Consider the following 140054-nt stretch of genomic DNA (forward strand, 5'->3'; position numbering starts at 1 on the left):
CACGAGGGCTATCTGCGCTAGCCGTTCTTAATTTAGCAGTGTAACACTAGAGGGAAGCAGTACTTTTAGTATACTATCTCATGTCACTATTTCAAAAGTTAATGGAAAAACAACAAGCGCTTCACGCTTCTATATATAACATTTTCAAAAATAATCTTGTGAGATTTTTATACCTTATACTCATGTTCTATTTTTTACCGAAAAATAACTATATTATTAAATTTAGTGCTAACAGCCTAGTTGCTGAAACATGCAGGCACCTAATAAGAAACGCATTAGCATTTTTCATATCTCTTGAATTTATTGAATGAATACCAGTATATTAGTACATTGATATAGCTTTACACAAACTAAGAAATACAAATAATGACACCCATAAATGAAAATGTAAGTCACAAAATATACAACCAGAAATAGACCCCTTATATACATGGATATGCAATAAAGATTAAAGGTCATAATTATGAACTAAATACAGTGAGGGATCACACAATTTTCATAGGGTAAATTCCTTCCAGAGGATTAGGTTTAATGGTTAAGCCTATTACTGGTAGTCTGGCCATACGTGTTCAGCCTGTTCCAAGAAAGATCGACAATGGTAGACGTATGAGTAGATAAGTAATTCATCATTTGTTCTTACACATCTTGTTCCATTGGGACATTGGCATCTGTTGGAAAATACCAGGAAAAAATACATTACCCATAATATATTTTAAAGAAGTTAAGAAAACAGTTAATAATCTATTTTTATTCAGTAATCTTTGATAGGTTTATACTTTTTTCAGATAAAAGTTTATTTAATCACTAAAACACTTTGTAAAACGGGACCGAATATCAGCCTTATTTATTTACCTTTAACACGAAGTGAACTTCAAAACATATGTGTGTCTTTTTTAGTAATTAAAATTTTATAATACCTGAAAATATTGTACATTTATTTGTTTGTTACTAGGCACAAAGCTACAAAATGGGCTATTCGTTCCACCTTTATATCATTATGAGCTTCAGATTTCATGCTGAACCATTAGGGGAAAATAAAGTAGTAGAATATATTTCTTTGCTGAGTATTTTACATTCATTATTGTCTTATCGGAATAGAGAAGATTTGGGTTTGTTTGATTTCTGAGCCAGGGAAGCACTCTCATGAGCCAATTATATATTTGACTGTTAACCAATGGTGACAAAACTAATGACAAAAATCCTGTCTAAATATTATGGCCCAATGTAGAACTTGCATTGAGATGGTGAAATGTCCAAATGTTGTGCATGCATTTAAATACAGACTCATTAATAATATATAATTACTGCCTTGTTCCTATTAAAAATATAAGAGTTTGGGTCTTTGAAGCAAGACGTTTTTTTTTGTAAGACTAAACTATTTGCAACATCTTTTATTTATAACAAACAAGTATAAAATATTTCCAGTACAAGGTCACAAAAATCTGCTCTAAAAAGCTAGATGTCAGAATGTTTATATCGGTTTTAAGAACTGGTTTTCGGATTATTTTTCTTTTTTTCTCATGTGTGAGTTTAAACAATTTATTTTTTCATTTATTTCGAAATTAATTTTTGGGTAACACTAGAAAACAAATTAGCTTTTCTGTTGTGCTAGTTTTTAACTACCACATAACATCGAGAGATCCTGCGTTGTTGTTGTTCCGTGGTATGTTTTAAAATAAGCATATCTAGTGTGTTGCCATTTTCATATCATTACCATAATAACTCTTTGGAGGAAGAATCAACGTCTTTTGATATTATTATTCTTTTCTTAAAGTATTACGTATATAAGTGATACAACTGTAGTGTCAAAGGAACATGAACGAAAATAAATGTTCTATTCATTTTGTAATATTTATTTAAAACTATTAGTGAAATATTGATTTTTATTAAACCACGAATTTATTATAATAATGTAGCTTATTAATATTATTATATATGTATTTTATAGTTTTAAATTTGGTAGTTAATTCGAAGACTTTACTGATTTGCTCGGTTTATTATGGATAATATATCTTCTATATCTTTAGTCATTAGCGCCATCTATATGGATGCCTGAGCATCAGCAAAATTCTTTATTGTGAATGTTAATTAGTATGCTAAAGATGTGCGTATAAAATACATTACCCTCCCCGTAAAATGAAATATATATTTCGAAATGTTAGCGCTAATGTCCTTTGCGACACAACTTTAGTTGACTGTCAGAATGATGTGGCAGAAGTGGTGTTGTTTAGGATAACTGTGATTTAAATTTTGTTTACTGTTGTTATAATGAGATGAGCAACATACACTGTAAGTATTTTCAAAAAGTTCCTATTAATATGCTTCGAAAAATTTATTTTAATGATATTTTTCTGTTAATAGATGGCGCAACCCGATGCACTTTTTTATTTTTATAAATTACGGAATGTCATGCTTTCATAAACTGTTAAGTTCGACCATTGACACTTACTGAGGTCTTGGTTGTAAACAATTAAAAAGATGACTCTGATAATACTTACGGCGTTCTCATGTAATACTGCACAGCCCGACTGTAGTAAGTGTACACTCCCCAGCCACAAGGGGTGGTTCGACTGCAGATCGACATGTGGTCAGGACTTCGCTAAAGTAGGACAATGGAAATTATTGGTTCAAAAACAAACATGGCATAATGTATACAGTTAAAGGAATTAAAGGCCAATACAAAGATAAAAACTTGGACAACAAATATGATAACATTGGAGATGGATCACAACACTACTAATAAAAACAGCAAACAAACAACATGTGATAGCTTCCAGAAATTTCCAAAACGTTAATATTTAATGTTTTTTAGATAAAATAAGATGAAAATGAGTTTACTACTTACATTAAGAGTTTTGAGTTTAATACTTACATTAAGAGTTTTGAGTCTAATACTTACATTAAGAGTTTTGAGTCTAATACTTACATTAAGAGTTTTGAGTCTAATACTTACATTAAGAGTTTTGCTTCTTTGTTGTTGTTGTTTTTTACTTTCACGCAAAGCTACACGAGAGCTATCTGCGCTATCCGTCCATAATTTAGCAGTGTAAGACTAGAGGGAAGGCAGCTAGTCATCAACACCCCTCCGAAAGTCATATAGATCACTGCTCTTACCCGTTGTCTGGCATGATGTGATTACATTGTTGCATTTATTCTGCTCAGGCGGTTAGCTATACTTACATGTGCAAATTAATATATGTGAATGTATGTGAGATTCTTCATGAAAGTGTTTGGCCTGACAAAGCTAGGTGGTTAGGGTACTTGACTCGTAGTCTGAGGTTCGAATCCATCTTCGTCATACCAAACATGCTCACCCCTGCAGCCGTGGGGGCGTTATAAATTAACGGTCAATCTCACTATTCATTGGTAAAAATAGTAGCCCAACAGTTGGCGGTAGGTAGTGATGACTAGCAGCCTTCCCTGTAGTGTTACACTGCTAAATTAGGGATAGCTAGCGCAGATAGCCCTCGTGTAGCTTTTAGCGAAATTCAAAAAGAAAGAAATGTAGAAGTGTTACGAAAACAAATATTAATTTTTATCCGAGTTTTATATTATTTCTATAGTTTATAATTTGTTTTTAAAAGCAGTGTTTTATATAATTTATTTATTTTTATCCTCTATCTTAATGTTTATTTACACATTACTTTTCTTAACATTCTTGTGTCTGTGCTTTCTTATAGCAAAGCCACATCAAGCTATCTGCTGAGTCCACCGAGGGAATCGAACCGCTGATTTTTTGTTTGTTTGTTTTGAATTTGACGAAAAGCTATTCTAGGGCTATCTGCACTAGCCGTCCCTAATGTAGCAGTGTAAGACTAGTGGAAAGGCAGCTAGTCATCACCACCCACCGCTAACTCTTGCGCTACACTTTTAGCAACGAATAATGGGACTGACCGTTACGTTATAATGCACCCCACGGCTAAAAGGGCGAGCATTTTTGGTGTAACGGGGATTCGAACCCGCGACCCTTGTATTACGAGTCGAGTGCCTTAACCAACTGGCCATGCCGGTCCTTCTGCTGAGTTCACCGAGGGGAATCGATCCCCTCATTATAGCGTTGTAAATACGCAGACTTACCGTTGTATCAGCGGGAGACTTCTTAACATTACCTATTTCATGATAATAACACTAATACAATGTATCAAAAGTCTGTTTTCAAGACTTAACACTGAACCACTATAATGTTAATGGAAATTAATCATTTTGTTCCATGTTTGCAATTGGCGAATGTATTTTTCATAACCACAGACCCTTTCCCGATAAGTTGTGTACCTGTAATTTACTCAAAAATCTGGCAAACGAAGCTGTTGTCTAGAAAATAATAGTAAAAATATTCTATATCTTTTACATTAATATATTTAATGTTTGGATTTAAAGGTATCCTAAAGTCAACACTGTGACTCAGCTAAGGTTTGGGTTCAAAGCTAAGTTAAAGCTAAGACAGTGATATGAGACTTCATAACGTCGACATTTCAATTCAATGTTACCGTAAATCTACGGCTGTAAAACGAAATTCATCGTCTTCAGTAAGTGGACAAAAAAGTCCAATAGCACCCTACCTACCACCAACTAATTTTGAATTGATAAATAACAGGGAATGGAAATAATCAATACCTCCCTATATACCACAAACTAATTTTTGAACTGTTTGTTTATTTTTGAATTTCGCCAAACCTACACGAGGGCTATCTGCGCTGTCCGTCCTTAATTTAGCAGTGAAAGACTATAGAGAAGGCAGCTAGTCACCATCACCCACCGCCAACTCTTGGGCTACTTTTTTACCAACGAATAGTGGGATTGATTGTAAATTATAACGCTTCCTCGGCTAAAAGGACGAGCATGTTTGGTGTTACGGCGATTCGAACACGGAACTCCCAGACTACAAATCGAGCACCATAGCCACCTGGCCTCGCCTGGTCCTAAGCATAATACACAACTCTGATACTACTATGTCTTACCTCAGGTGAAACTACGTAATTATATAATATATACCAATGTAACCGTTTGATTTAATGAGCCGAATGCATATCCCAGAGGGACAGAGTTAAGATTATGGATTTAGAATGTTAAAATCGTGGTTTCAATTCCAGGCTATAGACACAGCAGATAGTCCAGTGTGGCTTTTTTCTTGAACAAACATTTTACATCGCTATTATTAAAGAATTATGGCATATGCATAAACTAACATATAATTATTCGCATTTAATGATGCACATACAATGCTCACAACACAAATATCCAGCATTTAAGTGTATTTGGAGGGGTGAGAAATTAGAACTTCCCCAACATTCACTAGTCTATTTTTCTTTTTTTTCTCATCATCAGTGTTTAGGCCTTATACGTGAGAGAGTCAGGAACAATGAGAATGGTGTATTTGTATTTTAAATTTCGAGCCAATTTATTCGAGAGTAACAGTAGTAGACAAGAGAGGAAAGTAACTAAATAGGTTTTTATGTTTTGTAAAATGCTCTCTTGATATGGTAATCTTAAAAAAATGTTAAAATTACCAATAAACTGTTTTTGAAGTGTTTTCCCATCAACCAAATGAAGCGAAGTGGTGATGGACACTGCGTTCGTAGACATAGGTCCTGATAAGGGAAGTACAAACAATGTCAAAGTGATGGATCTTCTATGGATGTTTACTCGAAGTTTTAAATACCATTTTCATTATATTTCTAACGCACAGTAAAGGAGGATAAAGAGGTCTAGACTAAACCAGACACACTCAAATCTACAAAGATCTAAAGTCCGATACCGATCAGCCAGACCAGAACCAACTAGTTAGCACCAGATACCACCAGCTCTTGGGCTATTCCTCTACCAACAAATAGTGAAATGTACAGTTAACAACAGTAACAGCTCTTAAGCAGAAAGTGCGTTAGCAGGATTCGTATTCGCGACTCCGTAACCACGAGGCAACACCACCCCCTAAGGGGTGGTGGTAGAAATAAATCTCCCAGAAGTGAAATACATTTGATCCCTTTCGGTTCAAGTTATCATGGTTAAACAGCGATATATAGCTGTAGAAGTAAAGCAGTGACTGGCTACTGAATGTATCGTAAAACTTCTGTGGAAGCACGTTATTCTGCTGAAAATACATGGTTTAAACAAAATATAGCATGACCACTACAAACCTTGGGGAAATATCATGAGATGAATTATATGAGTATCCAAAAGAACTACATTTCTATGAGGGTATATGGAAAGAAAGCTAATATATCCGGAATATTCAACTGGGCAGCTCATACATACCATCAGATATTGTGCTGTCATTGTATCCAAGAGGCTAAGGAATTTGTCAACGTTTTAATGCTAGTATAAAGCACGAGATTATTCCAGCAAATTACATCCTAAAGACATTATATATATATTTACGCGTATAACATTTTCTTGTTGTTTTTCTAGTTAAATAATTTATACATTTTGAGTTAGATTTGTACGGGATCATTTTTCCTTCTTTTTTTGTTTTTAAGCGTAAAAAGTCTAAAGAACACGCTGTGTGTATCGTGAGTATCGAACCCCTATTTATAGCGTTATAAGTTTTTAAGCTTGTTGCTAAGCCAAAAGAGGGGATTAAATACGGTATGAAATGTTTGAGCAGGTTATGCGTGACAGTACATAAAAATATGATATATCCAAAACAAATCAATCGCTACAATGGGCAGAGTATAAACACCTCTTTAAGCAGCTTCGTGTTCACAGCGCCACGCTGAGACAGCAGTAAGTCTATGGATTTACAAGGCTAAAAATCAGAGTTTCGATTCCCATCGATGGGCACAACAGATACTGTGATGTGACTTTGCTATAACAATTGTTTATTTTTGAATTTCGCGCAAAGCTACACGAGGGCTATTTGCGCTAGCCATACCTAATTTAGCAGCGTAAGATTAGGGGGAAGGCAGCTAGTCATCACCATCCACCGCCAACTCTTGGGCTACTCTTTTATGAACGAATAGTGGATTGACCGTCACACTATAACGCCCTCAGGGCTGAAAGGGCGAGCATGTTTGGAGTGATTGGGATTCGAATCTGCCACACTCAGATTACGAGTTGACTGCCTTAACTACCTGGCGATGACGGGCCTGCTTTAAGAAACGCTCGTGCTTAATAATAAATAAATGAACAAAACAAAATATCAAAGCTAGTGGATCAGATCGAGGTAATTATGTGTACTTTAAACGCTAAAATCGAGGATATGATTCCTACAATGGACAAAGTGCAAATAATATATTGTATAGGTTTATGCATTGTGAGCTTAAAACAAAAACAAAGTCTCCCCTATATTTGGATGGTAAACATTATAGTGTTTAGTTCGGACGAGGGCGAAGAGTTTGCAGAATAAATCAACAATGGTGTAGTCCTGCAGGGTCACGAGAGAGCGCTAACCTCTCACGTCGTGTGCAGGCTATTTTTCTCATTGAAACTTAGATGAAAAAAAACATGGTGAGCAAAACATGGTGGAATTATGGTGGGTAAGGGAGTTTGTGGCAATCCTGACCTCTGTCATTTAATATTACATCACTTTAAACCACCGACTAAAAGCCCTCCCTCCCGGTGGGTCAGCGGTACGCTTAGAGCTTTAGGGACTTAAACACTAAAATCGGGAAAATTTCATCGTTAAACAAATTGAAGATAAAAGACAGTTCAGTGCGTAGCTCGATACTTAGGGAACAACAACCAACTGAAAACGAATGAATATAATGTTATGTAAAGAGCTTTAATGGCAAAAATAAGTAAATAAAAACAAACATTTGGGTTTGGTTTAAGTCAAATTAGTCTTAAAGAGACAAGAAAATAACTCACAGTGATGTTTAGAGGTCTGAAAAAAAAACGAGTTTCCTTTTTGATAATACACATAGCCGAGCGAAAGAAACCAATATGCAGTAGTTTCCTTAAATCATTTTTAAAGTAATTTAATCAAATTAATACATATGAAAAGGAAAAAACTGTGTTTTTTTTCTGTGTAACAATTACAAATGATTTTTTTACTGCTTTAACGGCCTAGTAATTAGAGCGTTCGACTCAAGCATGTTAGACCTTTCAGCCATGGAGGCGTTAAAATATGACGTTCAATGCCACTATTCAATGATAAAAACTAGCCCAAGAGTTGACAGTGTGTGGTGTTGACTAGTTAGTTGTCTTTCCTCTAGTCTATCACTTCTAAATTATGAAATTCAAACCAAGTCAAACTAAACTTCCTTTAACGTTTTAAAAAACAAACACTTGTACGCTATAGAAAATTGTTGTAGGCCTACGTTACAAATGGCATTCAAACCTTTCTAACACTATTAGAAACTAAAATAAGAGTAGCGATGGATAACACAGGCGAAAAGTGCTTCATACACACTGAATGGAATAACTCTTTATATTTTCTTGTAACGAAACTCACTACAATCTCTCATCAGTAAAAACTAAAACCTAAGAAAAACAGATTAATTACAGATGTTGTATTTTTTACAGATTCTTTTAAGTTGTTTATTGCGGTTGAAAATCAAAGATGTGTGAAAATATCATTTTTAATAGATTTATATTTCGTCTCTCTCAGGGTTTTGTCTAAAACGCTTTTTATACAATACAAGAGCTCATCAATTGGCCTGGAAGCTGAAAGACAAAAGTCCCTATGAAACATTGGATATCCGACTATTGTAAACTCTGAAGTTTATTACTGGGCTACATAAAAACAGATAAAAAAATGTAATGTGTTAAAATTATATTATTCCAGTAAGCGTTTTTAAGTCTATGTTATAATTAATTAAGTTTTCGCGTTTTTGTTTTTTAATTTTCACGAAAAGCTACAGAAAGACTGTACACGGATGGCTGTTCCTAATTTTGAGCTAATAGACTTGAAGCAAGAGAGCTAGTAGACTGTAATCGTTCCCACACTGTAGTTACTCTTGTCTAAATGAACAATGGGATTTGACTTTTACTCTGATAACGCATCCATAGCCCCAAAGTGCATAGCGATTATTTTAGGCAAAAGAGCGTAAACTATCGAGTTAATATTTGTAGAATGCTAAACACAACGCCATTCACATCCCAACATGTTTAATTATACCTTTTACAGGGTAGCAGATCCAATGTGGGTCTGCGATATGTTTACAAACTTACAATGTTAAAAATCCGGTATTGATTCCCCGTGGTAAACAGATCAAAGCTTTGCACTAAGAAACAATAACAGCGTAGCAAATAAATAGAAATACGTTCAATGACCATAATCAGCCATTAAAGACAAATGTAAACGATTTTCGACCTTTATTTCCACAGGACTTTCGTTTTGTTCATTTTTTTTAGTAAAACGCATGTTGTATACTGTCTAAAATAACAACATTCACAACGATGTGATTTGCTAAGAATAGCAAAAACACGGAAATATAATTTGGAAAATTTAGTATAAAAGTTTTGTTTATTTTTTGAATTTCGCGCAAAGCTACTCGAGAACTATCTGCGCTATCCGTCCCTAATTTAGCAGTGTAAGACTAGAGGGAAGGCAGCTAGTCATCACCACCCACCGCCAACTCTTGGGCTACTCTTTCACCAACGAATAGTGGGATTGACCGTCACATTATAACGCCCCCACGGCTGAAAGGGCAAGCATGTTTGGTACGACGGGGATTCGAACACGTGATCTTCAGAGTACGAGTCGAACGCCTTAACCCACCTGGCCATGCTGGGCCTTGTATAAAAAAAGAGATTTGTAAAATGACAAAAATGTACTGCGTTTTTAATGTGCGTGGTTGTCGACCAACATAGATCTTTACTAGTAATTAAACATATTGATATTTGCTGTTTATTATATTTTCGATTGTATCTTTTGTGTTTCCTAAAGTCCGCAGATACTTCACGACTTCAACGGATCAAATTAACATGTTTAGGGTTCAACAACAAGTTGTTTCTGTGTAAAAAAAACAAAAAAGAAAGCGATCTAAATTGTATAAGTTAACTTACGTACATAGTATTCCTTAATACCAACCAGCTGATTTTTTTTTTTTTTTACAGTAGAGGGCTTATACAATAATATGGATAAGATCATTGTTTTCAGAGTGTACAATTAATTAAGTACTTTGTCTACGACTCTACGTGAAAGCGGTATTCGACACGCAGCAAGTTAGTGTTAGATTTTTGTCTAAGTTTAATGTAAACTCTTGTGAAAAAAATTTGTTTTGAAGTAGAAATTAGTTTGTTTATAATGAGTCTAAGATGTCTCAGTAACACATCTTTAAAGTTCAACTTCTCCCTGCTTGTTTATCGTTAACGTGAGTTGTTTTTTTTATCTCTTGTTAAGGGTCGAAGCGCTGTCGTCGTCTTTTGAATTGCCCATTACTTTACGTTTCAAAAGTGACGCGTAAGTCTCGACTTGATGTGACATCGTGTTCGATAAATAGAACAGCAGCACTTGGTTTCAATCAACCTGGCAAAATATATTTGATATAGCATTAACCGTATCGGTAGGTCAAAAGGAATTTAATTCATTGTTCTTTCCTTTATTATTTCTATAAAACCTTAATGGACGTTGTGTTTATTTGTGTATTTAAGAAATCTGATTCGACCTTATTCTTTATTGTTAAATGTATTGTCTTAATTCGTTGTTGATTGTATTGTTAGACGTATAAAATCTAATTCATTGTTGACCCTATTATTGATTTTACGAAATTCAATTCAACATTAATCGTGTTGTTTGGCATTATGAACTCTGGTATGATATATTTATTATTGTTAAGTTATGAAATCTAATAACTCATCATGTCTGTTGCTAGCTTTACCGAATTCAATTGAGCTCTATTCCTGTTGTTAACTAAACAAGATCTGATTCAGTTATCTTTATTGTTTATGCAATGTGCTCTGTCCATACAGAGCTTTTATTGTTATTTTATTTTTAATCTTTTATTGTTATTTTATTTTTAATCTTTTATTGTTATAAGATTAAAAAATCTGAACCACTAGTACAAAAATCTAATTTTATATAGAATTATTGTTAACTCCATGAATGCTGATGATCTTCATTATTAAATCTATAACACTATACAGACATCAATACTATCTCATTCAGGACCACTATTCACATTGTTACTTAACCCTATAAAATATAATACACTGCTATAGCTAACTGTATGAAATATGGTTCATTGTTAACTTCTTATAAGTAACCATAAACCTAACAGATGTCAAGTGTAATCAATTCCAAAAGTCACCAGTTTTAAAGTGATCAGACCATTACTTTATACTGACCCTTTAGGATAAACGTTTAAAGAAAAGCAAAGAAAAATAGAATGTCAGAAAGACATATACCTCTCATATTTTTAAACAATGCTACTCGTTTTATTGTTTTGAAAATAAACAATGCTCACCTTGATGTACCGACAAGTTGATGAGGGTAGAACGAAGATGAATGCCAAGATACAGAGCCTCACAGCCAGTTTTACCATGTTTCTAGTTGAATGTAAAGGTCCTATACTTTAAGGTACCAGTGTTAAAACTGACAGAGACACTGCGTACCGAAAAATTTATATTGGACTTGCCACCTACTGGACAAAGTGTAATAGTTTTGAGTACGTACAACATATTTCGTCTTTAATGTAATGAAATGTACAGAAGGCGTGAACTTCTGCAGCTATGGAAACCTTTTCTTATTTGTTATCGTTGCCGCAGAAGCTTCCCAGTGAAAATATTTCGGATTGGTCGATCGGGTGAGATGCGTGAAAGTTTACGATCATGCACCAATCAGTAAAGCTTTTCACCGTGCCGTATATTTGTTGTAGACGGATTTTCATGAGAACTTGAAATATAATAATAGGCATTTTCGTTGGACTAGTGGCGACCTATAAGATTTACATGTGGTACTTTTTTCACTTTAATTTCACATGTTTTTATTTTTTAAAACAAATTACTTATAATAATTTCAAAATTACTTTTATTACCTAAATTACAATATAGAAAAAAATCTGATAGATCAGTATGACCCAGCGGGAAGCGTGATCAGATAGTGAAGCTGAGGGTTCATGGTTCGCAGTCAGTTGCCACAAAAATTCACTTTACCCATTGATGCCATTGATACGTTTTAAGAGTGACTAACAAACTTTACTATTCGATTTGACAAGAGTAGTCATACTAGATACATATCACTACATTGTTAGTAATACATTAAGGAAGACTATTTACAGATAACCCTTTGTGTAAGTTTGCGCACAAATTCTGAAATAAACGGATAATATAACCTGCGGAAAAGTCCGAGTATTATTAAGCAAAAAGCTTCTAGGTATTGACATATAACAAACTTTTGTTTGGCCCTTTGTTATTAAGCATAGAACTTTTCTATGTTGTGCCCATCGCATGGAGGACAACAAATAAAATGTGATTCAGTTACTATTACACATCCGATTTATTTAATGCCGCTATGCAGCCAGGGTTGTACAAATGAATAAATATTCTGATTTAGTTCGTTCAGTTATTTCACACGAACACAACAATCTAAAAATACCGAGCTAACTCATTTAATTTAAGAAGCTTTAAAGCATATGAAAAAATACCCCTAATCAAATGGTGGATTCACATTCATAAGTTAGAGAAGTGGTCCTCAAAGTGTGATTCTCAAGAGCAGTGATTTTCAAACTGTGAGCTGCGAAGGTCCTTCAAGTGATGTGCAGCGCAGTTCCTTCCATCAATTCGTTTGATTTTTTTGGGTGCGGTAGGTGGTCCACGGGGGTCTTTTCCCCTGCAGAACTGGTCCGAAAACGAAAAAAAGTTTTAGAATGACAATGTTAGATATCAACATTGATCGGAGGACTAAGGTTTACCTTAAAATGACTGTACTTATTTATACTTACGGCGCTTGACTCGAAATCTGAGGGTGGCGAATTCGAATCCCCGACCCACCAAACATTACCGTTCTTTCAGCCATGGGAGCGTTATAATGTGACGGTCAAGCTCGCTATTCGTTGGTTAAAGAGTAGCCCAAGAGTTGGCGATGGGTGGTGATGACTAGCTGCCTTCCTTCTAGTCTTACATTACTAAATTAGGGACAGCTAGCGCAGATAGCCCTTGTGTAGCTTTGCGCGAAATTGTAAACAAACCTAATCAGTGGCTGAAGGATAAGTCTGAGGGCTTATAACGCTAAAATCATGGTTCAATACCAGCAGCGGAGAGAGTACCTTGTGTAATTTTGTGCTTAACAACAAACAAACATATGTAATCCTTAACCAGAAATCATTTCAAGGTGTATTGTCGAGCGAATATAATGTCATACGGTTTGCAAGAGCTATAACGATACGAGACAGCAGAATTAGTTTGGAAAATACAACAACACGAAATCTTTTTATTTGTTTTCTTAACAGACGGAGAATTTGTATCGAAATCAATGTTTTAGGCCTAAGTGGTTAAGCAATATTTCAAGCAAAATCAGTTACGTTCGAATTATGTTAATTGAAACTTTGTTTGTGTGTTTTTAAATCAATTTTTGGTTACTTTTCTCATCAATTCCCATCCAGTGACGGCATATTTTAACCAACCGTTTCAAGATTGACCAATTTGACCATGACAGATGTTTAAGTTGCTCTATCGTATCGCTGTTATTCTACAATCCATAAGAAGTGACATAATTTTACAATTTGCATTTCGCTTTTTAGTAGTTGTGAAATTTAAACATGTTCCTCAACTAAAAGAAAAAAGTCACGCTTCAGCTTTATATAGTCGTTGACGAGAGCATATGAATAGGAAGACGACGGCGATAGTACGTCTCGTCTGAACAACATGCTATGTTAAGTTTTACAAATCTTACAATATTTGTGCGAATGTTGTTGTTGTTGCTCGTTAGTTTAGCACAAAATTGCACAATGTGCTCTTGCCAGCTACGGACATTGAAACCCTGTTTCTTGCATTGTATTCGTAAAAGTACGCAATCGTAAACGTTTTATAAAATAGTTATTTTGCAATTTTTCTGAGAATCGATTCTTTCTTTTTAGCCGTCTTTATTATTAGCTCATGTCATCATCTCAATATTGCCACGTCGTTAGGACGCTCGACTCGAATTCCGGTCCCAACAAACATGCTCGTCCTTTCAGCCGTCAGGACATTGCCATGTGACAGTCAGTTCCACTACTCATTGGTAAAAGAGTAGCCCAAGAGCTGGTGGTGGATAGTGATAAGGAGCAACCTTTGTTCTGGTCTTCTATTTATAAATTAGGAACGACGAGCGCAGATAGCTCTTGAATAGTTTTGTGCGAAATTCAAAACAAATCAAATCATCTCAAAATATTGATTTGGGGGGCGAACTCTATTTTTCTAGTAAGTTATTTTTGAAGAAAAAATCTATTTTACTGTTACACTGTGTTTTTGTGTGTTTGTTTTGAAACGTTACACTTACTTAACATAAGTGTACATTTCATATAAAAACTGGTTAATGTTTACGAAATTGAAAGTTGTAACTACTTAAATAAAGTAAATATAATAAAAATTGTGGTTACAAGGTATAAGTATAGTTTACTCACTGACAGCGAATCTTCACAGAATATTACAAAATGAAAACTGATACTAAGATTCGAGGTTGTGACACTAATTACACAACACGTATGAAACTAACATAAACTATAGCATAGTGAGTAAAGGCAAACATCTTGTATCCCAAAAATCCTCGGACATTGCAACATCAGCTCAGGGCCAAAAGGGGTGTGGACATAGTTTCATTGACGTCAGAGCATGTGCTAAATGATATATCCAGAATAAAGCAGTATTTGTCTTTTAGTTCACAAGAAAAATTAAGAACAGTTGTTCGTCCTTGAACTTACTTAAAGTATCACTAACGGAACGTTTATAAATTATATCGTATGTTTTTATTTTGAATTGGAAATGTTCTTTAATACGGGAAATGAAAGAAAATTTAATTCGCAGTACTTGCAATGTCTTAAACTTGTTTTGGTCGAAAATAATTTGTTTGTGTTGTTGAATTTGTGCAACGCTATTCGAGAGGTATCTGGCGTTAGCAGTTCTTAATGTTAAATGAACTGATAAACTGCAGGAAAAGCATCGAGTCAAGACATACATACCGCCTACTTTTGGGCTATTGTTTTCTCATTAAATAATGGAATTTCTGCCACACTTATAACTCAACCACAGCTTCAAAGTACGGAGTACGATTTTTTATTTTGTAATATTATTGATAGACCAGCATATTCACACTAATTCACTCTTGATCAGTCCAAAGTAAATCCGATACACAATTTGTGTTATTGTTCTATATCATCTTTTTTTATATGGATGTTTGTATTATTTTTTGTTGAGTCACTTTCAATGCCACATGAACAGCGCTTGGCTAAGTAACTAAAATGTTCTTGAAAGTTCAGGGAGTCATTTGAACGACGTAAAAAGTGTGTTAGGGGGGATTAGGTTAAATTAAGTGATTTTCTAAACCAGCTATTTAGTACAGCAATGACAGTTTTCCTTTATGTTTACAAGAAGGAATAGAGAAGTTGTCCTATGGTGGGTCAGCAGTAAACTTACCAACTTATAACGTTAAAATCTGGAATTCGGTTTCCCATGGTAGGTAAAGCGCTAATAGCCCATTTTGTAGCTTCATACTAAACAAACATTATGAGAAGTAATATACATATGAGGAAATTAACAAGTATAAGGTACTATCTATTTGTGAAATTCGGCCTGTCTTAGTTACGTGTAACTTGTAGAAATTGTAGAGCTCGTAATCATAAAATAAAACGTTACTGGACTATGAATTCTTCTTTTGTTTATATAATAATTAAAAAAATCTGCTCAACAATAGAAATCGTCGCAATATTTGTGTCAGAAGTGGGATTATTTTGGTAAAAATAAACTTTAGATCTGACTTTAAGATAGCGACACGTACTTCAAACTAATTCAAAAATATATTGGAAAATGTGAAATAGTAGAGAGATTATAAAGAAGGAATAGATAGAAAAGTGAAAAAGGAAAAGATATAACAAAGCGACAGAAAATTAAAATAAAATGAAGAAAAAAACGATAAAAAATTGAAAGAAGAGCGGGAGAGATCAAGAAGAAATTTTAAAGAAGAATTATAAAAACAAGACAAGATTTACAGAAGTGTATGTGACCATAGTAAATGTATAAAATTATTATAAAAATAAAACTGAAGAGGTGCAGAAGGACATTAGTGAAATACAGAAAAATAATGAAAAGTAAATCGAAGAAGCTATCGAAAATGATAAAGAAGAATATAACCACCAGTACAAAACATCTATGAACTAAAATGGTAAATAAAAGGATCAAACCCATCACTCTGCTCTATACATGACTGAATAATTCCAGTTCATGACTGCAAAATCTTGGTAGAATACTCCACATACATTATTATGTCATGCAGTTAACTAACAACATTGTCAAATTAAGAAACCAAATGATCATGACAGAAGAATATTGTGAGAGACATATCAGATGCAGTTCGAAATAATCTCCAAAGTGAATGAATGGGATAATGAACAATAAGTTACATGTATTCATCTGGCTGATTATTTGAGTAAAATTAATTTCAGTCTCATTATTATTTGTTTTCGACTGGTGGCTATAAATTAAATTATTTTTAATAAAAAGCAGGGTAAGTAAAATGGAATAAAAACAGGAAAAACTTAATCAGAAGTCCATAAATACTGTCTTTTATCTCTTTAATAAGTAGATATATATTAGTTATATATATATATGACAAACCTCGAGGGCTAAAGATTTAATCACAAGTTATTCCCAAATGGTTTCATCTTTGATATTAACGAATACGACTCTCGCGTAATCCTAATTGGAGAAGTTGGAATTAGTGATGAGTAGAAGGATTAATATAGACTATATTAATTGGAACTCCCATTTTTACTGTTCCCTTGAATAAGCTCTCCTGTCCATCACATATAAGTACTTTTTTACCTAAGGAAACTAATGGTTAATTAATCATTTGGATTAGTTTTCGTGTCATTGTTGTTCATATCGTGTTCTTTCTCTACAACATGATTGCAAGATTACTTGCGTGTGGTTAAGTATTTTATATACGTTAATAGCTCTTGAAGATATTGGGTTTGGTTTAACTCGTTGTTTTTAATATTCTTACGTAAAATTCTGTGAGATGCTTGTAGTTAAATATAAGGTAAAACCGAGAAATTTTCTATCTGTAAACTTCTTATCTTGCTGTCTCCTGGTGGAACAGCTGCAAAAAATTATGGATTTACAACACTAACATCCTGAGTTCGATTCCACACGGTGAACACAACAGATATCCCATTGTGGTTTTGTTCTAAAAACAACCAACCGAACTACCTTATCTTACTATGTAAAGTTTAATGTATTCAATACAAATCAATAGATTAATGAAAATTAAGTCCCAATTTATGATTCTCTTACAATAAGAAAAATATTACGAATTAAAAAGATAAAAAATATTTTGTTGAGAAAACGCTAAAAACAATTGTATTTACTACTGGAATTCTAGTTTTGATATCCATAAATGTTAATAATAGGTGTAATATATTCTGAAATATTAAAGATACTTTTTTAATATTACATCTAGGCTGTAGTGATTAATGAAAAAGGAAAACAGAAAAATTTGTCCAACCATTCTTGTATTCATCCACCTAATTCTTTCGCTACCAGAAGCTTATTCACTGACATTTTAAGCCGTATTAAAACCAGCAATTAAGATCTATCAAAGAACGTATCAGTAGAGAAAAGTTTTAATTCAACACTTTCTAATTGTTCCTTTATCAGTGGGTAAAATTCATTAATGATTCAGCTGGATTTAAAAAAATATAATTTAAATAAAGTTTATTTTTCTTGCATGCAGTGACTTGCTTTTTGACAAGTTAGTTAGTTTTAGTTATCACCATTAGATTCCATTTAGGAACATAGGGCCGCAATCGCTTGCGGATTCTTCAACAAGTATTTAAGTGAGTAGGTTGTTAGCCCACTGCACCGAGCCGTCCCTAATTTAGCAGTGTAAAAGTAGAAGGAAGGCAGCTCATCACCACCACCACCCACCGCCAACTCTTGTACCAACGAATAGTAGGATTGATAGTAACATTACGCCTCCACGGCTGGGAGGGCGAGCATATTTGGCGCGACGCGGGTGCGAACACGCGACCCTCGGATAACCAGTCGCACGCCTTACGCGCTTGGCCAGGCCTCTTTGAGAAGTAAAATCCATTAAGGACTCATTTGGTTTTAGAATATTTAATTTAAACTATTAGTCTCTCTTTGAGCTTACTTATTGTATATTTTATTACAATTACATCTTCTTCGATAAGTAAGATTTGTTTTTAGAACAGGTAAAACATTTCAATCACTGGTGCGATTATTCCAAAGTACACAAGTTTTAACAGTGATCGAAACGCTTTACTAGTTCTAAAAAAGAATCTCACTGTTAAAACAGTATCTTGTAATAAAACTGCAACTAAGTTTAAGTTTATCTAGCATGCAGTAACTTGATCTTTGATGAGGAAACTCCATTAAAGATTCAACTGATTCGAAAAGCTATAATTCAAATTAATGTTAATCTTCTCTAGCATGCAGTTTACTACTCTTTGATGCGTAAGATCCATTATAGATCAAGGTGGTTCTAAAAGATGCAATTTAAACTAAGTTTATTTTTTCTTGCATGTAGTGACTTGATCTTTGATGAGGAAACTCTATTGAGGATTAATCTGATTCTAAAAGCTACAATTCAATCTATTTTTAATTTTCTCTAGCATGCAGTGGATTACTCATCAATGAGAAATCGATTAAAAATTCAGTTTCCAAGGGTTATAGGAGAGTTAATCTTCTTCCGTAGTTTAGAATACGATCTGAAAAGTAAACACCAAAAAGTAATCTTACGTATATATACTTTTCCCGTCCACATCTATCGTGTCATTAAACTCAAAGAAAAGCCTACATTAAATAAATTAAAACGGTTAAAAGTAAATCAAAATATTTAGTTTTGCTGATGCATGAAATGGTTAAAATAAACTAGAAAATAAATTAAAAAATTATTTTTAATCTTCAATGACCTGAAGTTATTGTAGTCATTACTCGAGACCTTCAATACGTAGAACTTTGAAAAATAGTTGGGATATCGGGATTATTTTGTTGTGGTTTATCTACACTGGGGGCAAACAAATTATTAAATAGAATTTTTATTTAAACTACCTTTTTTTAGCTGCTGCGGATTCTACAGAACCTCTTATCAGATGAAAAGCATCATAATCCTATTTATGTAAAACGTATGTGCAAGGATGGACGTGTTGGCTTGGTATTGAGAAAGAACTGTTAAAGACAGAGGCTTAGCGGTAGTAAAATTATCGGGAAATGTGAGAGCGAATGAATAGAAACGAGAGATGTGAGAAAGAAAGAAAAATATTGCCAATAAGAAACAAAATATAATTTTTCTGTGTGTTATTGATATATTTATACACAAAAAATTGTTATTCCTAAACAAAGCCAACCTATAAAAATAGTGGTGTCACAAGCAATGTACAACATTCATGATAATTCTCTACATTTTTATGAAGTAAATAATCTCAGTTGACAGTAAAATGATCGACACTCATACCAAGTGAAAGAGCATATTTTTATAGTCACTATTAAATTTTCTTTAGAATTCATTTAAACAAATCGAAGCGAAGTGAAAACAGTTATACATGTTCTTTGGCAAATTTTAAATGCTAGAACTTGTAACATAAATTATCATGTATTGGTCATAAGAGTGAGGGTTATGTAAGCGCTATAAACACGAACAGTCTGGCATGGCCAGATGGTTAAAGCACTCGACTCGTAATCCGAGGATCGCAGGTTCCAATCCCTGTCACACCAAACGTGCTCGCCCTTTCAGTCGTGGGGGCGTTATAATGTTATGGCCAATTCCACTGTTCGTTGGTAAAAGAGTAGCTCAAGAGTTGGCGGTGGGTGGTGATGATGAGCTGCCTTCCTTCTACTTTTACACTGCTAAATTACGAACGGCTATTGCAAATAACCCTCGTGTAGCCTTGCGCGAAATTCAAAAACAAACAAGCAATACACACGAACTACGTGTTATGGATGTGAATGCAGTGTAAGATGAATCACTGATACAACTGATTACGTTTTATATAAACAAAATTTGAAGTCACTCTGAAAGAGTAGCTCTTTGACCCCAAAATTTACAAACTATGGCATGATATTTACTACAGAACTATTTATGTAAATTAAGAGTCTCTTCCTAATCGTAAACTGTAAAATATAATTACTTTCACGAGCCATATTTTGATTACCTTGATCCCTAATCTTCGTAACTAATTCCAGCTCATTTATGCCCGTGCTACATAAATTACGAGCTTTGCATTGATAGATATTAACACTACGGATAAGCAACCAAACATTTTACGGGCCCTCAAAAAGATGCGCTAATAAGCCCCATGTTAAAAAAAAATCATTAAATTTGAGGGCAAAAGAAAGACTAGTTAAATCGTAATGTAAGCTACGTAATTTGCTTTACAAAATCCATTAATTTTAAACAATTCTGAGAAATCTTGTCGCTTTCCAGAAGACGCTGATTGTTCAGTAAGAAAAGAAAAATGGTCGACATTTTTGTTATTGGCCAAGAAAAAGCTAAGCCTAACTCAAGTTATTTGTTGTATTACCCTAGACATTTTCTTCGTTATAACATTGCTATAATTTTCATATATGAGAACTAATAAAACATGTTTTGGAGATGGTTCACTTGTGATGCTGAAACGAAACATTTAATGGTAAAAATGAACACTTTACACACTGAAGTGCAGCGAACGATTAAACATATTTATCTGTCGTGAGCAAAGATTGTACTTTACACAAAGAATGAAAAGTTGACTTGTGTAAGTTAATTGATTTTCTGATACTTACCTGATTTTCCAACGAAATATAAACAAACAATGAGTGAAACCTGAACCAATGTGTAAATCAACTTTGTGTTTCCAAGTTAACAATGACTAAAACCTGACGAGCCAACGTATAACTAAACTTTGTATTTCTCTGTTAACAATGGCAGAAATGTGAACGTATAAGTCAGCTTTGTGTTTAACAATAAATGAAACACCAATCAATTTAGGCAAAAGCGATTCGTTAAATCTGTTGGGTAAAAGTAAATAGGAAAAATAAACAAAAACTTTTGTCTGAAACACTGTGGACGTTTTCTCTCAAATTGAATAACGCGAAACGAAAATAACACAAGTTTGTGACACTCACCAAAGACATCTGTTTAATATGACGTAAAGCCACGTCACCAATATAAATAAACTTTAAAATATTAAGTGTTTTGTTTGGCTGAAAGGAAAGAGAAGAGACAGAAGGCTATATGTTTGGCTGGGTTCCAACTTGTTTTTTTTTTTTCCATTATATATTTAACATATTTATTGTTAAATATTTGAATGAAAAGTGTTAAAGATCAAGAAATATTTTTAAATGTTTAATTTGTTCCTTTTTAGACATAGTTATGAAACTTGTGTTTGAATTACTTTCACGTTTTTCTGCTTCCATTGGTTCCGGGGTAGATGTGATGATTTATAGTGTTAAAAATTCAGTTCTGTATAGCTTTACGCGCGTGCGCGCGTGTTTTCTTATAGCAAAGCCACATCAGACTATCTGCTAAGTCCACCGAGGGGAATCGAACCTCTGATTTTAGCGTTGTAAGTCCTTAGACTTACTGCTGTAGCTTAACGACAAGCAAACAAAAAAAAAACAGTATTTGTGTTGCTATAGCAGTGATGGTTGAAAAATATACTTATATTCAGTTAGCTTATGTTACGATAAAGGTTTTAAAGGACGACTTTAAGATTATATCAGTTGATAATAGAAACAAAGAAATTTTGTGGTTGAATAGGTATTTCAACATAAAATTTTGAGTATTTCTAAAATTTAATAAAAATAAGTTTTCTTAGTATTTCAAAACCTAAGCAAACAACACTTGAGAATAACGTGGTTTCAATTATTACCAAGACTTGGCATGAATAGGTGGTTAAGGCGCTCGATTCGTAATCCGAGGGTCGTAAGTTGGAATCCCCGTCACACAAAACATGTTCACCTTTCAGCCGTGGGGAGTTTTAATATGGTGGTCAATCCCATTGTTCGTTGTTAAAAGAGTAAGCTAAGAGTTGTCGCTGGGTGGTGATGACTAGTTACCTTCTCTCTACTCGTAACAGTGCTAAATTATGAACGGCTAGCGCAGATAGCCTTCGTGTAGCTTTGCGCGAAATTCAAAAACAAACAATTTTTGAAATTTTGCCTCGTGAATAGGGTAGCGTGGTTGCGTGATTTTGAGCTGAAATATGCTTAGCGTGGTTTTCTGGTGAACGGTACACCAAATGCTCACTGTGACTAATGGACTACCACCTTTTTTGCAATTTCGACCATTTTTTTAAATAATCAATGGACTTGTCGTCATCGGATCTCTCGAGGGGTCAGCAGTATGTTTATGACGCTAAAATCTAGGCTTCGATTCTTCGCCATGTACACGATAGATAGCTTAATGTGTCTTTTTTCTAACACTACCACCAACAACAACTTAACATCAAATTAAAGATGTAAGAAGGTTTTAGCCCAGCTTTTCTGTGATTTTCTAAAAAGCTAATTTCGAACGTTATTAAAAATAAGAAAAGAAAGAAACAACAATAACGGAGTGTAAAACACCTAGCCACATTATTTAATATTCACTCAGTAAAGAGCTTATAATATCAAAGCATTACCGATTTCATAACCTGATATAGTAAATAGCTGTCCCCTAATGGCAAAGCGGTATGTCTGCGAATTCACACCGCTAGAGACTGGGTTTCGATAACCGTATTGGGCAGAGCATATATAGCCTTTTGTGAAGCTTTGTGCTTAATTCCAAACAAAGAAACAAAATAAACAGCATGTATAAACTTCAAACAATATAAAGGTCATGAGGTTCTTGTCAACATATCGGTGTATTTATACAATAGTTATATGTGGATTTTATTGAACGTTAGGTAACGCTTTGTTCAGTAAACTATCATATCAGACCATAATTTGTAATGTAACAGCAAGTTAACAGAGGAACCACTCGTCACGTGTTTTCATAAAAAAGGATATTTAATTGCAACCGAGAAGGTCCATATTAATCTTACAGTGTTATCAGAAAAGGTGTTTATTCAGTAAAAACGAACCGCAGCAGATAGGAAACGCTGTACATTTACTTGGAAAATGATCACAGGGTCTTTACTTCACATCAAATATAATCATTATTTATATCTACAATCAATATTTTCTGTTACGTAATTTAACTTGCATTCATGAGATCATTTTTATTAAGCTGACATTGTCTGGTGGTTAGGGAGCTTCACTCGTAACTTCCTTCTCGGGGGCTCAAGTCCTCGTCACCAAATATGCTTGCCGTTGCAGCTGTGGGGGCGTTATAATGTAACTGCCAATCTCACTATTCGTTGATAAAACAGTATTCTAAACGTTGGCGATGGGTGGTGTTGGCTAGCTGCCCATCATTTCTAAATTAGGGACGGCGACCTCAGGTAGCCCTCGAGTATTTATGCGCGAAACTGAACCCAATCATTTTAATTGGCTGCTGTTCATAAATGTAATAATAAAAAATAATAACTATTGAGAAGATACTATTAATTTTACTTAAAGTTGCACACCTTTTTAGTAACTATAAAGGCAAAGGCAAACTTAATATAGAACATTAGCACTCTGAAAGTTATCAAGACGTCTTCCTACAGATATTGGCCATAGTTTCGAGAACTCTTTGCCATATCAAGAAGCCATTACACACAACAGGCTCTACAAGTATCATGGTGGTATTTTATTCAGTTGTGCTGAGATTCTTTGCTAAAAGGCGAGAATTTGTGCCGCTGGAAATTGATGTCTGACAGTACAAAATGTAGAACAAAGTGACTTGTAAGGAGCTCCAAACGTTACATGGTGGAACAACTGACTGCCGGGTTTGTTTAAAGTTAAGAATATCTCCACAATGCAGTACATTTCGTGGTCAGGGGCTGAAAAGACGAGTAGATCATCAACGAGAAACGAACATCATGTAGTAGGATAAGTCCAGATTCTTTCTATTCTGTAGATATGATGTAGTACAGCATGGATAAACCTCCTGATGCATTAGATCCAATTCTTGCTGCAGGTGGTAGTATAATGGTGTGAGGCCAGTTTCTTGTCACATTCTGAGTCCATTAGTCACCTCAATTGAAGACACCTACCTGAGCAGGTTAGTCAACCAGATTTCCTCCGCTATATTTGATGGATAACCTAACGGTAATAGTCTCCTTCAGGGTCCGCCATTGCTAGGTGGTTAAGGTGCTCGACTCGTAATCTAAGAGTCACAGGTATGAATCACCGTCACACCAAACATGGTCGCCCTTTCAGCCGTGAAGACTTTATAATGTGATGGTCCATCCCAGTATTCGTGAATAAAACAATAGCTCCAGATGTGGCTGTGGGTGGTGTTGACCAGATGCCTTTCTTCTGGTCTTGCAATGCCAAATTAGTGGCAGCTAGCGCAGACAGTCTCTTGTAGATTTGTGTTCAAAAACAAACAAACAAACAAAATGCAAGCCTTATTCAGAAGGATTATCACTCTATTCATTGTGCTGAAATATTCCAGAATCGTTTCTTAGAGCTAGATGCTGGCTTGATTCGGGGTTAACTTTTTTAGCATTAAAATTAATCATGCTGAGAATGGTATGTTAAATACTTGGGCAAATGTTTTTAAAAATGCCTATCTCGTAGAATCAGTGTAGTTGAGAATCTGTGACCTTATCAAAACAAAGGAGGACACATTATTTATTAAGGGGAGGAGAAGCTATCAATACAAAAAGGTCATTAGGTGTATTTAAATGTAGTGTCTTTACAAAAAATTCCGGAATCATAACATTTCCTTATAATTTCAATTATTGAAAGTCAACAGTGTAATAATAACATATTAACACTAAGTGAAAAATGAGTAGCCTGTATTAACTAATTATGTTTGTAAAATTATCTAAATACAAGATCAGAAAAAATATATATATGTGAAGCTTTAAAAATAGAATATTGTACATGGAATTGAAATAAATTTCTTCTTCTCTGAATATCTATTGTCCAAGGTTATTTTTTTGTTGTAACGTATGTTTTACAGAGAAAATATTGTTGTATAATGGAACACATTATGTTAAAAAGAATTGCGATCTTTTCCATTGGCAGTTAAAGTGATATGACCTTATTTGTTACTCGAATGACTAACAAATAAGGTCATATCACTTTAACTGCAAATGGAAAAGATCGCAATTCTTTTTTTGTTACTGGAATGACTAACAGAGTGACGTGGATAATGCATGTGTTCTGCGAAAAGTATATACTATTGTATTACGTATAAACATATGTTTTATTGCTCAGTCTTGTTGAGAATTTCTTGTGAATTCCACAGGCCTGCTTTCTTATGTACTCTATTGTTGTTAACAATGATGTGTGTTGTCATCTAATAATGATTACTGCTTTCTTTGTTGTAACTTCGTGTTGTGTTTTCAGCTCAGCCAGACCCGGAAAATTCAGATTTGATTCTGCATAACATATCCTGGCGATCTTCTAGGTGTTGCGGTTGTTACACTTACTTCTTAAGATCACTAGTTCATCTGAAAATATTACAACACAAACGAATAGTTAATAACTACAGTGGTATAGCTAAATTTCTATTGAAATGAATAAGTTGCATGGTGAAATGTAAGTAGATAGTGATAATTTCATTGGCATTTAAATTAACTGTTAAAAACACACGCAGTGAATCGGAACAGTGTCTAATCACTAATTCACCAAGTAGGCGGCGTATTTAATCAAACAACTGTTTATTACTTCTAATTTCATTTTCTTCTAAAACGAAATATTTTTACGGTGGTCGTTTTTACGTGATTTCATTCACAATATGCAAATATATCAGAACATTACCAATAAATGCATTCTGCTGAATTCAGAATTTTCTTTGTATTCCACAACTACTGAACATATTCAGAAAGAATAAGAACGTCCATTATAAAAAGACTGTCCTTATTAATATTAAGCATCATTACAATGAGAGTTGTAACAACTAGAGGCATTAATGGCTATCTTATTAAACAGACTTGAAATGTAAAATAAAAAGGAAAATTTCCAAGCTTAGTTTAGGAACAAAGGAAGGAGGGGAGGTACCAGCGAAGAATTTACTGAAGATATGGGAAAGGTTCCAAGTTCATTGTTAAACGATTAACTCATGAATTGCTCTAGTAGACGAAGGTACGTAAAATAGGCTAAAGCATATTTGGTGTACATCTGTAAAGGAAGCTGTTTGCTTGTTGGTGGAATTATAATAAAAATCACCATCCAGCAATTAAATTATGGGAGACAACAACTCCCTCTGATATAATTCTAGAACTTGAAGTATTAATTAATCAACTGGTTACTCCAACAAAAAGATAAACCACAGAATAAATATTTCAATTGTAAATTGAAGGAGTATACTACCAAGGAATACATACAAAAACGTTTAATTAGAGAACTGGTTAATAAGAAAGGAGAAGAAAAATTACAGGACAGAAGAAGTTTCTATGGTAACAATAGTAAGGCTATAAAAATAAAAATGACGTTATATATATACATCATCTCAGAAACTAATAACATCCAAGTTATTACCTACACAGGAAAACTTCCAAAATTACATGATTCCACAAATCTGTAGTATGAGATAAAATTATAAGATAAGATTACATCGTATATCAGCACAGAAGTTGACGTCACACAATAATTCGATACCAGTGCTTTGGCACAGCTAAGATAGCCAATTGTATAACTTTATGCTTAATTGCAAACAAATAATGTTATAGAAGAAAAACAAATATGACGTCATATTTACGTACAGAAGGTAATAGCAACGAAACTGACACATTACAGCAACATCACTTCGAAAAAAAGTCTAGATAATTTCATATATTACTAAAATAAAATAAATACAAATATGACGCTCATAGTGACGGATAGCTAGTCACCATATTCACAGTTCCTTTTAATCCACAATTCTATAGTGTTAAGAAAACAAAGTTTAACTTTGAGGCAACTGAACACGAGGCATAGACACTCGGGTCCGTGGTCGGACATATTAATCGTTAGGTCACGCCATATCAGTTTGTCTAGGCCCTTTTATTTTCTATTATATACATTTATATTTATCATTCAGTAGCGAAAAGAGTACTTTAACAGGAAATTTTATTTTGCATTAAAATATAAATTCGAAAAAAAAAGTGTTTGTTTGTTTTAGAACCCCAGATTTTAGTATTATGAGTCAGGAAACTTAATGCTGTATCACTGTAACACATACGAAAAATAATTTGCTTTGAAACAGTGTGAAATAGTATTTCTTTACTACCCATGAATATAAATATTCACATTTTTTGGCAAACAATCTCCACTAGAGGAAGCATTAACTATCCTTCAAGGTAAGGGTAATATTCTTTTTTATCTCTTATTTCGATAAATTAACGACAGTCGAGCGATTGTGATGACACATGGGTAAAGGGTGAGTTGGATTGTACTTTATTTATTACAAAAACTAAGATGTTTAAAGACTTAGACAACTAAAAGTCAAAGTGCAATTCACGGAAAATTACTCAACCTTTACAAAGAAGGCTAGGCCTACTGTTTAGGCCTACACTGATTCGCGTCTTGACGTTTAGTAATTTGTAAAAGTGACAAGTAAACTAATGCAACGTCTCAACGCTGCATGCTATTTAAATTATTTAACTATGTACATATAACAGATTTTTTATTCACATAAATGTTTCTTACGTCTACTATTTTTGGACAGTATTAAATGCGTAATTCAGGATTTTTTTAACAAATATAACTTATTGCATGAAGTATTATACATTTATGCTTCTTGTAAGTTGATATTTTATATATATCAGTAATTGAAACTAATCCAACAAATTTAAAATGATGAAATACCACAATAAATATTGCAATCTAGTTCAAAAGAAAGTCGTGTTGCAATGATTATTTTCAGTTTTTGGAATATTATTAAGATTGATATATATTACTTTGATGCGAAATTTCTCTGAATATCACAGCAAAAGACATAATACTGCTTTATACTTGTTAGTGTTTGAAATACCGATTGTGATTTTGTTTAGAGCTTCCTTACATTTTTGTATTCTTTCTGTGCAAACAGGTACAGTCCTAGCGGTGGGAGTGCCCTAAACGCTATGATATTTTAAACATTGTATATCATTTGTCACTTAGTATTTGGTTTTGAATTTTGCGCAAAGTTATACGAGGGAAATCTGTGCTAGCCATCCCTAATTTAGCAGTGTAAGACTACAGGGAAGGCAGGTTGTCATTATCGCGCACCGCCAAGTCTTCGGCTACTGTTTTACTAATGAATAGTGGGATTGACTTCACATTATAACTCTCCCACGACTGAAAAGACGAGCATGTTTGGTGTGACGGGGATTCGAACTCGCAACTCTCAGATGCGCCTTAACCATGTGGCCATGCGAGCCTATGTCATTTAGTGAAATAACGCGACAGACATAGGTAAGAATTTTCAGCCGAATTTAACATGCCATAACTTTTTTTTTTTTGGTGATTTTAACCAGGATTCTGCGACCTCTTGATGACCTTAAGGGTTGTGTAAAAGTATCCTTTCTTCCCCTGCTGACCTCGTCTCTCTGTATATAGATTCAAAGATTCTGTCGATATGCATAAGAACAGTTCGTGTTTTTCTGGGTATCTGTAAATATTGTTGGCAGTAATAGTGTTATTTGGATACCGCGATTGAAATAATTTAAAATTGGATGAGTGAAATTATTCTGTTCTATAAAAAAGTGAAATTAACATATTAAGTATTTGAAATACTTTATTGGAATGGATAAACTGTATTTTATATCAGTGGTCATACGAGACGTATCGATGGCCAGGTGTGGTCTAATGGTTAGGGGGCACTCGACTCACAATCTGAGGGTTGCAGATTCTAATTCCCGTCCCACCAAACATGTTAGCCTTTTCTGCTGTGGAAGCGTTTAATATGACGGTCATTCCCACTATTCGTTAGTGAAAGAGTAGCTCAAGAGTTGGCGGTGGGTGATATTGACCGGCTGTCTTCTCTCTAGTACAGGGTTATTAGGCACCTCTTCAGAGATGATTATTCTTTTTTCTGTTTTTGTCTCAGACCAAGACGTTTCGAGAACCTCATTATTTCCTAACAGTCTAAAAATAAAACAATAAAAACGTCGCTCCCTGGTGGGACAGCGGTAAATCTTCGTATTTACAACGCTAAAATCTGGGGTTTGATTCCTTTCAGTGGATTTTCTGATGTTTATTTTTTAGCTAAACATTCCAAGTAATTCTTAAAATGCTTTGTTTGAATTTCGCGCAAAGACAGTCATCTCTATAGTGTCGAATTGTTTAGACTTGGAACTGGATATGGCGTATCTGGTATGGTTGACAAAATAAAACGTATTCTTTAATCGTCGATAGTATAGCGGTGGGTATCCATGCGGGAGAGTTGGGTTAGATTCAGGAGCGTAGATTTTTTACACCCGATGGGGGAGATGATTTTTGCAACCACTTACGTGGACAGTTCAATTTGCAAATTGGTAATCTCTGATTACGTGAACCTGAAACCTGTAAACATGCAGTCACAGAGTAATCTTGTTGCCACGATGCTTGCATATATACTTAGGCCTACTGACTGATACTTACGAACTATCGCTTAGATCGAAAAGCTTAGAAACACGCCTATATTAAAGATGTACATTTCGGCTACTGAAAAAGCCTACATCTAGGCCTAATCATGTAATTCGATTGGTAAGAACACGAGAAGCACAAGAAAAAACACAATTTGTAGGCCTGTGTTGCAATAAAACAATTCAGCAGACCAAACTGTAGGGGGGATGATTGTATGCACCTAAAATGAAGGGGGGATGCATACCCTTCATTCCCCCCAGGATCTACGCCCCTGGTTAGAATCCCCACCGAGTAGGAAATTATTTAAATTTGGGGGTGGAGGTGGGAAAGCAAGTTACTTTAGCTGTCTGACGGACAACAACCAAAGAGTTTCCCCAGAAACCGTATTAAATCTTTACACACCATACATAATACCAGTCGTAGATTGTACCCGTATAAGATGGATAAGTATATAAAAAACACATTACAACAAATATAGAACTATATTTTAACGAAAGCATATAGAGTCCCACGAACAACGAACAAATTCTATAAGAAAAATATCAATAAATGTGAACTGATGAACAAACTACAGAGTTGAAACTTGGTAGAATGACGGCAACTGCCTATTGTGGAGACGTAAGTGTAGAGGACAACATTTTGAAAGTCTTCCACCTTTCGTCTTCAAGTTTCATCATCAACGTTCTGCCTAAACAATGTATCAAAGAAAAACTACAGAGTTACATAATACATGGTGAACCAAGTCATAAGTATCTCTCCTCTCTAAACATCATAAATAAGAATCATACAGGTCAAACAGTGCTGAGCTAACTGAATCCTAGACACAAACGTAACTTTATTTTAAAAGGGCTTTGTATGTAAAAATAAAATTACGTGTTTGTGTGTATGATTGCTATGTGGAACTGTATTGTGAACACGGACCAATAATGCAAGAAAAGGGTATGTTAATTAAAACTGCTGACATTGTACAGACTTATACTGCGAGTAATACAACAATAACGTAATAAGGGTAATTACCTATGGTTCAGTTACTGTGCAAACAAAATAACAATTACAGAGAAGGAGGAAGAGGTATAACTGTACCCGATCCTCCTCGGTCCAAAACATGATCCGAATCCCGTTGAAGAAGAGATTTGTTTGCGTGCATTTTTAACAGATGTAATGAAGATAATCTTACTGAATCGATCATCCTCTAATTATTAGATTACCTATAGTTTATCCATTGGAACATAGATTTTTATTATTGAGATGTAGGTTTTACTCATTATTGTATCTCCGTGATAATATTAGACCTTTACAGCAGGATTTCTAGCTAGACCTTGTATCATTTTTGTAGGGAAGTTGGTTTGTATAATATTGCAAATTTGATCACATGATAAAGTCTGTTCAGTTTAACTTCTTGTTTGCGTGTTATTGTATAGAAGTAATTATTACACTCCTGCCTTTCAGTAATTTAGATTACTAGAAAACGTGGTACGTGTGGTACAAATACTTAGAATAGGGAAGTGAGAAAACTTAATGTAGCGGCTAAGTTTGTTTGTTTGTTTTAATTTCGCGAAAAGCTACTCGAGGGCTATCTGCGCTAGCAGTTCCTAATTTAGCAGTGTAAGAGAAGGCAGCTAGTCATCATCACCCACCGTCAACTCTTGGGCTACTATTTTATCAACGAATAGTGGGATTGACTGTCACATTATAACACCCCCACGGCTGAAAGGCTGAGCATGTTTGGTGGGATAGGGATTCGAATCTACGACCCTCGGATTACGAGTCGAGTGCCTTAACCACCTGGCCATGCCGGGTCATAATTATTAATATTCGAGAAACCTTCTTTAGTTCTTGCACAGAATGTTGACAACACTGCGGGCGTTTTTATTCAATACATCTTCTGTGAACCTCAGTAGTAATTCTACTTCTGTATATTTTTCTTTTCGGATTGCAAGTCGAACACCTTAACACACTTGGCCATGCCGGGCCTGTTTGTTTGGAATTAAGTACAAAGCTTCACAATTAGCGGTAGGTGCTCTTCTCACCACGGGTATCGAAACTCGATTTCTGGCGGAATGAGTCCGCAGACATACCGCTGTGACACTGGAGGGTTATGTTACTGTCACAAAAATGTAAATACATTACATTTAAGTACATGTAATGACCACTATTATTGAAGAGCATGTAGACAGGCAGTGAATATTGTAGCTTTCAGTTGGTTTATTGTTGACAGAAAAACACTAAATCAGACCATTATCAAGTTTTAGGGGCATATCCCATCAAATTTTAGCATGGTCAGTTGTGAGATAACCATCTTGGAAGAAAATATTGCCGTTAAGATATACAATAAACACATTGAGGTTACTCTAAATAAACTATGTGTTAAAGGCAGGCTCGCTAATTTAATCGGCTTTTCTTTGTATGGAGAGAAAGGTTAAGTTATCAAAACCATGCCGAGGAAACTGTCCTACACCAATCATATCTTCACTTGCACTGTGAGTATCATATGACTTGAGGCTCATGTCTCACGAGATTTACTTCATACTGTACCATCTCAAACCTACAGAATATGATGAATATGGATTCAGTCAATCAAATCATTTTCTGTCAGTCTTTGATGGTCCGTTATAGTCTTACCAGACATCGATGTGATCACACTTTCCTTCTGTAATCCAATATCACTAGTTTACCTAGTGGTCAGAGATCGTAGTAAGACATCTGGTGCAACTCTATACACCTGAAATGAGTGAAGATATTCCTGCTGTTGACCAGATCTGGCACCACTGTCATCTAAAATTATTCATTATATTTTTCATTCACCATTTTGTCCTTTCTGTTACCAGAAACCAGAGGTTCTCAGCACAAGTCAATGAAACGCATCTGAAACCATGGTTCTGTAGACTTCTGCAATCATATGAATTAACACGTACTCTAGCTAATTTTGCGGAACTCTTTTTGATGTGGGATAGAGTCCTTAATGCAGTGGTCAAAATCTATGGAAGAACTTCTTGGTAGCTTTCATGTACTAATGTTCAACTTTAAATGTGCTTTAATGGCAGTTATTTTGTGGCCTCACTGTGGCTCTGTAGACTTCTGTAGTTAGTAAAACGTGTGCAAACTTAAAAAGAACATTGTTTTTCAGCAATGATTTTTTTCCCAGTTTTATTGCTAATATCTTCATTGTACTAGGATTTTCTTATTTTGGATACACCAAGTTTATTTGTCCTAGTCATCTCTGGTTTTTGGAGTGATAGAGTAGAGAAAAAGTAACTAGACATTTACACTCATCACCATTTTTTTGAATATTGTAGTCAGATGGTGAGGTTTGTCTCTCACTTTTATAACACACCCACGACCTCAAAATAGGGAACACAATATTGTGGTATAGGGTCGCAAACCATGGACCCTTAAACTCATAGTCTGGTATTTTTAATACTAGACTACGCACATATTAAGATATAATAAGAGAAATTCGAACTTGCGACCCTCAAATTGCGAGTAGAGCGCCCTAACTACCTTAAGATTTTTCTATATCGGGGATTTAGAACTTTCCAGATGAAAATGTTCCTTGTAATTAATTACATTTGGGACACTTGTAACTTCCAGAAAGAGATCTAAAACGTGTTGTAACCTTGCTGTGTTAGGAAAATAACTGCTTATTTAAACAAGTTAATTTGTTTTGTTTCTTTTTTTGTTTTGAATTTCGCGCAAAGCTACATGAGGTCTATCTGAGTTGACTGTCTCTAATTTAGCAGTGATAAACTAGAGGGAAGGCAGCTAGTCATCACAACCCATCGCTAACTTTTGGACTGCTTTTTTATTAATGGATTGTAGGATTGACTTGGATCTGCAGATAATGAGTCAATCGTCTAACGATCTGACTATGCAAGGGTCCCTTCTCTATGACTTAAGTAAAACTGTTTGTTTAGTACTAGGCATTTTCTGTTTTATTTAGTGCAAGTGTGTTTAATTTTAAAAATAGAATGTTGTTCAAATAAGTAGCTTAGCTCCTTTTATCTTAGTTCTGGATCATCCATCTATGGCATCACGCAATCCTTCTCGTGTGGAATATTTTTGTAAAGTTGAATACACAATGTTCAAGGTCAACAGTGATCTTTTTCACTGGTTGGCAAGGTAATACCTTGAGAACAGAACTTCAAATACATCTGGATTGGAATGACCAATAGTGACATAGGTTAGGTTACGTGTTCTGGGAAGAACAGTATTGTAGAAATATGTATATGATGTTATGTTTTAATTGTCTGGAACAGATCTTCTAGTTCTGTAGAGGTATTTAAAATTTCAGGAAAGGTTCACTACTACATTATCGTCATTTTAATCATGTTTTGTGTATTGGATAAACATAGTTTCCCTCTGTTTTTAGTCTCTTTCTTGATTAGATTTAATGGAAATCAACTGAATTCAGATTTACTAATATAAATAATTTTCGTGTTGAATATTTTGGAATTCTGTGGATCGTATCCATTCGTTCAAAAGGAAATCATTGAACCTGTAAATACCACAGTCGTAATTTTAATTCATGTGAGATAGATATCTTGGGTTAGAATTACAAACAGTATTTTCTTTTCAAGTTACAGTTGAAATGCGATAACCGACGGAGCATTACTGTGGATATTTTTTGGAAATTCCTCTTTAATTTGTTCACTACAATGTCAGAACCAGAAGCGTGAAAACATAGTATTTCAGAACTCTTGTTTCTTACAAGTCATTGCCCAAGAGTTTTTCATTCAGTACCGCAACTCGTCACTTGGGATGGACAAAGAGAGGAAAGCATTCTTTGAAATTATCCATACGTTTAGTATGATACTTTAAAACTCGTGTTTAGAATACCCCAAATTGGCAAATCATTAGAAGCTATTAGGCCTAAAATTTGTAATAAACTCACTTACACTGCACATTATGCTTTCTAAATGTCTTTTAACTTGGTCATTATAGACGCAGAATCAGAGGCTTATTATTTTGTTTGTGTTTTAATTTAATTCAAGAGATAAATGGAACCATGTGTCAGGTAAAAGGTTTCTGTATAAACATTTTTTTTCGGCAAATACCTTTAGTAATTGTCGAACATTTTCACTTACACGAAGCGGGTTTGTATTACAAAAAAAAAAAAAGAAGCAAACTGATTGGCTATTGCTGCATGTTTCGTCAATATATCATCTATTGGTAACTTGGAAAATACAGTTGGTTATTAGTTTTACTCGGATTATGGTTCTGCTAACAGATTTTTAATTTTTGAAAACCGTTGTTGTCATGTTACGTTTTCATGGTATATTAGGCTTTGATGTGACCATCAAATGTTTTGGTACCACTACGGGATTGAACTAAATGTTTAGTATTTTTTTCTCACTTTTGAAAGTATTAACAATTTTCTAGTTAATGAAATATGTAGAGTAATCATGTAGCTACTTAAACATGCGCATTTTTTACCTTTTTGTATAAACATAATATTATTCTAGTTTATCAGTTATTCTGAGTATGTTGATTGTTACGTAATTTGTGGTCAAGAATTTTTTTAAGTTGATTTTGTCCTAACCATCTTTCTTCATCTTTTGTCATCCTGTTTTAGTCGCAACTGTTCTTTCCATGAACAAAATGTATGCAACTCTGTATGCTGTGCAAGAATGTAGACAGCAGTGCAATTCTATAGTAGGTTTGGTGATATCTTGTAGTTACGGTCTGCAGTCATATAGGTAGCACTATTTACTATAAACGAATCTGATATTACCTGAGAAATAAGAAACGTTGAGTTTAAGCAGTCTGGTTGCTACTTTGAAGGAGTCAGTGAAAGTGAGAAGAGTTCCAGTCCAGTAAAAATGACGCTCTATCATATAAGCAAGTGACATTTTTCTGTGCTGTCCTGAATCACAGACCAACTACTGGCATGAAAATTAAAGTCCTTGAGCATTTCTACCATGCTGCAGACATAATGTTGAGGATATTTTGGTCAGGTGATGACAAAGAGGGCATAAAACAAAGGTTTTGAGTGCAACTATACGTCCCCATGATTGAATAAGCAAGATAAAACAGATCACCTCTTGACAATCAAGGAAGATTTGGACTATTTTCTGAATCATTGAAAGCAGGTAACTTCGTGAAATAAGTGTTCTCCATATCAGGATGTACAGTGGCTGATCGAAAGTTCAGTGGCTATATCTGAAACTCGTGCTCAAGCTCCTGTGCTATGCTAAGCTTGAGCCCAGCCAAGGGTTAAACAGTCAACCACTAGTTCTAGTTTCCACTGAATGGACAATAGTACCTAGATCTCTGATATTTTACATGCCATAATATAAACCAATGGTATTTCCATCCAGGTGTAGTCCTTAAGGAGAGGAGCAAAGCAGTTGCTGTACTTGTTGATTGTTGGGTCACTTTTGAGTAAACTGCCTGTACATTACTGAGCAAAAAAACAGACAAGGCTAGTGGTTTTCCACTGATGGCTCAGTAGGTGTAGAATAGCCAACAGCTGGTGATAAACAATGTTGTTATAGCTCCATGAAACTAATAGAACCTACATTGGGCCTAGTCGCAAACTTAGGAGAAGTGCAATGGATAGCTTACATAAAAAGGTTTAGTGGTAAGACAAGCTATCTTATGGAGGGGTAGGTCTCGATACGTGCATGTTGGAGTATAAGGGTGAGAGGTAAAGTTTCTGGCTGATACAGGAGTATCCAAAACATTGATAAATTTGATGATATATAAAGCACTTTGAGCAAAACCATTACTTGAACTAGTCTACATAAACTTCATTCTGATGAAGGAAATTAAACTAGACACGATTGAAAAGGTGGATCTCTAGCTGTGTTTTGGAGGCGTCACTTACACAATGAGAGTAGCCATTTCAAGAATCAGGATCCCTGGGATGGATGTACTACAGAGGTAATCAGTCAGTATTGTCTCTGAAACAGATGAACTAATATTTCATGGGCGAGTTATTTAGTGTTGACCGTGTCCAAAAAATATATGTAGGAAAGGAAGTCAAAGCATCCCATGTTACAAGTAGTATTTGTTTAATACAGACAAAACATTTGTATTGGTGCATTTTAGTGTAGTTATAAAGCCTATACATAGAATAAGCTATTTACTGTCCAGGGAGAAAACAGCATCATCTGTTCAAGGAGAGATGAAGTCCCAGTTTTCGTTTTCAGTTATGATCAGTTGGTTATTTAGCTTTGTAAAGTAATGGTTAATGGCGCAGTGAGTAAAGTGGAAGTAATCTACGCTAGCTGTAACTCTAGAGTTATCCAAAAGCGGTTATATTGTTACCAACACATCTAATATTACCATTGAAAGATTGTGCAATACAGGCTCAGTGCACTGGCAGCAGTTCATTGATTTATTGACTGAATATGACAATGTATTTATGGGATCAAATGACCGGTTGGGTCAAAGGAGTCACATAGTCTCATATAAATACAAATGATGCATGCACAATTAGACATCTATAGCATAAGCTTCCTTGAAGCAATAGGGATTAAACCATTGCTGAGATACAGTGCATATTAAAGGATCATACAACATTCAAAGTGTGATTGGTCATATCCTGTAGTGATTGTCAGGAAGAGGGAAGGTTTGCTCGGATGAATGGTAACTCACATTGACAGCTTTCTATTACCATGAACATATGTATATTTGGATGCATCTGAAAAAGCACAGTGTTTAATAACATTACACATGGCATCCAAGTGCTCGCTTGTGGACATGGATGACAGTAGCAGACCTAAGACTGCTTTCAACCCAAGAAATGGCTTTTATGGGTCTTGTATCACACCGTTAGAATTATGTAACACACCCACTACATTTGAGAGGCTAAAGAAGCTTACATTGATTAGTCTGTAGTGGGAGAAGCACATAACCGATGTTAATAGTGTCTTACGTTTTTCGTTACATGTTCAGTTTATGTGGCTTAGAACCTTAAAATTACTTTCTGTGGATACAAAAGCAGACTTGAAACTAAAACTAGGTAAATATATATTCATAAGCATGGAAATGGGACTTATCAGTCGTAATGAATATAGAGGTTGTATTTCCGTATATTCTGCTAAAATATCTGGTGCAAAATTACATGAACCTATGACGAAGTAGTTTTCTAAGTTTTATGTCGTACTGTTGAGGGCTTATGGTTAATTTCTCCAAGATTACCACGCCATTATTAATGAGACAATTTCGACAAAATGAGATATTTAAGAAAGCATTACAGTCCTTGAACTGTACTTTTGTAGGAGTCCTAGTGTCGATATATGTTGAACGTACAAGACTGTTTAGTATAAGCGCTATTATTTTTTATGTATATTGTGAATTACTGTTAAATGATTGTTTAATTTTTCATAACAAGAGAGTTAAAGTGTTAATAATTAATGATTTTAAAGACCATAATTTTGACTAGTTTGGTTATGTAATTTGGCATGAGTCGTACGTTGTGTTTGTAATTCATTGTTTTCGAGGTTTACTGATATTTTTGTCTTCACATTCCCCAATTCTTCGGTATTTTTCTCGTTTTCTTAACTTAGTATTGTTAAATCAGCATCGTTTGCGCATTTTATAGAAACTTACAGAGGCCTCAGTGGTAAATATATAAGTAGCAGCAAACAAGCCAGTACAAGTTAAGTAAAGAAAATAAATAGAAAAATTAGAATACCTGAAGTTAGCCAGCATGTGAGTAATTAGGGTTAATAATTGATATTTTTAAAGTGAGTTTCGCAGTTTAATAGAGATGAGAAGAAGAATTTGTTTTGTCAAAGCGTGTTTTAAAGTAATTGAACTCGCATGTGTGGGTTTTGACGAAAGGAGATAATTATATAAAGTTCAAGATACAACTGTTGTAACCAACGGGGTAGCGTAAGTGAATTATTACCTGATACTGATGTTATAAAATTAGAGAAAGATAGTTGGTTTGTAAGTTGGAGTGTACTTTTGACAAGAAAAAGTAATTATTTAGAGTTTGAGATACAACTGTAATATCCATAGTGTAAAGAATTTTTGTGCATATTTTGAATAGTTTTGAATATATTACCTTAACCTATTGAGTGCCAAGTATTTCAGCTGCTACAATATAACTCTATTGCTTCTTCATTTTGTAGCTGTTTTCGTGACGCCATTTTGGATTAAAAGTGAAACAATTTGTAAGTAGGTCAAATGCATGTATGGTGCTGGCATCTAGCGTTGAAGTTAAGTATTATTGAGAACGAATTAACTCGTCCGTGGCACTGTGTTACCGTTATCTCGTCTACGGCACTGAACAGGTTAAAACAAGTAGATTGTGAGTTATCTGTTTATTATTGAATTTATCGTCAACAAGACACAGACACCTTCCATAGTAGAATGCTCTTCCTACATGCACATACAGTTCATCTAAGACCTGACCTTGACTTATTGTTGAATACTGGTGACAATGATTTTGGAACTGAAGCAGTATTACTGTAGTTGTAGGATGGAATAGAATGTATAATCACATACGCTAGTCATATAGTAACAGCTCTTGAATAGCGAAACTGTGAGATGAATAATACATTTCTTGTTGTTATATTCTTCATTACGAATTACTGACAATATTTATGTGGTAGAAAGTTAATCGTTTGAGTAGACCATGCAACATTAAAATAGTTGATAAATTTTATGTATTTGGATGTGATTATAGCAAGCTGTATAACAACTTTGTAAAATTAAGATATGAAAACAAGAGTATTGATATACCTGCTATAGAGATGAATTGTTTCATTGTATTGGGGGACGCTATTTATTCATGGAATGGCCAGACCATGAACTCTGTGTGGAAGCTGAAATCATTTCTGAAATATCGAGGACAAACTGCACAGTAAGATTCTACTAGGAAAGTCTCTAACTTATTTGGAATTTGTGATAAAAGAAAGTGTCTACAATGACTACTGTCATGTTAAGGATTGTCTGTTTGACGAAGAACTGTAGTTCCCCACTGATTCCCCATTTCTGCTAGTAACTTTAAAAACCAGTAAACATTACATAATAACCCATCTTGGCATTTGTACTCATGGCCGGCTTGGCCAGGTGGTTAGGACGCTCGATTCGTAATATAAGGGTCGCGGTTTTAAATTCTCATCGCACCAAATTGGCTCGCCCTTTCAGCCGTGGAGTTGCTATAATGTGACGGTTAAACCCCACTATTCGTTGGTAAAAGAGTAGTTCAAGAGTTGGCGGTGTTTGGTGATGACTGTCTTCCCTTTGATTCTGCATTATTAAATTGGGGATGGCTAGCGAAATTCAAAACAAACAACTAATCGTTTGCACTCGGGTGTGGGAAAATTGTTCTTTTTGGCTGTAATTTTATTTTTTCAAATATTTATTTTTATTTACTTATTTTATCCATCGTTGTGATGTAAATTGCTAAAAATTGTTTGTGGATTATTTATATATATGTATTTGATGCATTTGACTTGAAAATGTATCAAAAACTATTTCGATGATTAAATTTATACTTTGTTTTAAACTCATTTCGTCACGGGGATCACATCTCAAATTTCAGCCTGTAAGCCCGTAAAACCAGTGCTAACCCATCAGAGAGCTAATTTACAATTGCACCATAATTTAAATAATAGTGACTTGTTTTATTACTTAATGCATTAAAGCTTGAATATTGATAAATAGTTCTTGAAATGAGAGGTTAAATTTGAAAATAAAATCGAAGCGCCATATTTACCAATATAATCTGAGTTGCAGTCCATATTCACTCACTACTAACAATTTTTTTTTAATTTCGCGCAAAGCTACTCGAGGGCTATCTGCGCTAGCCGTCCTAATTTAGCAGTGTAAGACTAGAGGGAAGGCAGCTAGTTATCATCACCCACCACCAACTCTTGGGCTACTTTTTAACAACGAATAATGGGATTGACCGTCACATTATAACGCCCCCACGGCTAAAAGGGCGAGCACGTTTGGTGCAACGGGGATTCGAACTTGCAACCCTCAGATTACGAGTCGAATGTCTTAACCCTCCCGGCCATGCCGGACCGTTTTTTTTACTTCTAATTTATATCTCTTAATACTGATATTATTATAAAAAATTAAAAAATGATGGCTTGAAGAGCAAGAAATATGAAAAAATTCAAGTAGACCATCAAACTAGTATAATTATATTTAACTTTTTTGGAAATCAACCTTCCATATATTCGGAAGCTTTAACACTTAAAAATCTAACACCGTTGTTGAAACTCAAGAAAATACGAACGCGTTTCAAATGCCTCATAATACTTATATATGTATGATTAAAAAGGGTAATAAATCGCAATGAACACGTTAACCTTAACGCTTTCACAAAATAGACCTCCGTTTTTCGGTTTAAATATAATTTGTGGATCTGTCTTTCGAAAACTTTTGGGTTATCGGGTTTCTAAGGTTGTAGTTTAAACTTGAACTGTTCATTGCAGAACATATCAAGCCTACTTACTCTCTTTCGTAATACACAAGTTACATCTTTATACAAGAAAAACGTTTAAAGGGTTAAAATGCTAAAATGTGGTGTTTGATACCTTCGAAGGGCGCATTGCAGATAGCCGGTTAAGCATCATAAATAACCTGATGCTTTTCACCCTTGCTTTTGGCAAGAGGGAAGATAGACGAGGAAGTATTAAAAAAACAACAACTTATTTATAGTTTCAGTATTTTCAAGCCTGGCATGGCCAGGTGGGTTAAGGCGTTCGACTCGTAATCCGAGGATCGCGGGTTCGAATCTCGTCACACCAAACCTGCTCGCTCTTGCAGCCGTGGGGACGTTATAATATGATAGTCAATCCCACTATTCGTTGGTAAAAGAATAGCCCTAGAGTTGGCGGTGGGTGGTGATGAATAGCTGCCGTCGCTCTATTTTTACACTACTAAATTTGGGACGGTTAGTGGAGATAGCTCTTGTGTAGCTTTGCGCGAAATTCAAAATAAAAAAAATATTTTCGGTCCGTTGTTCTGTTATTGGAATACAATTTCTAATATCAAGTAATCTAACAACTGCGTAACGTGTGTAAAATGAGAACCTCAATCACAGAATAACAGGATGAATGTTCTTTCTCAATGGTAAAGATATTTATTTATTTATGTCAAGGAGTTTAAATACAATATTAAGTGAACAGTTAACCCTAACATGGAGAATTACTCTGTTATGGTGTTGTAGTTGTTTCATAATTATAAAGTTCCCTGTAATGTTCCTTATTGTCATTCCTGAAAATGTTTCTTGTTTTTTATTTGTTTTGTCTTCATTCACAAAATATTGAATTGTATAACTGCTGTCCGGCTATAAAGTTTTTAGCATACCTTATAAAAAAAGAAGTAACATTTATTTTATATATTTTCGAGGTTTGAATATATATATATGTGTGTGTATAAATGTTATTTTACAAGCGATATAAAACTTTTAGTAAAAGATAAGATTATCAAACCGACGTTAAAACTAAATCTAAATATAACCGTTATCAACTGCTTCAGTTCACTTAACTTTGTTTTCCGCAAAAACTATCTGGCACGACCTTTACACCTTTTCTGAAAAAACAAATCACCAGGTTAAAAAAATAAATATTTATGAAATTATGTTATCCTCAACTAAACTGCGATTAATTTTTTTAACCTGTTACAAAACAATAATAAATTTTAGTTACAAGTAAAATTTGATAGTTTTAAATATTATTTCACCTTATTTGTCGAGATTAAAAAACATACAATATCGTATTATCCAGCAAATCTTATTATTTAAAATTTAATATTATCAGATTTTTATTAACTCTCATTCTTTCGATTGACACAATATCAAATATGAACATTAAACATATTTTGTTATTTGAAATAACTTATTTACTATTATACAGGGTGTTCGGAAAGTCACTGTGCAGTTTTGAAAGCAGCGATAACAGCATTCATTCAGTCTATTTCAAGCCAGCAACTGATAGCGGTGTTTAGAAACAAAATAAGAACGAGCCAAGCCTGTATTGATGCCAACGGGGGTCACTTTCAACATTGTTTATAACTGTCATTCATATTTACCTCCTGTATTCTATATTGAAACATGTCTGTTAATAAATATATAAGTGCACAGTGACTTTCCGAACACCCTGTACATATTAACTACTTATTATATCGTATTGTTAGTTATGTACATCACTTGTTTTACACGCTGAAATAATAGAAATATTTGATTTACATACTAAACGATTACGAAATCCTGATTCATAATTAAATCTTTAATCTGGATATACTAAAGTTAACTTTCAACTAAACTCGTTTTTTCCCTCAGAACAAATAACCATTATAATTTTATTTAAAATAAATCTGTTAGTTTTTTACTGGATAAGTGATTTTGTTATATTTTAATTACCTACTTTAAAATATATAACTTTAATGAATTTTAATAGTACCCTGGTTGCTTTTGTTGTACAGGTCGTTTTCTCAACGCTGTACTGAAGTCATAATATTACAGTATACGAGAGTTAGCTCTAAACAGACGTTAGAGTAGATAAACAGCTGTAGAATATACAATATGTCACAGTGGACTACGTACCCACAGTTCTTTTGAAGAAGGCGACACTCGTTCAGATACAGTTTACCGTCCGAACCACATACAACATCAGGAAACGGAACACAAATCCGGGGACAATCTCGAACTCGTACGCACTGTTTCATGTCCACTACTTGAATTCCTCTCCTTGTAAGATTTCATAAAAACGTTAGGCTAAGCTCATCGAATTAATTAATAGGAAAATAAAAATGACCATCTAATCCGAAAGATCGAAAGTTACTTTTTACCTAGACACATTTAAGAGCTTATGATTTTAACTTCTGACCTTTCATAAATATCAATCATATTTTGATTTTTCAAATCAGAAAAAGGTGCTATTTTGTGTAGTTGATGCCCAAAAATTGAACTCTATTTTAACTGGAAGAAAACTTAAAATCGAAACAAACAAACAAAAAATTGTGTCTTTTCGAAAAGGCACCCTCCTTTTTGGATCCACCGTGGATAGGTGGTTAGGGCGCTCGACTCATAATCTGAGAGTCGCAGGATTGAATCCTCGTCACATCAAACATAATCGCCCTTTCAGCGGTGGAGATGTTATAATGTGACGATCAATTGCACTATTCATTGGTAAAAGAGTAGCACCAGAGTTGGCGGTGGGTGGTGGTGACTAGCTGCCTTCTCACTAATCTTACACTGCTAAATTAGGGATGGTTAATGCAGATAGCTCTCGTGTAGCTTTCTCGAATATTCAAAACAAACAAACCCTTCCTTTTCCATACGTGAGGCTTAGCATGGCTAAATGGTTAGGGAGCTCGACTCTTTGGTTCAAATCTCCGTCCCACCAAACATGCTCGCTCTTTCAGCCGTGGGGGCGTTACAACGTTCCGGTTAATTCTACTATTCGTTGGTAAAAGAGTAGCCCCAAAATTGGTAACGGATGGTGAGGAGAAGCTATCTTCCTTCTAGTGTTTCACAACTAAATTAGAAAAGGCTAGAGCAGATAACCCTCGTATAGCTTTGTGAGAAATTCAAAACAAAACAAAAATTTGTGGAATCGAACGAGTTATGTGGAATAAATTGTTAGAAGAAAATATGAAATATTTGAGAGAGTTATGAAAAGATTAAAATTACAATAAAGATATGGAATAATAAAAAACAGATTTAATAAAAGTTAGAATCAATGTGAAGAAGCCACACATTTCTGCCTCTACTCTGAAATATAACTAAACTGAGTAAAATCATTGCTTAGAAGCTTTTCAGGAAAACAAGAAGTTTATATTGGCTAAGCCTTAAAGCTTCACTCATCAGGTCAGAATAATATTCATAGTTACATATATATTGTGTTTGTTCAAAGGTAAGCACAAAGTTATAGTACTGCGCTAAAGTGTTAAGACAAGAGATTATTTTATCATGTTTCCCATTTAATAGGCTAATTCTTCCATGTCATCAAGGAATGTAAATTTCAACACTGGTAATGCTTCAGTGATTCCTATTGAAACTTAATGAACCAGGGTGAGAATACATATCATTCTTTATAATTCCCATATACTTGTACTAAGGGTATGTCATAAGGGTTCTGCTTAAATAAACACACTGATCAAATCTGGAGTCTGAAATAACTGTCATGCAGTGTCTTAACAATATAGAAAGAAACTAGCAAGGAGCTAGCATATGGTACTGGTATATTATAGAAGAAATAAATTTGATAGCACTCCGCAAATAAACCTTGATAAAAACAGTGTTTAACATTATATATTAAGTTTTGTTGTCATGCGATGGACAAAAGAAAATGGATAATTGTCAGTAGAGCAGAGAGTTTGCATAAAAGCTTTAAATGATGCTGATTGGACTCTACGACAAGTTGTTTCAAACTTGAAATGCTCCACATACACTGTCAATTACACCCTAAAACATGAGACTAAGACAGGTAAATTTGAAAATAGTAAAGGAAGAGACAGAACACCTAAACTCATTGATACTGATGTTAAGTATCTTTGTTTATACAACCTTCAGGACAGAAGGAAGACTGTCACTGATCTCAATCCTGAGATGAACAACCATGTACCAAATGACAGAAAAATGTCCAAATTTAAAGTATCAAGAAGACTTAATAAGATTGGAATGTTTGGTCGTGTGTCAGTTTAAAACCTTTACTTCAGTCTCTAAATATTGTCAAGAGACTGGAATGCGCTAAATAGTACAAAAACTGGACTGATGATGATTGGAAATATTTGGTTGAAAACGAAGTTATACGTTCGGTGGAAGAAAGTTCAAAGATACCTAAATGCATAGCACCTACAACGAAGCATGAGGGAGACTGTGTGATGTTTATTGTCTTTTTTTTATCTGCTGAGGCTACAGGTGATATTTGCAAAATAGATGGAATAATGTACCAGCACAAGTACCATTATATACTAATCTATCATGATGTACCCAGTAGTTGGCATATTATTGGTAAGGGTTCTACTAACGAAAAGTTAATGTCCTCAAATACTCATCCAACATATGCAAAAATTACTTAGCTAATAAAGAAGCTGATGGAGTCATTCGTAATGACGAGAAACCCACTTGAAGTCAAAATATATTCTCAAGACGGCTGGTATGGGTATTAAATCTTTAATTAATTTAAAGTACAGAACAACGTTTCGGTACTTTATTTTGATTAAGGATATAATACCCATAAGAGCCGTCTTGAGAATATATTTTTGCTGGAATATTCGAATGTTGCCCCCACAAAGCCCCAATCTCAACCCAGTTGAGAAAATCTGGGATTTGGTAGATTAACAACTTCACAAATCAAAAGTTACTCCCAGAGAAACTTTATGGGAGTGTATTAGAGACATTTGGAATAAAATATCAAAAGATATTTTAATTAAATATGATGCAACAATGTCTGAAAGACTGTTTGCAGTTATTAAAGCAAAAGTGGGACATAGAAAATATCAGCTGTTTGCTGAACTCAAGCAATTCCACTGAGTTTATTTTATATTAAATATGAAAATTAGTGTTTTACCTCTGATTTACCTTCCATTGCTCTTTGAAAGTAGCTTGAATTGCAGTTTTAACTTTGTTTTAACACTTTTGCACAATACTATACAGAATGGGCTATCTGTGTTCTGCCCACCACTAGTATCGAAGCCCAGTTTCTAGCATTGTATGTCCGCAGTTATGCCGCTGTGTCACTGGTGTGATGGCATTTACGTCTTCTTCAATGTGGTTTATTTTGATGAAGCTAATGGGAAAAACTGAAAGTAACTTTAGAATATTTACTAGATTCAATAATAATAATAAAATCTTACCCACAAGTATTCTTCCGCAGGAAACATTCGTTGAAATACACACGACCGTCTGACCCACAAGTTGGATCGTAAACCTCGAGGCACTGTTGAGGACAAGGGTTGTAATTGCGGAATTCTGCGAAATATAACGTTACACAAAGTGTTATTACATTGAATAATTATGATGAGAATACCTGATAAATCAAAATTGGATAAAATGATAGATAAGTTAAAAACATGGGATGTGTAAACAGTTTTTAATTATAAGGACACTTTAGTTTCCATTTCTTATGCTTCATGATATTGTAAATTAAAATAATTATTTTAAAAGTGTGGGTAAACGCATCCGTGTTTGTATGCTGTTATCGCGCTTCGTAGTTTGATGTCGCGAGTGTGTTATATGGCTGATGACCAAATTTCATTATTTGGTCAATCGAGAGTTGGCAGTCGACGCTATTGACCAGCTGCCTTCCCCGAGTTTATCATTTAAAAAACAGGTGCGACTAAAGCATATAGCTCTTGTGTAGCTTTACACGAAAATCTGTAAACAAGCGTACAAATTACCAATGCTACTTTTCTGAATATTCTTTACAGTTAATATTTCACGAGTATTGAATAAGAGCCAGCAGATGTAAGGTCTTTATTTTAACACTACAAAATTAGTGTTATAAGATTATCGATTGATCCATGATAATGGGCTGATGACTGGCTGCCTTTGGTCAGTAGATTAAAAATAGGAATAGTGGTAGTTAACCATAGTAACTTTGTCATCAATGCAAAATATGAACTGATCGAGTTAGTTTTACATAGAAGAATACTGAGTGGTAGAGGTCGCTTTTGTTAATCAAGAGCTTTAAATACATTCTAAATAATAAATTTTGTTTTTAATTTTTAATATGTCGCTGAATAATTAGTATGTGTGCAGGGAGGTACTTAAACATTCAAAGTTACTGATGTAAGAAAATATTTAAATAAAGAAGTAAGTTAAAAAAGGGAGCTCTTCTAGTTAGATAACATTTCTAATAATGTCATTATAGTAGATTCAAAAGTGAAATTGAAAGCGTAGCATAAAAATATATCTTGCCGAAGGTATTTCTAATTTAGCACCCAATATGCTCGCCATTTCAGCCGTGGGGACGTTATAATGTTATGGTCAATCCCACTATTCTTTGGTAAAAGAGTAGTCCAAGAGTTGGCGGTGGGTGGTGATGACTAGCTGCCTTTCCTCTAGTCTTATACTGCTAAATTAGGGACGGCTAGTGCAAATAGCCCTCGTGTAACTTTGCGCGAAATTCCAAAACAAACGAACAAATTTCTAATTTAATTATTACATCACTTATAATAAATGTATAGTAAATGTTCTAAAGAAAACAAAAAAAACGTTATGTACGAATGTTAAAAGAAAATTCCCACCTTTGTCTCGGATGTAACAGTTTTTAAGGTTCTGGATCTTCACTTCTTTCCTTTAACAAATAATGTTTTAGGTTACCACAATAGTGAAATACATATTCATTTTTTAAGAGTTTGACGAAAAAAAGCACATACTTCTAGATACCTATCCATTCTCTTACAAGAAAAATATCATCTCTGTGATTATCAAATATATTGTAGCTATTCGGTAGGTAAAAAATAATGCAACTATATCGAATTTAAATGTACGGATAATAAAACAATATCCAACAACTGTATTAGGATAAGAATTGTAAATTTCAAATCTATATTGTCGTGGCTAGTCTGTATATTATTTTTTACATTAATATATTCATTTTTTTACGAACATAAAGATAGAATTTAAAGATATTTCATCTCCAAAGGTATGCGTTCGATTTATGTAACAGATATATATATATATTAGAAAACGATTAAAAATTGCGGGTAATTGTAATTTTGGACATTTATCGCCACCTATTTTTTTTCAACCAAAATGTGAAGTCACTTCGCGGCCCGGCATGTCTATGTGGATTAAGGCGTTCGACTCATAATCTGATGGTCGCGGGTTCGAATCCTCGTCGAACCAAACATGCTCGCCCTTTCAGCCGTGGGGCATTATAATGTTACAGTCAATTCCACTATTCGTTAGTAAAAGAATAGCCCAAGAGTTGATGGTGGGTTGTGATGACTAGCTGCTTTCCCTTTCGCCTTACACTGCTAAATTAGGGATGGCTAGCGCAGATAGCCCTCGTGTAGCTTTGCGCGAAAATTAAACAAAAGCCAAGAAAAAAGTCACTTCGCCGAAGAATGTTTTGACAAAAAACGAACAACAAACTTAATTTGTTGTATCAAGATTTTTCACGAAAGAATAGCTTTTTAAAACATTTGTGATGGTTACCCGAACCACTTAACTAAATGAAAGTTGATAGGTTTGGTTGAATATCGTTATTGAAGGGAACACTTTTGCTTTAATGAAGATTTTATTTAAAACACAAAAATTGAAGAAAAATAAGTTTAATTAGGTGAACCACCCTTCTGTGAATTGGTCATTTTTGTTGTTTTTATATCACTATAAATTTTTATTTTACTTTATAACCTTGCTAACTAAATCGACAGTCAGTATCGTTTTCGGGCTGGTGGTTATCATGCTCGGACTGTAAATACGAGGGTTAAGGATTTGCAGCTCTTTGCCATAAAAATGCCCTCCGCACTTTAGGACTGTATGCGCGTTATTAAAGTGATGGTGAAATCCTGTCATTCAGTCAGTTGAGTTGGTTTTGAACGCTGTTGACTTGTCCTATTTTCTAGTTTATAATATTCTAAGTTAGGGACGGCTAAACGTAGGTTGTGTAGCTGGCTTTACGCAAAAATTCTGAAAGAAACTGTAGGTCCTATGATTTGCTTTTTTTATGTTGTTTTATCGTTAAACTACATAATACACTAAGGAGAATCAAACCCTGGATTTTAGAATAATGTGTCCTCAGTTTTACCATTTATTCATTGGAGGACATTTTACACATTACTTTTAGTGTTACATTACAACAGCGAGCGAAATCTTCGAAGCCGATTTTCACATGTCATTCTAGCCTTAATTTAGAGAGAAATACTTCATGGAAGTAAATTTTGATGTCATATTTGAATCTTAATAGTTTGTGAATTACTCAAAGTGGCTTAGTGGTTAGTTGGAGGCCCATAAGGCTAAAAATCGGGTTTTGAGCTTAACAACAAAGAAACGATTATTATCTTCGACAAAAGATTTGTGGAGAAATCATAAACCCATGTAAAGATTGCACACTTTTTATGGCTGGTTTTGTTAGCCTTTACCTTATGTATGATTATTCACTTTTTTAAAACTTTGTATCATTTCAAAGGGAGGGCATGATTTTTGTTTGATAGGACTGTGAATTCGAGACTTCAAGGTTCGCTCCGCAGTATACTCTGGATGCGTTATAGAAGTAACAGTGAATCTCGTTATTTGGTAATAGTTGCCGAGTAGGCGGAGGGTGCTGTTAACTATTTTACTTTCCCTCTGATTAAAATTTTTAGATTAGGGACGACTTTCTCAATCCTTGTCGGGTCTGACCTGTCCACTCAGTTCATCTGTCGTAAAAGGTACCGTTTACTGGAAACGAACCGGATGAGAGCGAAATAAGGTTATTTGTAAATGGTTTTTAGTTGCAACTTACACATAACAGTACTGTTTTTTGTGTGTAAGCTAATGATTGCTCTAAGTTGAATTTTAGTTTGCAGATAAGTGATAAATATCTTTATATAATTGCATTTAGTTTTGAATTAAAGCACGCAAAAATGGTTCACAAACTCCACCTTCTCAGGGAATTAAAGTTGTTTTAGAATACAAAAGAAGAAATTCTAATATAAATTATTCCAAACAAACTAGATGTTTCAAGGAGGGAATATCGAAGAACACCATAAACAAAATTAATCACTTTTTGTGGTGTCAACGTTTAAACTTTGCTTAAATTAATATTCACAGGGCAATGAATCAACGGTAAATTAAATTGAGGACTTATCATGTCACAACTAGGGATTCGATTTCTGCGGGATGCACAGTAATGAGAGTTTATTTCATATCTTTACATGTAAGAACAAACAGAGGGATGACCTTTGACATGACTGGAAGTGAGTAGAGGTTTTAAATTTATCATGATCGGAAAGATAAACTTCTTTAAGCAAAATGTTTACTAATGCCTGATTTAAAATGTTTCCAGACATTCTACCCCTGTACTTCTTAAACTCTTAAACTTTAAAGAACAGGTAATAATATACTTTCGTTATTCTAGCGAGCTCAAATAAAATAAACCTAGTATGACCTGGTGATTAAGGCGCTTGACTCGCAATCTGAGGATCGCTGGTTTGAATCCCCTTGACTGAACATGCTCACCCTTTCAGTCTTGGGCTGTGTTATAGTGTAACAGTTAATCCCACTATTCATTGGTCAAATAGTGACCCAAAAGTTGGCGGTGGGTGGTGTTAACTATCTCCATTTTCTCTAGTCTTTCACTATTAATTAAAGACGGCTAGCGCAGATAGTCTTCGTGTAGCTTTGCACGAAATTCAAACCAAACCAAATGAAAAACAAGTAAAAACAAAATGAATTAAATATAATTTAGTACACAATAACCTTAATAACCTTGAACAGCTGCAAATGGCACTGACCTTTGAACTTAAAATGTCATGGGGAAGAACTTCCATGCACAGTATGAAACCCAACAGATGAAACAACTATTGTATTCATAGTGGTTTAAAGAAAAACAAAAGGATGCGGTTGGGCAGTCTGATATCTGGAGTCCGGTCGTTTGATAAACTAACTCGTACAGCTTACACTAGTAAGTTTTCACGCAAGTCTCATTGTCATGTTGACTTGGTGACCTAGGTCAGCGTCATAATATCAACATAAGAACTGTGTTTCATGGTCGGTTAATAATGGATAGTAATGCGAGCGGAAATCTGCATGATAAAAGGGGCTAAGGTCTTACGTAAACAGGATCTCAGATAAGTGAACAACCCAGTTGTTTGTACCTTTTAATAACGTATGAGTTTAGTTTAAAGGAAAACAAATGTTTGCAATTAAACATGATTCATAAAACAACTGTAATTAGCTCAGCGTAAACTTTTCGAAACTTTAACCCAAGCCCTAGGAGTGGAAAATGGTTTTTTTTTTTTTTTTTACTGGTTATTACAGATAATACTTAAGAAGCATACAAAATTATTTATGAATTAGTGAAGTATAATACTATATAATAAAGTGATTAAAAACTCAAGTTAAACACGTTTTCAACGACATTTTAGGCCCTAATCTAATACATTTCATGGGGTGCGGCCATCTTAAAAGATGTCGGCTAGTTGTAAGCTCGTTTTCTAAACTGATAATACAAAATATTAGCTTAGGTGTAAGTATTGGTTTGATATTAATATTAATGGTAATATTATTGAAATTTCTACGTATCAAACACTTCAAATTACTAGTAGTTTGTTTCTGAAATCCACACAGCTTACAAATACACAAAACCTGATGTAAGCTTTAATATATTTCCAGATGTACATATTTAAGAACAAAAACCAAACAAAATATTATAACGTAAAAGCACTAAACGTGACATTGTTGGGTGACAGCCCAGTATTCCGAAGGTCCAGTGGTCACAGGTTTTTTTTTGTTGTTTTTTTTGCAGTATAATTCAAAACTGAATGAATAAACACAGTATTAGGCCCATAATAGATAAGTGTAACCTCAAACGAAAAGTTTAAAGGGCACTTTTTTGCGGGGGTGGTGGTGGTGGGGTTCAGGATATTTTATTGGCTCGGTGTAAAGATAATTTTACTGACTGAAGAAAGCGTTCAACATGCTTAATTAGTCGGGGATATAATACTGTGGAATAAGAACTTCAAATGTTCATTCTGTCAGAAGAGCTAACTTCCCAAATCAAATCCTTGTGCGTAAATATGTGGGTTCTATTGCTAACACGATACATGCATATAATAAAGTAACATTATCTATTAATGAGAAATTGCAACATTTTAGGTTGTATGCTGGGGTAAAGCTGTTATAAAGTTTTTAAAATTTGAACAAACAATCAATTTAACTGTTACATAAACAACTTACATCTTCGGACTATTGGGCCTTTGGAGTAATGAGCCATGGGACTAAGGGTCCGTCACCCATTGTTGCCTGAGGTTTGCTACAATCATGTCATGACTGTGCAATTTTTATATGAAATAGTAAACTGAGGCTAATTTCGAAAAAATCAAAATACAGAAAATCATGTAACCATTCTTTACCCGACTAGTATTGAATTCACATTTAAAGCTTTCCCAATAATAGTTATTTCTAAAACTAATTAACAGTTATTTTTTACTCAGCAAAGTGTTGACTGCTTTAATACAATTTAACGTATTGTAATTACGAATACAAATCAATAAAAATTAAATATAAATACCACTTACCCACAATTCTGGCGTTGCATTATACAAGGATTGCGATAAATGACGCTGTCTTCACTGCATACTGGCTCATAGATATCGAGACACGTAGAGGGGCATAGATGGTGTTGCCCTCTACAGAACTCCCAGCTACCCACCTTTACGTCACCGCTGTATGAGACACAAAATTTATGGTTTGTTACGCTATAAAGTTCTGATACAAATTTCTCTCTCTTTTTAAACGAAATGTTTCATCGGTGTTTACTATTGTATATTTTGTCTTTGGCTACAGTTAAGCGCAAAGATACACATTGGGTTATCTGTGCTCTGTTTCTCAACCCGGTTGCTAGAGTTGTAAGTCCGGAGACGTACCGCTGTGCCACTGTTGGAGCTAATGTATAACAGATTTTTTTTTAATTTCACGCAAAGCTACACGAGGGCTATCTGCGCTAGCCGTCCCTAATGTAGCAGTGTAAGACTAGAGGGGAGGCAGTTAGTCATCACCACCCACCACCAACTCTTGGGCTGCTCTTTTACCAACGAATAGTGGAATTGACTGTCACATTATAACGCCCCAACGACTGCAAGGGCAAGCATGTTTAGTGTGATGGGGATTCGAATCCGTGACCCTCAGATTACGAGTCGAACGCCTTAATCCACCTGGCCGTGCCGGGCCTATTGCATAACTAATCACACAACTAAATTAACTGTTTCTGTCTGTTATTCTGCCTGTTTGTAAGTATAGATAACTACCTTTTTTTTTCATTTGTTTTACCTTAGCTCTCCTGCATTGGTTTACAATGATATTTTTTACCTTTGTTTCAGTAGATATACCGATATTAGTTTAATTAAAAACTAACATTTTAACCCCAATTAAAGAAGGAGGTAATAAATAGCAATTTTATGCATATAAAAGACCAATCTCTCTTCATAAAAGAGATTTATATATGTTAGTTCCTTGGTGAATTTGTTCATTTGTTCGAATCTCCGTCCCATCAAACATGCTTACCCTTTCAGCCGTGGGAACGTTGTAACGCGATGGTCAATCGCACTATTCGTTGGTAAAATAGTGTTTGTTCTTGTTTTTGAATTTCGCGCAAAGCTACTCGAGGGCTATCTGCGCTAGCCGTCCCTAATTTAGCAGTGTAAGACTACAGGGAAGGCAGCTAGTCATCACCACCCACCGCCAACTCTTAGGCTACTCTTTTACCAACGAATAGTGGGATTGACCGTCACGTTATAACGTTCCGACGGCTGAAAGGGCGAGTATGTTTGGTGCAACCGGGCTTCGAACCCGCTACCCTCGGATTACGAGTCGAACGCCTTAACACACTTAGCCATGTCGGGCCCTGGTAAAATAGTAGCCCAAGATTTGGCAATGGGTGGTGATGACTCCCTCATGTCTTACACTGCTAAATTAGGGACGGTTAGCCCTTATGTGGCTTTTCACGAAATTCTAAACAAACAAAGAAACAACCTGGGAGACAGAATAATTAGGCTAATGGATAATATTGTAATTATACATTTAAAGAAAATATATTAAGATAAAGGAATAAATTTTGTAAAACTGACTAATTCTTAAGAAGGATGATTGGGATTGCGGAAATATTTAAAAAACTACGTTTTCAAAATTCATATGACTAATAGAACAAAATAAGATTAAAATATGATAAAACAAAGGCACTTTTTTCTTATTATGTTTCTTCAGGGCACAAGAAAAATAACTTCTACTTATCAAAATAGAATCTTAATAAGTCTAACATACAAAAAATACATCACTGTGTAAGTACGTTGCTCTAAAATGCAGTAGAAATTGAAAATCCTCAAGTTCGATGTATGTATGATAGCTATATTTCCGGACTTACAACTCTAAAGTTCCAGGTTCGATTTCCCGCGATTGACACGACTAATACCCTAATGTGCGTTGTCCTAAAACAAACAACAACAGTAATACATTGGCCACGTAAAGAGAAAAGTTTGTCAGTGCAGAAGTAAATAAATTAGATACTTTAAATAAAAAAAGCAACTCAAACTCACCCGCAATTTTCTTTATGTAAAAAGCATAGGCTATCGTAAACCTTTCCGTTTGTGCCACATACTGGGTCTAGAACCTTGGTGATTGAACAATCTTTGGGGCAGTTGTCATCAGTACTTAGAGGACTTTCTGTTAACCTGTAAGTATCGTCAGTAATAAATTCGTTTTCCATTACTCTCTTTCTTCCCGTTCTGGCTTCTTGCCTCTTGTTGCCTTTGATTTCAAAGAAAGTCTCGTGATTAGGATCTATGACACTTTTAATTCCTTCTTCATCTGGAACACGTCTTCCCAAGAGAAGTTCTTTTGAATTTCTTTTGGAATGAGCAGTTAACTTATCTTGATTGATATTCTCTGTATCCTTATTAGTTGCAAAACCACTTACAGATTCTTCATCACGAGTTTCTGGTTTCTTTGTAGGCAAGTTATAGAAGTTACTACCTTCTGTCTGTGAAAGTTCATTTGGAATTAATGAAGTAGATACATCTAAACTGCCACCTGAGATTATCGCTGGTTCTTTTTCTGAGATTTGTGTATCGCTCTTCGTATTTTTTGAAGGGAATGCTACATCTGAAGGTTTGAACTCTTTGGGCTGTCCAGAAGCAATCTCCACTCTCTCAGAAGTGTTATTTTGGAAATTGATCTCTGTTTTAGGCTTGTTTTGAAAATTTGTTTGTAAAGTATTGATCATCGTAATATCCTCTTCAGTTGTTGAAATTTCAGTTGTGGTTGTCTTAAAATCTTCAGTTTTGTCGCTTCCACAGTCAGTCAGTATAACTGGGACATTGTCACCTGTTGAAGCTTTGTTAACTGGTGAAGATAGGTTTTCACTCTTTGTCACTTTCTCACCAAACAGGTTCGTCAAGACGTGTGATGGGGTCAAAATGACTTCTGGAAACTCCGTTGTGTGAATATCATTAACGATTTTAGTTGTTTCACTGAAACTTAATCCCGACCCAGTAGTTTTTAAAATAATTAGGTCTTCCATCGGTTTCATATTTAAGTTTGAAGGAATGTTGATTTTCATTCCTTTATTATCGTTCTCCTGTAATAATTTTTCATCATGTGGTTCTACTACTTCTACTTCACCAACTGCAACAGACGCTGGTGATTCTGTCGTTAATGATTTCTGTGAATTTACAGAAACTTCTATTGTGAAATTCGTTAATTTTTCATCGTCTGTTATCAGTTCCTCCTGTAAACCCTCTTCTGAGTAGATGTTGGACTTGTCATAGCTTTTCATTCTGATCAGTTCAGTAGAGTTGTCTACATTACTCAAATTAGATCGGGTTTGGGCTTTTTTGTGGGTGTTTCCAGATATTTCATTTTCACCCACGGAAAGAAAGGTAGAGCCCTGAGTACCAGCATTTGCCATTTTGGTGACGCTGAGATCATCGGTCAGCACAGTATCTGTTTTTCTATCATTTACTCCACTTGTTTCCGTTGACTTCATGACTATTGGGATGTCACGCTTAAAGTTTACGTCATCTTCTCTTTCGATTGTCATTGCTTTTTTCCCCAAAGAGTCGGTTGAAAATGAAAAGTTTTCATTTGAAGAACTTATTTTCGTGTTCTCTAATCTTTGTTTCATATCCATTGTGATAGAGGAAGGATTGTTGTGAGAATTCGATTCATCATATCCTGATTCTGTGGACTTTATTATACCAGATGACAAGTTAGAGGAAGAAGTATTTCTGTATTGTTTTTCTTGTGTTGATGTTGGATATGAAATATTCAAAGAAGACAGAAACAGTTCGTCAGTTGGAGTATTACTTTTCTTATCTTCCTCTTCAAATTCCGTTGCCGTTGTTGTAGCAGATGTAAATGACACAGTGATCGTAGAATGACCAGTAGCTGCACTTTGAATAATTCCAGCGTTGCTCGTAACTTCTTCCATAACAGATAATGGAAAAGAAAAGTTTGTGTTTTCTCTGTTTTCATTCGACAATTTTAACATTGAACTGTCTTCATCTTTTAGTTCTATATTGTTGACGGCATCCTCTGTTCCTACAGTGATTTTTAGGATATTATTGACTGTATTCTGTGTTTCTACAGTAGTTTCTGGGATATTGCTAACAACATCCACTGTTCCTACAGTAGTTTCTGGGACATTGTTAAAAGCATCCTCCGTTATTACAGCAGTTTCTGGGATATTGTGAACAGCATCCATTGTTTCTACAGTATTTTCTGGGTTATTGTTAACAGCATCCGCTGTTTCTACAGTAGTTTCTGGGTTATTGTTAACAGCATCCACTGTTTCTACAGTAGTTTCTGGATTATTGTTAACACCAATTTTTATTTCTACATTAGCTTCTGTAACATTATAGATGACATCTTTTGTTTCTACATTAGGTTCTGTAACTTTGTCGACGGCATCTTTTGTTTCTACATTAGGTTCTGTAACTTTGTCGACAGCATCTTTTATGCTTACATTAGGTTCTGTAACTTTGTTGACGGCAACCTTTATAACTGATGCTGATGGATAGAATAAAATACAAGTGAGCTTCAATGCTAGACATTTATACTGATAACAACAGCACGTTCATTCATTTATAATACTGAGTACATTAATTCTTGATTCGTCCAGTTTAATACACTTAATCTTGCTTCAATATAATTAAGAGAAAACTGTTAAATACAATTACAGGTAACTATCGTCACATCCATTCCTAGTTAAAGTATTGGTCCTAACAGTATGGAGTGACAAAGCTTCGTAATATAAAAAAAAATTCTTATATTCCTCTATAACTTAGTATAAATTATTTATTTTACAGAGGTGTAAAAATACCTCGATCAGAAAGGTATGTCTTTTTGGTCAAGGTATTAAAAGATATATATAGTTAACGTAAGCTCAAACATTTATAAGAACATTAGACAAGCAACTGGAAGATGGGTTATATGAGTAAGTTGTTGAATTTTTTACAACATTGCAACAATTAGAACCTTTATTAACGACATTATAACAATTAGAACATTCATGCATGATATTACAACAATTAGAACCTTTATTAACGATATTGAAACGAGTAGAAGCTTTATTAGCAATATTACAACAATTGGAACCTTTATTAACGATATTGAAACGGGTAGAAGCATTATTAACAATATCACAACAATTGGAACCTTTATTAACGATATTGAAACGGGTAGAAGCATTATTAACAATATCACAACAATTGGAACCTTTATTAACGATATTGAAACGGGTAGAAGCATTATTAACAATATCACAACAATTGGAACCTTTATTAACGATACTGAAACGGGTAGAAGCATTATTAACAATATCACAACAATTGGAACCTTTATTAACAATATTACAGCAACTACAGCTTTCATTACAAATATTACAAGAGTTAAAACCCTTATTAACGACATTGCAACAACCAGAACGTTTATTAACGATATTGAAACAGGTAGAAGCTTTATTAACAGTATCACAACAGTTATAAAAACGTTTGTGTTGTGCGCTTTTTTCATCTGTATTTGTGGTAGTATTGGCACCTGAAATAGCACAAAGGAAAATAAAATATTTCTTACCTGAATGTCTCGATAGACAAAGTACAACGAATAAAAGTACCACAATCCACACATTTCTTGGTCTAACTGACGAATCCATCATTAACTTTCCCAGAATTTCAGCCCTATACACAAAATTAGCGAGTATATTCAAAACCGGAGATTGGTTACAGGGAAGGCAGGAAATATCGTGGAGCTCTGCTTTCACAAAATCGAAAGAGACTCAGCACCCAGTCACTCGGATCAACTACAGCCTCCAAAAGTTGACGAAGCACGATTGTTCTTAACTAGCTCGGAGGAGAAAGACTGTGTAGTTTTAACAGAACTCTTCTTTTTCAGAATGCCAAAGAGAAAATGCAGTGATGCGCTAAACGTCTTCACTTACATACCTGGAAGTCACCACGAAGAACTGATAATTTTCTAACACTTTTGAAGGGAATTTAGCTATCGTGTTGTAGGGCACGCCTTCCGTTCACCTTGGTTCATGTTAGACATTCACCTGCCTGCGCCACCTGACCGTAATATCTAACTCTGATGGCTACCTAACCAGAACGAAGTTACCCTTGTTTTATAGCTTTCACTAACGAAATATATATATATGTAAATATAGTAAGGTATTTCTTGATCTACGTTTTTAAGCCATTTGTTGTTGTTTCTTTTTATATACGAAAAGACAAGCTGCTGTAGTGGAATTTTGAAACTTTGTCGCATTCGATTTCAAGCCTTGTTCCCGTTCCACATTGAGTAACCTATTTGTAACAAAAATAAACAAAACAATCATGTATTGAACAATAAAATTATTTATTTAACTCCAAAAGGAACTGAATTCTTGTGGCAGCCCGCATTATAATACTACAGAGGTGAGCTGGAGTTAGGTGTTATTCTTGAAGGTGTTAATTTTAAACGATGTTTCTAATTAGTAGTGGTTTTAGACTTTCATTGACGTTAATAATTCGTTTTTTTTCTGACGTTTTTTAAGGCGAAAGGACATTTAATAGGCTTCAGACAGTTAATTGGGCATCTTCATGAATATTAAATATATTAGATTTTTTAAACCATATTGCCAGCGGTTAAGACTGTATAATATGTTTTAAATAGATACTTTATGTGTGTTTTCTTATAGTAAAGCCACATCAGGCTATCTGCTGAGCCCAGCGAGAGGAATCGAACCGCTGAGGTGAGAGTTGTAGATTCGTAGACTTACCGCTGTACCAGCGTGGAGCGACAGATAGTGTCTGTGTGTGTGTGTGTTTTCTTATAGTAAAGCCACGTCGGGCTATCTACTGAGCCCACTGAGGGGAGTCGAACCCCTGATTTTAGCGTTTAAATCCGTAGAAATAACGCTGTACTTGCGGGGGACGCAACAGATACTGATTGTATTGTAACCGTAATTATAAAATCCTGTATTATATCCAGAATCTATAAATGAATGTATTTATGAAATTATTGTTTACGGTGTTTGGATTGTAACCTTAATGGTAGCTCATGGTTAAATTTAGGGCTCGATCCCTGCAGCACTAACCGCACATCTAGCTCATAGTGCAGCTTTGCGATTAATAATAAATGTATAATCTTGTATTGTATCTGAAGGCTGTTTATATTCGAAATAAATTATATTCTACGGCAACCCGCATTCCAATCTTACTTATTTTTACAGTTTATGAACCAGAACTCAACCACTAAGATGTCGGCAATATGTTAGTCATTAGGTGTTTACTTTGGAACCGCTAGGTGGTTAGGGCACTGAACTCGCAACTTGAGGGTCGCGACTTCGAATCCTCGTCTCACCAATTATGCTCACAATTTTAGCCGTGGAATCATTAAAATGTGACGGTTATTCCCACTATTCGTTGGTAAAAGAGCAGCTCAAGAGTTGGTAGTGGGTAGTGATGATTAGCTACCTTCCCTCTCCTCTTTCACTGCTAAATTAGGATAGCTAGCGCAGATAAATCTCGCGTAGCTTTGAGCGAAATTCAAAACAAACGAAACCAAACTTTCGAACCTCAAATCCTCCAATGTTAAAGTTGTCTTATAAATTGGACCACTTGTAGAGCAAGTAAATATGTTTCATTTTTTCATAACGATGAACATTAGAAGTTTTTATTATTAGTCAGAGGGAAGAGTTATGGACGACTGATTAAAAAATTAACAACAGTGAACTTCAAATTTGATGCTTATTATAATATTTTAGAATTAGAATTGAAGGTTGATAAGGTTTACCAAAGTTTCAAGTTCGTTTCCTGATGACGGCCACACAAGTGATCGAAACATTTTAACAATATTGAACAAAAAATAAAAATAAATACACCATTTAAAAGCTGTATCTCTGAGCTTTTATTTTGTTTGTTTGTTTTGAATTTCGCGTAAAGCTACACGAGGGCTATCTGCGCTAGCCTTCCTAATTTAGCAGTGTAAGAATAGAAGGAAGGCAGCTTGTTATCACCACTGACCACCAACTCTTGGGCTACTCTTTTACCAACGAATAGTGGGATTGATCATCATATTATAACGCCCCCACGGCTGAAAGGGCAAGCATGTTTGATGTAACGGGGATTCGAAACCGAGACCCTCGGATTACGAGTCGAGTGCCTTAACCACCTGGCCATGCCGGGCCAGTTGCACGACACCGTCTTTAGTTTATGACAGGGAACAGCTTTTCTGAGCATGGAAGCTGGAATGATTTAAGAACGGAATAATACATAACAATTGTTTAATACATATATATGTAGTAAGGGTAATCGATTTGTAACTACTAATGATGAGCCTATTGGATAGGAGGTCGAAGGTTTGAGATTTGATGGAGCTAAACACTTCTGCACTTACTGGCATGTTATTAAAGTGACAGTTAATTCCATAAGTCAGTTCAATGATTCAAACAAAGCCTATGTAGTGGCGGATACTGCTGGCTGGATGCTTTTCTTTCGGTCAGTTATTCAAAATTAAGAACGGCTACACATGAATCCTTGTGTTTTCTGACCCAGTTACTCACGTGTGCATAAACTGCAGTTCGGGTTGAATATCAAATTCGAATTCTTCTGTGATTGTTGGAAGTTAAGCACGAAGCTGTACTATGGGCTGTCTGTACTCTGCCCACCACGGTATCGAAACGTGGATTTTAGCGTTGTAAGTCCGCAGACATATAGCCGTGCTACTTGGGGTCTCCTTTGGCGAAGTTTTGGTTATTTCGAGTTTAGTACTTAGCATTGTTATTCAGTGACCTAATTTTAAAAAAATTCTCAAAACTTGTAAGGAAAACCAACATTTCGTAAGAAAATAATACGTTTGATATAGTTCTTTTATTTTAAGTACTTTTTATTTCACTCAAAGTATCATAATATTAAACGTATCTCCTGCGGCGGAGCTGGCTTACAGGACTTTGATTTGTTTACATTGGTCCTTGATGCCAGTTCTCCTCTCACACTGCTAGTTAACAGAAAGACTATATCTCCTTCCACGTATCCCTTTAGGGCTTCTAGTGACATAACAGTAATTCTGGCACGAATTCTAAGAGTATCACATAACTCGCTTTGCCTTAACTCAAAGGTGTGGTTATACTAAGAAGTTAACTTAGGAAAATATTCGTAAAGTTTTGCGTTTATTTTATGACCAAAATTTTCAATCATAAAAATTTTTTATTGAAAGTTAAATGAAAATATACGTAGTCGAATCATTTCGAAAAAAACGGTCATAATGGTATTGATAACACACTACAAAATTAGATTTAGTCATGCTCTCGCTGACAATGTGGTCAGTGTTCTTAAATTGTGAAGGTCAATAATTAATGGTTTGCGTCTCAGTGCCGAGAAAATGAGCTGTGTACTTGAGGCCCTTAGGCGAGTTATAAGAGTAATAGAGATAACCTACTACTGATAAAAGTAGTCCAAGAGTTAGCGGTAAGTGCTGTTGACTGCTTTCCGTGTAGTCTGTCAGTGCAAACTCAGGGAAACTGTGCGCATGTAATTTTATGTGTACATTTTCGCAAGACTACGGAAACAAAACACCTTTTTCAAAACCTAAATCTATACCACCGCAAGGAGAAAACAATCCAAGTTTTCACTTAAACGGGGCCTAACATAGACTAGTTGTTAGGACATTTGCCTCACAGTCTATGAGTCGTGGGTTCGAATTCCCGGCACATCGAACATGCTTGCAACTTCAGCAGTGGAGACATTTTAATCTGACTGTCAATTATACTCTTCGTTGGTAACGAAAGTTATCCAAGAGCTGGTGGTAGGTTGTATTGGCTAGCTTCCTTTTCTCTTGTCTGTAACTGCTACATGAGGGATGGCTAGTACAGATAGCCCTTTGTAGCTTTCCACGGAATTTGAAACAAACTAAACCATGTAATCGGAAAACTAGGTAGTGCCAAACCCTGATCTATATGAGAAAAGTGTAAAGGTGGAGTTATAAATAAAGTGTATAGTACTTTGGATTTCGTGGGTAAGGATATATAAAATTAATTTTGAATTTTAATATTTCATCCTGTTAATCTAACTGATGTAACATAGTTGATGTAACTTGAGACATATTATTCAGTTGATAATAGATATAAGATTTATTATACACAAGTTGAGGCACCCTTCTTTTGTTCGGGTTATGAACTTTAAAAAAAAATGTGTGTGGGAGTGTTATGATAAATCATACAAAAGTTCTAACTTTCACACAATTTATTTATAACAAAGCATATTACTACAGTATTCATTATTAGCACGTTAAATGTTTCGTATAAATTGTAAGAACTTAATATGTATATACTTGAAACATGATATAAACTGTGGGATTGTCCGGGGTGACTCTGTAGGAAGCGGTAGCGGAAAAAGTAGTGGGTGTAGGGATACTTTCTCTTACCTACTTTCAACACTCGCCTCCTAAGATCCTCCTACACTGTTTCAGGTGATTGAAAGGTCACAGGTCAAAGTAGGAAAAGATATAGCTCAAGAAATGGCTTTTCATATAATTTTTATGGTGGCTGTTAGAGTAGAAACTTTAGTTGAATTTATTATTGCAATAGTAACGGTCATGTTTTTTTTCTATGCTTTCCTTCTTAGAGAGCTCTAGTACAGTATCTGAGATATATAAGATGTTTGTGTACCTTCTTCCCACGCTATGTGTGTTGTGTTATAGGAAATATAATATTTTTAAGTGTAAATACATGGCGGTATTAATTAATGAAGTTAATGTTAACTTGCGTCAAAGATAATAATATTCAACAACAGCAATAAGGGGAGTGGAGGAGGTTGTGAAACCACCGTTAACATGCCCCTTGTTCCATAATATCATCCCACAAAGTTTGGTTGAGACTGGCTCAGCGACGAAGAAGTCGTTAAACAACGGACAGACAGACAAACACGATAAATTTGTATTTTATGTATGTGTAAACATGAGAGAGTAGTTAGTTAACAACTTGTAACAAAGATTTCATCTACTGTGAGAGACAGAAGTAAAGGCATATGAGTCTCCAATGAAACTCCTGTTGCTATGTGCATTAGAATTAAATTCAAGCCAGTGTACTTCCGAGAGAAGGTGGTTGGTCATTGTTAGCATTGTGTAATGGTCATGTATATTACTATGTAAGGAGACACTGCAGCTATTGCTTTACTACATAAGTTATACGTTGACCATTTTACAGATAAGAACCTTTTATTTGGTGTGATTTGTTTTCAACTTCAATCAAAGCAACTCGAGGGCTAATTTTGAAGTACTAAACTAAAGGGAATGTAGCTAATCAACACCAACCACCGCCTGTTGTTGGACTACTCTAATCGAAAGGTGGGATTTGATAGTTACCCCGTCGTAACTCACCCAAAACACCAAACGGTGGATGATGATTTGTTATTTTTAATGGGTTTAGTGGAGTGCCAGTCATGAAACTGCAGATCCCCAGCCTAAAATGCTAACTACTAAGCTTCAGGTATTTATCATACTAGTGGATTTGTTTGACTTATCAGGTGTTGTTTAGACTGCAAAATCCACATATTTATGTTTAAGATATGTGTTTGATTTTGTTTATCAAACGCAGAACTGTTGTTACATAAAAAAGAATTAAATAAAATCAAATCGGGCATCTCAGTGTTAACACCATATCGATATAGTAATAACCATCTTTATGTTAACACCATATCGATGTAGTAATAATCATCTTTATGTTAACACCATATCGATATAGTAATAACCATCTCTATGTTAACACCACACCGATAGTAATAACCATCTTTATGTTAATACCACACCGATAGTAATCACCATCTTTATGTTAACACCATATCGATATAGTAATAACCATCTCTATGTTAACACCACACCGATAGTAATAACCATCTTTATGTTAATACTACACCGATAGTAATAATCATCTTTATGTTAACACCATATCGATGTAGTAATAATCATCTTTATGTTAACATCATATCGATATAGTAATAACCATCTCTATGTTAACACCACACCGATAGTAATAACCATCTTTATGTTAATACCACACCGATAGTAATCACCATCTTTATGTTAACACCATATCGATATAGTAATAACCATCTCTATGTTAACACCACACCGATAGTAATAACCATCTTTATGTTAATACTACACCGATAGTAATAATCATCTTTATGTTAACACCATATCGATGTAGTAATAATCATCTTTATGTTAACATCATATCGATATAGTAATAACCATCTCTATGTTAACACCACACCGATAGTAATAACCATCTTTATGTTAATACCACACCGATAGTAATCACCATCTTTATGTTAACACCATATCGATATAGTAATAACCATCTCTATGTTAACACCACACCGATAGTAATAACCATCTTTATGTTAATACTACACCGATAGTAATAATCATCTTTATGTTAACACCATATCGATGTAGTAATAATCATCTTTATGTTAACACCATATCGATATAGTAATAACCATCTCTATGTTAACACCACACCGATAGTAATAACCATCTTTATGTTAATACCACACCGATAGTAATAACCATCTTTATGTTAATACCACACCGATAGTAATAACCATCTTTATGTTAACACCATATCGATATAGTAATAATCATCTTTATGTTAAAACCATATCGATATAGTAATAACCATTTCTATGTTAACACCACACCGATAGTAATAATCATCTTTATGTTAACACCATATCGATATAGTAATAACTATCTCTATGTTAACACCACACCGATAGTAATAACCATCTTTATGTTAATACCACACCGATAATAATAACCATCTTTATGTTAACACCACACCGATAGCAATAATCATTTTTATGTTAACACCACACCGATAGTAATAATCATCTGAGCTACTGCAAAAAGTAATAGTTTTTCTGTCATTTCAAAAGTGAATGTTGATCTTTTCTTGCGTGCGCAGCTTTTCTAGCACAGGAAACGGTGGACAGAAGAACACGCGGATAGACACCACGGTTCGCAATACATATAAGATAAAATATCTTGTGAATTACAAAAGAGAAAGTATTTGTTATAGCTACATGGCAATCGGTACAATCCAACGTTATGTAAATCCAACGTTATGCGCGATAATGGAAACTTAGAAAGTTACGATATTAACTTTATCCATGAGGACCAGCGACGTATACGTTGTAACTTGAAAATTTGCGAACATGTTTTGTGCACAGAAGAATAACACGGTGGTGTCTTATAGAAAAACATGAAACCTAGATTTTTTTTTATTTCGCGCGAAGCTACACGGGTTTGTATTAATATATAATTTATTATTATAATTTTGTCATTAATTTTTTAGTAAATGTTATAAGTTCTTTGTACACAAAAATCAGATTTTGTTTGTTTGTTTGTTTTGAATTTTGCGCAAACTATATGAGGGCTATCTGCGCTAGCCGTCTCTAATTGACTGGTGTAAGACTAGAGATAAGGCAGCTAATCATCACCGCCCCCCGCCAACTCTTGGGCTATTTTTTTACCAACGATTAGTGGGATTGATCATAACGCCCCCATGGTTGAAAGGGCGAGCATGTTTGATGTGATGGGGATTCGAACTCGCGACCCTCAGATTACTACTCAAGCGCCCTAACCACCTAGCATGGCATCTAAAACAAATATCAGAGTGTATCTTAAATTGCCTACTATTAGCACAGCAATAAGTCGTTAAAAATCGGGTTTCAATACGCGTGGTGTGCAAAACACAGAAAACTCATTTTATAGACTTAAAGTTAAGTATAAACTACAATAAAGCATCTTAACGACAGCGCCACTGCAGTTCCTAGATCTTTATTTCTGTTTATATTGTGTCGACACTAAAATATTTGAGGTAATACATTCTACCAGATCCACACACGTCTACATGTATATAGATAGCTTTTGAAACATTGGCCGTGTTTTTTTGTTTGTTACTGGGGCTGTGAGACAGCTAACATTTCTTCAATATGTACTGGTAACTGCTCTTTGCACACTCTTAAGAATCGGTATATTTTAATTGGAGACAAGTCTTTTTTTTTCATACATAGGTACAGTAAACTACAAAATCTTTCCCCAAGTGAAATGACCATCGTAAACTAGTGATTAGCCTACCGGACCGTACATCTCTGGCTTCGTGGTTTACCTCTTGTCAACCCCTCTCCCATAATGAAAAAAAGAAATTTCGCTTTGCACTTTAAGGTCGTGGATGTATTATAGGAGTGACAGTCAAACTATACTATTTGGTTAGGGTAGTCCAATAGTTGGCTGTGGATAGTGTTGAGTAGTTGCCTAACTTCTAGGTTATTGCTTAAAAATTAAGGACATTAACGCAGATAATAGCCACGACCGAAATCATCAAGTGAAAATGTCACCCACTAACAGAATTTATCGAAAACCTGAGACCTTAGGGCACTTTTCCAAATATATGGCATTTAACTTCTATTTAATTTTTTTCTTTTTAGTTTGACATTGAAAGTCAAAAAGGAATTGCTTTCTTGTTGGAACTTTCTGTACTTTTAATATATATATGTACACCTCCCCTTTTACGGAAAACATCCACCATAATACCCTGAGGAATCCAAGAGTTGAAAGAAGTGATGACTGGACGTTATAAACACACTAAAATTAAGAAGTAATTCCCAGTAAGTAGCAGTAAAGTCTGATAATACGTTCAGTTTTTGTTGTTGTTTTTTTGTTATATTTCACTACAAAGAGTTTTGTTTTCGAGAGCATTAACGTCCGTCTTGGAATCACAACCATATTTTGCTTTATTGTGATTCAGAATACTTAACTGCAAGAGACACAAAAAATTCTCACATTGGTTACTCATTACCGCACCTTCTGGTTACCGAAACCGTTATGGTTTTTAAGTGGATGTAGTCGTAAATTCAGTAACTTGTGGTCTTTGTTATGGAAGCTTATCTGTTACATAATGACAGACGTTTAGTGATCCCAGGTGAAAGTTGAATGTCCATTTCACTTGGAGAGCATCAAGGTTGTCTTTTGATTTCTAGGTTCCTCACTTGCTTATGTTCAGAAGGAAGAAAATTTAGCAAAGTCAGTGATAAATGCGACTGCCAACATTATAAGATTTAAGTACAAAGCGAGCAATGAACTCTCGCCATCTGTACATGTGATTAGGAATTATGAAATGACGTTAGTCCAAAGTAAAAGAATAACTAATGTATTAGGTAAAATGTGGATTCGACATCTGAATTTCGTAGGTTCCATCTTAGAAAAACAAGTCTGAATCATATAAGAAACTATTACTGTAAAGGACTTGACAAAATGAAATAATAATTCCGGTTGAAAAATAGTCAATTACTAAATATAAATTATGATTTGTGAAGCACTAAAATAGTCTAACTATTTTATCGTTTTATAATAAAAGAAAGATAAAATGAATGTAGGAGAAAAGTCACAATTTCAAAATTTGTTACTATAGTTTTTAAATTCGCGAAATTATTGGATAAAATTGAATATGCATGTAATACTATGATGTTATGTAAGTTGTGTCATGTACTTTTCATATAGTGTTACATATCATGCTGTTATTGGTATAAATAACTAGCTTAAAAATTATTTATATTTTACTTTGTATTGTGCTTGTGTATTAAAATTTGCACCTTTTTTACTTGTGATTTTATTTCCGCCCACCTAAAAAAATTGATAAGTTGGAACTTTTCTATTTCACTAATCCATTGACTAGGTTTAAGTAGGTGGTTAGTTTCCATCGTTGGATCAAATGAGAACATTTCTGCTAATTAGACACTAAGTATAATCGAAAGTAAAATGTAGAAAGCTTATAGGCCTATTTTTTTTATCGTTATACACGTAGGTAACGTACTGGTACAATAGATCTTAAGAAGAAACACCTGGTCTTTACGTAATCGGTAAAAATAAAGAATAAACAATGTACTGCGTTTAACCAAAATAAACGACGCTTCATGGGCACGGCTCAACGCACGAATGCATGTCACCCTCGGGGGAGGACCAACGAGTGAGAGGCATTACTGACCCTGTTATATTCCACCCAGTTATTACATTTTCATACTTGTATAAACCAGAGTATATTATTAGGTTTTTCAACGAAAATATAGAAACCCATCCTTGAAATAACCCAAGCTTACCTCTTGAAAAGGCTTTTGTTGTGCATCAGTTTGGTTACGAGGACGTAAAAAATGTCCATTTTCTATTGTACATGCCTGTTGACATGGGATGTTACTTTCAAACAAAAACTTTAAAATGTCTCTCGTTTTTTTTAAGGGATATTATTTGTTCTGATGTATCCATAAGGTTGTTCTGAAAGATATTCATTTGTTTTCTTCTGATATCTTGTTGTTCTAATATATATATCCATTTGGTTGTTCTGATATATATATTTAGTTGTTATGATATATATCCTAATAATTGTTGTGATATATATCCATCTGGTTGCTCAGATGTATACGATACTAACAGTTCTAACGTATATGATACCAATTATTCTACTTATATATCCATCTGGATGTTCTGATACACATCTCTTTGTTTGTTTTTATCCTTTTTTGTATTAAAAACGACTCCTCAGTGGCACAATAGCAAGTCTGCAGACTTATAACGCTGCAGTCTGTTTTGTAACATAAGACCTATGCTCTGCGGTTAACTACTAAAACACTAAATATTGTATTATTGAATTAACACGTAATCCTTAAAATATAAATATATAATTATTTTTGAAGTGTTACGTCTTGAATACTGGACTTCTATAAATATATAATTATTTTTGAAGTGTTACGTCTTGAATACTGGACTTCTATAAATATATAATTATTTTTGAAGTGTTACGTCTTGAATACTGGACTTCTATAAATATATCCTGAATAATTAAGTAACAAGACTTTTTTGAGTTGCTAGAAAATATCGTTCTGAGAAACTGGGTAAAAAAGCAGAATCACACGTTAATATATTATCTTAAAGTAGGTGTATCGAATACACAAGTCATCAAAATATGACCCTCAATACATTCTATGACCATTTTTATGCATAGAATTTATAAAATAAGTAAAAATATTCAACGTTTAAAATAATACACAATAATTTATTATTTAAGTTATAAGTAAAATATGCAATTAAAAACTCTACATTATTAGATGGAAAAAGTTCCACCATCTTCAGGAAACCAAAAGAGGTAGAGGAAATTCCATTTTTTTAAGTTTTCATACAAGAAAGAGCGGGCCCGACGTGGCCATGTGGTTAAGGCACTCGACTCGTTGTCCGAGGGTCACGGGTTCGAATCCCCGTTACACCAAACATGCTCACTCTTTCAGCCGTGGAGCCGTTATAATGTGATGGACAATCCTACTATTCGTTGTTAAAAGCGTTGTCCAAGAGTTGGTGGGGGCGGTGATGACTAGCTGCCTTCACTTTAGTCTTACACTGCTAAATTAGGGACGGCTAACGCAGAGAGCCCTCGTTTAGCTTTGCGCGAAATCGAAACCAAACAAGAAAGTTAGTTAGTTATCACCATTAGATTCCATCAAGGAACATAAGGCCGCAATCGCTTGCGGATTCTTCAACAGGTATTCAAGTGAGTAGGTTGTTAGCCCGCTGCACAGAGCCGTCCCTAATTTAGTAGTGCAAGACTAGAGGGAAGGCAGCTAGTCATCACCACCCACCGCCAACTCTTGGGCTACTCTTTTACCAACGAATAGTGAGATTGACCGCACATTATAACGCCCCCACGGCTGGGAGGCCGAGCATGTTTAGCGCGACGCGGGCGCGAAACTGCGACCCTCGGATTACGAGTCGCACGCCTTACGCGCTTGGCCATGCCAGGCCAAACAAGAAAGTGCTCATGGATAATTTGCGTAGAATACAGTGCCCTCTATAGGTTAGATGTCGAAACATTCACTTCTGTGGAACCTAGGCTTAAATCTGTATTAAAAATCATCTTACGTTTAATAATTTCGAGAGATTCTCTCATTTTAAATTCATATTTAGCTTAACTTCTTTAACTATTAGGACTTTATCTGCTACATATATCACCAAGATTGATTCGCTAGTTTTAAATATTTCTAGGGCGTTTTTGTGTTCATTAATTCCAAACTTCAAATTTCTACTTGTTTGTCCGATAAAATTCAAGCCACAGCTGCAAGTGATTTTATCTACTCTACATTCATTCCTTAATTCAAATTTGTCTTTAATATCATTAATAACATTCATTACTTTTAGTTGAGGAATAAAGGCTGATAGAAAATTCATGTTATACATAAAAACCTTTTTTCGTTGACAGTAACATAACATAATGGTAAAGGTATTCTTTCACTATTGACCATACTTATTATTTGTAGTTTGGTGTGTTGGAAAATTTGTAGTGTATTACAGTGCTCTTTCTCTTTATAAATCCTATCCATAATATATGGTTCAAAACCTCTTTCAAAACTATATATTTTAAATAATAAAGGCATTAGATCTTCATTATGTGTACATACTTTAATGGCTCTATAGACAAACGATAACAAAAGACATTTTTTTGACAATGTGATCTCGGAAGGATAATATTTTAAATTGTGTTTATATCCCTTTAACAAGCTAGCGGTACCAAGCGTAGCAGGCACGCTCAGGTACCATGTTTTTTGTTGTTGTTGTTTTTTTTTGGGGGGGAGTTGAATCCCTGTAATTAGGTACCTACAAGAATAATTGGGGACAATGGAGAAGAAAGGATGTTTCATTGGAGAGTCTGTGAATCACAGCGGGACGCGAGTATTGGTACTAGTTTATAGTTCTTTGTCATGAGTTTTGTTAGATGGCGTTTCTAAATCTTAATTATAAGAGTTTAACCTGAAACCATTTTTATAGCGCTCTAAACACATGTAATACAGAAGAACGGGTTTTGAACGTAAACCATTTTTCTTGAAATCTAGAATGTTAATCAACTTATTCATCAACCATGCACTTTTCAGATAAATAATGAGAACGAAAAATAATTACTCAGCGTTTACTGATAAATAGTTTAGGTGGACAACTGACTCATTGCTAATATGTTTTTGAATTATGAATGATCCAAACCTGCTTGAAGAAAGAGAAAAGAAAGTACAACACACGTTTATGGAATCATCCGTTATAAGTTGTTCTTTAGTCCCCAGTAAGTACGACATTTAATAACTAAAACCTTGACATAAACAAACGGAACATTAAACATCATTCCAATCCATCTCTTCATGTGGCCTTAAAATCACTGCTCGACTGGAGGCTCTAAAGCTTTACGGTTGGGTGTACGACGGAAATATTTCTGTTTTTAACCATACTACGTCTTTTCGCAGTCATTCAGACAACCGGATCTGATTGTTTCTCATTTGTGCGCTGATATCAGAAAAAACACCGACAACCTAAATGTCTTGTTTCAGAATAACGGGAATCCTTTATTGTTTTAATACTGCATACATTTTGCATTCATCTAATCTCAGTTGATATTTGTTTTTGTTTCCCTTATTGCTCTACCATTTACGGGTATCGAAACCCGAGTTCTGGATGCGTGAATTTGTAGACATAAATAAATTGTCATATAGAACTCCCTTACACCACGTCTTGGCTTCACAAAATTCATAACACATTTAGTTTGGATTTCGCGTAAAACTACATTAGGCCTAGCTAAGCTAGTGGTCTCTAATTTAGCAGTGATAGACTAGAAGAAAGGCAGCTAGCTAGTACATACCCCACATCAATAAGTGTTAGGCTACCTTTTTACGAACGAATTGTGGGCTTGACTGTCATATTATAACGTCACACCCGACTTAAAGGGCGAGCATGTTCGGTAACCGGGGGATTCAAACTTTCGACCCTCAGATTGCGATTCGAGTGCCTTAATCATGAGGCCATGCCAGGCTCCTCTTAAAATATTGAACTTTTGTAATTTATGAATGATTAGGCCTAGATACATGATAATTAGTTTAACTCAGTAACAACAGGAAAGTTTATTATCATGAACGTAGCTTATTTCTACCTAGAGACTAATTATAGTCGTTGACGTGATAAAGTTTAAGTTTAAAGTAAAACATTTTCAAGTTTGTAAATGTACAACTACCTGTAAACGTTGTCCATGTTTACGAATGTATGCTAAATATTAACAACATATAATATTTACGACGTTTTCAGGTTTTGTAAATAAAGATTAGTTTAGTATACACAATTAACATTAATTACATGTACGTAACATATGGGGATGTCATAGAAAGGCGTATTTATTATATGACATTGTAACTTTGTTTTCACATCATTGGTAACTTTGTATTCTAATTTCCTTTATCATATCGTGATAGTGTCATTAGCAAACTACGTAACGACAGAAATTGTCCATTATTAATATTTGAATGTATAATATAACAAGGGCTAGGATGCTATAGTTATCCGTTGTTAAAACCTTATGCATTACAGAGGCTAGGAAAGCTATAGTTGTCGATGGTTAAAACGTTTAGGGATAACAATGACTAGGTACGCTATTGTTGTACGTTGTTAAAACATGCGTGTATAACAATGGCTAGGGACTCTATAGTTGAACATTGTGAAAACGTCTATGTATAACAAAGGCTAGGGACGTTATAGTTGAACATTGTTAAAACTCCGTGTAGACTAAAAGCTAGGCGCTACAATGATCAATTGTTAAAAATAAAAGTTTTATGTATAACAACAGTTGGGGAAAGTATAAGATTCAAATGAGAGAATAAGGTAATTTGCTACACTCTGTTCTTATTTCATTTTACATTCGTGTAACCTGGCGTGCGTAACTATCAAATTACGGAACTACTTATGTTGTAGCATGAATATTTAGGTAAAGTTGGAAAACCAACAATAAGAAACTCCTTAATCCATTTGCTAATGGTCTTAGTTTAACATTCTGCTAATTCAGAAACGGAAAATAGTTTTAATATGTCATGTTGTGAAAGAACTGGTGTATATCACTGGTTTAATGATTTAATGGCGAACTTAGTCGTATCTTAGAATCGTAATCATATCAGTGAACGTACAAACATAGAAATAGTTAGTAAGGTTTTGTTCAGGAGTGTTAGCTATTGCAGAAGACAGAATTGAGGATACACGAAAAGCGTAAAAATAATATATGGGAACCATGGCCAGTTTGGTATGACTGGTCCTGTATTTCTCGCAAGGTCACACGAGGGTTATCTACTCTAGCATTCCCTAATTTAGTAGTGAAAGTCTAGAAGGAAGGCAACTAGTTATCACCTACAGTAAATTCTTGGGCTACTCTTTCACCGACGAATAGTGGGTTTGGCTGTAACTTATGTATAACACCTCCATGACTGAAAGGGTGAGCATGTTTGGTGTGAGGGAGTTTCAAATCTGTGACTTGAATATTTTGAGTAAAGCACTCTAAGCACCTGATCATGCCAGGAAAACCGTGGTCACCTTTCACACGATAAAAGCTTAATAAAATTTACACATAATGCCTACTCTTTCTTATCGTAATGTGTTCAAGCATTTTTTGTATTTATCTATCCGTACAACCATTCATACGTAAATACAATAGGTCTTGCAACCAAATCATAAACAGCTGAAACTTTACTTTTGATAATAACGTAGAGAAAAAACAACAACAAAATCTTTAATGGTGCATCATTTACTACTACAACACACCCACAACCTCAAAGCCCGGGAGTTGGGGTGAACCATGCAGTCTTTAATAGACTGTCTGCGCGCTAATCAGTGAGACATGCTTGGTCCCGAGTAAATTCCACTATTCGTTTAGAGTAGCCCACGAGTTGAAGGAGGATGTGGTTGATTAGGATCCTTCCATCTATTTTATCACTTTTACATTACAGACGGCTAGTGTAACCCTGGAGTAGCTTTGCGTGAAAAAACAACAGCCGTTTCAAACTGAAAGCTTATAGGTCGAGGTTTCCCGGCCTGTCTCACAGGGCGAACATATTTTAATAGGTTGGATAATAGTCCAACAGGCCATAGGATGCACGTATTTTAATAGATTGGAATAGCAGAAGCTAAGCGTAACATTATGGATAAGTCTTGTTTGATCAGTTAAACTTCTCATTTTTAATAAAACTTTATTGTCACAAATTAAACTTTAACAGAGGTCACACCAAGAGATTCTCAAAATAAATTGAAACAGATTAATTGTGATAGCTCAAACGCTGCATACTTAAGCGATTATCAAAACAGCAACGTAAACCCTTGGCATGTAACCTGCAGAAGACAAGATGATGTGAAGGAGGAGGTTACAGATTGAGGTCACTTGTCTCCAATTCCAATCAGATATTTTACGACAGCAAATGATATAAATAAAACTAGCCTCTTAAATAAAATATATTATGATAAGTTCCGGCCCAGGATGACCAAGTGATTAGGATGCTTGACTCACAATCTAAGGGTTGCGAATTCGAATTTCCGTTCTCCCAAAACATGCTCGCCCTTTCAGCCATGGGGTCGTTATAATGTTATGGTTAATCCTATTATTTATTGGTAAAACAGTAGCTCAAGATTTGGCGGTGGGTGATGATAACTTGCTGCCTGCACAGCTAACTAAAGGTATTTCACTACTAAATTATGAACGGCTAGCACAGATAAACCTCGTGTAGCTTTGCACGAAATTCAAAATAAACCAAATGATAAGTTCCATTTTGAACGTAATAGTTTTAAAAGTTGGTTAACCCAACTGGTAATATCACACACACACACACAAAATTCACATCACAGAGATTCTGGAAAGAAGATCAGAGCCAAGAAGTTCTAACGAGTTGGTAGACATTGATAGGAGGAATGTTTAACGCTTGGTATAATGACAATTAAGTATCTCTGTACCCCTAAATAAACTCTTTTCCAAACCTGAATAATCCTTGATTAAACTCGCATAGTCTTTTTGGAGAGTTATTTCCTCAGGCGGTAGTTTTTTATGTTCAGAAAAACGCAGCAAATTCAACAAAGTGTCGTAAAACGTGTTGTTGACACGAAAAACAAAGTCATTGACACAGGTTACTAACATATTAAGATCAAGCAAGAAGGAGTTATTTTTCAACCTTCATCATTTCATCATCCATTCTTTTTCTTCCTGTGGAATCGAACGTTAGGAAACAACACATCGTTAAAGATTTATTATTAGTAGGAAAAAGTGGATTGTCACAGCTCTCAGTGTAACCTGGTTTTGTTCCTGAATTCCAGCAATTAAGACTCATAAATCACAAGAAGGATTATTTCTTGTAGTAGATCTGACTGAAGATAGTTTGATTCAAATTTTGTGGTGTCAAACGTTTTCTGGTCTAGATGAGGACCAAATACTTTTTAACTGATGCTTCACATACAGCTGGACTGTACTTAATGCGTTGACATTTCTCAAGAATATCAATTAATTAATTAATTAAAGCTTCTAGGTGGGACGATAACTGATAGTTGACACCTAATGTGGCCAGTGAATACAAGATGTGCTATGGATAATTTGCACCTTTACAAAAACATCACTTCTCTTGTGAGATGCAGTGTGAAATTTGTCGCTCCAGGGTCGTAGGCATAAATGTATATGGAAAGAAGGACACTCTTGGAGCAAAAGGAAACGGGTAGGAAGTCATACTGGGGTGGGTTCCGTGGGCATAACCCTTTAAAAAGTCTGTAATTTTAATTGAAATGGTACATTTTAATGGTATCCTGGGCTGTTTTTACATCTTATATATGTATATAGCTGAAATTTAAAGGATGCTGTTGCACCCCTTTCCCTCTGCCTACACCCATGCACCTTCTTCAAGAGGCCAAACAATCATTTGGCTAGTAAAGAAATTTTACATACCTGCAATAGGATTGACTTCAGTGCAATGTGAAACGCCAAAGGTACTTTTTCTCTATTAATGTTGTCTTCTCAGCTGAGTATTTTTACCTTAGAAGGAAAAAAAATGTAACGTTGTGAGCAAAGTAAACAAAAGTCCTACTGATTAGCGACAAAGATTGTGGATGTGGGCTATGTGACTCTCAAGGAGTTAAAATTAATCACTTAACGCATATAATCCGCCTTCCCCCCTCCAAACGACAGCAACAACAAACAATCAACAAAACAGTTCAAACTCACAGAATTGGATTTATATCAACAAATCTGCACGTGATAAGAACGTGCTACGTATATTTATAGGTTTGGAACCAATTCACGAAAATTTTGTAAAATTTCTACTCTTACTGTTATTTACTTGGTACAGCGCCGACTTCCTGGAAGTTATAAACAAACATTCGATTATTTGCCTGATCTATCTTCCATCCCCATCCCACCACATTATTGTTGTAGCCTGCATGGTTAGCTTTAATATGATATGTTTGGTTTATCATCTGTCCATGAAGAAATACATTTTGCATAAATATGTGGTTCCTAGTAGCTTAAATTGATTAAAAAGGCCAATCGAAAAGAAATGCGTAACTACAAAAATGGCCTCCTCCACATCAAGAAATAACTGGGCCTCCTATATTTATTACCCTATAATTGTACTTATGAATCTGGTGGATTTAGGGGTCTTGAAACTGGGGGAACATACAGTAAAGACTGATCAAAGACTAATATATCCTACTTAGTCTCTGTTGGTATTTATGTATGCCATAAGTAAAGCCCGTCAAAAATGACTGTTTAACGGAAGTAACTAAATTTTGCAAAATCAAGCTTGACGAATAAAGGGATAGAGAAATGGAGTCGAGGCAGTCAAACATGGATACATTCCTCTGTGAGTCAATTGAAATTATGGCCATTCATGAAATGAGTTTGTGTAAAAATGTGTTAGATTAACAACTTTTAATGTACACAAAATTCATAGCATTTTGGCAACACAACATGAGTTTTTGTCATGTCCCTTAGCAACAAAAGGATTGTTGTTATTCTGTGTAATGAAAGTATAAAATGTATCGATAACAAAACTGAAAGAAATATTTTATTTCTTAATTTAGAGCCTCTGTTAATTCAAGAGGTTTAAAAACGTTAGTGATATAAAAGAAAATAGCTTACTTCAGAAGCTATTTAGGTTTAAAATTGAATCGATATTTTTACTTACATTATAAATTGTATACACTTGTCTCTAGGCAAGGTGATTACTCACAGCATCTTTACTTTAGGCTTATTATAACAACACTCATTGCACTTGCAAGGTTTCACTGTACTCCCATTGCCCTCCGTCACTGAAATTATAAAGAGCAGACAGTAATCAAACTATTCTATTTGTATAAATTCATTTTGACTTTTATAACTCCACCCTTCTTATTTTCGGGAAATCGAATGTGACATAACCCAGACTGGTTACATTTCTATGTTTCTTTCTAATCCATTGTGCTCATTATAATCACGGTTTTACTGCATTAACTGTACAGATAGCAAAGGAGAAATTCCGGTCTTGAAAATTCACTTTCTTTTTTCCAAGGAAGAACTATTTTCTCTAAAACTTGTTTCAGAAATTCCTTCTCCCATGCGCTCTTATCCATTGTATTTTTACCAAGACTTCCAACGTCATAACGTTCATGCCTACTTAGTTGTTGTTGTTGTTTTATTGTGTAATAATTATTTATCATTGCCTTTGTTGGGTTAAAATCACTCGTCTACACGTTTGACTCCTGCTTAAGAAGCGTTACGTCTGCGGGGTTCGAATCCAGAATTTTAGATTTAGAAGTCTTTAACCTTATAGCTAAGCAACTGATAGTTGTATATTTCTGATACATATAGTTGGTCTACTTTTATCATCATATAAGTTATCAATAGTTTTATTAACACTTCAACTGAAAACACCCACTTTTAAATAATTAAGTTTACCGAGATGGTCTAATGCATTTACCGTTCTTAACCTTACGAAGAACTAAATACTGTTAACGAAATTTCTCAATTAAAACCATTCGTAATCAAGCTTGTTTGTTTATTTGTTTTTGAATTTCGCACACCACCCACCGCCAACTCTTGGGCTCCTCTTTTACCAACGAAAAGTGGGATTGACCGTCACATTATAACGCCCCCACGGCTGAAAGGGCGAGCATGTTTGGCGCGACGGAGATGCGAACCCGCGACCCTCAGATTACGAGTCGCACGCCTTAACACGCTTGGCCATGCCGGGCCACGTAATCAAGCATACGTCGACTCAGGAAGCTTGTTTGTTTCTTTAGAATTTCGCACAAAGCTACTCGAGGGCTATCTGTGCTAGCCGTCCCTAATTTAGCAGTGTAAGACTAGAGGGAAGGCAGCTAGTCATCACCACCCACCGCCAACTCTTGGGCTACTCTTTTACCAACGAATAGTGGGATTGACCGTCACATTATAACGCCCCCACGGCTGAAAGGGCGAGCATGTTTGGCGCGACGGAGATGCGAACCCGCGACACTCAGATTACGAATCGAGTGCCTTAACCACCTGGCCATGCGAGGCCCAAAAGAAAACAAGAAGATTAAAAGGGTGAGAAGCAAGGGATATGAAGATATAAGTTTCCCGGTACAAAAAGTGCCAGATTATTTAATTTTTTAAATCTTTCACATTGCTCTTCCCTCCGTTTGTTTACAGTAAATTCAAAGTATTCTGCTTTTGTAAAATTCAGTTTTATTAAATTTATTAAATTATTTATTCATTATTTAACTTTTAAAGGAGTAAAAGTACTTGATAAAACATTAGTTCTAACTAGAAAGCAGATACGTAGCCCTAAATTTCGTGTTCACGTGGCTAAACTTCTTCGAAGTAGGCTACGTATTTCTTTTATGACCGCACATAATCATTTGTTAAGGTAAAATGTTACACTTCAAGGTCATTTTATTATGTACTCCCAGCGATACTTGAAAGAGTTGTTTTAAGAAATGTCTAACCTTGGATTTTGTTTTATTACGGGTTGTATTGTAGCGCCAAGTATCTGTCAACAATGTGTTCGACTGTCTTTGCTCTGTGGCCTCGACTCACCCAGTTATATGTTTTCTAACGATTTCAAATTTCCCCACTGCACCTGCTTAATTTGCCCACCCAGTTACCCCTAAATAAACACTTTGAATCAGTTTGTGTTCTTGTTACCAGGAGGCGTACCATAGTGCTATATTCCTCAGAAAATGACGTTTGTTTGTTTTTGAATTTCGTGCAAATCTACACGAAAGGGTATCTGCGCTAGCCGTACGTAATTTTGCAGAATAAGACTAGATGAAATGCAGCGAGCTATCATCACCCACCGCCAACTTTTGAGCTACTCTTTTTACCAACGACTAGTGGGACTGTCCGTCATATTATAACGCCCCTTCCCCCGAATCCCCGTCGCTCCAAACATGTTCGCCCTTTTAGTCGTGGGGGTGTTATAATGTCGTTATAAAAGAGTAGCTCGAGAGTTAGCTAGGTGGTGATGACTCTCTGCCTTCCCCCTAGTCTTATACTGCTAAATTAGAGACGGCTAGCGCGGAAAGCCCTCGTGTAGCTTGGCGCAAAATTAAAAAAAAACACACACATAGAAATAAAGCCAAAGAAAACTTTAAAAAGTCTCTAAAATTAGGAAGTAAAAACAAAACTAACCAACCGTAGAAAAAGAACGTTCGAAAGCAAAATGTGGAACTAACTGGATAACTGTTGGTGATGGACTAGAATGCGAGTTATTATATTACTATACACAAAACAGTCACCTCACATCCCACAAGTTTTAGTTTTTGCTCGTTCTGTACTAGTTATCACATTAATTACTAAATTGAATGAAAGTGGTATTGCAGTCCCAAATTAACGATGCTTTTATTTGGACTAATTGCTCTATTCGTCAGTCTTATACGTTATAAAGTGTTAACGTGGTTGGATGCAAGAGAACAAGTATTATGAGGTTTTGGAAGACGTAAGAAATGATTTGTCTGATATTTCTGTATACTACTCTACCAGTTTCAGTATTCAATGCTTAGTGTTTATTTGTTTGTTTTCGCGCAAAGCCACACGTTGTGTAATTTGTGCTTTATCCGCAATGGAAAATCGAACCTTCGACTATTTGAGAGTTATAAGTCCGTAAACTTGCCAGTTCTTCACTAGGATTGGTTAATAACATTTAATGGAGAAATGCATTATTGTTTAAAAGACATCTTCGGAATGACATTAAGCTTTTAAAAATAATTCCCTAAATTCTAAGCAGCTTATAACAAAAACAAGAAAAAAAACTTTTATTCATTGTAATGCCACGAGCTAATTACTGTTGTTTTTTATTATTATAGTCATTTCTTTACCTTTGGATACCTAGAGGCACAGCAGTATATATGCGGACTTACAACGCCAGAAACTGGGTTTTGATAACCGTAATGTGCATAACAGTGATAGCCCATTGCATAGCTTTGTACTTAACTACAAACCAACAACTTTTATCTTGTGAATCATCAGTTCTCTATGTTTTAATATTCTTGATTATGAAAAAAGCTGGTAGAAAATCATGAGCAACTCAATAAGCAGAACATTTGTTTTAGCTAATTAAAAAAAATGTATGACTAGATTTATATGCATATTTCTCAGCGATAAAATTCAATAATACATTTCCATTTTAATTTCTTTACTACATTTCTGACAGCATTGTTCGAATTATAGCTATTTATTTTAAGGGAAATTAAACTCCATAAATATAATGAAAAAACTGTATACTATACTGGAACTACCATGTATATAAATATATCGTGAGTTTAATTTTCTCATTGATGGATTGCTAATCAGATCCAAATTCAGATTTAACAACAAATGTTAAGATCCAAACTTAAAATCAGTTTTAACGGTATCTCTAGCTTGGCATGGCCAAGTGTATTAAGGCGTTCGACTCGCAATCTCACGGGCGAGGGTTCGAATCCAGGTTATACCAAACATGCTCATTACTTTATATTTTTCATAGATAAGAAATTATAAAATATGTTCACCAGAATTTATACATATTTGAATATTTCTTACCTTAGTTTTGGCCCGACGCAACACGAAAGAAACATTGCAAAAAAGTTATTTGAGAAACAAATTCGCTCATGAAAACGTTGTTCCAATATAATACAAAGAAAAGAGTGGGAAAAATATCTTAACTTAGACAATTTTAATAATTTTTATATTTTTCAGCAATATTTCAATATGCTGATAAATTCAGATATGCAAGATCCAAAAACCTAGGTGTAATGATTGCAAGCCTTAATTTTACATCAATGATTTTTACACAAAGCAAATTTGTATTGTGACGTTGTTACATTATGTGAACATATTCATTAAAGGAAACTCAAAAAACACTGACTTCATTATTGTTTATTTTTTCTTTCCTAAATTTCTGTTTATGTTTTCATTGATTATACCTAAAATGAATATGTTTATACTGGTTAAAACCTTTCACAGACCGAGGTCTTTATTGAACGTGTGTAACACACACTCGGACTGAAATATTTATAGGAACAAAAACAATACCACAATAAAGACAAAGACAAGAGAATTATCATTATATATATATTAACACCTCTGATAAATTATAATATTGGTTGTTAAATTCATCCATTTGGTTGTTTCGTAATACTTAGATTTTCGATTTCATTTTCTCAGCTGAGATGGAGTTTAAATTATGGGTGTTCTAAAACGAGCGCCCTCTCTTAGGAAGATAAATAATTGTTGCTAAAGCGTATTATACATTGACGTGATAACATTATGAACGCACTCACTGTTCCGATAAATCATTAGAAATTTACTAAAGTTCGTTTGTTTTTGTAGATCTTAAGTTCCCGTCTTTTTGATGATGCCGTTATTAAAACATTTTTGTTTCTCTATCGTGACACATTAAAAGCTATTATTCATAGATTCTTTCTTCTGTCGTTATACATTAAAAACATTTATTAAAAGTCATTATTAATATTTTTGCGGTAATTTTAATACATTGAAATATTTACTAAAAACCGTTGCTAATACGTTTTTTTCTTCTGTCGTGACACATCAAAAATATTTATTAAAATATATTTTCTATGATTCATTAGAAAAGTATTATTAATACATTTTTTTTCTGTCATCAAAGCCACTAATTAACATTTGAACATTGTGCCGTTAGGTTTAATGAAAGTGCGTTTTCAATTCATTTTTAAATAATATAATAAATATAATATTGGTGTGAAAACAAAAAGGTGCGTCCAAAAAAAGAATTGAACATGCTACTTAAAAGAATGGAATGAAGACTGGTGGCCAAAATTATTGTAGCTCATAGTATCGGTAATAAATTTACTGCAAATATTCATTCATTAGCTCGCCAGATCGCGTTTTTTGTTCAACTTGAGGAATGATGGTGGGTAAAACAAGTGCACGACCAAGCCAGCTAATGAATGAATATTTGCCTTAGAATTATTATCAGTGCTATAGGTATAACCAGTTTTGATTCCATTTATTTAAGTACTGTGTTCACCCCGTTTTCGGCCGCACCTTTTTTTTTTTACACCTCAGATGTTTTTGATTAGATATCATGACTTTTTCCAATATCCACCAACAAACCACAGCAAGTAAAAAAGTAACACTTGATAGTAACTAACATTAGCTTCATGATCATAACAATAATATTTAAAACAGAACTACACTTTATAGAACCAACCAGATTCTGGTTTACTATTAACAGAAAGCATTTGGTGAAATGATAAGTTGTGGCTCATATTACGTAACATAAAAAATTGCCCGGTAATTATATTAGATTGAACCAAAGTAAGGACATATTTTTAAAAACTCTAAATAGCTTAGTTTTGTAGTTATGACTTTATTCTTTCAAAACCTTTTGTAGCCTTAAAATTTTTTATGTTACTACAGCTTGCAAGGTTACGTGTATATTGATCCCTAGTTGTGTTTATAAAATTTATTTTCTTATTACACTTGTTTCCTTTTTATGAACTATGTTTTTGTGCGACAGCAATACCAATCGTAGGGTGCTCACATGAACGATTCAATTTCATTATTTATCACATTCTCTACCAATCCAACCTCAAATCTAGTTATACGCCCAAAGTAGCTCACCATCCGTTTTATGTGTGTATACTTATATCATTTTCGGTATAAGAAAGGACATATTGGGACACCAGGAGGGAGAATTCAGTGACAGAATTATTAGAGTGGTAAGATTCGTCAATCTATACACTTGTCTGGAAAATTCACTTACTACAGACGGAAGTTCACTGAAATAGTGAAAGTTTGATTAACTCAATAAACACCTATATAGTGATTTAACCAGGTTGATAAATATAATAAGCTTTTAGTTTTGCTCAGCAAATACCTTGAAATAGTCACTGGTAATATTCAGGCATTTCAAAGGTGGTTTTAAGTGGGCAGTTTTTATGGTTGCCGTTTTGTTTTATCACGATTCCAACTATTAAGTATTATTGTATTTAGTAATAAATAATCTATTTTTCAATTACTATTTGTTTAAAATTTAAAAAGAGGAATTTGATCTTTTTTCTTGCATAATAAATAAATAAATAAATTCGTCATAATGGCAAGTTTATTCACTTTTTCTACCTCTTACCATATATCATATAATTTTAATCACAGCTGATAGACCACGTAGACCTCGAATAACACAGTAAAGTAAGTATATGAATGAATTTCCTTTTCTTCTGGCGTTCGACTTGCAATCCGAGGGTCGCGGTTTCGAATCCCGGTCGCACCAAACATGTTCGCCCTTTCAGCCGTGGGAGAGTTATAATGTTACGGTCAATCCCACTATTCGTTGATAAAAGAGTAGCCCAAGAGTTGGCAGTGGGTGGTGATGACTAGCTGTCTTCCCTCTAGTCTGTTCGTTAGTAAAATAGTAGTCCAAGAATTAGCGGTAGGTGATGATGACTAGCTGCTCTAGTCTTACGCAGATAGCCCTCGTGTATATTTGCGCGAAATTAAAAAAAACAACAAAAACAAACAACGAACCGCATCAGTAGATTGTGTATAGTGTGTACTGTTGACTAGCTGCTTTCCGTCTAGTCTATCTGATAACCTCATATATAGCTATGCGAGTATATTCCAAACAAACCAAACTCTGAGCACACGATCTCACTAACATTTTTATAAATATACTTGAGTAGGTCAAGAGTTAGGTTTATTTAAGCCTTTCTTTTCATGGGTGAAATACAGATGATTACTTTGGATTTATTACTGAATATGCGACTGATCAGTTTCCAACATTTTTTAACTTGATTGCACTCAAACATTCGATTCATTAACGATCGTAGCTAGAAAAGTAAAAAATGTTTTCAAAACACGTGAACCTTAATACATATATCTATATTGAAATCTACCTGAAGTGGACTTCGGCTAACTATAAATCTGAAACAAGAGGGAATCTTCAATAGCCCCGGAGTTTGAATTATTTTAAGAAGTATTAAAATAAATTAATGAATAAGACTTTTTCCCTTCTTTTTTAGCTAAGCCAAGTATGACCGGGTGGTTAAGATGCTCGACTCGTAATTTGAGGGTCGTGGGTTCAAATCCCCGTTTCACTATCCATGGTCGCCCTTTCAGCCATGGGGTTGTTATTATGTTTCAGTCAATACCACAATTCGTTGGTAAAAGAGTAGCCCACGGGTTTTCGGTGGGTGGTGATGACTAGCTGCCTTCCCTCTAGTCTTACACTGTTAAATTAGGAACGGCTAACGCAGAGAGCCCTCGAGTAGCCTTGCATGAAAATTCAAAACAGACAATTTTATTAGTTATATATTTGTGCGCCAATAACACCAGAACCTTAACCAGTCTACCCTAAAAATGAAATTATCTTAATTAAAATTATAATGAAATAATTTATGAGATAGTTGGCGTGGTCACATATTAATGGAAAGAATTTGACCTCTTGAGTTTCAAACTATAATTAAATTTCAAATCGGTCAGGAGATGAAGGAGCCATGAGCTAAAAGTTTGTACTTGTAAAACTCTCAGAGCCGTTCTATGAGCCAATATGTCGTGACGAAACATTTAGGCTATCAAAAGTATGTTGACTTCAACAAGTTACTTGCAATACAGAAAAGAAAAAAGTTGAATAGTGATATACGTGTCTAGTTAAGAGCAACGATGACAAAGGGATGACTTTAAAATTGATATGAAAAAAATGCTTATTTCAAAATAGTTTTAGAAGAAAAGTTTGTTTGTTTTAAATTTCGCGCAAAGCTACTCGAGGGATATCTGCGCTAGCCGTCCTTAATTTAGCAGCGTAAGACTAGAGCAGCTAGTCATCATCACCTACCGCTAATTCTTGGACTACTATTTTACTAACGAATATTTGGATTGACCGTAACTTTATAATGCCCCCATACCTGAAAGGGCGAGCATAATTGGTGCGACAGGGATTCGAATCCGCGACCCTCAGATTGCGAATTGAATGCTTTAACCCACCTGACCACGCCGGGCGATGTGGTTTGTAGACCATTGGTGTTACGAGAGTGTTCTTCAAACTGTTCGAAATCTGGTCGAAATGTGCAAATTACTAATGTGTATTTTAGCGGTGGTAAGCGAAAGTGAGTGGGGTAGGACGTGATGCGCGGGGTATTTTACTACGTCTGAGTGGTCTACGAACGAAAACGTTTGAGAACCACTGGTCGATAACTGTCAGTCGTAGCGTACTTACGGCTCGAAAGCAACAGTGGGACACAAACCAGCAATCCTACCCACTAGGTCATGCCTGGCTCTTGCGATTAGTGGCTACCAATACTTTTTCCTTCATTTTACCATAATTAATTTTTTTTTTAAAGTTAACTGTAGTTTCTGTGCACTAAAACTACAGTTTTAATGCACTAATGAACACTGCAGTGCTCTCAAACATTCCTCTGCCTATCGGTAAAAAAGAGTACTTGTTTAAATTAAAACACAATAATCAACTAAAAGAACTTTGAAGATTAAATGTATTCGAGAGGTTAATAAAGTGACTCGTATTTGTTTTAACGTCCAATAAAGCATATGTATATACCTCTTTTACTTATAAATTACACTCATTTTATTTTTACATTATAGGGTTGACATTATATTTTATTTCTTGTCTGTATAAACCCTGTTATATAGTTGTTTCTGAGCCAGAACTGAGCAGAATGAACAGTTATACTTATCATAAAATATGTTAGGTTCATTACATTTTAACACTGCATTCTTGGTCTAGTCTTTTAAAGATTTTCGAGAATTAGATTAGTTCATACTAATAGTATTTCAATCATATTATATTCCAATTCGTGGAAATTCGTAAGAGGTTGTTAACTTAAGGACGATGTGCTAAAAAATATAATAGGCCCACCATAGTATCTTATGATAAACATAATTAGTTATAATCACGCTTCACTAGCTTGTAAAATTCGTTCACACCATAATAACTTCAAATATGTTACCGATTGTTGTCAACAGTTTTGAGTATATTATATTAAAAGTTAGAACTTTTACAGTAGGTAAGATTTGTGTTTAGAATAGGCACTACGTATCGATCACTTCATTATTACAAGCTGATATAGGTAACAAGGTACAGTAGTGTCTTCGTTAGCTTGACTATACGTAGATTATATGCCTAATTCAATTTAATGACAGTTATCTGACACATCATCTATTATAGCTAGTTCTAATGGCTATACATGGTAAGCTGTACCTTTATAAAGCAACGTGCATACTACAAGTAACAAATCAGCATCTTAACTAACACTTACGCGTCAGCTTTCATCTTTCAGACCATTTGCTCTCAAACCGTAACTAATAACTCTCAAAGCAGTCTTTACGCTATTGTTCAGAAAATATATTTATGGGAACATTTCAGACAAGCGGCCTTTGTTAGGTCAAATTATACAAAGGTTACCAACCGTAACATTTATATTTATTGAGTATTTTATCACTTGTTTATTGCCAGATGTTATTGAGGTTTTTATGTAGTTCACGTGCTGACAGTCACGCTCATAACCATACTCTGTCTCAGACCTAGCACCGTTTGACATCGTAGCTACTATTCATTATAATGACTGGCAATAGTTATATTTAAGTACAACAGTGTCAGCTTATTAATCTTTGTGACTTACATGTTTTATTCACGTATAACGAGAGGTTTAGTGTGTATGATGATGTAGATCTTTAAACAATTATATAAATAACTACCTGGCGTACCAGTCCCCTGCACGAAAGTTATATAAAATTTATTATTAATGAAAGATTATCATAGGACATGAAACGCTGTTTCTATTATATGTGATTGTTAAAAACGTCCATAAAAGCTTTAAGACACAAAACGTGAAGCTGAAAATTTGCTTTTGTATTCACATGGATCTAACAAACCACCATACCAATTTTGGTGAAGATCCATTCACATTTTCCAAAGTAGTTACGTGGACATACAACAGACAGTACTATTATATTTACAGAATGAAATGTTATGGCACTTGACTTGTAATCTGAGAGTCTCGGGTTCGAATCGTCGTTCCACCAAACGTGCTCGTTTTTTTAACCATGGGTGCGTTATAATGTAACGTTCAATTCCACCATTGGTTGGTAGCCAAAGAGTTGGCAGTGGTTGGAAATGACTAACTGCTTTCCCTGTAGTCTTTTATTGCTAAATTAAGGACGGATAGCGTAGATAGCCTTAGTGTAGCTTTGCGAAAAATTTAAAACAAAAAAATTAATTTTTATTATGAATATCGGATCTGTTATTTTCCGTTGCTACTTCGTAATTTTGTGGCATTTAATTTCCCAATCAATATTATGAAGCATTTATTTCGAAATATACTCGCTTTAGATAATTTCTATTACTGATGAAAATACTGAGGCCTAACATCATGACATTTATTGTCGAAACAAAACTTTTTGATTAAGGCGAAAAATTAAAGAGAAAAGAAAACAACTTGTTGGAAATAGGTTATAATATTACCTAATGCCAAAATTGTTATTAATATAGATTATTTGTTTGTTTCTCACACGAAAATGTTCTTTTATGTGTTTTTGTTGGTTGGTTAGATTCCGATAAGAGTAAATTGACTTTTGTTAAAATATACGATTATTTATTGAAATCTAGTTCGTTTAAATTGAAAATTCGGAAGTAAAATAACTACACGTCAAATTCAAGTAGCTAACGTAAATAAAATATATCAATTAAAATCTTTATAAATACGACACAGATGATGAACTGCTCGCTTAAGAGTAGCTAAATGATTGAAAGATTTAGGTGTTTACCTAATGTAGATGTTTTTGTCCATGTTGGACTTTCCAGACATTAATGTTAGTGCTAAGTATGGCTTTACGAATGGATCTATAATCAGAAACTCAATCAAAAAGTAAAAATTAAAAGGAAAAGTATCTGTAGTAATAGAAATAATTAAGAAAAACACAAGCGACAAACAGGTCACAAACAACGAGTAATTGCAACTAGATGCCGAATTTATTTATGATAAAAAAACAGCATCACAGAAAACGTAAAATTAAAACGAATTCTGGGTGTATCAGTATTTTAGATTGTGCTTTTAGCCTTACATAGAATATTATATATTGTTCTCACACTGGCATTTAATCATTGGGCGATTGTGGAATATTGTTCAAAATTTCTTGTACCACTTCCGAAACTTCAACCATTTTGTTTACTTGTTTGCCTTTTATTCTTCAACATTTTTATGTTAGTACTATTCATCCTTAACAATGTGGATGTGAAGGTTATTTGTATCTTGAATATATCAATTTACTACATTTGCTATATATCAGAGGTTATTATATTGGTTAAAGGTGAATCCTCGCTCGATAAATCGTGTTACTGATAAAATGAATGTCATATTGGATGAGAATTTGAATGTACTTGTCCGCAGTCAAGGTGCCATCGACTTTGCGTATCTTAGCGACATCACTAGCTAGGGTTTAGCTCCAAACTGGTAACGAACCTCCACCATGCTTTATTTGTATATTGGTTATGATACCGTTCTCTTCTGCAACGTTCTACAAGTTGTCGCTCATTGTTGCTGAATAATTCGAATTTTTATTTATTCATAAAGGACACTCATCTTTGTATTTTTCATTTCGTCCTTTTTGGTTCGATTTCCACTTCTGCCATTTAATTTGATTACTTTTTTAGTGTTTCTCAAACAGCTGTACGTTTATTAAAATCATTCCAGTGTACATGTTTCTATTCCCAACGTTAACATTTCACCTATATTTAAAACATAGTCGTTGGCAAGATTTGCGTTCGATCATTATCTGTCGTATAAAGAACGTACTCTAAGATATTACTTTTGGAGAGCATCGTTTCTACCTACTCCACTGCTATAATTGACAGTATCAATTTCATATACCGTTTTCAGTCTCTTGCACGTATCTCTGAAACATCAATGTACTACAATATTTCGCATATAGTATAATATAACTCCAGCATTTCAGTCCTGGGTATAACTTACACTGCTACTATTGGGCATAGTATAATTACCTGTATATTTATATGTTTTATACAGCCATAGCACTGTAATTAGATGACTGACAAACACAACCAATTGTAACGTGAATTGTCATCACGTTTCTGTACTCTGGTGTAGTCCATATTCAGTCGATAAAGGTGTGACGTTCTTTTAGTGTCTGCTTTTAAAAATCTTTTCTTCGCTGTTTTTATGTAGAATTGTTTATATGGAACATAATTTAAATAGCGACGGTGAAACATACATGCATGATTTATTTTGTGTAATAAACGATGTCGGTAATTTTACTAATTAAATATTTGCTTTATTTAATTACCTTATTGATACGTTCAACTGCGTACTGAGAACATATTCAAATTTTTCTCTGTATGTTTCTCTGGGCTATTCATTTCTTCAGTTTTGTAAAACTACCTCCCGTTTCCACTTTTAATTCCTAATCTCAAATCCAGTTATATGTATTCCTTCATCAATTAACATGTTGGAATGTAAACGTTTTAATATATACTTAGGGTTAAGTTTGGACGAATAATAAATAATCGACAAGCAGGTGTCTTTCTCACAACTTATTACAGTAGGCGGCCGACGGTGAACAGGTAATACACAAAAGCATTGTGGGCTTGAGCACCTGGTGTCGCTTTTATAAATTAAGAATTCATTCAACTTTCTCGTAGTCTGTCCGTATATATGTATAGGATTGATTAGTTTGTCACTCCTATGTGTAATGTATATAGTAATATAATTGATGATTTTGTGGCATAAATATATATTATTATATATGTTCGTTAACACGTACATCATTTACTACATTATCTAAGTATATATGTTTATAACCTTTATGTATTTCTCCCTTATACACCTATATATATATGTTTGTTTCGAATACTCAAACGAAACCTTGCTAAATCCGTGTAAAAAAAAATTATCAATTGATGTGTGTTAATAGGTGCTCCTTTGCTTGAAACTTCAGCAAATATCACTAAGATACTTTTGTAGTATTTATGTATTGGATTTCTTTATTTAGGTATATTGTTATAAAACAAGAGGGTGAGAGAATTTCGTAATAATGGTGACAACTAGCAACACTGTTTACATTTCCACCTTATATAATAACTTCAGTTAAATCGATTATTTGATTTTTATTTTAAATCGACTCGCTCTCAGAAGTGCCAGCCTTCGTTCTTCATTTATCCATGAAAAAGAACTGAAGAAAATGTTAGCAAACTAACTGAACGTTCGAAATGTCTTTAGACCAGAAGTTAAGCCTCGTTCTTCGTTTCGTTTACTAGAAACAAATGAAGGAAATGTTAGTAAGCAATTGCCGTTACAAATGTCATTAGAGTAGAAGTTGCTAATTTATTTTGATATAATGCAAAATACCTGTGTCGTATTATTTTTCTTATTTCGTTCTTTTTAGTATTAAGTTTGCGGTTGTGTTTTATTAAATAATCAAAATGACTCGTAGCTTCTTAAGAACTTACTAACTTTTCTATTGGCTGGAGCGTTGAAACTTCAAAATACAGTAAATAAGCGCGAACGTGGTCGATAATAAATAAATGTAAATATTACTTCAACGCTTGTGTTGTTGTTTGCCTAGAATGATTGCTCGTTTGTTTGTTTTGAATTTCGCGCAAAGCTACTTGAGGGATATCTGCGTTAACCGTCCCTAATTTAGCAGTGTAAGACTAGAGAGAAGGCAGCTAGTTATTACCACCCACCGCCAACTTTTTGGTTACTCTTTTACCAACGAATAGTGGGATTGACTGTCATATTATAACGCCCCCACGTCTGAAAGGGCGAACATTTTTGTTGTGATGGGGACTCGAACCTGCGATCCTCGGATTACGAGTCGAATGCCTTAACCACCTGGCCATGCTGGGTCCGCCTGAAGTGAATGTTAATATTACGTGATGAGCGCGTTTAGCAAGTTCGAAAAATATGAGATTGTGGGTTGATTATTGAATTAGCGAGTTTGTTAGTCCTAGTATCTGTTACTTACATTTTGTGAATATTGAGTTACATTGAGTTTTAAATATAGTATTGGAAATGTAATAAGTACCCTACAGAAGATAAAATTTATGAGTGCAATCTTTATCGATGTGTATTTTATTTATGAAGTTACGTATACCATTAGTTGCATGGAACTTGTAGAACCTGAAAGTCATTAAATAAAAGGCTATCGTTATCAATAAATGGACTGAACTTTGTACTCTTCTCTATGAGATTATTAACGTGTACTTTACTTACTATAACAAATAATCATAAAGCTAATATATTGGATGAATTATTTTGAATTCAACAATAGGATAAAATATTTAAGTTGAAAACTAGATGTACATTCGCAGGGTTCCCGAAAGGTTCCTATTTCAATAGTAAATAAAACTAAAATTAAAAGTAACAAATTTTTTAATTATTGCTTTTAATGTTTATGTGTCATGCCACGTTGTAGCCTATGGAGTATATAACTCTTCTCATGCTTCATGGCATGTACACGTTTTACCAACATCAACACAGTATAATTTTCAACGTTAAGGGTTCCTCATCTGATGTCATTTTAGTGTCTACTGACTGATTGACGGATAACATACTACTGTATTGTGGTACAATTGGTTAAAAATGTGATCGGAAATATGTATTTTAAACAAGAGCAATTACAACAGCATCTTAAGCTCATAGAAACCATTAATGGGAATTATTGCAAAACATCAACTCACAACTATTATTTTCTGAAAAGAAAAAAAAAAAAATTTCCAATTCAGTCTCCTAGGTTGTTTTGTTTAACATGCATGAGCTGAAAGTATAATTAACAGTAATTAAAGGAATTTTGGAAAACATTACATTGCAGAACTTCATTATTCTCTGACAGTATTTAACCCTTATTATTAATAACTGTAATAATAAAATTAATTACTTGAATTGCAGTTTAATTAGTTTTAAAAAAGTACTTAGTTTTCGTATTTTACCTTGACAAAGCCAAGAATTATTGACGAGGGTTGTATTTCACCAGTGAAAATTTGTGTAGAATAGAGAATCCAAACGAACACTGTTTTTGTGTGTATGTGAAACCATGTATTGGGCTTGTTAAGAATATAGTGTCAGTAAGTTAGTAATAGAAATAGTTCCATTGCTAACTCTAAATGTAACCTGTATATTAAAACATTACACAGCACCCAAATAAACAGTTATTGTCGTATGTTTTTAATATACAAATAATAACAATGAAGGTTGTAATAAAAGTTACTAAGGTGACTGTGAACATTCTGAATTGTATTGTTTAAAAAGTTTTGATTTATGATGCTGTAGGCCTAACCGTACTTTGTTTTTAACAATACAAACGTAGAATAAATCATTATTCAAGGTGGTATTTCAGAGATGATGCACTTCTGTTATTGCCTTCCAGTGACCGAAGCCCAAATGGCTTCTTCACGGTCGAGTCGTTCTGTTGGATAAGAACAGTTATCCGGATAAACTCTCACACGCCTCTGTAAGAAAAATATTAAAAGGATTGACATTTTTGTATAGTATAAAATAAAATATCTCCTAGAAATATCTGTTGAACAATAATCAAAATATAGTTTGATTTTTGCAAACTTCTACTGATTACCATAAGTTAAATAAGATACCGGGTGTGTGACGTATTTGGTCACTCTTGAATTTTGACCATATATTATTCACAACTGGTAGTAGCAAATTGAACTTATTAGAGGTTCAGTGTAGTGCCTGTTTATTAGTATATTTAACTTCACTGTTAGTTTTATTATTAGACTACGTTGTACTGAAACTCGTCCTATCTCAGCAGTTGATGTTTACAATCAAAATGATATTATGTTAAAAGTGTCAGTAGCATATGTGCATATATTTTGGGATTAAATCGAGTCGTCGTTAGGCTTAATCTCCATCTACTGATTATGTTATGTACAGTGACAGTAATTCAAGAAAGAGACTGATAAAAGTTCGATTGTAATATGTATCGTGAACTGTGAATGTTGTTGTATGATGTTTTTCAGCTAAAAAGTAGAAAATAAATATTATTCTGTATCTATAGTAACTGAAAAGTTTAGGCTGATGATATACGGACATCTTTGTAAGACGTATAAAAAAATCAAAGGCCATTAAACATCACTAAAGATAATTTGTGGAAAATTTTTCAAAAGTAAAAGCAGGAATAATATTTAAATAGGACATTAAAAGCTGTCAACATTAACAGACTACATTTAAGGCAATCTTGTGCTGAAACATGTTGAGTTTTAATGTTGGCAGTTTGCCAAAAAAATTATTGTGTATTTTCGATATCGTTCGTGATTTCAATATTAGAGGTCATTACTGCTATTGTGAGTTATAGGGAGTCTTAAGTCCATTAGTACAATGTCCATCTAGTTAAAATTTTCTCTGAACTTGTACATTGTCCCTCTTCACACGCATAACGTATTCTTAAATATGATTGAATGTATTCATGAGAAGCCCTTTTTTTGTAAACAACCTCTGGATATTTCCACTATTTTGACTTTTGCATTTCTTCATATAACTAATTAATTTACAAGTACCTTTGCGTTACGAAAATACTAAAGCAGTTAGATAAATTCTCGTTCATCTGCACACTGAAAATTGTTTCTTGCTAACAGATGCTCTTTGAAAATATTTAATGGCAGTTTTCCTTAAACTAGTGATGAATAAATATAAAGTGTGCAGTCAATCCAGTCTATTGGACAAGAGTGTATATGCAAAATGATTGTCCAGTGGGCCATTTACAATCGTCTTTTGTCATTCTTTGTGTTATTTCAGTAACAAAAATTGTATTGCGGCGTTGTTTTTTTTTTCTCTTTTAATTACAGTACATTGACTAAAATGCTTTGCTGGCAAAAGTAGATGGTTTTCGATTCAATGAGTGGAGCCGGCACATTATTAAAAAACATTAATAAAGCTTCGCTTTATTTCCCTCCGTAATCTGAGGGTCGCGGGTTCGCATCCCCGTCGCGCCAAACATCCTCGCCCTTTCATATGTGGGGGCGTTATAATATGACGGTCAACCCCACTATTCGTTGGTAAAAGAGTAGCCCAAGAGTTGGCGGTGGGTGGTGATGACTAGCTGCCTTCCCTCTAGTCTTACACAACTAAATTAGGGACGGCTAGCACAGGTAGCCCTCTAGTAGCTTTGTGCGAAATTCAAAAAAACAAAAACAAACAAAACCTTTTAATTTTTTCTTTACTTAACTCTTCAGTATTAATATTCTCGCTATATAGTAATAAGCATGAATACAAAATTATATATTGTCTTGAAATATCTTACTTTCTTTTCCTTTCTCATTTCCTTCATATAAATAACCAGCCAACTTCCGGCTACAACCAAAAGGCTAATACCGATTCCTCCACTCAGACAGGAAAATACACCAATCATGGCATTAAATGCCAGTTGATAGTTTTCTGATTTTCCCTGTGAAGCTGTAAAGTTGATATGTCAATACAAACAACACCAGAAAGTGTAATCACATAAATATCAATATTTTCTCCTTTTTAGGATTTAAAACATTGTGAAATGAGAAAAGTTCGAGACGATGGTAACCTAACAAAACTGTCACTTTCTATCTTTAAAGTTAAGCACAAAACTACATAATGGGCTATCTATACTCTGTCTACCACGCGTATCGAAACCTGGTTTCTAGCGTTATAAGTCTGCAGCCATACTCCCACTAGGGGCGTCACTTTGCTCTTATAGCTTTCTTTGCTCTCGCATTTACTCACTCCTTGCAATATTTTTTTCATTTAGAAATAATTGCCCCCTTGCGGACTTATACTAATAGAAGCCATGTTTCGATACTCGTGGTGGGCAGAACAGAAATAGCCCTTTATGTAGCTTTGCACTTAATAACAAACAATATCTTTTAAAAGAATTAATTATTAAAAACAGGTTAAGAAAGTGCTTGTTTTGCTGTTATCATTTGTAAAAATTATTTTAAGGGGAGGGGCGCAACGGAAACTTTCCTGAGTTAGTGGGGCTTTCAGAATGTAGAATTCTGTTAGGGTTGTGTTGGTAAATCATCCCAATTCCTTCCTGAAGAAGACAAATACTCCCAGAAAGTGCTAGGGTTATTAGGGTCCTTGAATTGTAATATTTGAATCCTTAGAGATTTGATTTGGTTCTGACCATCTTTTTATCCCTTTGATCTAGCCCAGGATTAGCAATGAAAGATGTTCTACCTATTATGTGTGAGTGACAGAAATATCTTTCATTTTGACGTACATTATTGAAACTCTAATTGCCAGAAAGCAATAATATTTAACAGATTAACCGATGATATGATGGAAAAGACAATTCTATTCTTAGACGTAACTGTCACAAGGGTTGATGATTTGGAAATACGCACAGCCCACGCGTTAACGGTTTTCGTTGTGGTCGCTCTTGGCTGCATCGTGAGAGAAAGTGATACACGTTTGAAAAAAACTATTCAATATTCAATTATTAACAGTTCTACTTGGCCTCGTATGTTAATTGTCAGATACGCCATGATAATGAGATTATCAAAATACACCAGTGATTTGAAGTGGTCATCACAGTCAAAATTCAATATGATGTGACGTGGAAACTTAATTTGTCTTGAATTATGAAAATGTCTGATAAATACGCGATTCCTAGGGCTGTGCGTGACCCAATGGTTGGCGTACCTAATTGTTAAACATTTGAACTACAGTAAGCTGTTTTATAAGCATTTTCAGCTGCATAGGCATTAAAACCATGATAATCAATCCCTCTATCCCCCTAAGCGGCGGGTGTTAGTGATTGGTTGCCTAAGTGCCTCTGACGTATCTATTTAGTCCATGTTTCACACGAGGTGATATTTTGAGCAATGTTTTGACAGTCCGTACAAAATAAGCTAAAATACTATTTTACACGAAGATTGTCTCGGTCAAAACCCCTCTTCCATGCAATTCAGGAATTCATTCTTATTAGATGATTCTTATCAGCTTCCGATAGAAATAAGCATGAGTTATATCACTCAACTGGTATGAAATACGAGTTAACAAAATACAGTTTGATGAGAAAAGGGGAAGAACAATCTTGTTAGGTTCAAGTTGGCTTCAGATATGAAATCTGTGTTAATTCTTGTGGTGCCCACCGAAATTCTGAATGACATTCAGTGTGCATGTTACAGCTTTAGTACCTAACGTGTGTTGTGTTAATTCCTGTGTCGCATCAAACACACTCTTTAACACAGGTGGAGTATGGGAAATTTGGCAATTCAGAATCTGAATGTTATAACATTTGTTATACTAGTGCTTTCAGAGAAGGACTAAAGCGCCTACAGATGACTATTCCTAAAGGTAGATTATATCTGGCATATTTCATTTTTAGCACTGCAATTGCGTTTGTAAGTGTCTTATTAGATAAATGTTAAAGTTCTCTGGACATTAGCATGCTCACTCTATCAGCCATATGAGCGTTATAATGTTCCACTCAATCCCACTATTCGTTGTTAGAGAGTAGTCCAATAGTTTGCGCTGGATAGTGTTGAATAGCTGCTTTCTTTCTAGCCTTACACTCTCGAGTACTTTGCGCGAACTTCAGAAACAAACAAACTCTGATCATTAGGGTTCAAGTTATAGGCGTTAAAGTACGTGAGGTAATTTTGTATTAAATCTTTATCTTGGATTGCTATCACATACCAATAACGTGGCTGCATATTCCCTTAAACCATCGTTCATACAGCATTTCAAAAAATCCTTCTTTTTTCAGCTTCAGGATACCAAGGCTAAACTTTTCCTCATAGGGAGAATCTTTCTGTAGACCAAAACCATAGTTTTGCTGTGGTTAAGAAATAACGGTTGTGAGTAATATAAGAATATTTGGGGTTCGGTTTAACTTGGACATACCATTAAGTCCTGTGTTATGAATTAACAGTAGTTTTATATATCGTTTACTTACTAGTAGTCCATGCTATTACAGACAGAACACTCTATACCTATAAGTGTCAAGAAGAAAGAATAAATAATTAAACTGAACTACGGCAGGCGACAAAAAATAACAACAACAAAACGTGCAATTCAAAAAAAAAACTTTGAATATGTAATTATCAAATATTCTACATTCACGTAGCGTAACCAAAAAAAAATAAAACATGATAACTCCTAAAATATATATAGGAGGTGTACAACTAAATAATACAGATTGAACTAAGTTATGTTGTTTAAAGGCGTTTTATCGATTTCATTTACTTCAATTAATTCCAATAGGGAAGAACAGTTTAATGTTTTCTGTAATAGCACTCGATGGCTGAATCAATATACACAAGTGCAGATACAGCTAGCGATTAAAAGCCACTACGTTAACAGAGGGGAAGATAAAATCAAAATAAAATGATAACAGATTATAGAGAGAAACAAAAACAAAACAAAATGGTAAAATATTATAGGGAAAACAAAACCAAATTGTAAAATATAGGGAAAACAAAACAAAATGATGATAGATTTTAGGAACAAATAAAAATAAAATTGTCATAACTTCTAGGGAAAACTAAAAATGAAACGAAATGGTTACGGATTATAGAGAAAAATAAAATGGTAACATATTGTAAGGAAAATAAATCCAAAACAAAGTGGTTGCAGATTATAGGTTTTATTCGCACAAAGTTTCAAAAGTATAATAATTATTTTTAATATAATTTGGGCCGTTCTTAATAAAAACGACTTTTAACTCACTTTGAAACAAATATCTTAATAATGTTTCCGCTAGATGGCGAAATAAATTCGGAAAATAACTTTCTTACAGGTGCGAAAAGTCCAACAGTTTCGGTGTTACATGGCTCTTGCTGAGATGCGAAGTCTAACACAGGAGAATCGAAAATGAAGGCATAACGACCAGAAGCTCCTGGTTATTGTAAATAATTGGAATTTTTAAATGGATTATTATTGCCTGTAAGCTTAAAAAAAGAGTATTTGATTTTATATACAGTAATAGTTCTGATACTTAATTAAACATTCGTAGTTGTGTTTGAAAACTAAAATCAGCCAAACAATAATGTAACCAATTAACTACCAAAAGGATATACGGCTTAATATGGTCTTGATTCCAAATTTGCAGGTCGTGAATATATTTAATGTAATTTACAAACTTATTATCTTGTTTTCCTATTGTTAAGCGTTAGTTCTCAGTGCTTATGACGTTAAAAGTTGGGTTTCGGTACCCACGGTGATCACAGCATAAACAGGTCATTATTTAACTTTGTGCCTTGCGACAAACAATGCTTATCCTACGTGTATTTTACTACCATGAATATTGTTTTAATTATTATATATTGATGTTTTCCTCTTTCAAAATATTCGCTGAAGAACAAAATATCCTGCATTTACACCTTTCGTTACTGATTTAATCTTATTATCGATATTGACATAGAAAACATTTTTCAAGTAAACAAAAATATTGATAACGATAAGTTAAAATTCCAACAGATGGTGCTAACGTCTTTTTTTTTTTTACCCAAAATATTTGCTGAAAATTTTATTCCCACCTAGAGGTATAGATGATGTTTGGCGCACTCTCTTGATGCCATCTCCGGCTGTATGTACGAAAGTATCTTTGTTCCTCATATTTTGGAAAGCAATTCGAAACAGCTCCATCTGGTGGGTAGCAAAGAATTCATGTACCACAGAGTTTTCCACGGTTCCGTAGTCTATGGCACCTTGAGTTACCAAATCCTCTATTGATTTGATTTCTAAAGGAAATAAGTGAACGATGGTCAATATTGTGGTCATGGTCTTTCTGGAGTACAAAAAAGAATAAATAGAAATTATGTAATTACTCAGAAATACCATTGTAATGATGGAGGGGGATTACACTGTGTAACTGTTTCTTTATATTTATTAATCACAGTCTAGGAAGCGGAGGAGAGCTCCACTCTTTCAGACTTTTTCAGTAAAAATGGACCAAAATTAGGAAAGTTATTCTCAGCAGGAGAATCCGTAGAAGCTAGTCCAGTGTCCAAGAGCTATCAAGGTCCTAAAGCGAGCGCTGGACTCCTTCCATAATAGGGGCGCCTGTGGAATAAATTTCCTTGATTTGCTCGGTTTGGCTTGTTCCACATTTCGCGCTAAACTACCCAAAGGCAAATCTGCATTATCCGTTCCTAATTTAGCAATAAGAGACTCGAGCCAAGGCTGCTCGTCATTACCGCCCAACGCCAACCCTTGAGCTACTTTTTACCAACAAATAGTGGAATTAACTACGAAATTATAATGCCCCCACGACTGAAAGGGCAAGCATATTCGATGCGACAAGATTCGAATCCACAGATTGCGAGTCAAGCATCATAATAAACTGGTATGCCAGGCTCGTGTTGCTTGTTCAAAGAAACCTTAGTCCACGACTTTTAGTTTGCTTCTTACACATTTGTTAGTGTACATTTGTTGTAATATTTAGATCAATACATTTCAAGACATTACTTGAAGTATTGTTAAAAACAATATTAGAATTTCACGTAACTACATTTCGCATTCATTACGTTCTTTACGCTAACAGACAAATAAGTTTTTAAGTTTTTCTCCTTTAATTACTTTCCACATTGTCTCCCAGTGACATAATGGTTTATCTGCGGACTTATACTGATAGAAATCTGGTTTCGATATCCGTGATGGGCAGAGCACAAATAACCCTCTGTGTATCTTTGTGCTTAATAACAATAACTTTCCACGTTTTGAGTCTAAAGGAATACATTTCACATTATCTTAATATGTTTTGTCATAATTAAGGGCTGTTTAAATTACGTTCATTTGAGATATTAAAGTTAATATTATAAATAATTAATCATTAACAATTCTTAGGCTGTAAATACACTTGATTATTTGAATCTGGGAGGCACCTTATGTGATGTGTAGGTTAAACAACTTGGTTAGAGATCCTAAAGTTGTCTTTAATTTTGAATTATTAACCATATGGAGGAAAACCGACGGAATTGTCTGTCAACATTACCTTCTGCCTAAGTGGATAGTCACTTTTTTAATATACCCGTAATTGAAAGGGCAAGGCGTATTCGAACCTTAAACCTTTCAGTTCACTGCAGGGTATGGTTATGTTACTTTTAGTTACACTGATTTGACTTAGAGTAATCCGGTAATTTCCATAGCGTAACAGGAGGTTCGCTAGCAAATGCGTTACAGAGTATATTCGAATTCTTTGTCCTCGACTGAATGTGAAGCAAAGAAAGAGTCTGAACGATAAAATAATCTTTATTTAACACTTAAAATAATAAAAGGTAAACAAGTGGATTTATTTGCGCCTTTACTTGAGAACTTTGTAACGTGTATCATGAATCAAGAACTAATGCTATAAATTGTTCCAGACGTAGAAAACATAGCAGTATATACAGAAAATAATACCACTCTTCCACTTGACTGGTTGTAACTCTCACTGTAATATAAAGACGATTTATCCTTGGAGTATCAAATGACCAGTCTGTGAAAACGATTGGTGACTATTTCAGTAATGCATGTTCCATTTTACAGGAATCTTTTCCCTGAGAAAGTCCAGTTTGAAAGGTAAATACCGCCAGTGGAATGTGAAAAGAACATAATGGTTCCCTTGAATGGAAAGTTTGATTTTTTAAAGTGGGGGGGGAGGCAGGAAGTATGTGTCACGCCTGCATACAACAAGTTAGCCACTAGGCCACGAAGCTGCAAGTGGGAAGACTTTAAATTCTACCTAGTTTTCAGATGTTAAACATATTATAGTCTGACTTAAATTTTAAGGGCTGTTAGTTTGTAAAGTGTCCAGTTTTACATATTTTCAAAGAAAGATGTCGGTAATCTTAATTTGACAATTGATGACAGTTTTTAAAAGCAGAGCCTATGCACGTACAAGGGTCACAAAGAATGAGGAATTTCAATTAATTATTCCACTTATTTCTATTGTAAAACATTTTTTACGATAAACAAAATAAAATGAAATAAGCTGTGCAGTGCACTAGTATTTCGTATTTGTTTTAAATGTAGTAGCTTATCTTTATTTTATCTATGTATGCCTGTAAACTTGTTTTGTTCCATATAACTTTCTTATTTTCCATTTTTCTCACATAGAATTGACATTCTATAATATTCTGTATTTTTTCTTTTAAGAATCGTTTCATCAAATTTGTCACATGCTTGGGATCACTCACTCAGTGTCATCCTGGAAGAAGAATGACTGTCCGGTAAGTCTTGTTTCTGAGGAAGTCATGGATAATAATGTGCTTGTACCTGCTAGCATTCAGGGTGCCATCAAATTTATCTATATTTTTCCAACATCATTGACTGAGATGTAGTTTACATTTGTATTGGCCCAGTCACTCTAGATTGTATGTTAATTGCACTGTTAATCTACTATCTTCCATTAAAATGACTATTATTGATTGCTTAAAACCAATTTGAATCATCTGTAACGAGCATCTTTATAAAGATTTCCTCATCCAATTGTTTGAAATCCAATGATGTTGTCAGCTTTTTTTGTATGTTTGTTTCTCTTAAGCAGCATTTTTTCTTAGTGACTAAACACCCATTGTAACATTCATTCAGACATGTATCTACAGCTGAGTCATTGGCAAAATCTCTACTGAACTGTTTCATATCTTGTAAAGATAATACTTTGAGATTCTTTAAATCTGGACACTTTTCTGTCATTTGGTACATGGTTGTTCATCTCATGCTTGAGATCAGTGACAGTCTTCCTTCTGTCCTGAAGGCTGTATAAACAAAGATACTTAACATCAGTATCACTGAGTTTAGGTGTTCTGCCTATTCCTTTACTATTTTCAAATTTACCTGTCTTAGTCTCATGTTTTAGGGTGTACTTGACAGTGTATGTGGATCATTTCAAGTTTGAAGCAACTTGTCGTAGAGTCCAATCAGCATCATTTAAAGCTTTTATGCGAACTCTCAGCTCTACTGACAATTATCCTTTTTTTTTTTTGTCCTTCGCGTGACAACAAAACTTAATATATAGTGTTAAACACTTTTTATCAAGGCTTATTTGTGGAACGCTATTAGATTGATTTCTTTTAGCATATACTGGTATTATATGTTAGGTTCTCGCTAACTCCTTTCTGTATAGTTAAGACACTACATGGGGTACCATGACAGTTATTTCAGACCCTAAGTGTGACAACTGTATTCATTCAGTTAGAACCATTATGACATACTCAGTGATGTCGAAAAAACCCACTTGTAGAGGAAAATATAAATGTAAAAACGGCTCGTTTGGGTTGAGAAAATATTTTACGTAGAGGAGCGAACAACGTTTCGACCTTCTTCGGTCATCGTCAGGTTCACAAAGAAAGAAAGAGGTAACTGACCGTAAGCTGACCACATGCTTGAGAGGGGTTATGTAACTGAGTGTCGGAATGTAGAGGGTGGTGTTAGATGTTTGAATATATAATTTTTATATTATTTATTTTATTATTTTTAATATAGATATACAGGTGTTCCTTTGTATTGGTTTAAGTTGTTGTATAAGTAAGGCTTCTTTAATTTTGCGTTGTTTATCTTTGTTTCTTTATTTAGTATTTGAGTGTTCTCTATGGTTATGTTGTGTTTATTTGACTTGCAGTGTTCGAAAACGTGTGAAGGTGACTTTTTATGTTCTTTGAATCAGGTTTCCATTTTTCTACTTGTTTCTCCAATATAGATGTCGTGGCAATTATCACATTGTATTTTATAAATAATGTTGGTGTGGTGTTTGTCAGTGTAGTTTTTACATAGTATAGACCTCAGTTTTGTGCCTGGTTTTTGAATAAATTTGGTATTAACTGGAATGTCATATTTTGTTACTAATTTTTGCCAAATGTTGGTTATTTGTTTGCTGATGTCAGGAATATATGGTATACAGCAGTATATGGTTTCGTGATTTTTTGATTCGTGAGATATATTTACTTTTGTTGGTTGATTTTGCTTTCTGTCTAGGTGTGTGCGTATAATATTTTCTACAGTTTGTGGGGGAAACTTATTGATGTTGATGAAGTATTGTTTTATTTTGTCTAATTCATCGTTAATTTTATCTGGTGAGCATAGTTTTATGGCTGTGTTTATTTGGTTTCTTAGTATGTTGAGTTTTTGTTTTGTTTCATGTGCTGAGTCCCAAGGAATGTACAGTCCAGTATGGGTGATTTTTCGGTGGATTTCTGTTTTGAATTGTGTGTCGGTTCTTGTAATTTTGAGGTTAAGAAATGATATTTGATTGCTTTATTCCTGTTCACATGTGAAGTTAATATTGGGATGTATAGAGTTAATGTGATTGAAAAAATTAAGTGTGTGTTCTGTAGATCTGAATCACGCAACCGTGTCGTCTACATATCTGTACCAGTATATTGGTGGATGTAATGCTGTGTTAATTGCTTGTGTTTTAACTTGTGTCATAAAAATATTGGCTAGAACTGGTGATACTGGGTTGCCCATGCTCAGGCCATTTGTTTGTATATAGAATTCACCACGATGAAGACAAAACTTCATGTTCAACAACCATAACTATATACAAAGAAATGGCCTAAGCATGGGCAACCCAGTATCACCAGTTCTAGCCAATATTTTTATGACACAAGTTGAAACGCAAGCAATCTAACACCGCCCTCTGCATTCTGACACTCAGTTACCCAACCCCTTTCAAACATATGGTCAGCTTACGATCAGTTACCTCTTTCTTTCTTTGTGAACCTGACGATGACCGAAGAAGGTCGAAACGTTGTTCGCTCCTCTACGTAAAATATTTTCTCAACCCAAACGAGCCGTTTTTACATATACATTATGACATACTATTGGTACAAGTACATGGGTAAATGATAACTGTTCTCTGGCTCTTTCAGTTGTCGACAGGTATCAATGAAACATTACCACAGTGTTGAACTTTACATTATGTAATGACATGGAAGGATTAGCTCCATAAATTGGAAAACATGACAAAATATTCTCTTGTCCTAATACTTTAGCTCAGGACTATATACGTTTCCGTAATACAAATTCTTCTCTGATACACAGTATTACACTAATCTTTCTCTGATGCACAGTACTTCCCGTACATATGTTTCCCTTATACACAGTAAACACATACCGTTGCGTAACACCCAGTATTACCTGTTACAAGGCGTTCCGAGGTAAAAACAGCAGCTAGCTTAGCGGTGTAGGCAGAAATTAGTACAACGTTGGTGAACCACCAAACTCCGACGACAACTCGGGCTGGAAAGTTGATGAATCCAGGATCAATAGTCTAGAAATGAAATGTAAATCTCTTTCATCAACACCATCTTGTGTATTGTAGAAAAAAAATCCACAAAAAACAACAACAACTAAGCTTTCTAATTACAACTAAAATAATGTGAAATGGAATAGGGCTTTAAGGAAGACGGTCCGGTAATATCTAATATATAAGTCAGTTGTCTGTTGGTAACGCTCCATTCGTCTCTGTCATTTAGCAAGAAAACTGACCTATTATTATAGCCTTGAGCATGCGTATAATACATCGAACGTTCACAAAAGCTGGCATGAAAACCACTCTTTTAGATTCTTTTATGTTTTTATTAATGCATATACATAGCTTGACGTACACATTTCAACATTCTTGGTGAGTTTTAAAAACATCTAAGTTAGAGGCTAGTGACCATAACTGGTATGTTTTTTTAGGTTTTCGTGGAGTTTTTTGTTGTATTATTACTTCTTTCGATAAATCATATTTTTCTTTCTTCCATACGTATTGCCATAAGTTTTAATTAATGATAGCACTTGAAATTATTCTTTTTAGGCCCAAACTTTGTGATAGAATTTTTATAATAAACCTTAAGCCTTTCATTTTTGGATGCTTCATCTTTTTTTCAGCGTTTAGAAAAATACACACTGCATTTTTTTAACAAACCTCTAACCCATCATTTATTGAAGGGTCGGGCAAGGGTAGTATACAAGTATATCTGTCTCTTGATTTTACTGGCGTAAAATAAAATGAAAATGTGCGATAGGCGAATACTAAGTCATTCTTTACTTTATGGTAAACCATTTCAGGTTTACAAGCACGTCCTTTCAAACATCCTGCTGTTAGCTTTTCTCCTGATGTCCACATATTTTATATCTTCCATCTACATCTTTTCTGGCCTTTCTTTCATCTTCTTTTTCTAGATCGTGGTCTCGGATGTATTCAAGAACGTGTTACCAATTCGAATCCCTCATTCCTGATAAACTCCATCTTTCTTTTCGTATTCGATATTAAAAGCACTTTTATAACCTTTATCGTTTAAACTATATCTCCAACTGCTTTTTCAGAATTTTACAACTGTACTAGAATTCAAAGGCCTTAATATGGCTATTTTATTCACGAGTTAGTCCAATCTTCTCTAATTTTTTCATTACAGAGGTTAAAGCGTCGTCTCATTCAAAAAACAATATAACACCCATCAATTACAAAGTTCAAATCTGCAATGTTTAAAATGTTAATTACCAAGTTCAAACCTACGATGCCTACAATATCCATTACAAAATTCAAATATAAGATATCTAAAATCTCCATTACAAAGTTCAAACCTTCAGTGTCTAAAATGTTTATTCCAAAGTTAAATTCTAAGATGTTTAGAATTTTTATTACAACATTCAAATATAAAGGTTCCAAAATATTCATTACAAAGTTCATTTTTAAGATGTTTAGAATATTCATTACAACATTCAAATATGAGGTGTCTAAAATGTTCATTACAAAGTTCAAATCTAAGACGTCTAGAATATCCATTACAAAGTTCAAACCTTCAATATCTAAATTGTCTATTACAAATTTCAAACTTACGATGTCTAGAATATTCGTTACAGAGTTCAAACCTGTGATGTCTAAAGTGCCCATTACAAAGTTAAGACCTACGATGTTTAAAATGACCAATACAAAGTTCAAGACTATGATGTATGAAATATCAATGAAATTAGATTTAGTTTATTTACCTTTCTACTGAATTATATAAACATTCATTTCAGTTGCAGCGATGGTATGATCATAGAACTACTTACATGAAGCAGTTGAAAGATTAAAAACGTAACCTTGATCCATTTAAATATTTCTGTTTATATTTATAACCAGACGGATCTTTCGAAACGTGAGATCTATTCTGAAGTTACGATGCATAGATAAATTAAAAATCGCTCAATTTAGAGTTTACGGACGACTAACAACAAAACTGAAAATCAAGTTAGACTTTGATTAATTGTGTAAAAACCGCTTTCTTTTCCACTGGCCAGTATAAGCTTGTATTGGAATGTAGCTACGTATCATGATACCATTTCTGTTATGGTGATTACATTTTTTTTTTCGTGTTTTCAGATAAGAAATGTTCTTTCTATTCAACAGCAACAACGTAACAATACAAAAGCTACCTACCTGATTAACCAAAGACGAGAACCCTAACCACAGGGCCTCAGATAAAGGAATACCTGTTGCTTGATTCATTTTGGCCACTGGACAGTGACTTTTGTGGATCGAAGACAGCATCCTCTTTTGGTAATTGTCAGGAGTAAAGTTTTGGCAGAAGTATGTGGCTAAAGAAGCTCCAACCGTTGAAATAATAATCAACATCCACAGTAACGTATCGAAAGGAGAAAGAAAAGCAAACAGTGTATTGGAAACCTGTAAGTTTCTTCGTGGAAGTAGAATTGTTTGACCCAAATCGAAAAACGGTTTGGTAAAAGTGATGACCTTCTCGCGCTCGTGACTAATCGTGAATGAAGTCACAGCGATATCCGCCCTCTGAAATACGGAAAATGAGGAAATCGTCACAGGTAAGCAATAATATATACTATTTCTCACTGTTTTCCTTAAACTATACAAAATATAAAACCTGGATTTAGTATTCAGTTAAATAGTTTTAAGGAAATCGCTTACTTGTCAGGAAGCGCATGGAGGTTCTGAACTCCTATATAGCGAAAAATTTTAGAAGTAATTCGAATACATTGAGGATTATGTGTCTACATGTATAGAAGCTAACCGATTGTGAGAACTTCAGGTGTTGTTTTTTTTCTGAAGTTGCAACTCATTTACAGATAGTAAACAAAAAAATAAGTAAATGCTATGCTACTTACGTCATCAAGTAACTCCTTTACTAGTCCGTTCCATCGTTTGGTAATCGGATGTTTACGACCGTATTGCCTAACTTCATATAAAGTATACTGGAAATTGAAGAGTGTTTGGAGTTCCATTAGAAGGTCCATGCAGTAACCTATGTATCGTTGGCTCTGAGGATCTTTTGGGTCGTATTCTTGATTTTTCATGACAAACGGGGGTTCCTTTTGAACAGGAATAAGACAAAAGAATCATTAAATATTGAATCATATTTCCACACATTTATGATAGTCAATTAGTGTTCTCATTACGGTATTTTACTATTCATTAAACCCAGTATACAACAGACTTTATTAATAACACAAGAGAAACTTTTGCTCACGGTTTTAAAATTTCTGATACAACATATTTAAAGCGTAGCTTACTCATATGGAATAATTTAGGGCATGGATTTGCCCCTATGGTAGAATTCTGAGTTGGTGAGTCGGGTTCAGATGTGTGCGATGTCAAACAAATATTCCCCGTACTTTAAATTGTGGATACATCATAAGAGTGACGGTCAGTTCCTTAGTGTAGCTGGGTTGTGGAGTGCTGTTGAGGCCTAACACGGTGTGAAAGTCAGGAACCTCACCTGTAATCGGCGTTCGTGGGTTCGAGTCCTGTTACCGAACTTGCTCAGCCTTTCAGCCGTGGGGGCATTATAATGCTCAATCAATCCAACTTTTCGTTGGTAAAGAGGATCTCAAGAGTTGGTAGTGAGTGTGTTCGACTTTCCTCTAGATTATCACTTCTAAATTACGAACTGCTAGTGGAAATAGCCCTCGAGTGACTTGACGTGAAATTCAATGAAACAAAAGGTTGCTATTGACTACCTGATTTTTATTTTGCCAACATTAGTTCAACATCATAGCTGACGAAAGGTAGCCTTAAAAGTTTTACCATGCATACAAAATGCAGACGAAATTTCTATGTTTTACAAAACTTATTTATATGATAAGTACATCCACAAACTTTTTATATGGCAAGGAAGCCTAACCAAGTTCGAATTATGTTTTTAATGAAATGCATAATATTTTGAGTATACTATCTAGGACGTTTCTTTACCTGTACAATAATTGCAATAAACTCACACAACTTTATCTATAATGAAGGATAATCCATGCTCGTCCTATACAGTTGTTATTGTGGGGTTGGGGGATCGCAGTTTTCTTTACTGTTGTTGGTAACTTTTTACCCCAGCTAGGATGGGGAAAAGAATTAACCTCATCACAACTGCAGGGTATTAGTTTAATAGACTTTAGTGGTTAGTTGCCATGCAATTAAAAATCCCTCGAATATATATTGGCAGAAGGTAAGTAAATCTATCACAACTATCTGCGACCTTATTAGACTTGAATGTAGTTAACTCAATTTTAGCAATACAGTAAAACCTTCATATTTTGGGGGGAATTAAACCTCTAACGCTCGGCTGTGTCGTTGTTAGATTTACTACTCTAGTTTCCAGTTGGTTTGTTGTTTTTGACGGCTATTCGCATAGAGTTGCATATGGATTTCGTACCTTAGCGGTCTCTAATTTTAAATAAATAGAATAGATATTTTGTTTTTGAATATCGCGCAAAGTTACACGAAGGCTATCTGCGCTAGCCATCCCTAATTTAGCAGTGTAAGACTAGAGGAAAGGCAACTAGTCATCACCACCCACCGCCAACGATTGGGCTACTCTTTTACCAACGAATAATGGAAATGATCGTCACATTGTAACACCCCCACGGCTGGAAGGGCGAGCATGTTTGGTGAGATGGGGATTCGAACCCGCGACCCTCAGAGTACGAGTCGAACGCCTTAACCCACCTGGCCATGTCGGGCCTAAAGTATAATAGAAAAATGGCAGATAGATAACAGCGCCCACTGTAAATTCTTTCATCGAATAGTTGTATTTGCTCTTTAAAATATCCAAGACACTAAAAGTGTAGAGGGCAATTTTTCGTTTACGGGACGTTAGCCATGATTTATATTTTAGCAAGTTAACCACTAGCTCACACCTACTATTTTTCAGATAATCTTATTCGCATTGAGAATAACTCCATGTATGACAAGCTTGGTGGAAGAGTTTTCATGGTATTTATTTTTGTTGATTATAATTCCGAATTTATTGCGTATATCTGTTATAAATGTGGTAAACGTTTAGTCACATATACAAGTCTGTTGTAATAAAAAAACAACAGATGTGTTAGAAACGTATTTATAGTCAAGATATGCTTGTGAATTGACAACGTCAGTCTGACTCACAGTCTGACAAGTCAGAGTTCAAGGCGATGTTCTTGTGAAGAGTAAACATGTATTTTCATATGTTTTCCTGTCAATATCCCTGAATATACTTGATGACGAGAAACCCACTTGAAACAAAAATGTATCTCAGAACAGCTGGTATGGGTATTAACACTATTATTGATAAGTAGAGAACAACGTTTCGACCTTCCTAGGTCATCTTCAGGTTAACAAAGAGAGTTTGCAAGTGATAATTGCCAGACACATGTATTAGGAACGAGAGTATAAACGGGTACGTTGCAAGTGGATGTTAGGTTATTAATTAGCATAAGTATAAGGGGGTTCCTTTTATATTGGTTAAATTTTGGTTTTAGTTACTGTATAAGTTGGGCTTCTTTGATTTTGCGTTTGTTTATATTTGTTTCCCTACTTAATATCTTGGTGTTTTTTATGGTTATGTTGTGTTTATTTGATTTGCAGTGTTTAGAAACGTGTGAAGGTGTTTTTTTTTGTTATTTGAATCTAGTTTTCATTTTCTACTTGTTTCTCAATATAGAAGTCGTGGCAGCTGTTGCATTGTATTTTATAAATTATGTTGGTGTGATGTTTGTCAGTGTAATGTTTACACAGTATAGACTTTAGTTTTGTACCTGATTTTTGAATAAATTTGGTGTTTACTGAAATGTTGTGTTTTGTTATAAGTTTTTTTCCAAATGTTGGTTATTTTTTCGCTGATGTCGGGAACATATGGTATGCAGCAGTATAAGGTTTTGTAGTTTGTTGTATCGTGGGATTTACTGTTGTTTGTTTGTTGTTGGTCTTAGTGTGTGGGTATAATTTTTCCAGGGTTTTTTGAGGAAATTTGTTTATGTTGATGAAGTGTTGTTTTATTTTGTTGATTTCATCATTAATTTTATCAGGTGAACATAGTTTTGTGGTTATGTTTATTTTGTTTCTCAATATGTTGAGTTTTTGTTTTGTTTCATGTGGTGAATCCCGGGAATGTATAATACAGTATGGGTGATTTTTCTGTGGATTTCTGTTTTGAATTGTGTATCAGTTCTAGTGATTTTAAGGTTTAGAAATGCTGTTTGGTTAGTTTTCTTGTTCACAGGTGAACTTAATGTTGTGGTGTATCGAGTTAACGTGATTTCAAAAAACGAAGTGTGTGTTCTGTAGATGTAAATCTAACAATTGTATCATCAACATACCTGTACCAGTATAGTAGTGGGTGTGAAGCTGAATTGATCGCTTGTGATTCATAAAAGTGTTGGCTAGAACTGGTGACACGGGATTCCCCACACTTAGTCCATTTATTTGTAGGTAGCTTTAATTATCGAACATAATGTTAGTTTTGGTGGTAGTGTAAGGGTTACTAATTGGTTGCTGGAGATGTGTATCAATGGTTTGGGGTCTTGGATATAAAGTTCTAAAGCTGTCTTGCAGGCTTTAGTTGTTAGGACTTCTGTGAAGAGGGAGATTACATCAAAACTGGCCATTAAGGTTTTATGATATTGTTGATTAAGAATAGATTTAAAATCAAAAGAGTCGTTGAAAAAGGAGCCAGATGATGTTACATATTTAGAAAATGCCCACGATATATATTTACCGAGGTTGTAGTTAAATGATTCGTAAGTTGACATTATGGGTCGTAGTAAGGTTTGGGGGTGCTGTAGGGTTGAGGTGTGCTTGAGTCAGTCTTTCGTAGGTAAGAAAAGTGTTTTCTGAGATTGTGTTGGGTAGTGGGTCAGAGCACGCTCTGACAAAGGAACAGTAAGGCGCTCCTTCCCTCCGCTAGCCCATGGGAGGTCCTTGGGCAAGACCGAGTACCCATTTAGCCCCCCGTGTCAGGGTTACGATGAAGTCATGGAAGGCAGGTGGTGGATGAGTGCAAGGCAACTGACATAATGTCATTAATGGCGCAACACTTAATCTGGCCAGGCAGATGACTCCAATCTAAGGAACAATGGCTGGGCAGAACGGTCCTGTATGGACACTGCTCCTATAGCAAGTAATTGCAACCTACTATAGGTACCATTTTGCAAAGAAAAACCTATGGCAAGCCAAACTAAAAATATGTCAGATAACAGCGTGAATGGGGTTTCCAGAACTTCGGGAAACTCCTCGCTCGGTAGGGTAAGTCATATGCGACAGGTGACATCAGACTGTCATCAAGCGACTGTCAGCAACAGAAAAAACTAAGAATTGGAGCTTGGAATGTTCGAACAATGCTGCAAAAAGGTAAATTAGAGAACATTAAAGAAGAAATGAGAAGAATGAAGACGAACATACTCAGATTTTCGGAGGTGAGATGGAAAGGAGCAGGCAGTATAACATCAGATGAGTTCACGATTCTATACTCAGGAGGTGATGACCATCAAAGAGGGGTTGGCATAATATTGGAAGTGGAATGTGCAAAGGCCCTGAAAGGTTTCTGGTGTGTCAACGATAGAGTCATGGTTCTAAAACTTAGTGGAAAACCATTTGACATTGGCATTATTCAAACTTACGCTCCAACTGCAGACAAGGTCATGACAGAAATTGAAAGATTTTATGAAGACATTGAAAAGGCAATGAAACAGCTAAAATCACAAGATATTAACATCATTATGGGAGACTTCAATGCAAAGGTTGGAAAGAACAAAATAGACAAAACAGTGGGACCATTTGGAATCGGAGAGCTAAATGAAAGAGGAGAGAGACTTGTTGATTGGTGCAAAGAGCATGACATCGCTGTAATGAATACTTGGTTCAAGAATCATCCAAGAAGATGTTGGACATGGAAAAGCCCTGGAGATAGAGTGAGAAACCAAATTGACTTTATCTTGATGAAAAAACGATACCGTAACTCCATAACATCATGCAAATCTATGCCAGGTGCAGACTGCAGCAGTGATCACATCCCAGTCGTAGCAACCATGGTAGTCAAACTGAAAAAGTTAAAGAAATCCAAAAAAGAACCAAGTCTACAACTGAACCTTCTAGAAGAAGACGAAGAGCTGAAGAAGAAATACATCGTATGTGTGAAGAATAAATTTGATATCCTTGACAGTTTGAATACTGCTGAAGAAAAATGGCAAAAAAATGAAGGAAAGCATCCACGAAGCTGCTAAAGAACATATTCCTACTATTAGAAAAAGAGTAAAGAAAAAATGGATTACTCCAGAAATCCTTAATCTAATGGAGGAGAGAAGAAAAGCTAAACCTAATAAGGAAAAATACCAAAAAATAAATAGACTTGTGAAGAAAAAATGCAATGTTGCCAAGGAAGAATGGATTAACACCCAATGTACAGAGATTGAAAATAACAAGGTAAAAGACAGCAAATATATGCATAAGAAAATTAGTGAAGTGACAGGAAAGACTCCATCAAAAAAAACAGGATGCTTAAAATCTAAGAATGGAGAGATCTTGATGGATAAAAAAAGATATACTTAACAGATGGTCAGAATATATTGGGGAACTATATAACGACAACAGAAGCCCAACCCCACACATAGAAATAGACACAGAAGGCCTTCCAATTATGTCTGATGAAGTGGAACATGCAATGAAGAAGATACATAAAGGCAAAGCAGCTGGTTCAGACGACATACCCATTGAACTTTTATTAGCCCTAAAAGAAGTGGGAATCCAGGAAGTGACAAAACTACTGAACACTATTTATGACATGGGTGAAATACCGGAAGACTTTAAAAAATCAGTCTTTATTGCATTGCCGAAAAAAGCCCGGAACAACTGACTGTGAACAGCACAGGATAATTAGTCTAATGAGTCATCTTACCAAGGTTCTTTTAAGAGTGCTCATGTCTAGAATGAGGAATAAGATAAGACCAGAGATTTCTGATACTCAGTTTGGATTTATAACCGATAAAGGCACTAGAAATGCAATTTTCGCTCTAAACATGCTCATGGAAAGATCACTGGAAGTACAAAAGGATTTATATCTATGTTTTATCGATTATTCTAAAGCCTTTGACAAAGTGAGACATGGTGACCTATTCGACATGTTGTCAGACCTGAACATCGATGCTAAAGATCTAAGAATCCTTAGAAACCTTTACTGGCAGCAAATGGCAGCTATCAAAATTGAAAATGAATTGAGTGAATATAGACCAATTGAAAGAGGGGTGAGGCAGGGATGTGTATTTTCACCAGATCTTTTTAACTTATACAGCGAAATAATCCTACGAAACATCAATGAACATCAGGGAGTCAAAGTAGGCGGATGCAATATCAACAACTTGCGCTACGCTGATGACACAGTCCTCATTGCGGACTCCGAACGAAATCTACAGACTCTCCTCACAACAACAGTAGACGAGAGTGAAGAAAAAGGCTTGCAGTTAAAGGCAAAGAAAACAGAGTGCATGGTTATCTCAAAACAATCAATTACACCCACATGTAGCATAACCGGCAAGGACGTGAGAATAAAACAAGTCGAAAGCTTCAAATACCTTGGATATACTGTAACATCAAATGCAAAGAGTGACACAGAAATAAAGAAAAGAATTGCAATGTCCAAGGATACCTTCTATAAAATGAAGTCCATATTCACAAACAGGAACATAACAAATGTCACTAAAATTAATACCTTGAAATCATATGTATGGTCTGTTCTCTTATATGGCTGTGAGAGCTGGACACTGAACAAAGATACAGAGAAGAGATTAGAAGCTGCTGAAATGTGGTTCCTTAGAAGGATGCTAAAAATATCATGGACTGAAAGAAAAACAAATGTGGAAGTCATGGAACTGGCAGGATACAAAAGGTCCCTCATGAAAACTATAAGAAAGAGACAAATGGAATTTCTAGGACACATCTGTAGGAAGAATGGGATAGAGAAACAGATGCTATGTGGAAAAATAGAAGGGAGGAAAAGCAGAGGGTGTCAAAGAACTAAATATGTCAACAGCCTCAATAACTATGTCACCAAGAACTCAAGAGCAACATCGAGTTGATAAGGAGGATTGACAACAGAGAAGTCTGGCATGCCATGGTCGTCGATGTCTGCCGCAGATTTGACACATGAAGAAGAAGAAGAAGTTGGTATTTTTCATATATAGTAGTATTTTGTTTAATTGATTTTCATGTGTTTTGTTGGATTTATGTTTAGTAGTTTAAATTTGTTTGTATCTGATAAGATGTCCATTTTTTGAATGTATTCATTTATGTTTACTATAACTATAGCATTGCCTTTATAAGCTTTTAGAATTTTGATATAAATTGTCTTGTTTTAAATTGTTTATACAATTAACATCTTTTTGTGTGAGATTGTTCTTTAGTTTTCTTTTCTGTGAAATTATGTTGATAATTTTGTGTGAAAATTCTTTGAAAAGGTTGTTTAAGATACTGTTTTGAGGTGTTTCAGGAAAATAGATGTTTTCAGTTCTGTCTTGAAAAGATAGGTTGTTGGTTGTCGGTGGAATTGTTATCGAAGTTGAATGTCACCCTCTAAATGGTCATAGCGTTGGCACAGGGTTAGACTTATTGAATTTCAATATAAATCTTGTGGAGATGAAAAAACCTCAGATCTTAAGCATTTGTGAAGACTAGAATTTCGTTTCAAATTAAGTTCAAACAAAGAAATTGGATAATAATTTATAGTAACTTGGAAGGTATAGTTTACAATTGATTATCTGCATTTGTCCTTAGCTTTCAAAAAGCACCCACTGTCTTAAAAATAAATGTTTGTGTTTATGGGACGTGAACCATCAGATTAGTAGTTCAACACACCAATAAACCACTGTGTTTTCTTTTTTGTAAAGATTTTCTTGTTCTATAGTGTATAGAAATACTGGTCTTTTTATTTCTTTTATATTCTCACTTGTGTTTTTACGTGATTAATTTAATTTTCCACGTTTTACTAGGCTTATTAGAAGTGTTTAATATATTGTTATATTACCTCATACACGTTTTCATCAGTTTACTCTTTTATAATAACCAATGGCACAGTGGTAGAATCCGGGTTTCGATACACGTGGTGGACAGAGCATAGAGAGCCTATTGAGTAGCTTTGTGCTTAATTACAAAGAAACAAATACAGAAGTGATGTGACCTTATTGGACTTAACTCAGGTTGTTAGGTTCTATACATACATTGTGTTTTTATTTATGTATACATTTTATTATTACTACTTCTTTCAGCTATTTCAAACGCATATAATTTTCCTATTGGTTTCTGAGTAATTATTATATAAAAATTAATAATACACACAGAAGACATCTTGTTTTTTTCAATCTTTTTTACAAAAGTTCAAAACACTCCAGTTAAAACTTGTTCAGATCGATTTTTTTAGGAATTAGTTTATCTGCCCATCTAACATAATTTATCGAACTTTGATTCGCTCGTGTGCATAATACAACACTCTACAGATTGTATTAAATACTGAATTTTATTAAACTAGTGTTTGTTTGGTTATCATGCTGATAATTTCCGGACTCAAAGCTCTCACTGTCACACATGTTGTCACAATCTGATACATAAATTAGTCCGGATTGTTAAACCTCTTATAAAAAAATAAACAAACTGCGTAATTCTATCGTTTTTCTCACAAAAATATATTTTTGATATTTTGAGGGGGGAGGACTGATGAGCAAGTGACTTGGAGTATCTATATATACATATAAAACTCAGTGACGCTTTAACATTTCGAGGAGGGGAGCTAAGTGTCAGTATCATCTTTAAGATAGTAAGTGAAAGTCCTTTAGGTACCAGTACCACTTCCAAAGAGTTGAATTGTAGTTGTTAAACGCTAAATATTTTAGTTTTAGTACTATAAAATATTTATGATTTATATGTTATTATACTGAAATAACATTCACCTCTTAATCAGCTTAACGGTTTTAACAATTCTCTGTTTGGTTCCGTCTTTGGTTCTGTTTCAAAAGTCTTTTCGTTTTATACCATTAATGTCTCTTCACAGGAAGACGATAAAAGAGGAATCTTACCTCAAGTACTACAACACGAATAGTTTTATTAGTTAATTCATACACAGCGTCGCCTGGTGGGGACTTGATCTCTCCGGGAAATAATGGTGCAGACGTGATTTTCAGCTCTTCGAAACCGTGGGACATGGTCCAGTTTCCAATCTGAAAAACAAATAATTACAGCAACATAAATATCATTTACTTATTGTTATTCATTTATTTATTGGACACATTAAACTGTGTAATATGGATTATTCGATGGCTTTAAAAACTATATATATATATATATATATTCACTTTGGGCGATTCAAAGGCATTTTTATTTCCGCTAGTAAACACGTGAAGAACAAAGTTTGTATAATGAACATTAATAACACAGACCTACAAAGTTAAACTTCATAAAAATTACTTTAGATCTAATAACAGATTTTACATAATTTGGCTACAGAGATTTCGAAAATAATGTTCTTTTTTATCACATATGGACGTTTTTACAAATCGAGAAGCATAAAAACCCTTACTTAGATCAAATTATTATTTCGTTTACTATTGTAAACAAAAGTCAACAAAAATACAAACAAACTGAAGACGAGAGGAGAATATTGATGTTAAATTAAAATCCATTCTCATTTGTCGTGGTATTTTGTGTGTAAAATCTACGTCTTTTAGTCTTAAAACTACATGTTGTGGTATTTCTTTTACGTGTTGCATCTGGAGCATCTCGTTTCATTATATATATGTAAAAACGCCTGGTTTGGGTTGAGAAAATTTGTATGTAGAGGAGCGAACAACGTTTCGACCTTCTTCGGTCATCGTCAGGTTCCCCAACATAAAAATTTTCTCAATCCAAATCAGGCGTTTTTACACATATATTTTTCTCTACAAGTGGGTTTTCTCGTCATCACTGATTATCATCACGTTTCATTGAACATAATTAATCAGCCATCATGCTGATGTTCCTCTTTTATTCATGCCTCCTTTCCATTTTCCTGTTGTTTTGGTGAAACCTTTCTTTTTGTTTTTTACTGATGGCACCCAGATTTTCAGGGAAATGGTCAATATATGAGTGTAAGAAATGAACTTTCAAGCTCATATTACAACCCAACACTTTGAATTAATCAAGCACGTTATTAATAATATCATTGTAATCTGGATTCTTGTTGTTTCCTAAAAACTTGGAATCACATTTTTAAGGTAATATACGTTTTTTTAAACTTTTTTCATTATCTTTTCGAACTGTTTATCCAAAGACAATTTCCTGATGTGAGGCCGAACAACGATTTACCACAAACATAACAAAATATGTTTGGATCATTTACACAACTTCTTGTTGCCATAGCAACGAATAAATACGACTAAAAAGAAAAAGAAAATAATATCAAAATGCACACACAAACAAATACTATCCAGAAATGATAAGTAATGTAGCCTGTTAATCGTTCATATATTAACGGTGTGCTTCTTATGGGTTCTTGAAAGATCAATAAGACTTACGTCGCTATTGGTCTAGAGAAGTCTATAGCTAGTGGTTGTCAATATTTTAAATATAAAATATGACCCGATTCTATTAAAAATGATCTTTTGTGTAAAAGTACGTATGACTCTTTGTGAAATAATCTGTATGTGATAGGGAAAAAATGGATATTATTTTCGGATTCAGCATACAGAAATTATTGAAGAACATACAGAAATCTCATGAAAATAAAACCGTCGCATGTCACTGAAAAGTTTTTAACGCTTTTATAAAAACACATTGGTTCAAGAAGTCTTTAAAAACGCTTGGGTTATAAGGTCTATATCATTTTACATTAAGTTTTTAATACATTCACCTCAGTAAATCCGGTTGTTTCAAGGTTAACCAGACTGTAAGCGATGTTTGAGTAAAAGCCAAAGTCGTTGAATTCCAAGTTTCCTTGAAGACCTTTTACATTTTGAATTTCAAGAATGGATCGAAAAAGTTCTTTGCCGTCATTCCAATGGTTCACTGTAGCATTGGAGCATACGCCAGGTGGAAAAGAAGGAGCACTGAAATGTTGATGGGAAATCAGAGAGTGAAGCCCATAGGCAGCTGCAAGAACAGCATCATATACGCGGGCTGCAGCGGGCTAAAAAACAGTTCAAGAATTAACGAAGCATATATATCTCTCTCTATATATATATATATATACACACACACAAAATATTTACGACTTTTGTTTGTTTTCATTCAAGTCTAACTGAACCGAGTTAAGTAACACAATGAAACGTAAACCATTGAACCTGCATTGTATTAAGTATGTTTAGCCTCCAGATGGCTCAGCGGTGAGAGCACAGGCTTATAATGTTAAAATTGGGATTCGATACCCGTAGTTGACACAACACAAGAAATCCATTTTCTAGCTTTTCGAACTGTTTGTTTATATGACTATTTCTCACATGTGTTAGGTAGAACAAGTCCTAATATATCGATGGCGTCATCAGTAATTCTTCGTGATGAGAAAAGGGTTCGCTTGTAGCCCTAAGTAAACCGTGAACCTGTAGCAATGCAACATGTGCTTCAAGGAAAGGTTGAATTGAAAAAAAAAATAAACATCAAGAAACGAAAGTGTTAACGATTTCTTTGTTTATTTAATTTTGCACGAAGCTACTCGAGGGCTATCTGTGCTAGTTGTTTCTAATTTAGAAATGATAAACTAAAGAGAAGGCAGCTAGTTGACACCACCAACCTACGGCTCAAGAGTTGCTATAATCGAATGTTACAGTTGGCCTTCATATTATAAACGCCATGTTTGTCAGTCTTTGCAGTACTAGAATTAATATTTCTTGACCATCAAACCGTGATTGAGGTTCAGTTGCACCTCACTCTGTCCCAGGAGATGCATGTGCATTTATTTATAAAGTCCAAAAAGAAACAAATAAACATGTAATCATGAGAAGGATCAGGTTATGCGATAATGCATTGCAACTACTAATAATATTGGAATTGATATGTACGGATAAGAGACATGTTTAAAACCAGAAGCATCGTAACACGATAAAATTCTTCTACGGGTCGGGCATGACCAGGGGATTAAGGCGCTTAACTCGTAATCTTAGAGTCGCGGATTCGAATCCCCGTCATAACAAACATGTTCGCCCTTTCAGCCGTGGGATAATTATAATGTGAAGGTCAATCCCACTATTCGTTGATAAAAGGTTATCCCAAGAGTTGGCGATGGGTGGGGATGGTTAGCTGCCTTTCCTTTAGTCTTACATTGCTAAATTAGGGATGGCTAGCGCAGATAGCCTTCATGTAACTTTGCACAAATTGTTTAAAAAATCCTCTAAAAAACGTTCATTTAGAGAGCAAAGCCGTACAATGGGCTATCGTACTGTGCATCCAATACAGGTATCAAACTACTAATTTTGTAGTTTGATTTGGGCTACAAGATGTTGGAAACTGCATGTTCGCATTTACTTAGTTTTTAATCATTACATTTTAAATTTTTTTGGTCTACCCCGTATATTGCACATGCTTTTCCAACAACTAAGCACATATAACAGCACATGCTATTGACTTTTTGACTACAGCTCACAAGTCTTTTTACCACAACTATGTTACCGTAACGAACGGAATCAACCTCCTTCACTTACCAGCTCTGAGATATCGACAGTTCGGCGAACTTTAACCTCTAAATCTTGCTTCATTTTCTTCAAGAGAAGATTTTCTTGAAGTGATGGTTGAGTACCAATGATTCCTGTCAGATAATCCGGAATCTTCCCATTTGGCTCAAACAGTGCCTGACCGCCCTAAACATGAAGGTTGCAAGAGTGGCATTATTCACGTTTGCAAATTATTTATGCTGAATGTTTTACAAATGGGATTATAAGTTTTTGTACACACAGACAACTAGCATTTTGATTATTATAATAAACTAATTAAAATATGCACTTACTAATCGATAGTTTCGTTTATGGATCTTTTAATATAAAGTAACCATTGGCTGTATATTAAAAGCAAAATCAGTACATATTTCTTACACACTAACCATTGCAATAAATGAAGAAAAATATACCACTCGGTACAACTCTAAATTTGAGTTTCAAGTGAAGGGACTATAATGTTAATACTATAAAGTATTCTGTTATATTATTTTAAAATTTTATTGTCTTTGCTAATGTAATACATAATTTGAAATAATTAATGTATGAAAACATTAAATTTTAAATGCCTAAGAAACTTTGTTACACACAAAATAAATTCAGTAACTCAATAAAACAACTCAGTCCTTTATAAGAAGTTTTTAAGTTTTATAAATTTTTAACAAACTCGTCACTTACCGAGAGAGTAACCCCATCAGTGACAAGCCATGCCCACCCCTTTTTCAGCATTCCTAATTGGTGAGCTTGTCTAAGGATGACTTTTGCGTAGTCAATGATGCAATGTAAGGTAACTATTCGGACACCTTTCCCCTAACATAATAAATATATAATTTCTCAGAATTATAATAAAGATCCGTCCATATTGAAAATGATTATAAAGTATAAAAATACTTGTTCTAAGAAAAAACAATCCTAGACAGGTACAAGAGTATGTATTTATTCCAGACAGTTTGCTCCAGGATATTTTAAAAACATGTTATATTATATACATAAATCACTTTGCTCGTAGACTATCATCGCCTTTATCTCTCTTCTTGTTATTTCTCTTATTTTACTGTCCCGTAGCAAACTGATATATCTGTGGTCTTACAATGCTAGAGTCCTGGTTTCAATACCCATCGTGGGCAGAGCACATATAGTCCATTGGGTAGCCTTCTTCTTAACTACCAACAAACAGATTCTTTCATTTTCCAGCTGTAAAAGATCGATTAAATTAAATGTGTATCAGTATGCAGGATATTGTAGCAGTCGGTGATCACTGTTCAGCACAGATGATGCGTGCAGTGATTCAGATTGAGAGTTAAAACATACTGACTCCTGTGATTCTCTTTTTTAAAAAACATGTTTTGGACAGAAGGAGAGAAACCCTTTTCAGTAAAAGATAGATGTGGTGGGAGGAATAATGGTTTAAGCCAAGCCTGGCCAGGTGATTATTGTGCTTAAATCGCATTCTGTAGATCACAAATTCAAATTTTGTCCTACCAAATGTGCTCTCAAATTTAGCCGTGGGGACATTATAATGTCACAGTCAATCCTATTATTCCTTGGTAAACGAGTGGCCCAAGAGTTGACTGTGGATGATGATGTGTATCTGCCTTCCTTCTAGCCCTTCACTGCTAATTTAGGGACGGTTAGCGCAGATAGCCCTCGTGTAGCTTTGCAGGAATACTCAAAACAAACTAAAACCAAACCAAAACAGTGTTTTTTATGAGTGAATGTTGATAAATAAATATGTAAATATGTAAGTCTATTCACGGAACTTGGTTGATTTCGCTATCACTAAGGGTATATATAAAAAGAAATATATGTAACAAAGCCATATTGGACTATCTTCTGTGCCCACCGCGCGGAATCAAACTCTGTCTAAAATTCTCGCAGATCTATTGGGGACACATAGTAATGAAGGGTATAAAAACAGAAATAAACAAAAGTATATGACTTGATCAGTTAATAGATAAAGTGAGCTGATTTGTTCAATAGATGGAATTGAAGGAAAAGAGAGACAGATAAAAAGTGGTAATAGTTAAAATAAGTCAGATGTGTGCAAATGATGTTCTTAGCTAGTTAGTTTCGTCAATTTGTTATTAACCTGTTATTTATTGACCTGTCATTGTGTCGTCTTATAGTATAACAAACCCACTTTCGATAGGTCACAGTTGTACAAGTGCTACTGTACATTGAAGCAGTCAGTGTTGGACTCGAAATTCCTGTGCAAAGTATTTCAACCTAATTATCTATTGAGTTCTTTTTATTAACTATAAGCTTGATACTTACCCTGATATCTAGCAAGATATCAGTGACATCCAGGTTCTCAGGATCCTTTGTTTGAATAAATGTTTCTGCACTGACCACTGCGATGTTTCTAGAGGTCGCTATTCGCTGCAGCTCAATCAGTCCGTTTAGTCCTAATAATACATCTAGCTCTACAGTTCACATGTTTACTACCAATTTGAAAAATATCAACTCTTGACACTAATAAAGATCGTCATTACAATATAACAAAGATACAAAAAACAAATATACCGTCGCCTTTGTGAGAATTTTTTCAGAAGAATAGACAGAGAGCAAACATGCAATCTATATTTTATCTTATCTTCCGAAGATAAAAGATACACCTTCTTGGTCTTAAAATTATGCTTCAAAATTCTGATTAATTGTCATGAACAATTTGTATAGCATTGCATAAAGATAGTGAAACATAAGAGTTTCTTATGCTTCATAACGAGTTTAGAAACTAATGTTATTTAATGAGTGACAAGTTTCATGTACATTGTAGCCATTTTGACGATCAGAATAATTGTTATCAAAATATACGAAATATAAGTAAGCACAATGTTAAATCTTTCGTTTCTTCAAGAATATTTCAATTTTCTGTAAATTTCTTTGTCAGTAACGTAGCTAATATGTTGAGTAGTAATCTGTGTTCATTATTGGTTTTCACTTTGTACACCAGATCTTCGTCACTGAGATTCGTTTAGCTTGTACTGTAGCGATGTTTTGTCTGAATAATACGAAAGTTTCAATACGTAGTGAGGTTAGCTACTTGACAGGGGAAGTTTTAGTGCGCGAGGATATACGCAGATGCTGAAAACAAAATAAATTCCAGTTTTTACGAAGATGTGGAAATGTGATTTGGTCATTTCTTAACTCGTGTTATGAGACTTGAGTTTATGATCGAATCTCGAACTAGATTCAATGTTGACTTTTTTCCTAACAATCGCTGTTTCATCTCTCAAATTAACGAAAAACTGTTTGATACGTTTACTAAGTTATTGCTAAAAGCAAAGGGTAGGAAAAAACGACTTGTGCGAATTGTATATATATATATATATGGAACAAAAATAACTTATACTGTAATATTAATTTAATGTATCTTTAAGAGTCCTTGACAGAGTCGTAGCTAGGTATTGAGAAACGGGCCTGTGTCCCGATTCTATTTGACAATGCCCTGAATCTCCGGTTAGTGTTTTGAAAAAGTGCAATAGAAATCCATGGTCAACATCATACTGGGGAACTAAAACTTCCCGCACCTATGGGCTCGAACCTCAAATCTTTTAAGTGTCCATTGATGTCTCTGATCTTTGTGATACTAAGACCCATTTTCGTAAAAGAGAATACAGATCTTCACGTAGTTGAGTGTCCGAAATGTGAGGCCTACTTGCACTTTCCTATGATTAAGATCTGTTTACAGCTCCGAATAGCTATAGCTTACTTCCACTCATAATGTTTGAGGCTTAGTTGCGTACTGTAATGTATGAGACCTACGTGCAGTCCATAGTGTTTGTGGTCTATTTGCGCTCTCTAATATCTAAAGTCTACTTACACTACCTAATGTTTGAGGCCTACTTGCACTACTTAATGTTTAAGACCTACTAACACTCAATAATGTTCGAAGCCTATTTGCACTATCTAATGTTTGAATGCTACTAACACCCCCTAATATTTAAGGTGGCCAACTTGCACCACTTAATGTTTGACGCCTACCTATACCCCCTAATGTTTAAGGTTTACTTTCACTTCATAATAGTACCTTTCGTTTTCTTGGTTCTTCCTAATGAAGTTATTTTCAATTAATATATAATTTTGAAAATAAGACTAATGTTAAATATTATTAACATTCCTATGTGCTATGCACTTTTATATTTATTTGTACAAACTATTAAACTTTAAAGTTTAAGGGTAAATATTCTTTTTTTTGTTAGAAACATTTTCATCTGAAGTGAATAAAATTAGCCTTACCGTAATCCGTGCTTTCTGCTATAACAGCAATAGCTTTCCATTTAAACTTCAGCATGAAGGTGGTCAAAGCTGCCATCTGGAAACTGTCAGGGGGCGTCATTTTGATTAAAGAAGGATAAGGAGACTGACCAGCTTGGGTAAACGATAGGGTAGGGTCTGTTGCAGTGGGAGCCAGATGAGGTACTCGAAGATTTCCTATTGGGGAGTGGGCGACTTTAATGTGGGTGGAACTACTGGGCCCTATGATCGTTACTACGTTCTGTTCCAAGAGGTAACAAGCTAACGAAAAATAAGAAACAAATAGTTCAATGCATTCTGATGGTGATTGAAGCAAGTCCTTTAATGTGCATATTTGAAGATCTTTTCATTGACTACAAACAAAACAGGTTTTAACAGTAGAAGTATATAAACCGCCCAATAATAAAATATTCCTTTCAGCCAATTGCACGACTTGTCTCATTGCTTTTAATCCATCTATATAATCTCATTGTTTCTGTATGTTAGAGAGTGAACATAATTAGTTCCAGATATACACCTCGTTTTCAGGCAAACATAGAGAAGGAAAAACGAATGCATCCAATTGGTTAAATGGAAATATAATATATCTTAGTTAAAATGTGGAATAAAAAATACGGGAAAAGTTAAATTGAAAGTGAGTAAGGCAACAACACGTGGACAACGTTTCGACAAAATACCTTTTATTGTCTCGATGAAGAATATTTGAACAAAAGTTTGATTGCTAATTTTTCTTTTCCTTTTAATGATATTTTTCCTTCCAAATATTATGACACTGTTGTTGTAGTTATTACACAGAACAGTGCTTGTTGTATAAACTATTAATGTGATATTTTTGTATAACTATTTGGCTTAACACAAAATCGAATCTTGGATCAACAGAAATTTTCTCCATTAATACACGCATTATATTATTAAGTACGGGAATATTTAATAGTAGCGATCGACAAGGTTTCCAAATAATTTATGCTGCAAAACAACAACAACACCTTATTCAATTCCGAAGCGGAAAATCGGTTATTAAAAGTATTGGTTACAATATACAATACTGTGCAAAACTGTTAAGTCAGAAATTAGATTTCAGGCTATTTTCAAAGAACAGTGGAGGGTCAAACATTGAAAGTTTATTAATCTTCATATTTAGTACAACAGAAACTCTGTAGAATCCTTTACAAATAATAGACAAATCACTAGATATGCTTTAATAGTACTTGTGCCAGTCTATTATTCCATCTATTTTGTAAATATCAGCCAAAAAATACCCTAAACGATCGTGCTGCCTTCCTCATGTTTCATGATAGGTGTTATGTAATGAGGTAAGTATCCTTAACCTTTCTTCCACCGGACGTATATAACCCACGCTTTGAACCAAATATTTGAAACTTGGACTCATCCATCCATAACATCTTTTTCCAATCATCAACAGTTCAGTTTTATGCTTTTTTAAAACAAATTTCAGTCTCTTGACAATATTTGAAGATCGAAGTGAGAGTTTTTAACTGCTACACGACCAAATAAAATTTTAATGGAAAATAGGAAGCATTAGTTATAAGTAGAATTGTTATGAGAAGTATCCAATAAATGATGAAATAAAAAGTACAAAAGATTTCATTTAACCATTTATTTTGTTTTGGATACCTATAGCAATTTGAAGAATATTCAATGATCCCTGCTTTCCGTCAAAGTTTTAAATTTTTGTTTCCTATTATATCACGTTAAGCGACGTAGTTGAGTTATACCCATCACTTTACGGCACTGAGACAAAACGTAGTATCTCAAATTAGGTTATTTTGTTTTAGAATGTTTGTGCGAAAGCTACATAAGGGATACTTATTTGGGCACGATCGTCCCTAATTTTGAGCTCTTAGATTAGAGGGAAGGCAGATTATCCATGGTACCCACCTACAGACCTTAGGTTTCTGTTGACGAGAAACCGACTTGAAGTAAAAATGTATTCTAAAGACAGTTAACAAAGAGGTTAACCTGAAGATAACCTCAGAAGGTCGAAAAGTTGTTCTGTACTCATTAAAGTGCTAATACCCATACCAGCCGTCTTGAGAATACAGATCTTAGGTTACTCTACATGTCATTCTTAAAGTGTACTCACGCAGTTCTGTAGCAACAGGCCTGGCATGGCCTAGCGCGTTAAGGCGTGCGCTTCGTAATCTGAGAGTCGCGGGTTCGCGCCCGTGTCGCACCAAACATGCTCGCCCTCCCAGCCGTGGGGGCGTTATAATGTGACGGTCAATCCCACTATTCGTTGGTAAAAGAGTAGCCCAAGAGTTGGTGGTGGGTGGTGATGACTAGCTGCCTTCCCTCTAGTCTTACACTGCTAAATTAGGGACGGCTAGCACAGATAGCCCTCGAGTAGCTTTGTGCGAAATTCCAAAAAAAAAAAACTGTAGCAACAATACGCGAAATGAACATGGTAACCATTAGACCACGCCTGGCCCTCACAACTTTTAAGATCAAATATTAGGATGATAAAATTTAATTTTGTCTCGTGTCATATATTATACCATTTCAGATCATGGGGATTATTAGGGTCATTTCTACAAGAAGTAAGTTACCCAAGATTGACAAAGTGACTTATTGCTCAGACTGATAATTTTGTTAACCCGCTGAACATCAGACAGATATTTCACGTCGGGTCGAACAACCTCTTCATTTTAACCTTTCATAACCTACTTTATTACAGGGAAGCTGCTGGTTTAATAAGTAGCGCGTTCACTGTTGTATAGTGGCATCGATTATAAAAAGGTATTATGTTCAAATTTACAGTCTCTTAAAAACTAATTTTCCTGGGCGAATAAAATTTCACGAGGAGCATAGTGAGATCCACAAGTTTTATTCAGAAAACTTTGAACATGGGATAAAGTGTTTGAAAACTATATTTTACTGCAAACTAGCATTATTTTACTTATTTCGTTTGTGTGTTTTCTAACAATAAGATATTTGTAATATAAATGAGTTGTATGTTGATGTGAAGGACCACGAGGATGTGATCAAAATGTTATTAGTTTTACTTTGGTCAAAAGGCAACAAAGCGAAATTAGATGCCAACTTCCTTACAAGTGCCCTAAATATGTTCAAACAATCCATCTTTTTGAGGTAACTAGCGCCCAAAATATGTTAGTTGTTCTGAGTGGTCACCTTTATATACGGATATTGTTAAAACATCCTGTTGGTCCAGTAAATGGAAGAGGTACAGCCCAAAGACTTGACTTGCCACCAACGACAACGTAGAAATTTTGAGGAGCAGGAATCTACTTTTTAGGAAGTAAAGGTTTCAGACAGCTTGAATGGGTTGTGAGGGAAACTTTGTTTCAATGTACAGCGCTAATGTCAAGGTACAAGTACTTTACATAGATACAGGAAAGTACGTATGTTTGTTTTTTTATTTATGCACAAAGCTACACGAGGGCTATCTGCGCTAGACGTGTCCCTAATGTAGCAGCATAAGACTAGAGGGAAGGCAACTAGTCATCATCACCCACCGCCAACTCTTGGGCTACTCTTTTACCAACGAATAGTGGGATTAATCGTACCCTTATAACGTCACAACGGCTGAAAGGGCGAGCATGTTTGGAGTGACGGGGATTCAAATCCGCGACACTCAGATTACGAGTCGAGTTCCTTAACCACCTGGCCATGCCAGTTCTACGTATATACACAGTGAGGAACAAAAAAGTCACTTGACTGGATATTATTTAAAGTTTCACAAAGGCATCATAGTACTCGGACGTGTTAGTAAAGTGGAGCAATATTTGTTTGTTTTATTGAATTTCGTATAAATCTATCGATATTAACAGTCCCTAATTTTAATAATAATAATAGTAATGAAAGACAAGAGGGAAGGCAACTAGTTATCACCACCCACCGACAACTCTTGGGCTACTCTTTTATCAACGAATAGGAGGATTGACCATCATATCATAGTGCCCCTGATATATGAGGGGGCGAGCACGTTCGATTACAGGTTTCGATCTCGTGATTTCTAGATTGCAAGTTGAGCGTTCTAACCATCAGACCGTAGCAGAACACACTAATAAGACACTAAAGTTCAAAGCTTTTTACTTTAGTCGACAGCGTGTCGTTAAGGGTGGTGAATAACCCTTGCCCATTGAGGTTTCGTCAGTTTCATTATGTATTAAATATGTCTAAAAATCAACTTTCGGACAGAAGAAACTCGTTTTCATCTTAGTGGATATATCCACTCAAGAAATGCTATATTCCGTTATCTTTGAAAGAGTTGTCATGAACAAGTGGTTATGGAGCTTGACTCGCAACCTGAGTGTCGCGGATTTGAATCCTTGTTCCACCAAGACATTTTTGTTTTTTTTTTAGCTAAGTGATGGAAAGTGTGTTATTGAAACCAAAACAACTTTTATGAAGTTTGAATTCGCAGGTTTTGGTAATAACGAATGACGAAAATCGTATTGAACATCTATTGTGGTATTTATCCAAACTCTCTTTAACAACACTTATGATTCTCAACGTGCCTGGGATAAAATTTAACTTTGTTAAGACAAATAGGTTTTGAAATATACTAAACTGAAACATTGAGTTTTTTTTATAATAACCCTGTTTTTGATACAAATGGACTACAATAACAACACTATTGATGTACCAAACCAGTTTTGCCGATCGTTTAGAAATAGTGTTGGGTCATAAATGACAACTTGGAAACAATGCTGCGACACAACTGAACATTTCGGACCACTTTTAAAAGAAATCTTGCTAGGTAATCGAAATTTATCATGATATCATGTTATCAAGAAAACTCGTAAAAATTAAATATCTCGTTGTAAAACGTAAAACGGATATCATGAGCACTCATAGGTTTGATTGAGGTTTTTCGTATACATGTTGTCAACTTTCTTGGTTTAGTTTTACGAAAATTTAAACAAACTGATAAAGTTCTTTATTAAATGAACTTCTATTATAACATGGTCTGGTTAGGGGGTGTTCGACTTGCAATCTGTGGATTGCGATTCGAAACACCGTCACTGAGCATGCTCAGCCCTTTTAGTCATGGGGGCGGTATAATGTTACAGGCAGTACTATTTTTTGTTGGTAAAAGAGTAACCCATGAGTTGGCGGAGGGTAGTATTGACTATATCTGTCTTTCCTCTAGTCTATCATTGCTCAATTAGGAACGGCTAGCTCAAATAGTCCTCGTGTATCTTTGCGCAAAATTAAAACGAAACTTGCAAAAGAATTTTTGAAAGAACCAACGCTTAAGAAAACATTACATATTTTTTTTATTACTGTCATTTATATATGCACATATTATAACTGCATAGCTTAAATTGTCTAAGTACCATTTAATTGGGAAAGAAAAAACCTTAGTTACCGACGGGGTCCATCGGTTTTAGGAAAATGCTTTAAACTAATTGTGCATGAAATTTCCCGTGGATCCATAATTCTGTTACGGTGCCAGTTATGAGTCAGTTAAGGATGTAAATAAAACTATTATCAATACTCCAGCTAACCCCACGACATATATTAGATAAAAATATCTGTAACAAATAAAAACACAGGATTATAACAACAATGGTTAAGGTTTGAACATAAAATTGCCAAATATTTTGCAATATGTGAACTTTTTGTATCAAGAGATTGGTTTTAAAACAATTTGGTAATTTGAGGATTAACATATTTTAGCGTGGTAACCATTTTTTTCTTTTGTTGTTGTTAAATCGTAGCTGACTTTATCAAATACCTATTTACGAAACAGTCTTAAAATTTGCATATAGTAATAGAGAATTGATAACGGTTTACTGTTTTGAAGAATGTTAAACTTCGAATTTTCCGTTATATTGGTGAGTAGAGCCAAGCGGGTATCCGGAAGTATTGTTGGGTCATTGTTGACGTCATCTACTGCCAGTTCTCCCGCCAAAAGATTCCACGTATTGGTTGCTCGAAAAATGATCCCTGTGTGTTAAATAGCCGTTGTTAATATAACTAATAAAAACAGGCAAATTTTTCAATTATCAATTGTCAACAGTAAATTAACTTGGTGATTAACTCGTATTGTGATCGTATTTATATTTTGTTGCTATTATACCAATTATTGTTTCAAACAAATTTCCTCATTTACTTAGGCCAACATTTATATATCTTGAACTCTGTGGTTACTATGAAGTGGATTTTTCTGTCTGAAAAGTAGTTATTGCGCCTGGAGCCTAAATGGCCAGATCAGAGACCCTCGGATCCGTATTTTGCTCGACACGCAATCTGCGAATCGCGGGTTTAAATCTCTGTCAAACATATTTGTCCTTTTAGACGAGGACGCATCATAATGTGACCGCCACAGTCTGCCTCAGTTACTACGAATAAGTCTTGACTACCTTGTTTTATTTCAATTTTACGTCTGCTGGTGAATTTTCTTGTTTTCAGGAACTATTCCGGATTGATTAATTAACTTATTTCCACAAACGCTGAAGGAACTTTGAATACTATTTTCCCTCACCTTATGTTTGTAACAAATATCACATTGTTTGCATAAGATTAAGATAGAAATATTTCATAAAAAAAAATTAAAATTGATTGAAAGTTACAATGGACAGTGCCTATCCAATCAACACGAGAAGGAAAAAAAAAAACTCGTTTAATGATTTTGTTTACTTGTTAAGTACAAAGCTACAAAAGGAATTATGTGTGCTTTGCCCACAACGAGTATCGAAACTATTTTTAACGTTATAAACCCTCAGACTTATCACGAAGCCACTGGGTAAACTCTCGATTAATGGAAAGATAAAATAAATTCATTTAATTACACAGTATAATGAACCTTAATTTTGCAGAACAAACGATACTGTATAGTTTCATTCTAGATCTCAATTTCGACCATAAAGCTTTTCTTTACGCTACAAATAGTATATTTTATTGGAAATAATAAGTTTTATTATCTTAAAAATAAATTTACATATAATGTTACTATTTATGTGTGTAATACTCTTACCGATTGTGATCTGAGAAGGAACAACAGCACTGACTTCAAACCTGAAAATAATCCACACCAGAAATGCTATATGTTTGAACTTCATTTTTGCTATCAATTAAGTTATTAGAAGACACAACTACAGATTAAAGGTGTAAAATCACAAGCTTTGGTAACCATAAATTGTTAAGTCGTCTTCGTCAGTTTTCTCAGGGCTCACTTCATATAAGCTTCGGAACGGAATTACGCATGCTCGTAACTTTTGTTACGGCGTATTGGGATTTTTGTGGTGGTCTTGGTTACATCGCCAAACTTTTTTGTCTTTTACTATAAAGTTATGCCCAGTATACTCACTAGGTGGCGCTTAAGAGATGGCTTACACCTTCAGAATAATATATTGTGTTCACTGTGAGGACAGTGACAAAAGAAAAATCATATATGTATATATATATCACGTAGTATATAAAGAACAAGACCCGACGTTTCTTTATGTTTTATTGTTAGTACTCATATTCATACAATTCTGTTTAGAAGTTAATTTTAATTCTTATACAACAATTTTTCATTTATTTTCTCTGAAATTTTTTGCCGTATTTAATGGCCGGTGGAAAAATCAATTTGAGAGCTCGGCTTTGCGTACTAAGATACTTGCACGTTTGTGATGTAGTGGTCACCGTCACGCAATTTTGAGTTTAAACAGAACTTTAGTGTCAATGATATGCGGCCAATAAAGTAATGGAACAATTGCCAATTTACTGAAGCACAGTAAAAGTTAAGACTGTTATGTATTGGTTTCACGTTGAGTATGAAGGCAATCTCTTACAAGTTGACGTTACAAAAATCATTTCTTTTATGTAACAGTGCACTTTCCAATATGTAGTAAAGCTGTTTACGTTAATGATAAAATATTAACATATTCGTAAATTGAACTGTTGTCTCTACTGATGTAGTAAAATAGTGGGCACACTTTTCAAGAAATGTTGAAACTTTTACACTTTTTATATACATTCTTAATGAAGACTTTTGATGTATCAACTATTTTTAAGACACCTCAAAATGGTAAGTTTAACTTAATACTGATTTGTTTTACAAGTTAATTTAAATGTTAAAAAGTCATTATCTATGAACTTGTATATGTATAGATTTCTCAATATATATTGAATTCAAATGAAGGCTTAGCCATCCATTGAATTTTTTTCTAAGATTTAGTTACTAAGTGAATCTCTGTTCAGCATATTTTTTTCACTCTATACTATAGAAATTAAATCATGACTTAGCTGTTTGTACAAGTTTATTTTCAAAATTCAATGATTGTACAGGCTTGTTTATTTTTCAAACTGAGTGGTTGTACAGCCATATTTTCCATATTCGGTATGTGTGTATGCTTATTTTCAAAAGTAAGTGTTCATATAGAAATTCCGAGGGTCGCGGGTTCGAATCCCCGTCGCACCAAACATACTCGCCCTTTCAGTCATGGGGGCGTTATAATGTTACGGTCAATCCCACTATTCATTGGTAAAAGAGTAGCCCAAGAGTTGGCGGTGGGTGGTGATGACTAGCTGCCTTCCCTCTAATCTTAGACTGTTAAATTAAAGATGGCTAACGCAGATAGCCCTCGTGTAGCTTTGTGCGAAATTCAGAACAAACCAAGCCATCATTTAATAAACGTTTGGACAGAATTATTCATCCAGTGGATATTTCTTCAAACCTTTTTTACGAATAATCGTTAAGAGCTGGATTTCTTAGCAGACTTATTATTCATTACTTGCTCGTAATTAATATTTACCTTTTTCTTCTTTTTTATAAAATCTTCTTGTCCACTAGATCAGTATAAATCCTAAAAAGCATTTTGATATTCATTGAGATATGCTTATCCTTATTATGTTTCTTCGTATTTGATTAATTATTGAATACTTTATTCTCTACATAGTTAGCGTATTACACTGCTGAACGTATATTCTGTGGTTTAATTACCGTTACCGCTAATAAAAAGGTGCTTTGCCATGGGTGCGTCATAACAGTGAAAGCCAAATCCCACTATTCTATCTGCCCAAAAATGTCCATAGTTGGCAGTGGATGGTGGTTTTTAACTTCTGGTTTATCACTTCAAAAGTACTGAAAACTGGCGCAGACAGTCCTTGCACAATTTTTTATGATAAATACAACAAATATAAATTTTCTTATTCAACTGTGGTTTGTTTAGGAGGAGACACTGAATATATGTCAAAAATTATCATTTCAGTCCTTTTAACACTTTGTGTTCATCCAGCACATAGGTTAGTCATAAAGTTACAGTATCTTTTTCACACTTTTGCAAATTTTCAATGTAGAATGGTTCCAGACATTGCAAATAGAAGCACTTGTTCAATGAAAACCTGTACCATAAAGTGTGACGTTTCTTCGCGTATTTTTATTCATTTTTTACTCTGTTTACCACCTAATACCCAAGAAAGATCGAATACACTGATTTTGAATATGTAAGTGAGAACATAGTAAGATTACCGGAAAATAATGTCGTTTATTTTTCCATATACAGTAAAAGATATTTTTAAAGAAAAGTATTTATTTTTCAGTAAATTACATATCCTCCATTAATATTAATGACAATTTGTCATCTTCCATTTTCTCGTTAACAGAAGGAAACGTCCTTTGAGACAAAGAATTCTGCGAGACCAGTTTGATGTGATCAATATTTATTTGGAACCCAAACTCTTCGTCTATCCACCTTCTTAATCTGTTTAAGGACTCTTAATCACGAGACCAAGAGGACTTACGTTTTTGTAAGAACTGTTGGATGGTTTTACTGGGGTCTGACTCAACCTATGGCCTCATTGTCAAACACTACTGGTGTTTCTGAATAATGGTAATCTGAGAGATCAAAATCACCTACACTTTCTGAACCACAGCTGGTTATTGCGGGCACTGAAAGCATCTTCATAAACCCACAACTTTTTACTTGCCATTTTGCATTTATGAAAGTTACGGAGCATGCAATGTCCAGTGTGATTCTAGTTAGGAATATGGTCAGTGATTTTTTCTAAATGGAGAAAACTAGTCTTATTGATAGAAATTTGATAAACAAGGTCTAAATCAAATTCACCTGAAAAGAAACGAAAGTATTTAATTAGAAACATTTGAAGTTAAGGTGACAAAAACATCATTATTTTCTGATACTCCTAATATCAGTTGAAATTCTTCACGAAACATGAAGCATCAGTTAGTTAGAATGCTTTAACTAATGAATGGAGTGTGGTTTAGTTTTTAACGTATCGGATTGAGGATTCGAGAGATTTGACTTGGAGATGTTATGTTACGAAACACCCTTCTCACTTTCAGCTGACAGAGCATTATAAGATCGAGTACCGGTCAATCTCGCTATTCTATTAAAAGTGCCTAATTCGGGAGGAGGGTGCTTCTGGCTGATCGCTATCCTTCTGGTTTCAGTTTAAAATTAAAGACAGCTATACCTGATTTCTTTGTTTCGTTTGGACTATTTGTATTAGCCGTTCGTAATTATGAACTGATAAAATGGAAGAAAGGCATCCACCGGTATCTCTTGGGCTACCTTAATCGAATAGCAAGAATTGTCATCGCTCTTGTAACGTACGCATGCCTCCAAAATGCTTGACGCGATTTATCAGCAACGGAACGCAAACTTCGTGTCCATAGCCTTGCACACTAACCAGTGAGTCACGCCCGGCAGGCACGTGGTTAAACAGTAACGTTCTTATTCTGTCTACTTAATCCAAGTGACAGATCAAACTCTATCCAATGAGTTTACGGAAATTTTCCATTTTTTTTCCCAAGACATATTAAAAAACGACATTCGTTATGTTGAAATCAATGTTTCCAGAATCTGCTTCAGACTTTAAAAATGGCGTTGTTTGCTAATAATTCATTATTCCTAACAATGGAGTAATAAGTTGTTTTTAAAAAAGCATGCCCATTTGTTACACCCAGCTTTTTGTACCCCCCCCCCCCATGTTTCATTACTGGCACAGTTCTTTCTGGCATGACTTCATCTGAGTCACTGAAATTAAAATTCTTATGTAACCTCAAAGAAGTTACACGATCAGCCTTTCTCTCTCTCTTTCTCTGAAACACAATTCTGTTTTAGTATTTTGAGATGTTAATAAGGGGGGGGGAGAAAGGATATGCTGGTCCACTGAAATATACTTAGGATAAGCAGGTCCGTACCGGTCGTACTCCTCTATCTTCAAGTACACTGCGGTTTTATTAGAAGACAAAAAAGGTGAACCAGTTTATCAAATGTTCTTGTAGAGAAGGCTGTTATATATGATGTATTGGAACACTGATTATCTTTATTTAGGAAGGAATTTCGATAAAACAGTAAGCGAATCCTTGTATTATCAGTATACTCGCTTGCGATGGAAAACGTGATGAACATGGTGTTAAATGTTTTTTGTAATTCTTACCAGAAATGTTAAATAAAGTGACAGCTGCTGGATTATACACATTAACATTTTATTTTTGGGGCCTGGCATGGCCACATGGTTTGTTTAGGGGAAGATCAACCGAAGTCAAACTGAAATCTAAAACAAAATTGACCAGCGGACAGACCCGGGTGATGACCAAAGGTATTGGTAATGCGTTGTGAAGATCTTATGCACACTTTCCACAAAGAGGATCAAGAAAAATTGTTTAAACTAAAAAAAAAACAAACTATTCTAGATATTCTAATATTTTGAGGTTAAATAGTAGTCACTGACACAATACTAGCAAGACTCTAGATTTCACTTCTGTTTCCTTGTTACTAATAGGATATCAATGGGGATCTTCAATCTTGATACTGAAAGTCAATGGTTGCATTTGGAATGTATGGAGAAAACACGTGCTAACATTTTGATGATTCAGATTAAAGAAGGAAAAATAATTATGTAAACCAGTGTCTGTTGTAAATACTTTTACAGAACCTTCAAATATGAGAACATATCCGATCACAGTTCAACTTCAAACAAACAGGCTAGTTGGCTGAAGCTTTATAAAAACGCTGAAAAAAAAAAGATGTTCAATTATAAGTAAATACTGTAATTCATCGTGGATTAACTATGTGATGCTGTTGTTGAATTTTGAGAAAAGCCATTCCAGAGCTGTGTGCGCGAGATGTCCTTAATGGTGAAGTGAAAGACTAAAGGGAAGGCAGATAGTCAATACCATCTACTGGTAAATCGTTGCTACGCTAACTGATTAGTGGGACTTACGGTCACTTTGGGGCCATGGATGTGTTATAAGTTAGTAAGGGTCAAATATCACTAATTGATTAGAGGAGACAATGATTTAGCTTCCCTTAAGACAGGCCCGACATGGCCAGGTGGGTTAAGGCATTCGACTCGTAATCTGAGGGTCGCGGGTCCGAATCCCCGTCGCACCAAACATGTTCACCTTTTCAGCCGTGGGGGCATTATAATGTGACGGTCTATCACACTATTCGTTGGTAAAAGAGTAGCCTAAGAGTGGGTGGTTATGACTAGCTGCCTTCCCTCTAGTCTTGCACTGCTAAATTAGGACGGCTAGCGCAGATAGCCCTCGTGTAGCTTTACGCGAAATTCAAAAACAAATCAAACCAAACATTTATCATTTCAAATTTCCACAAACAAACAATGTTATTTTCTAATTAGCTGATAATTCTTCAAAAATATCCGACGAATGTATTACCGTGTGTTTGGCTTACTTTTCATATGTTTCGGGTTGGTTGGTGGGGGGTGGAACTGTATGTCTATGGTATAAATGCATAGATGATGGGTGAGATTCTATAGGACCTTTAATGTTAGCAAACGTTTTTAGTTGAACAACTACACCCCCTATACGTGTCTCGATGTTTCGTACTTGTTATTACTTTAAGTGCTGCAAAGTTATAACTCACCACCTCTCTCACACAGACACACGATTGTTTTAAAATGGTGCAAAAACATGTCTTTAAATTGTTTGTTTATAGTTAACCAGAAAGGTACATCATATAAAGGCAAGGAATGCTACAGTCAAGGACAGTTTTACTGTCTTCCCCCATCGATATCTGGCATTATAATTATTTTTCTCATAATTTAATTTCTATTTTATTTTATATTTTTTTTATATTTTTTGTAACGACAGCTTTCTCATTTCTGGTTGTAGACGACGTAATGTGGTAAAGATGTGGGACGGTCTGGGCTAAAGCACTCACGTCTGATCTCTCTCTTTTTTCTTTTATTCTTTGAGGTTTGTGAAATTGATGTTATACTGATTTGTTTGTTTTGGTTTGTTTTTGAATTTTCGCACAAAGCTACTCGAGGGCTATCTGTTCTAGTCGTCCCTAATTTAGCAGTGTAAGACTAGAGGGAAGGCGAGAATGTTTAGTGTGACGGGGATTCGGATCCGCGACCCTAATAAAAATATCAGCAAAAGCAGGATTGTATTTGTAACCTATAACAAAATGTTACTTTTATAACAGCTGTATTCAGGAAATTGTAAAACCTTTCAAAAATCTGGATGAAATTTACGGGTATGATACGTGCTTAGCGATCATGTATTTTTATAATGGTCCTATAATAACGAATAACTATGACAATGAACTCGTCACATTTTATTGGCTAAAATTTTCCTTACGTATCTTCGAAACTCAACGATTTATTGAGATTAAGAACTTCGATTATAGTTTTGGTTCTAAGTTTTTACCTAGACTTTGTCTCTTAGATACGACAATTAAGTTTTTATTTTACCTCAGTTTACGCTCATCGTGACAGGCTAGTATCGAATTACTATTTTTAAATGAATATTACAATGTTATCAGACACTTAAAAGCATTGATCACAGAAAGCCCAATAAACAAGATGATAGCACTTGGATAACGAGTGAGTTCTGGCTTTTGCATTTTTCGAAACAATAACCCACGTGCCACACTCGTTCCATACCAGGAACTGAACTAATAAAGTCAGGTGAAGTTTAATTTAGTTTCCCTGTCCAATATTAATTTTCATAGCAGTGTTTTCGGTTCTCTTCCAACGATAATCTATACAACCGAGCATTCTGACATTCCACGTGTTTTATGCCGCTCGCGTATCCGATGTTATGCTATTAATATGAGGATCCTTACTTGCATAATCAATACAAATTAAATATCGAAACCCAATACAATTAACATACGAACTGAGCACTACACGAAAACTCATCACATTAGTGTTTCACACGCACAAACAGTGTCTTCCTTTTGGAACAGGGTTTGTACCAGGAGCAGTCGGTTTCTCATGCCGTAAAGAGAGAAATTGTAACATGGGAAATGGAATAAAATAATTGTATAGTTTCGGTTGTGAATCATGACAACTGACTGGGCCAGTTATAACTTGATTGAAAATAAAAATGTTTATGTTTCTTTGTAATCATGTTGTGTGTGTGTGTACATATATGTCACATAACGAAAATGAATTTCTGTGTGTAATATTTCTAATCGATAAACAGTGAAATATGTGTGTGTGTCCATACTTTGATTAAACTTGTGACAAACTTTCAGGGTTTTGTAGCTTTTCCACGAACTAATACTACGTTAAATACTTTGATTGTGTAAGAGTAACGTTCGATCTCTAATAGCTTTTTGCTTATTTAATCCTAGAGGGTCCGGCATAGCCAGGTAGTTAAAGGCGCTTGACTCATAATTTGAGGGTCGTGGGTTCGAATCTCCATCACACCAAACACGTTCACCCTTTCAGCCATGGGGGCGTTATAATGGGACGGTCAATCCCACTATTCATTGGTAGCCCAAGAGTTGGCGGTGGGTAGTGATGACTAGCTGCCCTCTCTCTAGTCTTACAACTCTATATTAGGGACGGCTAGCGTAGATAGTCCTCGTGTATCTTTGCGCGAAATTCCAAAATCAAACACACAATTATAGAGTGT

The 140054-nt window shown here is 34.7% G+C and overlaps 4 protein-coding genes and 1 long non-coding RNA gene across 6 annotated transcripts; 1 reads left to right on the forward strand and 4 right to left on the reverse strand.

The window, feature by feature from the left end:
• Nucleotides 1-275: 275 nt before the first annotated feature.
• On the reverse strand, nucleotides 276-11553 carry LOC143230549 (uncharacterized). Its single transcript, XM_076464302.1, has 3 exons — nucleotides 11346-11553; nucleotides 2499-2599; nucleotides 276-668 (listed from the first exon to the last, which is right to left on the reverse strand). Exons 1-3 carry the CDS (start codon nucleotides 11421-11423, stop codon nucleotides 545-547), a joined length of 303 nt encoding a protein of 100 aa, XP_076320417.1. The 5' UTR covers nucleotides 11424-11553; the 3' UTR covers nucleotides 276-544.
• LOC143230550 (uncharacterized) lies at nucleotides 1994-59218 on the forward strand. 2 transcript variants are annotated; one of them, XR_013016505.1, is made up of 4 exons: nucleotides 1994-2289; nucleotides 8546-8694; nucleotides 10283-10445; nucleotides 58688-59218. It is a non-coding gene; the product is annotated as an uncharacterized LOC143230550 (long non-coding RNA). The 2 variants fall into 2 exon arrangements; XR_013016506.1 differs by lacking the exon at nucleotides 58688-59218 and adding an exon at nucleotides 13956-14415.
• LOC143230548 (uncharacterized) lies at nucleotides 41962-58770 on the reverse strand. The gene is made up of 7 exons (XM_076464301.1): nucleotides 58370-58770; nucleotides 54835-57304; nucleotides 52822-52968; nucleotides 47842-47891; nucleotides 46450-46564; nucleotides 43193-43336; nucleotides 41962-42180 (listed from the first exon to the last, which is right to left on the reverse strand). Exons 1-7 carry the CDS (start codon nucleotides 58449-58451, stop codon nucleotides 42132-42134), a joined length of 3057 nt encoding a protein of 1018 aa, XP_076320416.1. The 5' UTR covers nucleotides 58452-58770; the 3' UTR covers nucleotides 41962-42131.
• A 34203-nt stretch (nucleotides 59219-93421) lies between the features above and the next one.
• Nucleotides 93422-121221, reverse strand: LOC143228531 (glutamate receptor 2-like). Its single transcript, XM_076459774.1, has 12 exons — nucleotides 121213-121221; nucleotides 120959-121114; nucleotides 119176-119451; nucleotides 117368-117508; nucleotides 108170-108373; nucleotides 107472-107837; nucleotides 105200-105332; nucleotides 99619-99822; nucleotides 98878-98978; nucleotides 97778-97916; nucleotides 95406-95557; nucleotides 93422-93600 (listed from the first exon to the last, which is right to left on the reverse strand). The coding sequence occupies exons 1-12, from the start codon at nucleotides 121219-121221 to the stop codon at nucleotides 93505-93507; spliced, it is 1977 nt and encodes a 658-aa protein (XP_076315889.1). The 3' UTR covers nucleotides 93422-93504.
• Nucleotides 121222-125177: 3956 nt separating this feature from the next.
• On the reverse strand, nucleotides 125178-132347 carry LOC143228532 (uncharacterized). Its single transcript, XM_076459775.1, has 3 exons — nucleotides 132189-132347; nucleotides 131006-131158; nucleotides 125178-125485 (listed from the first exon to the last, which is right to left on the reverse strand). The coding sequence occupies exons 1-3, from the start codon at nucleotides 132271-132273 to the stop codon at nucleotides 125178-125180; spliced, it is 546 nt and encodes a 181-aa protein (XP_076315890.1). The 5' UTR covers nucleotides 132274-132347.
• Between the last annotated feature and the right edge of the window lie 7707 nt (nucleotides 132348-140054).

Source organism: Tachypleus tridentatus, chromosome 10 (assembly GCF_004210375.1).
Source record: "Tachypleus tridentatus isolate NWPU-2018 chromosome 10, ASM421037v1, whole genome shotgun sequence".
Classification (NCBI taxonomy): domain Eukaryota; kingdom Metazoa; phylum Arthropoda; class Merostomata; order Xiphosura; family Limulidae; genus Tachypleus; species Tachypleus tridentatus.

Coding starts and splice junctions, on each gene's coding strand:
- LOC143230549 (XM_076464302.1), bottom strand. CDS start 11,423: ATGGTAAAACTGGCTGTGAGGCTCTGTATCTTGGCATTCATCTTCGTT. Junction 2,600..11,345: donor CAACTTGTCGGTACATCAAG/GTGAGCATTGTT, acceptor GTCCTACTTTAG/CGAAGTCCTGACCACATGTC. Junction 669..2,498: donor CAGTATTACATGAGAACGCC/GTAAGTATTATC, acceptor ATTTTCCAACAG/ATGCCAATGTCCCAATGGAA.
- LOC143228532 (XM_076459775.1), bottom strand. CDS start 132,273: ATGAAGTTCAAACATATAGCATTTCTGGTGTGGATTATTTTCAGGTTT. Junction 131,159..132,188: donor TCCTTCTCAGATCACAATCG/GTAAGAGTATTA, acceptor TTTAACACACAG/GGATCATTTTTCGAGCAACC. Junction 125,486..131,005: donor GTTTAACATTCTTCAAAACA/GTAAACCGTTAT, acceptor ATTTTTCGTTAG/CTTGTTACCTCTTGGAACAG.
- LOC143228531 (XM_076459774.1), bottom strand. Junction 97,917..98,877: donor CTGTTGGACTTTTCGCACCT/GTAAGAAAGTTA, acceptor TCTTAACCACAG/CAAAACTATGGTTTTGGTCT. Junction 95,558..97,777: donor AATATGCAGCCACGTTATTG/GTATGTGATAGC, acceptor TCAACTTTACAG/CTTCACAGGGAAAATCAGAA.
- LOC143230548 (XM_076464301.1), bottom strand. CDS start 58,451: ATGATGGATTCGTCAGTTAGACCAAGAAATGTGTGGATTGTGGTACTT. Junction 57,305..58,369: donor TTGTCTATCGAGACATTCAG/GTAAGAAATATT, acceptor TCTATCCATCAG/CATCAGTTATAAAGGTTGCC. Junction 42,181..43,192: donor CTTCTTCAAAAGAACTGTGG/GTACGTAGTCCA, acceptor TTGTTTTTTCAG/AAAAGGTGTAAAGGTCGTGC.